We start from the raw sequence: 106,370 nt of genomic DNA on the forward strand, positions 1-106,370 counted from the left end.
CCCTGTACCGCGCTCATCCTCCCCCCTGTACCGCGCTCATCCTCCTCCCTGTACCGCGCTCATCCTCCTCCCTGTACCGCGCTCATCCTCCTCCCTGTACCGCGCTCATCCTCCTCCCTGTACCGCGCTCATCCTCCTCCCTGTACCGCGCTCATCCTCCTCCCTGTACCGCGCTCATCCTCCCCCCTGTACCGCGCTCATCCTCCCCCTGTACCATGCTCATCCTCACCCCCTGTACCGCACTCACCCTACTCCCTGTACCACGCTCATCCTCCTCACTGTACCGCACACATCCTCCTCCCTGTACCGCGCTCATCCTCCTCCCTGTACCGCGCTCATCCTCCCCCCTGTACCGCGCACATCCTCCCCCCTGTACCGCGCACATCCTCCTCCCTGTACCGCGCACATCCTCCTCCCTGTACCGCGCTCATCCTCCCCCTGTACCATGCTCATCCTCACCCCCTGTACCGCACTCATCCTACTCCCTGTACCACGCTCATCCTCCCCCCTGTACCGCGCACATCCTCCTCCCTGTACCGCGCTCATCCTCCCCATGTACCATGCTCATCCTCACCCCCTGTACCGCACTCATCCTCACCCCTGTACCACGCTCATCCTCCTCACTGTACCGCACACATCCTCCTCCCTGTACCGCGCTCATCCTCCTCCCTGTACGGCGCTCATCCTCCTCCCTGTACCGCACACATCCTCCTCCCTGTACCGCGCTCATCCTCCTCCCTGTACCGCGCTCATCCTCCTCCCTGTACCGTGCTCATCCTCCTCCCTGTACCGCGCTCATCCTCCTCCCTGTACCGCGCTCATCCTCCTCCCTGTACCGCACACATCCTCCTCCCTGTACGGCACACATCCTCCTCCCTGTACGGCGCTCATCCTCCTCCCTGTACCGCACACATCCTCCTCCCTGTACCGCACACATCCTCCTCCCTGTACCGCGCTCATCCTCCTCCCTGTACCGCGCTCATCCTCCTCCCTGTACCGCGCTCATCCTCCTCCCTGTACCACGCTCATCCTCCTCCCTGTACCACGCTCATCCTCCTCCCTGTACCGCGCTCATCCTCCTCCCTGTACCGCACACATCCTCCTCCCTGTACCGCACACATCCTCCTTCCTGTACCGCGCTCATCCTCCTCCCTGTACCGCGCTCATCCTCCTCCCTGTACCGCGCTCATCCTCCTCCCTGTACCACGCTCATCCTCCTCCCTGTACCGCGCTCATCCTCCCTGTACCACGCACAAGCACCCCATTGGATATTATAAGGATATTTTCAAATGTTTTTTTAGAAGAATGTTGCTCTAAATATTACATTTTTGTTGCAGGGTTTTTATGCCTTTTCCCTCTTATTTGATGCGTTTTTGGTGCAGATGTGAAGCCGCATTTGATTTTGCACTAGAAAATGCAGCATTTACACCATATGGGCACAATACTAGACGTGATGGGATTAGATACAGCTCAGTTGACAGTATCCCACATGATAGGATTAGATACACAGCTCAGCAGACAGTATCACACACTATAAGCTTAGATACACAGCTCAGCTGATGTCATCACACACTATAAGGTTAGATACATGCCTCAGCAGAAAGTATCACACAGAACAGGATTAGATACACAACTCAGCAAGCAGTATCCCACACTAGAGATTTAGATACACAGCTCAGCAGGCAGTATCACACACTATAAGGTTAGATACACAGCTCAGCAGACAGTATCACACAGAACAGGAATAGATACACAGCTCAGCAGAGTATAGACGATGATGGAGTTAGATACAGGCAGGAGCTCAGCAGACAGGCTCAGATACAGTGACTCTGCAGCATTTTGCCCCTGAATATATAACACCTGACACTTTCTTCTCATTCACATCACCTGGGTCCTAGGTTGGAAACCGGACAGTCGGTCAGCAGTAAGGCATGATGGGAAAAGTAGTCTAATATTAATCCTGAGAGACTAAAATGACACCAACTGAACTACAAAGACCAGCCTAACCTCTCTCGAGCAGGCCACGCCCCCTGCGCAGTGTGCAGCCAATAGACGAGAGTCCCGCCCAGCCAAGGTATAGTAAGCAATAGAAAGCATGGGATGACTGACAGCTATAACAGCCAATAAGAAAACATTACTGTCAGGGGGTAATATAAAGAGCGGGAACGCTGGCAGCTGCTGCTGGGTGTGGAGGGCTCTGGCTTTAGTAGTGTTACGTCAGGCAGCAGAGGTGTAACCATGAGGCACCTCCAATACATTCACCTCAGCCTACATACCCGTATAAATGTCCATGGCTCCTCCTGTCCGGTCCTAAACAAATCATGGGATAAGTGATGGCTTCCAGATAGGTGGGGTCCGATCACGGGGTCCTGCATCGATCTGCAGAACGGGGAATTTTCATTAATGGGATACGATTACCTCAGTTATAAAATGGACGACCCACCGGCCACTCCTTTATGGGGCTGCATAAAAATGTGAGCGCAGCGCTCGGGACCCCCACAGGGAATGAATGGCGCGGAGGTGGAGGGATAAAAGTTGCCTTGTCTGCCTAATCAGTGCTGGTCCCAGCGGACGGACCCCCCCCATCAATTGACAGGTTATCACCTATGAGTGTGGATAGACTTGTTTCCACCTCACATCCCCTTTAATTCAGGGACCAAACCAGACCCCCTAAATAAACAGAAAACACTGACCAAGCCTAAATAACAGACATGAGACCCCAGACCACCTAAATAAATTAAAACCCAAACCGACCCTCTATTAATAGAGACTCTAGAGCAAACTCGTCAATAAAGAGACCTTGGACCAGACCCCCTAAATAAAGATATCGCAGATCAGACCACCTAAATGAGACCCCAGACTAAACCTCTAAGTATATGAGACCTTGGACCATACCCTCTAAATAAAGAGACCCCCGATAAAATCTCTAAATATGAGACCCAAGACCAGACCCCCTAACTAAAGTGACCACAGACCAGATCTCCGACCTAAATCAATCACATACCCGATAAACAAGACTTTAGTACAAACTTCTAAACAAATGAGACCCCAGACCAGACCCCGTAAATAATCAGACAGACCAGGACCCCCTAAATAATCAGACCCTAGACCATGTGCCCTTAAATTAAATTCAACCTTCCGACCACACTTAAAAATCATCTCAGACCCCCCTAAACTAATAAAGATGACCCAAGAGCAGACCTCAAAATGATTTCAGGAAACACGCCAGACCCCCTAAATAATTAGGAACCACAGAACAAACTCCTAAATTATCCGACCTCAGATTAGATCACCTTAACAAATCGAGCCGCAGATCAAATCCACTAAAGACCAAATGCTAAATGTATACATCAAAAATATATAAGTTAGCATTTTCTCTTGGATAAGGATATTATACCATGTATCTAAGTATTAAGCCTATGATATGTGAGACTGTGCTGAGGTGCTGACCCATTACTTGCAATATTGTATTGCCGAGATGTATCTAAGCCTATCATGTGTGATACTGTTCGCGGAGATGTAAATGATATTTATCTACTGAACCAATGTATCTAATCCCGTCACAAGTGATACTGCCCTTTGAGACACAGTATCTAAGCTAAGCCCCTAATGTGTGATACAGTCTCTATGTATTTTCGGGTGTCCATGTTTGAACACCATAGAAGTCGTAGGATCCTGACCCGGTGACGTGACTTGTCTGAGCCCGGACAGGACACCGCACATGGAAGGAATTCCCGGTCAGGGCTCCGGATCCTGTGATTTGTGCTTTTATTTTCAGCTCAGCTGTAAAGTGTCTTGAGCGGCTCCTATTTTTATTTGAGAGGATGGGGTTGGCATTAGTGGTTAAACTCTGCTGACCAGAGCATGTTCCCGCCACCCACAGCGCTCCCACACTGCTGTGTACACGTCATACCCCAACACAGAGGGCGTCCATGACATCCCGGGATAATATGTAAAATAAGTGGTACTGTGCGTCCATGACATCCCGGGATAATATGCAAGAGAAGTGGTACTGTGCGTCCGTGACATCCCGGGATAATATGCAAGAGAAGTGGTACTGTGCGTCCGTGACATCCCGGGATAATATGCAAGAGAAGTGGTACTGTGCGTCCGTGAAATCCCGGGATAATATGCAAGAGAAGTGGTACTGTGCGTCCATGACATCCCGGGATAATATGCAAGAGAAGTGGTACTGTACGTCCGTGACATCCCGGGATAATATGCAAGAGAAGTGGTACTGTACGTCCGTGACATCCCGGGATAATATGTAAAATAAGTGGTACTGTGCGTCCATGACATCCCGGGATAATATGCAAGAGAAGTGGTACTGTGCGTCCATGACATCCCGGGATAATATGCAAGAGAAGTGGTACTGTGCGTCCGTGACATCCCGGGATAATATGCAAGAGAAGTGGTACTGTGCGTCCATGACATCCCGGGATAATATGCAAGAGAAGTGGTACTGTGCGTCCGTGACATCCCGGGATAATATGCAAGAGAAGTGGTACTGTACATCCGTGACATCCCGGGATAATATGCAAGAGAAGTGGTACTGTGCGTCCATAACATCCCGGGATAATATGCAAGAGAAGTGGTACTGTGCGTCCATGACATCCCGGGATAATATGCAAGAGAAGTGGTACTGTGCGTCCGTGACATCCCGTGATAATATGCAAGAGAAGTGGTACTGTGCGTCCATGACATCCCGGGATAATATGCAAGAGAAGTGGTACTGTGCGTCCGTGAAATCCCGGGATAATATGCAAGAGAAGTGGTACTGTACGTCCGTGACATCCCGGGATAATATGCAAGAGAAGTGGTACTGTACGTCCGTGACATCCCGGGATAATATGCAAGAGAAGTGGTACTGTGCGTCCGTGACATCCCGGGATAATATGCAAGAGAAGTGGTACTGTGCGTCCGTGACATCCCGGGATAATATGCAAGAGAAGTGGTACTGTGCGTCCGTGACATCCCGGGATAATATGCAAGAGAAGTGGTACTGTGCGTCCATAACATCCCGGGATAATATGCAAGAGAAGTGGTACTGTACGTCCGTGACATCCCGGGATAATATGCAAGAGAAGTGGTACTGTGCATCCGTGACATCCCGGGATAATATGCAAGAGAAGTGGTACTGTGCGTCCGTAACATCCCGGGATAATATGCAAGAGAAGTGGTACTGTGCGTCCATGACATCCCGGGATAATATGCAAGAGAAGTGGTACTGTGCGTCCATGACATCCCGGGATAATATGCAAGAGAAGTGGTACTGTGCGTCCGTGACATCCCGGGATAATATGCAAGAGAAGTGGTACTGTGCGTCCATGACATCCCGGGATAATATGCAAGAGAAGTGGTACTGTGCGTCCGTGACATCCCGGGATAATATGCAAGAGAAGTGGTACTGTGCGTCCGTGACATCCCGGGATAATATGCAAGAGAAGTGGTACTGTGCGTCCATAACATCCCGGGATAATATGCAAGAGAAGTGGTACTGTGCGTCCATGACATCCCGGGATAATATGCAAGAGAAGTGGTACTGTGCGTCCATGACATCCCGGGATAATATGCAAGAGAAGTGGTACTGTGCGTCCATAACATCCCGGGATAATATGCAAGAGAAGTGGTACTGTGCGTCCGTGACATCCCGGGATAATATGCAAGAGAAGTGGTACTGTGCGTCCATGACATCCCGGGATAATATGCAAGAGAAGTGGTACTGTGCGTCCATAACATCCCGGGATAATATGCAAGAGAAGTGGTACTGTGCGTCCGTGACATCCCGGGATAATATGCAAGAGAAGTGGTACTGTGCGTTCGTGACATCTCGGGATATGCAAGAGAAGTGGTACTGTGCATCCGTCACATCCCGGTATATAGAAGAGAAGTGGTACTGTGCATCCGTCACATCACGGTATATAGAAGAGAAGTGGTACTGTGCATCCGTCACATCACGGTATATAGAAGAGAAGTGGTACTGTGCATCCGTCACATCACAGTATATAGAAGAGAAGTGGTACTGTGCATCCGTCACATCACGGTTTATAGAAGAGAAGTGGTACTGTGCATCCGTCACATCACGGTTTATACAAGAAAAGTGGTACTGTGCATCCATCACATCCCGGTATATACAAGAAAAGTGGTACTGTACAATAGAAGTGGTACTGTGCATCTGTCACATCACAGTATATAGAAGAGAAGTGGTACTGTGCATCAGTCACATCCCGGTATATAGAAGAGAAGTGGTACTGTGCATCCGTCACATCACGGTATATAGAAGAGAAGTGGTACTGTGCATCCGTCACATCACGGTATATAGAAGAGAAGTGGTACTGTGCATCCGTCACATCACAGTATATAGAAGAGAAGTGGTACTGTGCATCCGTCACATCACGGTTTATAGAAGAGAAGTGGTACTGTGCATCCGTCACATCACGGTTTATACAAGAAAAGTGGTACTGTGCATCCATCACATCCCGGTATATACAAGAAAAGTGGTACTGTACAATAGAAGTGGTACTGTGCATCCGTCACATCACAGTATATAGACGAGAAGTGGTACTGTGCATCAGTCACATCACGGTATATAGAAGAGAAGTGGTACTGTGCATCCGTCACATCACGGTATATAGAAGAGAAGTGGTACTGTGCATCCGTCACATCACGGTATATAGAAGAGAAGTGGTACTGTGCATCCGTCACATCACGGTATATAGAAGAGAAGTGGTACTGTGCATCCGTCACATCACGGTATATAGAAGAGAAGTGGTACTGTGCATCCGTCACATCCCGGTATATAGAAGAGAAGTGGTACTGTGCATCCGTCACATCCCGGTATATAGAAGAGAAGTGGTACTGTGCATCCATCACATCCCGGTATATAGAAGAGAAGTGGTACTGTGCATGCATCACATCCCGGTATATACAAGAAAAGTGGTAGTGTACAATAGAAGTGGTACTGTGCATCCGTCACATCCTGTTATATACAATAGAAGTGGTACTGTGCATCCGTCACATCCTGTTATATACAATAGAAGTGGTACTGTGCATATGTTACATATCCTGGTATATACAAGAGAATCCGTCTGGTGGCTTCCTTCTAAGTTACCGGAATCCATTATGATGAGTCCCATGGAGGACGGGATCAGAGCTTAATCTTGACATTCTGAAATGTGGAACTCAAAAAGATGAAAGCCTGGAAATTAATGACTAACGAGGCAGAGCGACCCCCAACCCTGGGTCACTTTGTAACTGCAGACTTGTGAATCCTTACATAGCGCGCTGCACACTGTGAGGATTGTCCAGGAACGGCGGTTATGCGACTACAAGTATGTGATTTTAATACTTCCAGCCACACTCCAACTAGACGTGTCTAGCTGACCACAATTCAATTGTACTGAGCGTTGCTGCGCAAGTCTAGTCGGTACGTGACTGCATGTATGCAAATTACATACTTGCAGTCATATGACCGCGCAGTCGTGGTGCTGGAGAATTTTCGCAATGCGTGCAATGTGAGGATTCACAAGTCTGCAGTCACTATGTCCAGACAAACCCTTTAAGGTTAACACTCGGGTGTTTAAGATGCTTCACAAGGTTCATTTTTCTTATTTTATCCGCCGGTGCAAATTTGTGCTAGAATTACGTCAATTTCTGGTGTAAATTATAGCATATTTTTGGGTTGCTAGAAGCCGCGCCACTTTGGTAAACTGACCTCAGTTTTTCGAAAAGTGCCATGAGCAGTGTAAAAAAAAAAAAAGTAATCACAAATTATTGCGCCAGAATGTGAAACTTTTTTTTTCTCACTAACTGATAATGATCATTTCCCCGCCATTTTCAATAATGCTGTTTGTAGTCAGTGAATGAAAACTTTGGATACACTATGATCTCTAATCTTCTTTCAGATTGTGTTGAATTGTCACATTTGTGTTAAAAATTCTGTTGATAGGAGCAGAAAGTATGAAGTTCAGTAATGGATCCGTCACATTATGGACCCCTATTGACACCTGATAAACCCCCAATTGGTATCTGATGGATCCCCAGTGACCCCTGATGGACCTCCCATTGGCATTTGATGTATTCCCCACTGACACCTAACGGACCCCCATTGGCACTTGGCGGACCCCCGTTGGCACCTGACAGACTCCCCATTGGCACCTGATGGACCCCCCAACTGGCACCAGACAGATTCCCCATTGACACTTGGTGTATTCCCCACTGACACCTAAAAGACCCCCATTGGCACTTGACGGACCCCCATTGGCACCTGACGGACCCCCCAACTGGCACCTGACGGACTTCCCATTGACACCTGACGTACCCCCGTTGGTACCTGATGGACCCCCCAACTGGCACCAGACAGATTCCCCATTGACACTTGGTGTATTCCCCACTGACACCTAAAAGACCCCCATTGGCACTTGACGGACCCCCATTGACACCTGACGTACCCCCGTTGGTACCTGATGGACCCAACTGGCACTTGACGGACTTCCTGTTGACACCTGATGGACCCTCTATTGACACCTGACAGACCCCCATTGGCACCTGATGGACTTCCCATTGACGCCTGATGGACCCTCTATTGACACCTGACATACCCCCGTTGGCACCTGACGGACTTCCCGTTGACACCTGATGGACCCTCTATTGACAACTGACGGACCCTTGTTGGCACCTGACGGACTTCCCATTGACGCCTCATGGACCCTCTATTGACACCTGACGTACCCCCCAACTGGCACCTGACAGACCCCCGTTGGCACCTGACGGACTTCCTATTGACGCCTGATAGACCCTCTATTGACAACTGATGTACCCCCGTTGGCACCTGACGGACTTCCCATTGACGCCTGATGGACCCTCTATTGACAACTGACGTACCCCCGTTGGCACCTGACGGACTTCCCATTGACGCCTGATGGACCCTCTATTGACAACTGACGTACCCCCGTTGGCACCTGACGGACTTCCCATTGACGCCTCATGGACCCTCTATTGACACCTGACGTACCCCCGTTGGCACCTGACGGACTTCCCATTGACGCCTGATGGACCCTCTATTGACACCTGACGTACCCCCGTTGGCACCTGACGGACTTCCCATTGACACCTGATGGACCCTCTATTGACAACTGACGTACCCCCGTTGGCACCTGACGGACTTCCCGTTGACGCCTCATGGACCCTCTATTGACACCTGACGTACCCCCCAACTGGCACCTGACAGACCCCCGTTGGCACCTGACGGACTTCCCATTGACGCCTGATGGACCCTCTATTGACACCTGACGTACCCCCGTTGGCACCTGACGGACTTCCCATTGACACCTGATGGACCCTCTATTGACAACTGACGTACCCCCGTTGGCACCTGACGGACTTTCCCGTTGACGCCTCATGGACCCTCTATTGACACCTGACGTACCCCCCAACTGGCACCTGACGGACTTCCTATTGACGCCTGATAGACCCTCTATTGACAACTGACGTACCCCCGTTGGCACCTGATGGACTTCTCATTGACGCCTCATGGACCCTCTATTGACACCTGACGTACCCCCGTTGGCACCTGACGGACTTCCCATTAACGCCCGATGGACCCTCTATTGACACCTGACGGACCCTGTGGATTTTAGCGAGTTTGGCAGTCTATTGTTATTGACGTCCTTTTTATTGGGAAATTGATTGCATTTATTTTGGGTAAATATGATGGAAGCCGGCGGTGTAGGGTCCGCAGCAGGATGTGTTCCTAGCGGGGGATTAGCCCCCCATCTGGCACCGTCTGCAGGAACGTGTGTGAACGTCTCTCAGGCTGGTGGAGGGATGAGAGGCAGATAGGAACCTTAACAAACTGAGGGAGGTCTTCATCTGAGGCCTGCCAGCTCCTATATAAACACGCGGGGTGACCACCAGCCCGCCGCTGCAGAACTGTTCCACATGGCCGTGCAGGCCCAGGCCGCACATGGGGCCGCTCTGGGGTAGTTTGCACCCAGCCATAGAGGGAGGAGGAGGGGGCATTTATTTACACAGACACAGATCCAAAATGATAGAAAGACAAATATACCAAAGACACCAGGAGACGAGAACAGCTTATTTACAGAAGGCTCCCAACCTGGGGGGAGACGGGCTTAACCCCCTCATGGCCACAGCGGATAAATCCACCAAAGATCGATGCATAAACCGTCCATAAAGATTCACGGTCTGAATGTGCAGAATAAAACGGCGTCAAAACTGGGGAAATGTGCAGAGAAATATCACCGACCATCAAAGGGAGAAAAATGGCTGAAAGCGCGTGAGGGCGTCACATTTATCAGAGTCAGATCCTGCAAAAGTGAATACGGACCAAAGCGTTCACTGAGGGCGACACGCGGGGCCCCCGTCCTCATGGGCCCCTGTGTGACTGCACTGGTTGCATCAATCGTATGTCCGCTCCTGTAACACTGTCACAAATCAGCAGCTGTGCATTATTCTATAGTGTAATGAGAGGCGTAGTGTCATGTACATCACAGCATTAGATACACTGCTCAGCAGACGGTATCACACAGGATAGGATTAGATACATAGCTCAGCAGACAGGATCACTCAGGATAGGATTAGATACATAGCTCAGCAGACAGCATCACTCAGGATAGGATTAGATACACTGCTCAGCAGACAGTATCACACAGGATAGGATTAGATACACAGCTCAACAGATGGTATCACACAGGATAGGATTAGATACACTGGGTTAGTAGACAGTATCACACAGGATAGGATTAGATACACTGGGTTAGTAGACAGTATCACACATGGTAGTGTTAGATACACTGGGTTAGCAAACAGTATCACACAGGATAGGATTAAATACACTAGGTTAGTAAACAGTATCACACATGGTAGGATTAGATACACTGGGTAAGCAGACAGTATCACACAGGATAGGATTAGATACACTGGGTAAGCAGACAGTATCACACAGGATAGGGTTAGATACACTGGGTTAGTAGACAGTATCACATGGTAGGGTTAGATACAATGGGTTAGCAGACAGTATCACACAGGATAGGGTTAGATACACTGGGTTAGTAGACAGTATCACATGGTAGGGTTAGATACAATGGGTTAGTAGACAGTATCACATGGTAGGGTTAGATACAATGGGTTAGCAGACAGTATCACACAGGATAGGATTAGATACATTGGGTTAGTAGACAGTATCACACATGGTAGGGTTAGATACACTGGGTTAGCAAACAGTATCACACAGGATAGGATTAGATACACTAGGTTAGTAAACAGTATCACACATGGTAGGATTAGATACACTGGGTAAGCAGACAGTATCACACAGGATAGGATTAGATACACTGGGTTAGCAGACAGTATCACATGGTAGGGCTAGATAAACTGGGTTAGCAGACAGTATCACACAGGAAAGGATTATATAGATACACTAGGTTAGTAAACAGTATCACACATGGTAGTGTTAGATACACTGGATTAGTAGACAGTATCACACAGGATAGGATTAGATACACTGGGTTAGTAGACAGTATCACACATGGTAGGGTTAGATATACTGGGTTAGCAGACAGTATCACACATGGTAGGGTTAGATATACTGGGTTAGCAGACAGTATCACACATGGTAGTGTTAGATACACTGGATTAGCAGACAGTATCACACAGGATAGGATTAGATACACTGGGTTAGTAGACCGTATCACATGGTAGGGTTAGATACAATGGGTTAGCAGACAGCATCACACAGGATAGGATTAGATAAACTGGGTTAGTAGACAGTATCACACATGGTAGGGTTAGATACACTGGGTAAGCACACAGTATCACACATTATAGGGTTAGATACACAGATTTCTCATCAGACATCATGTATCCGTACTATTCTGACAGGTGCATTTATTGGTCTCGTTCCTTCACCCCACAGCTCAATTTGGGGAATATTTGCACTGGCCAGTGATCGGCCAATGAGTGTTTATAGTATTATTGGTCTGATTAACAGGGTGGTAAACAACCAATGAACAAAATGCTTGTTGATCAGGAGAAACAATTATTTTTGTCTGTTGTTCTCGGCAGCACATTGTCATGTGTAAAGAACAGATGTGCTGCCGAGAACAATGATATCCTATGTGCACAGACTGATTGTATTAATGATTGTTCTGTGCACATAGAATTGTGCTCGTCCGGTCTAAACAGGCCATTAAACAACCGGCCATCGGGTTGCATGTAGTAAACCGGCGGTTGATTAACGCCTATCGGAGCTCCGGTCGCATACCTCACCTGGTTTGAATGCAGCTCTGGATGTGATTGGAGAGTAAGATTTGATATAATTGAAGATCACAAGTTAAAAATCAAATTGATTTCCATTTTGTCTAAATGTGGGTTAATAGATTGGGCACATGACCATATACTCCGAGCTCCGAACATCACCGATGTCGCTGCCTACTACACAAAACCTTGACCCCTTCCTGGAGTGAGGACGGCAGAGCGATACCCCCCAAATAATCTCCCATCAGTGGGTCCAGATCTAATAGGAGTGTGTGGCAGTCAATAGGTCAGAAATGGCCATAATTAAAGGTTACAAGGGTCAACCTTTCCACTGACCACCGGGTCTGACGGCCCGAGGGGGAAATTCTGTGCAAGAAAGTCTGCAAAAGTAAATATGGCCGATATAAAACAAGGCATCTAATGGGGAGCAAGGGAGGAGGTGAAAATACCCCAAAATGAGGCTGCAAAGTGATGGTAAAAAGTTACTGCAATGGGGAAAAACTTTAGCTAAGGGTCCAGTCATTTTTCCCATATTGCAGCACTTCTGTGTTTTCCTGATTCTTGCGGTCAGGATGGAGGGATGACGCTCACACGGCATTTTTGTTTTTTTCATCTTCCTTACGTCTTTGGACTGACAGCCCATACTGTACCCTATAAGGACGCCTTCACAAAGTTTTAGTGGAATTTGCCAACAATTACATTTTACTCAACTTTTTTTTTTAGCTGGCGGTCACTTTGATGAGCGCTACAGCCCGTACGTCTTTTTACGGCTTCGCTTGATGAGGTTCTTCGTTTTTATCATCTTGATAAACGCAGCAGGCTGCAGATACGGTGCATTTACATCTACCTATGTATAGGGAAGAAAAATTAATTGTCTTGATTTGTTTTTTTTGTCTTTTCTTCCTTTAGTTGCTGTGGGCTATAGTTTTGATTGGTTTATGGCGCTGTCAGAATGGCGTATAAATCAGACCGAGATCGGACTGGCCGGCAGCTCTACCGACCAGAACAAGACAGTTGCATAGAAATGCATGAAATTGATATGCTCAGGAGAGCAGCTAGCCAGTCCAATATTGGACCAATGTATATGACTGACTGACACCACCCTTATAATGTCAAGAACACATTATTTTAATAGCTGTAAATATGTGCACACGACGTCTTTAAGATGCTGATGGAGCCGTCAAGGTTTCCCTAGGCAAGGCTGCTTCAGGAGCCGATGGTCTTTTCTGTTGAAGCGGTGATTTGCCGCCAACATCTTTTCCCTATACTTGGCCAAAGAATGACTACTTCTTTTACTCCTACTGTTGCATACACTTCTGACTTTGGTATTAAAAAACAAAAAAACATTAGGGTTGGATCTTGCCTTGCGCAGGCGTGTACTACGGAGGACAGAGAATGAACTTCAATCCAATATTGCGGCCAGCATGCAGCCAGCGGGTAAGGAAAGGGTGAATCAAACACCCGAAAACTCCGCCCATATGATCGAAAACTGGTCCCGCCAAATTCAGGTGACAGGTTCCCTTTAATGGTGGAGTAGGGTGCGATAGAAAACTTTTGCAATTACACATTTTGTTATACACGTTTATTTCCTTTGTGTGTACTGAAGAAAAAAACAGGAAAAAACGGCCAATTGGACATAATTTTACACAAAACCCCAATACTGGGCAGGACAAATGACAAGATTGTTGTCACTTTTCCAAAGTTGTGGGCAATCAATATTGTTTCAAGTATCTGATGCTCATTAAAATTCACCCGTAGCAAGTAACAGGTGTGGACAGTATGAAAATCACACCTGACACCAGATAAAAAGGGGAGACGTTGACTTAATCTTTGCATTCTGTGTGCTACACTAAGCATGGAGAATAGAAAGAGAACTGTTTGAGGACTTGAGAACCAAAACTGTTGAAAAATATCAACAATCTCAAGGTTACAAGTCCATCTCCAGAGATCTTGATGTTAATTTGACAGCAGGGTGCTACATAGTCAAGAAGTTTACAACCTCTCCCCTCTGTACCAGTTTGTCATTGTAAATTTGTTTACTGTAAACGATATCTATAACTGTAAGTAACCTCGTTCTCATGTACAGCACCATGGAATTAATGTTATAAATAAATATTAACCCATTGCACTGTAGGTAATCATTCTGTACGTGGACAGCAGGGAAAGCCTGATGAAAGGTTGCAACACAGGACAGTATGGAACTTGATTGTGGCTGCTTATCCACCATCCAAAGAAATTCACACTGTCCTGCAGGCTCAGGGTGCATCAGGAAAGAGTACTTTGGACAAATGAGACCATGATAGAGCTTTCTGCTAAAGCACATCATTCTACTATTGGCCGAAAACGGAATGAGGCCTATTAAAAAAAAAAAAAAAGAACACAGTACCTACAGTCAAATATGGTGGAGGATCAAAGATGTTTTGAGGGTTGTGTTGCTGCCTCGGCACTGCGTGCCTTGACTGTGTGCAAGGCATCATGAAATATAAAGATTACCAAAGGATTTTGGGTCGCAATATAGTCCCCAGCAACAGACAGCGGAATTTGTGTCCTAGGTAGTGTTGAGCATTCCGATACTGCAAGTATCGGGTATCGGCCGATATTTGCTGTATCGGAATTCCGATACCGAGTTCCGATATTTTTGCAATATCGGAAATCGGAAGTGTTCCTAGTCATCTTCGGCGTGTGCGGTGCGTATGGTTCCCAGGGTCGGGAGGAGAGGAAACTCTACTTCGGGCCCTGGGATCCATATTCATGTAAAAAATAAAAATACAAAATATGGATATACTCACCCCTCGGAAGAACCCTGGCTGTCATCGCTGCGAGCGTCTGCCTCCATTCCTAAGAATGCAGTGAGTGAAGGACCTTCGATGACGTCACGGTCACGTGAGCGGTCAGGTGACCGGTCACCTGACCGCGACGTCATCGAAGGTCCTTCACTCACTGCATTCTTAGGAACGGAGGCAGACGCTCGCAGCGGTGACAGCCAGGGTTCGTCCGAGGGGTGAGTATATCCATATTTTGTATTTTTATTTTTTACATGAATATGGATCCCAGGGCCTGAAGGAGAGTTTCCTCTCCTTCAGACCCTGGGAACCATCCAGGATACCTTCCGATATTTGTGTCCCATTGACTTGCATTGGTATCGGGTATCGGCGATATCCGATATTTTTTGGATATCGGCCAATACCGATACCTTTGAATATCGGAAGGTATCGCTCAACACTAGTCCTAGGTCATGGGTCTTCCAGCAGGACAATGACGCCAAACATACTTTAAGAAGCCCCAAGAAATGGGTGGAAACAAACCGCTGGAGAGTTCTTAAGAGTCTGGATCTAAATCCAATTGAACACGTGTGGAGAGATCCTAAAATTCCTGTTGGGAGATGGCACCTTCATATAAGAGATCTGGAGCAATTTGTAAAAGAAGAGTTGTCCAATATTCCAGCTGAGGTGTTAGCTTGTTGATGATTATAGGAAGTGATTGATTGCAGTTATTTATTCCAAAGGATGTGCCACCAAATATTAAGTTGAGAGTGTCAACAATTTTGTGCAGCCCATTTTGGGAGTTTTGTGTGAAATGATGTCCAATTTGTTTTCTCTTTTTTTTCTGTAGTTCCAATACACACAAAGAAAATAAACCTGAGTATAAAAAACGTCTAATTGCAATAATTTTCTGGGAAAAATACTTTAGTTTCTGGAACAATTTCAAGGGTATGAACACTTTCGGCCATGACTGTAGTTGCAAAATTCTCAGCTGGTTGTAAAATAATAAGTGTTCCCTGAACTGAACCACACTTAGAAAGATGCCTCATAGATACTGCATGTACCTGTACCTCGCACACATGGTTCATGTGTTCTTATGAGATACCACAGATCTGATTGGCCACAAGAGTATGGCAGAGGTGCGTTGGGCATGTGGGAAAGGCGGAGGTGCGTTGGGCACGTGGGAATGGAGGAGGTGCGTTGGGCACGTGGGAATGGCGGTGGTTCGTTGGGCACGTGGGAATGGAGGAGGTGCGTTGGGCACGTGGGAATGGAGGAGGTGCGCTGGGCACGTGGGAATGGCAGAGGTGCGTTGGGCACGTGGGAATGGCAGAGGTGCGTTGGGCACGTGGGAATGGAGGAGGTGCGTTGGGCACGTGGGAATGGCGGAGGTGCGCTGGGCACGTGGGAATGGCGGAGGTGCGTTGGGTACGTGGGAATGGCAGAGGTGCGTTGGGCACGTGGGAATGGCAGAGGTGCGTTGGGCACGTGGGAATGGAGGAGGTGCGTTGGGCACGTGGGAATGGCGGAGGTGCGCTGGGCACGTGGGAATGGCGGAGGTGCGTTGGGTACGTGGGAATGGCGGAGGTGCGTTGGGCACGTGGGAATGGCAGAGGTGCGTTGGGCACGTGGGAATGGAGGAGGTGCGTTGGGCACGTGGGAATGGCGGAGGTGCGCTGGGCACGTGGGAATGGCAGAGGTGCGTTGGGCACGTGGGAATGGCAGAGGTGCGTTGGGCACGTGGGAATTGCGGAGGTGCTCTGGGCACGTGGGAATGGCAGAGGTGCGTTGGGCACGTGGAAATGGCAGAGGTGCGTTGGGCACGTGGGAATGGCGGAGGTGCGTTGGGCACGTGGGAATGGCGGAGGTGCGTTGGGTATATGGGAATGGCGAAGGCAAGTTGGGCATGTGCATTGGGCATGAATGAATGTATGAAAATCAAGTCTCTGATGTGGCAGTGAATAGAAGCACGAGCGTCTGGCGAGTGACAACATGGCAAAGCATCATCCACCACACAGCACCATAGGGGGGCGCACACCTATAGAATGACTGCAGCTCTGTATAATGATCTGTGTGATGTCCCTTTGCACAACCGCAGGATACAGTGTCGCTGGGCACAGACTAGAAGTCCGGGCTCTGGCAGGGAAGGGGTTAATGCAGCAAGTTGTACCACCCAAGACTAATTATAATAACGTATTACGTCCCTCTTTTGTGGCTCTGATGAATGGCTCCTTTAAGATTTTGGGGGTCTTTTGTTGTTGCTTTTTGTTTTGTTTTGTGTCTCTGTGGAGGGGGCCGGGTGGGTGGGGGTCCGGCAGAGAGTAGCAGGTGGCAGTAAAGGGGGCTGTTTGTAGCCCTCACAATCTTTTATTTCACCCGGCAGAGAAACGGCCCGTTGTGTCATTTCTCACAGAAAGTTACAAAATAACCCAGCACGATGTTTGCCAACACGGAGTCCAGTAAATCTGCCTACACGGGGCGCGAGAGACCATGGACTGCCCAGACGCAGACGCAAAAATACCCCCAAACATTATATACGACCAAAGGTTATAAGGTTTTATCAATAAATGCAAAACCCCAGTGTAAGCATATCCCCTACAAAGGAAATAATACCGGAGTCGTTACATTCTAGTTATCGGCTCCTAGGAAAGCTGGGTGGCAACCAATATGCCAGCCGGCCCCTGCAGACCAGCCCCAACTACACCGTCTGTAGTACCGGCATCCAAAGGCATTCTCAGGTAGCGGAGGGTGCAAGCAATGATGCCCACAACAATGTCAACTGGGGCATCGCTTCTGCGCCACCAGCTTAAAATAGAAGTATTTAAAGGGTTATTCCCAAAATCAGACGTTTTCTCCCATCAACAAAATACGGGAAAGTTACTGAGGGTCTGTACACTGGGACCTGCAGCGATTCTCAGAACGGGGCTCTAGATTACTGGGACCGGGCTCCGTAGGGCTCAACCTCCACTCCATTATCTATGGATCTACATAGCTCTGTCCTTTGCCTTCCCTGGCAGAAGAGGTTGAAGATGCACATCTCCGCTCCTTTCAAGGTGGAGCTCTACAGGGCTCCATTTTCAGCCTCACAGGGGGGGCCCAGCATTCAGACCCCCAATGATCAGTAATTTTCCTGCATCCTATGGATGGGGAATACCTTGTGAATCTGAAAAACCACAGGTACAGTTAAATGAATTGTCCCACAATAGTCTTTTACATGTGCCTTAAAAAGTAGATACCTAACATGTAACACCATGTATTATTATATTCTGTCTACAGCCACCAACAGGGGGAGCTTTCTTTATTCAGAGACATGATGAGATCCTTTTTTTGTCTGCATTTAGAGGGAGTTCCCTGCATACAGAGATACATGATAACATTCTGTCTGCAGCCTCCACTAGGGGGAGCTCCCTGTGTACAGAGATACATGATAAGATCCTGTCTGCAGCCACCACTAGGGGGAGCTCCCTGTGTACAGAGATACATGATAAGATTCTGTCTGCAGTCACCACTAGGGGGAGGTCCCTGTATACAGAGACACATGATAAGATCCTGTCTGCAGCCACCACTAGGGGGAGCTCCCTGTATACAGAGACACATGATAAGATCCTGTCTGCAGCCACCACTAGGGGGAGCTCCCTGTATACAGAGAAACATGATAACATTCTGTCTGTAGCCACCATTAGGGGGAGCTCCCTGTATATGGAGATACATGATAAGATCCTGTCTGCAGTCACCACTAGGGGGAGCTCCCTGTATACAGATACATAGTAACATAGTTAGTAAGGCCGGAAAAAGACATTTGTCCATCCAGTTCAGCCTATATTCCATCATAATAAATCCCCAGATCTACGTCCTCCTACAGAACCTAATAATTGTATGATACAATATTGTTCTGCTCCAGGAAGACATAAGATCCTGTCTGCAGCCTCGACTAGAGGGAGCTCCATGTGTACAGAGACACATAAAAAGATCTTGTCTGCAGCCTCCACTAGGGGGAGCTCCCTGTGAACAGAGATACATAATAAGATCCTGTCTGGAGCCACCACTAGGGGGAGCTCCCTGTATACAGAGATACATGGTAAGATCCTGGCTGCAGTCACCACTATGGGGAGCTCCCTGTATACAGAGATACATGATAAGATCCTGGCTGCAGTCACCACTATGGGGAGCTCCCTGTATACAGAGATACATGATAAGATCCTGTCTGCAGCCACCACTAGGGGGAGCTCCCTGTATACAGAGATACATGATAAGATCCTGTCTGGAGCCACCACTAGGGGGAGCTCCCTGTATACAGAGACACATAAGATCTTGTCTGGAGCCACGACTAGGATGAGCTCCCTGTATACAGAGACACATGATAAGATCCTGTCTGGAGCCACCACTAGGGGGAGCTCCCTGTATACAGAGACACATGATAAGATTCTGTCTGTAGCCACCACTAGGGGGTGCTCCCTGTATACAGAGATACATAAGATCCTGTCTGCAGCCACCACTAGGGGGAGCTCCCTGTATACAGAGACACATGATAAGATTCTGTCTGCAGCCACCACTAGGGGGAGCTCCCTGTATACAGAGATACATCATAAGATCCTGTCTGCAGCCACCACTAGGGGGAGCTCCCTGTATACAGAGATACATCATAAGATCCTGTCTGGAGCCACCACTAGGGGGAGCTCCCTGTATACAGAGATACATAAGATTCTGTCTGGAGCCACCACTAGGGGGAGCTCCCTGTATACAGAGATACACCGTGGGCAGCATGGTGGCGCAGTGGTTAGCACAGCAGCCTTGCAGCGCTGGAGTCCTGGGTTCAAACACCAAGGAGCTACAAAGACTTTGTATGTTCTCTCCGTGTTTGCGTGGGTTTCCTCTGGGCACTCCAGTTTCCTCCCACATTCCAAAGACATACTAATAGGGAATTTAGATTGTGAGCCCCATGAGGGACAGCGATGATAATGTGTGCAACCTGTAAAGCGCTGCGGAATATGTTAGCGCTATATAAAAAATAAAGATTATTATTATACATAAGATTCTATCTGGAGCCACCACTAGGGGGAGCTCCCTGTATACAAAGATACATAAGATTCTGTCTGAAGCCACCACCAGTGGCAGTTCCCAACAAAGAGATACATAAGGTTCTATATAGCCGATGCCACCAGTAGGGGGAGCTCCCTTCATGGAGAGGTACACAAGATTCTCTTTACCTGGAGCTACCACCAGAGGGCGATCTCTGTAAAAAAAAAAAAATGGTAAAATTCCATGTGCAACCACCATTAATGGGATCTCAATACTGAGATGCATGCTAAGTCTTCCCCTACACTTGCCCCCTATGTTCAGATAAGACTGCATATTTTAAATAGTGGTGTGATGGAAGATTATTGGACAACTTTCTACCCTCTCCCTACTGAAAACAGCCAGTGCCCAGTGTTCCTGTTCGGCCAGCTATCACCTGGAGGTAAATATCCCTCGTCTATGGCTGGCTTCACTGCTTCTCATTACTCCTACAAACACCTAGGAGCAGCTTATCCTGGTGATAACCAAACCTGGCCATACACATTGGCCTGAAGTGGATGAAAATGGAAAATTTCAGCAATGGTTAGTATTAGTGACCAATGGCAGACGGTCATCATCTGAAAAGTAGTCGACCATGCTTGACATTTCCATCCACTACACATACCAGAATAATGTGGAATAGTAACATTCATCACTAACTCAGTGCCATTTTAAAAAGAATCTTTTTGCTATGTGATCAGAGAGCAGCACGATGTAGGGGCAGAGACCGTGATTCCAGTGATGTATCACTTACTGGGCTGCTTGCTGTAGTTTTGAGCCTGATTTTATCGGCTTCACTTATATCAGTTCTATGCATGCTGAGCTCTGCGTAACCCCGCCCACACCTCTGGCAGTACACTGTGTATAGGCAGGCCAATCAATCAGTGGTGGGGGGTGCGGTTGGACTACCTGGCAGCAGGTTCACTAGTCCTCTGGTGATAATCTCCTGCTGATAAAACTTTGATTTTATAAAAACCTACAGCGAGCAGCCCAGTAAGTGACATATCTCTGGAATCAGGGTGTCTGCTCCTACATTATCCTGCTCTCAGATTAGGCAGCAAAAACCTGGTGACAGATTCCCTTTAAGGCCCTCAAACACACAGAAGTTAGCTGAACCCACTGAGATTTGGTGCCTGGGAGAAGCTTACTCCACTCTCCCCATTGAGAACACATGCCGAGCTGAGTATACATGTGTATAGAGGAAGATTACTGCAATCCAGGCAGCTCCTTTATGTTGTCATTCACAGCAATATCTGCCAGTTTGCCCCCATTTGTCTCCCACTTCTCTTACTGATGCCAATCTCTCTGCGCACCACACTGCCAGGACACCAGGTTACTAAGACACAGCACCTTCCTCTGCCCTGGGGCACCTCAACCCCACAGAGCGCAGCCATCAGGCCCCGACCACCCAGGCTGCAGTCTGTTACCGCACCCTAATCACATGTCATCACTCTACAACCGGGCACCCCTTCACTGCTGGAGCCGCCGCTTACTGTAACCACCACCATGGAGGCCTGCGCCATCCTTGTGGGGGGGACACAATATCCAAACACATCATACAACATGGAATAAACGAACAATTAGCTTGCCCTTTGTCAGGTCTTTTTTTTACTCCTCTGTTCACTGCACCCTCCCAATTTGTAACTGGCTGGGTGGTCTCCCCCCCACCACCATCACCACTACCCCTCCTCCTTACCCAAACACAATTAACCATTTAAACACAAGAGAAAGAACTGATTACATTGTGTCATAGCCTAGAGGAAGTGGGGGAAGCACAGGAGAGAGGTGGCAGAGGGGGTCCATGGGAGAGGTGAATGGGTGGGATTCTGCTCCTGGTGCGCTAAAAACTGGCCAAGGAACTGAGCAAAATAATACATTAGCATTGTGCTGGAAACGACTGATCACCAATCATAGTATTTTATAGAAAAATTGGGAGAATTTGCTGCTAATTAACCGTATTAAAATGTGTCTATGGTGTTAAAAGGAGAGACTATGACAAACAAAACTCCAGATCGTACGGATGCTCCTTTTCTGAAATGAAAGGACATTTCAAGCGGATATTGGCAAGAAAAATAATGTATAATAACCTCTTGTAATATCTGTGTCCTACCCAAACTGCAGGAGGATGAGCAAATTATACATTCTCTTCACATCAGGTGGAGTTTTCTGCTTCCCACATTATCACAACAACACATTTCTGGCTTCCACCACCGTTTATTAATTTGTAAGTCTATTTATAATACTTCCTCCTATGTACAAGAATATAACTGCTATAATATTTCCCCTATGTACAAGAATATAACTACTATAATACTGCCCCTATGTACAAGAATATAACTACTATAATACTGCTCCTATGTACAAGAATATAACTGCTATAATATTTCCCCTATGTACAAGAATATAACTACTATAATACTGCCCCTATGTACAAGAATATAACTACTATAATACTGCCCCCTATGTACAAGAATATAACTACTATAATACTGCTCCTGTGTACAAGAATATAACTACTATAATACTGCTCCATGTACAAGAATATAACTACTATAATACTGCTCCTATGTACAAGAATATAACTGCTATTATACTGACCTTTATGTACAAGAATATAACTGCTATAATACTGCCCCTATGTACAAGAATATAACTACTATAATACTGCCCCCTATGTACAAGAATATAACTACTATAATACTGCCCCCTATGTACAAAAATATAACTGCTATTATACTGACCTTTATGTACAAGAATATAACTGCTATAATACTGCCCCTATGTACAAGAATATAACTACTATAATACTGCCCCCTATGTACAAGAATATAACTGCTATTATACTGACCTTTATGTACAAGAATATAACTGCTATAATACTGCCCCTATGTACAAGAATATAACTACTATAATACTACCCCTATGTACAAGAATATAACTACTATAATACTGCCCCCTATGTACAAGAATATAACTACTATAATGCTGCCCCTATGTACAAGAATATAACTGCTATAATACTACCCCTATGTACAAGAATATAACTACTATAATACTGCCCCCTATGTACAAGAATATAACTACTATAATGCTGCCCCTATGTACAAGAATATAACTACTATAATACTGCCCCCTATGTACAAGAATATAACTACTATAATGCTGCCCCTATGTACAAGAATATAACTGCTATAATACTACCCCTATGTACAAGAATATAACTACTATAATACTGCCCCCTATGTACAAGAATATAACTACTATAATACTACCCCTATGTACAAGAATATAACTACTATAATACTGCCCCCTATGTACAAGAATATAACTACTATAATGCTGCCCCTATGTACAAGAATATAACTGCTATAATACTGCCCCTATGTACAAGAATATAACTACTATAATACTGCCCCTATGTACAAGAATATAACTACTATTATACTGACCTTTATGTACAAGAATATAACTACTATAATACTGCTCCTATGTACAAGAATATAACTATTATAATACTGCTCCTATGTACAAGAATATAACTATTATAATACTGCCCCTATGTTCAATATTGCTATAATACAGCCCATATGAACAAGAATATAACTACTATAATACTGCTCCTATGTACAAGAATATAACTGCTATAATACTGCTCCTATGTACAAGAATATAACTACTATTATACTGACCTTTATGTACAAGAATATAACTGCTATAATACTGCCCCTATGTACAAGAATATAACTGCTATAATACTGCCCCTATGTACAAGAATATAACTGCTATAATACTGCTCCTATGTACAAGAATATAACTACTATTATACTGACCTTTATGTACAAGAATATAACTTCTATTATACTGCCCCCTACGTACAAGAATATAACTACTATAATACTGCCCCTACGTACAAGAATATAACTACTATAATACTGCCCCCTATGTACAAGAATATAACTACTATAATACTGCCCCCTATGTACAAGAATATAACTGCTATAATACTGCCCCTATGTACAAGAATATAACTACTGTAATACTGCCCCTATGTACAAGAATATAACTACTACTACATGGTGGCTCGATTCTAACGCATCGGGTATTCTAGAATATGCATGTCCACGTAGTATACAGCACAGAGCCACGTCGTATATTGCCCAGCCACGTACTATATTGCCTAGCGACGTAGTATACAGCAGAGCCACGTAGTATATTGCCCAGACACGTATTTAACAGGTTAAAAAAAAAAGACTTAAAATAAAAAAATAAACATATACTCATCTTCCGAGGGAGCCCTTATAGTCCTGTCGCCTGTGTGCGGTGCAGGCGGCAGCTTCCTGTCCCAGAGTTGGATGAGCGCAGGACCTGTGATGATGTCGCGGTCACATGACCGTAATGTCATGGAAGGTCCTTGTCGCATACCATACTTGCCACCGGAACCTGCCGCTTGCATGGAGCGGTCACCGGAGCGTCGCGAGGAGCGGGAAAGGCGCCGGAGGATGAGTATATGATGATTTTTTATATTTTTTATTATTTTTAACATTATATCTTTTTACTATTGAGGCTGCATAGGCAGCATCAATAGTAAAAAAGTTGGTTACACAGGGTTAATAGCAGCGTTAATGGAGTGCGTTACACGGTTGTCCATTAACGCTGCCATTAACCCTGTGTGAGCGGTGACTGGAGGGGAGTACGGAGCGAGCACTGACTGCGGGGAGCAAGGAGCGGCCATGTTGCCGCCGGACTGCGTCAGTCGCTGATTGGTCGTGGGCGTTTTGCCACGACCAATCAGCGACTTGGATTCCATGACAGACAGAGGCCGCGACCAATGAATATCCGTGATAGAAAGACAGACGGAAGTGACCCTTAGACAATTATATAGTAGATAATACTGCCCTCTATGAAGAATAATGTACAGGAGAATTTTCGGCTCTGGTTGACGACTTGTTGTGAATGGACTTCTCACTTTCTTTTTATATAGATGTGTGACCGTCCCCTTGACAGTGGGAAGGGAGACAGGAGACACAAGAGGTAAATTACATGTTCTATGCCATGTACCCTACAATTATAGCAGGCGGGCCCCTGACAGGTGCCCATTACTTTTACTGTTACTTATGTGATGGGGCAAACAACATGTAAACATGATCTTACGGTGACTACAAGATTCCGGGACGCCATTGCTGGACAGTTATAGAATTACTGTATGGTATTCCTGATTAGCCGTGGTTCTGCATGTACAGTGGAAGGGGGGGGGATGACGGGAGTGATGGGGTACATGCACCATACAGAGATTAGATTGTGAGCTGGGGTCAGAGATGATGGAAGTAACACATTGCGGAGACACTGGAGCAGATATTGGTTGAGCATTGGATTACCTGCGGGGGTCTCCATTAGAGATGTATAGCTGGACAGCATCTATGGATTTTTACAGAGAATAACTCATATGCCAGGACTTAAAGACCCCGCAAATAACGGGGATCAGGCAGAATCCCCCATAAAACACAGCTCACAGATAAACCTCCAAATCCTTTATTCTCTTATATAAATAAGTTGGTGGTGGGGGGAGGGGAGCGGCAGCTTCTTCGGGACGGGGGCCACACTAGATCTCCATTAGTTGCTCATTCCCCACAATGATCTCATTGACGCGTTTTTCTGCGGAGATAAAAATGAGTAAAGCTGATTACGCGGTGATCAGAAGACCGGATCCTGGACCAGCGGCCACTTCTGTAGTCCGTGGCGCCCGACCAGGAGCCAAACCTCTATATGAGAGCACTATCCAGATTACTGCGCTTCGTGCCGCAACGATGGTGTTGCTTACAAATAAGAAGAGGTGGCAGGATCCTGGCTAGGGAGGAGATTCGCAGGCCTGTCGTTGGAGGCCACGGACTACTGAAGTGACACTGGACGGGTGTATTACACATCGTTTTCAATCATCAGTAATCACAAAGTAACAAGCACAATGCAGCACTTACCTTTTATTAAAGAAGTGACCATTGGAGCATAAGGTACAAGCTATCACGGCACAGTGACGTCACATCCGCATAAGGCTTCATTCACACCGCAGATTTTTCCACGTATGAGAAAAACGGACCAATTATTCTTATCAGACTCTTATCAAAGAGTGTGGTGCAAGTGTCATCCGATTTCATCATGCGTAGAAAAAAATAAAAATAAAGTATCTCCACCTTTTCCATTTTATTAGTCCGTGAAAATCACACGACACTCGGATGTCATCTGATTTTTTTCACAGACCCATTGTATTCTTTTGTATTCGTGCCCCCTGGCGAAAATACCCCGGGCAGTGGAGACCCCCCAATATGTATATCACTGAGATCAGTAAATGATGGAGCACCGCAGACCCCAGTCACGCTTCTTATACACCTGCATGAGCGTGACCCCCGCAGAGAATGTTGAGTCTGGCCTTAGAGGTGGTCTCCAGATCAGCTATGACTTTGGTTGACACAACCCTGCAGATGCTTACAATAGCTGTGTGAGTATTTACACCGCGCTGTACAATGGCAGAGGCTTCGCTTACATTTGTGGGGCACTCGTGCCGGGTCTCTGGGAGCTGGAATCGGAAGCAGTGTATTTTATCTGCTTATATTCTGTACTGACACTTAGTTCCCACTGTGCCGAGACCACCCACAGAAGACAAATCCCAGTCTATACTACCCCCCACCATCATGAGGGCTGGAGGCTTCAATAGCACCACACACGCCCCCACATAGAGCGGCTATTATGGGGACGATGGACGTTATGTGCGCAGAATATCCGATGATCAATGTAAATCCTGTCATACCAGCAGACGAGTGGTTAACCCTCTTAAGACCAGGCTTTTCTAGAGCGGCTTCAATGAAATGTGGCATCATATACAGAGGAAAAATGATCCAGACAAAAAAAAAAATGATCCGATAGCCCGGCCCTGATTTCCATCCCACGCTGAATGCACTTGGGTAAATCATCAAGATCCACTGCTGGCAGCTCCTGAGTCAATGACGTCCCAGATGTGATCAATGGGAGACAAGACCGGAGACGCTGCAGGCCACGGTAGCACGTTTAGACCACACAGGCGCTCACAGTAGCACGAGCAACATGTGGCCTGGTGTTGATGAATGGTTCCTGGGACACCTTGGAGAAATGGCCGCCCATACTCAATATAGCAAGATGTTTTTTTTTTTTCATTGATTATCATTAACACTTCTATCCGCCCTGCGATTTCCATAATCCCACGACGTTTCATTCTTGGTGTTGCATGGAGGAGTGTGAATCTGGCCATATAATGAGATACTCGCCAGGCGAAGGCTCGCGGCTGAACAACAGGGGAGACACTTTGGCTGCAATCTAGTTTTTTTTTTACTTAAATGCGTGTTATTGAGGCAGAAAATCAGTTTTGCAATTGGGGTTAAATTAAAAATGTGGCACCTTTTGGCTATTACAGGTAATGGTGCAAAAATTTTACTGAAATCCAATGGCAAAAATAATTTTTAGCCTCAATTATACACAGTAAGTAAAAAAAAATGAGCCCAAACCTGAGTATTGTACGTAGTGCGGTGGAGCCAGATGGCTGCTCACCTACAAGGTATTATACAACATGGAATCAGGAAGATTTACGTGTTTGATCCAATTCTTCGGACAGGAGCAGCTCTGCGGCTGCAGACGTTCTGTCACTCAGATCTGTGGAAAGCTAAAGGCACGCGGGTCGCAGGAGGAACAGCGCAGAGGTGGCGGCAAATGTCTGGGGGGCACTCAGCGTGAGTATAAGGGCATGGGTGCACAGGATCATATAGATAATGGGGCATAAAGGAGGAAAAACAATGCAGGCCGGGGTTCACAGGAGGACATCTGGCGTCAGGGTTCAGCTCCGGACATTGCTCACCTTTATTATTGATCCGAAGACCTGAGCCAACCAGACAATCTTTAATATCGGCCCCGCTGTGTATCACCGCTTTGTTACAGATGACGCTTCCCTGGAGCGTGCAACTGAGAGAAAAGAAGAGGACAGGAGCGTGAGACACCGACAACCAAATGATTAACACTGACAACCCTTCTCTCTGTGGGAATAGGAGTAGATGCCCATTGGGCACTAGACGTGTGCTCCGGTAATGCAGTCCGGAGGCGATTCTCACTTTACAAGAATGAAGCTTAAAGGGGTCGTCCGGCCTAAAGGTACACAGTGACTGCAGACTTGTGAATCCTCACATCATGTGCACGGGCTAGTTGGAGGGGGGCCGGAGAGGGGCCAGTCGGAGCGGGGCCGGAGAGGGGCCAGTCGCAGCGGGGACGGAGACGGGCCAGTCGGAGCGGGGCCGGAGTGGGGCCAGTCGGAGCGGGGCCGGAGAGGGGCCAGTCGGAGCGGGGCCGGAGAGGGGCCAGTCGGAGCGGGGCCGGAGAGGGGCCAGTCGGAGCGGGGCCGGAGAGGGGCCAGTCGGAGCGGGGCCGGAGAGGGGCCAGTCGGAGCGAGGACGGAGACGGGCCAGTCGGAGCGGGACCGGAGACGGGCCAGTCGGAGCGGGGCCGGAGACGGGCCAGTCGGAGCGGGGCCGGAGACGGGCCAGTCGGAGCGGGGCCGGAGACGGGCCAGTCGGAGCGGGGCCGGAGACGGGCCAGTCGGAGCGGGCCGGAGACGGGCCAGTCGGAGCGGGGCCGGAGACGGGCCAGTCGGAGAGGGGCCGGAGACGGGCTAGTCGGAATGTGGACGCAAGTACGCAAATCACATGACCGCCCGCGGCACCGGAAAATCCTCACAGTGTACACGATGTGAGCATTCACAAGTCTGCAGTCACAGTGCGGCTTTTGAGGATGACACAGTCCGCGCGATGTCTGTTCTGGAGGCTACATGAAACTAAGCAGCATACTCTAGTCTACAGTCTCCTACGCTGGAGCGAGCGTCACAGGATCTTACAGAGCTCGATGCCGCAATGAAGAAAGTAGCCAATAACGATGAGCGGAACGCTCGTTGTGGGGGAGTCCGTGTTTTCCTCAAAAACCCCTAACAGAGCGATTTAAAAAAAGAATTAAACAACAGAGTCCAGAACTGTAATGGATTTCTCGAGAAAGCGGAGGTTCGCCTTAAATCACTGAATATTACCTAGATCTGCAGCTTACCAACATTCCTTGACAGCAAGCAGAGATCTTACACACTAAGAAGAATGTAAACATAATGAATGGAAACCTTGGAATGATTCTGCCTTTACCTGGCAGCACAAATCCATCCTTTTATTTTCAGGGTAGATAAGTAGGGAACAGAGATATCTGGTAGCAGCCTTCTCCCCTCTCAGAGCTCTGGGGGTCCGGAGAGATAGCGGTGGGCATGTGTATGAGCTCATTTAGATGCTACTGCTCAGCTTCAGCGTCAGTCTTCGCATTCTATTCATCAACCATATAACAGCGATATCGTCTACCCAGGACCCCTATTGATCAGTAACATTGCTGCCTTTGTGTCAAGAGTCTATGCCCCCCGATTCATCCAGGAGTTATTGGCAGAATTATGGAAGAAAAACTCTTCAAATGTTTGCAAAACTCGAAAAATGTTATGACTAGGTGTTTTTACGCCAGTCCTGGCAACTTCTAGTACCGGACGAAGCTCGGTCGGTATGTGATGTGGCCAGAGAAACCCCAACACAATTCATCATAGGTGACCCCACAAGGTGTTAAATTCAGTGTTGAGGCGCACGGCGCTGCACCCCTGGCCCGTGTGTCTGCCATATTGTCAGCAGTCACAGATCTCACAGTGGCCATATCTTCGGCCTTTAATGTTTCTGAAACCCTCGCAATTTTCAGGTCTTTCATTTTTTATTTTTTTTTGGAATAATCATATTCCAGGGGTGATGGATCCAGCTGTGTAAATCAGAGCGAGGGGCCCAGTGTGAAGGTGAGGAAACATATACTGAAGAGGGCAGGAGCTCCATGTGGAGATAGGACAATGCTTGTGACTCCCCCCCACAGGCGGCCATGTGCAGGGTGGGGTAAAGAAACGACTGGGGGTGGGGTCCAGTGTATGTGTGTGTCCTCTGAGGGTGGGGGGATTACATAGATCTGTGTGTTAAAACAGTTGGACCACCTAACAAGATAAGAATGAAGCACCTCAGCTATCAGCACGGGCCTGCAGGCGTCCCCCACCCCAGGCACACACGCCTTATAAACAATGTGGATAACACACGGCCCCCCCCCGCCCAGGCAAGATTGCACAAATGGCAAAGAATGGAATAGACATATCTTCACTAATTATCCCCAGAATGGATATGGCTGTGCCATTCATGTTCTCCAGTATTTACCAGAGACCCCCTGTAGCCCCCCCAACAGTGATATATCTCATTAATATGTCTGAATATCCATATAAAGACCATAAAATGGCACCAACATCATGATGATTATGGCTGCAGACACCAAAGCATTTTTTTTTTTTTTACAGACTGCACATGGACTAATGATTATGTTGGTGCAATATAAGCAACATGATTGAAGAGGAGAGCCCAGGGGGATATTCTGTCAGGCTAGCAATTAAATGGTTAATGTTTGACCACCCAGCTGATGGGGGGGACTCACAAGCTGAGCTGCGAGGTGTAGTGCCACCAAGTGGCAGAACAGGGAGCAGCGGCTGGTCCTAACCTTTCCTGTATCGTGACGCCGTTCATGATGATGCAGTTTGTGATCTTCACTCTTTCTTTGATGATGCAATTGGAGCCCACGAGAGAATGCTTCACGGACGTCTTCTCGCCGATCCTCGTCTGCTCCCCGATCTTGCTGTCCGTACCCACCTGAGGAACGATAAAAGACATTACCATACGGTGTGCAGAAACGACCTGGATAATCGTGTCACTAATGAATGGGTGATCGTCCACCATATCCAACCGTTGCATAATAAAAACTCTAAAACTTTCTAATATGTTTCTGCTTGTTGTCAGTGAACAGAAATTGAAAGTCTTCTGCTAAAAGGCCTAAATTCCAGGCTGATAAATTTTACCTGCACTGGCCCATTGTAACAAACTATCAGGACAGGACAGATATATCCTGCTGATGCGTAGGGTGCAGAGACTATTAATGCTGCGGTAATAATCTGCCCCATCTGATCATCACACATCATATTGGCCACGGTTCTGCATCTTGCCACGGTGCAATGAAATTAGGGTCAAGGCCAGAACAGGCTGTAACGTGGCTCCTCACCATGTGCTTATCTGTGATGTCGGCCGTCGGATGCACCCGAAGCTCTTCACTATAGATGGAGCTCTGCGGCACCTGCAGAACATAAGAAAGTCACCTGAAGTGGCCACCGCTGGAGTCCCACGTACAGGATAAGAGATCTGGACCCTCCGTATATATAGGAGAGATCTGCCACATACAGAAAATCTGCTGTATCCCTCACCTGCTTGTTGGCCTCAATATACATGGCCAGGCTGTTCACCCGGCAGCACAGTTCATTATCGGCCACGTGGACGTAGCAGCGCAGGCGGCTGCCGTGATACGACTCCATCATGTCACCATGGTGGTCGTTCCAGCTGGACTTGGTTAATGCCATTTCCAGCAGATTATCACTGGGTATATAACTGGAGATGTCTGTGGGGGCACAAGAGGCGAATATGATCAGTTACTTGTCACACAATGAATCTCTCCGACCATCCGTTCATCTAATGCACATGCCAAACTCTGGCCCATGGGCCAAATCTGGCCGGCAGGGTGATTATATTTGGCCCATGATGCGGAGACCGCCCCCCCATTATACCGTAAGGAGGACTATGTGATGCCCATTATACTATATGGAGGACTACGTGGGGCCCATTATACTATATGAAGGACTCTGTGAGGCTCATACTGTATAAAGGACTATGTGGAGCCCATTATACTATATGGAGGACTATATGGGACCAATTATACTATATGGAGGACGATGTTGAGCCCATTATACTATACTAGATTGTGGCCCGATTCTAACGACCAATCAGCGACAGGCACAGTCTGCCGCGAATTCTGGAATCATCATTGTCCATATACTACAGGGACATGCATATTCTAGAATACCCGATGCGTTAGAATCGGGCCACAATCTAGTTCTAGAATATGCATGTCCCCGTAGTATATGGACAATGATGATTCCAGAATTCGCGGCAGACTGTGCCTGTCGCTGATTGGTCGAGGCAACCTTTATGACATCATCGTCGCCATGGCAACCATTATGACATCATCGTCGCTGTGCCCGTTGCTGATTGGTCGAGGCCTGGCGGCCTCGACCAATCAGACGCGGGATGTCTACGTCCTTTATGACATCGTCGCTGTGCCCGTCACTGATTGGTCGAGGCCTGGCGGCCTCGACCAATCAGAGAGCCGGGATTTCCAGGACAGACAGACAGACGGAAAAACCCTTAGACAATTATATATATAGATGGAGGACTATGTGGGGCTCATACTGTATAAAAACTATGTGGGGCCATTATACTATATGGAGGATAATGTGGGGCCATCATACTATATGGAGGACTATGTGGGGCCATCATACTATATGGAGGACTATGTGGGGCCATCATACTATATGGAGGACTATGTGGGGCCATCATACTATATGGAGGACTATGTGGGGCCATCATACTATATGGAGGACTATGTGGGGCCATCATACTATATGGAGGACTATGTGGGGCCATCATACTATATGGAGGACTATGTGAGGCTCATACTGTATAAAAGGACTATGTGAGGCTCATACTGTATAAAAGGACTATATGAGGCTCATACTGTATAAAAGGACTATGTGGGGCCATTATACTATATGAAGGACTGTATGGGACCCATTACACTATATGGAGGACTATGTGGAGCCCATTATACTACACTAGATTGTGGCCCGATTCTAACGCATCGGGTATTCTAGAATATGCATGTCCCCGTAGTATATGGACAATGATGATTCCAGAGGACTGGAGGACTATGTGGGGCCATTATACTATATGGAGGACTATGTGAGGCTTATACTGTATAAAGGACTATGTGGAGCCATTATACTATATGGAAGACTATATGGGACCGATTACACTATATGAAGGACGATGTGGAGCCCATTATACTATACTAGATTGTGGCCCGATTCTAACGCATCGGGTATTCTAGAATATGCATGTCCCCGTAGTATATGGACAATGATGATTCCAGAATTCGCGGCAGACTGTGTCCGTCGCTGATTGATCGAGGCAACCTTTATGACATCATCGTCGCCATGGCAACCATTATGACATCTACGTCGATACTGTGCCCGTCGCTGAATCAGAAACACGGGATTTCTACGTCCTTTATGACATCATCGTCGCTGTGCCCGTTGCTGATTGGTCGAGGCCGCCAGGCCTCGACCAATCAGACGCGGGATATCTACGTCCTTTATGACATCATTGTCGCTGTGCTCGTTGCTGATTGGTCGAGGCCGCCAGGCCTCGACCAATCAGAGACGCGGGATTTCTACGTCGAGGCCGCCAGGCCTCGACCAATCAGAGAGGCGGGATTTCCAGGACAGACAGACAGACAGACAGAAAGACAGACAGACAGAAAAACCCTTAGGCAATTATATATATAGATGAGGACTAAGTGGTGCTCATACTGTATGAAGGACTATGTGGGGCCATTATACTATATGGAGGACTATGGGGGGCCTATTATACTATATGGAAGACTGTGTGGGGATCAAAGTTGGGGCATCATTGTGTTGAGGTCATCATACTTTGATATAGTAGAGTCGTCATTCTGTTCGCGTAGAGCGTACTGTGGAAAAATCATACTGTGTTTGGGGGGCTCTTTTGTTGCCATCACACTTTATTATCTCTATTATTTATTAATTCAAGTTTTTTTTTATCCTTTATTACATATTTAAATTAGGCCATTTGGGCCATATGCTTTTTACTGCTCTTACATAACATATTATATTACTCCAGTATTCCCCATTTGTGATTGTATTTTATTATTAGATCTATTAACTCACACTTTTGTTTCAATATGAAAAGGGTTTATCATATTTAATGATCAGGAAAAAACTTCCTCAATTGTAGACTTTTTTTTTTCTAAATATATATCACGGTTGGCCCAAGACTTTGTCCAAGTTTTTTTATTTTGGCCCTCTGGGTATTTGAGTTTGGCGTCCCTGCCCCAATGTTTCTAATTCTAAATTATATTTATATTAAAGACTTTTTGTTAACATTGTAGTTATGGTTTACAGAATTCCTACTGCAAGCATTCATTGACTACAAACATCAAAGCATTTGTTTTACCTTTCTTGTCTCTTTCGTGTTCCACATTTTTATGTGAGGAGAACTGTTTACTGACCAAATACGGCACCAGCTCCCGTCGAATGGAAGAGAAGGAGCTGCAGTAAGGGAGACAAGAAAATATACAGCCTCCTGTAATACACAAGAATCTGATAGCATCCACATAATGTCTGATGTACTGGTCCTAAGTTACATCCTGTATTATACTCCAGAGCTGCCCTCACTATTCTGCAGGTGCAGTCACTGTGTACATACATTACATTACTGATCCTGAGTTACATCCTGTATTATACCCCAGAGCTGCACTCACTATTCTGCTGGTGCAGTCACTGTGTACATACATTACATTACTGGTCCTAAGTTACATCCTGTATTATACTCCAGAGCTGCCCTCACTATTCTGCTGGTGCAGTCACTGTGTACATATATTACTGATTCTGTGTTACATCCTGTATTATACTCCAGAGCTGCCCTCACTATTCTGCTGGTGCAGTCACTGTGTACATACATTACTGATCCTGAGTTACATCCTGTATTATACTCCAGAGCTGCACTCACTATTCTGCTGGTGCAGTCACTGTGTACATACATTACATTACTGATCCTAAGTTACATCCTGTATTATACTCCAGAGCTGCCCTCACTATTCTGCTGGTGCAGTCACTGTGTACATACATTACTGATCCTGTGTTACATCCTGTATTATACTCCAGAGCTGCGCTCACTATTCTGCTGGTGCAGTCATTGTACATACATCACATTTCTTATCGTCACATTTACATACTCATTGTCAGCTAAGAAATCCACCACATATTTGCGCAGACAGTACAGATGTGCGTCCAACATTCCCATCTTCATGTGGATACGTGGATACCTAGAAGTGGAAAGGGGAACATAAACAGGTAATATTTTGGGAGTGTAATATAACGTCTATTAAGTCTTAAATGACATATTACAGGGAACCTGTAGTTAGATTCTTGCTGCTCGTACCGCGGACACTGACAGCGTGACGAAGACACCAGACGGCCTTCGAATAATCACACGGAGGCCCCCGGCCAACTCTGGGTGACATGCACGGTCAGGCTCTGTATGTCCTGCCTGTGATCGGGCAGCCTGAACCTCCGGTCAGGTTCCCTGTAAGGCACCTCATACATATAGGGTGGTCATCCAGTCCCACCAAAACCTGCCAGCTCAGCAAACATCTATGTTATTGTGTGCAGCCACCTCAAGAGCTTTTATGAGCTCAGCATTCGGAGAACTGCTAGATCTGCAGCAGATGAATTTATCAAAACTGCAGCAATCAACGCAGTAAGTGACATCGCCAGAATCAGGGTTTCTGCCCCTACATCATGCTGCGCTCATATTAAATGGTTAAGCTTGGTAACAGATTCCCTTTAAAGAGAACCTGTCACCAGGTCAAAAGTTCCATATTTTTGTTGTTATTTTATTCCCAGTGTTCCCCTAAGTAATTGTTTCATATTTTTTTTTCAATCCGCCATACGGTTCACTTTTGACCTGGCGACAGGTCCTCTGTAAAGGGGATCCAGAGCCTCCAGCTTCTACATTGCGGGCGAGTGGTGCCAATGGCTTTAAGACCCCACGTATCTGCCGAGACTTGTGCAGGATCGGCAGGTATCGGGCATGTATACCTTTTTAATGCTGGATAACCCCTTCAATATTCTCAATAGGAAGCAACTCCGCAAAAAAAAACGTCACATTGCACATAGAGAATGCTGCCCACCTTTCCAGACTCCTAATTCTAAATAAATGTCAAGTGCACTGTCCCTTCCAGTCAGTCTACACTGTAGAAATTATCATTACATTCATAAACCAGGATGAATGGAGGTTCAGGTCCTTTCCAGTGCTGCAGCAGATCGTGTTATAGCTCTGTCCATCCTGATCCACCTGATGCATGAACAGACTGCAAGATCCACATTTTACACAGGAGAGAGTTCTGATGATCATCTAATAAAAAGGGTGACAATATGCTGTGCCACAACCACCGAGGGTTCAGCCTGGGCAAATATACGGCTATTTATCCTACAAGAGGCACATTGTGCCCAAGGATATAAATATCGGTCATCCCCCTGCATGCAACATCTGGTAAGAGTGGGTGGCTGCGTAACACCAAAATATCCAAAGGGGCAGAGAAAATGACCTCAGGATGAGCACAGGTCATAGGTTAATTGGTTGAAGGGTCGCACTGATCTCTGCAGGTTCGGCTTCTTCCTTGGCTACTTCATCTCTCAGAACTTCAACTGAAAGTTTGGAAAGTTTTTGAAGTGTCTGATTGGTTGCAGCCTTGTTTTATGGTGCGGAGATGGAGAACGAAAAACTGATCAATTTTTTCCTATCCTGTGTTTATTGGACGAGAGGCTATTTTTGACTCATGTAGGACGAACATGATAACAGAACCATGACGGAAATGTGGCTTGTCACTGCGCAGAGATTTTCAACAGTGAAAAGCCCATATAGATCCACTGCATTACAGCATCATATTATTGACTCCCTCCAGCAGCCATGAGGGATGACGCTCCCCCATAACATGGAGAGGGGTGACATAGTGACCCCATATGTGAGACGTGTCTGAGACCTCCCGTCAGTCACCGCAGACCATCAGCGGAGTGTATACTCGGTGATTCATCAATTCCGGTGCCCCCTGAAGCAACACACCTGGGACTAACAGCTGCCAGACCGACCCGCTGGACGCTAATTACGGCATGAATCCCCGGATCGTCGCCCACGTGCAGAGGAATGTGGCTACGTCACCCCCGGGTATAGTAACATGGCGGGATTGTGCGGACTCACCGCTGGAAGATGCATTTCTTCAGGTCTAGACCATCGTCCAGGTCCTCCTCATTAGCCAGCAGCAGGAGTCGTGATCCACTGTCGTCCACTCCAATGAAATCTCGCTCCTCCACTGACAATAAGAAGAATGGTTAATAATGGCGAACTACAGGAGCAGAATACAGGCTCCATATAATACATCACGCTCTGCAGCTTCAATTAATCTTATTTAATAAACACATTTAAAAAATTTTTTTTAACTTTTTCCGATGGAGAAAGAACATTTTTCTTTTCTGTTGCTGCTGCTGACGGATCGGCTGCTGACGGATCTGCTGCTCTTATTGTGCTTCATTTCTTAGGAGTTTGATTATGGAAAATGTCTAAATATAGGAAACCACAACGCAGCGCTGGATGCGCCGTACAATGGATAGCAATGGCCCCGACTGCCACTCACCGGCCTTCTGCTTCCCTTTCTGCCCGGGGACATGCTCACTAGGCTCTGGAGCTTTCCGCATCAGCATGGCGAGGGTGGCGTTGTGGGCCCGAAACAGGTCAACCACTTCATGCAAAGCAACTTCTGTGATGAGGTCGCAGCTGAGCACCAGGACGTCGCTCTAGAGTAAATCAAAGGAGTCGGACAAGAGACAAAATACATCTCCCAAATATCTGATTCATTATGGTCATTTACTGCAAACAGCTCCATTCACTTCAAGAGCTGCGTTCACAATCCTTACACTCCAGTCACATCCAGAGCCACATGCATTTCCAGAGCAACATTCACTAAGTTAATACTGCAGACACGTCCAGAGAGGAATTAACCTCCAGAGCAACATTTACAATGCTACTACTCCAGTCACATCTAGAGCTGCATTCACCTCCACAGCAGTCATTACTGAGCTTATACTCCAGTCACATCCAGAGCTGAATTCATTTCGAGAGCAACATTCAAAATGCTTCTACTCCAGTGGCATCAAGAGCCGAATTCTCCTCCAGAGCAACATTTACTATGCTTCGAGTCCAGTCACATCCAGAGCTGCATTCACTTCCAGACCAGCATTCACAAGGCTAATACTTCAGAGTTGTGTTTTTAAGTCTTTTGCTATTCTATAAGGAGTAACCTGTGTTATTTCTAGTGCAGCTCCGGATGTGATTGGAGTATAATGTCTAAATAAAATCAGGAACATAGTAAAATAAGTAAAAGTCAGTTTCAGATGTGTGAGGCCTCATACGGACATACTTTTAGTATGCAAGAAAAACAATCCGTGTATAATTAAGTGCGCTGGTTCCGATCTTCATCTATTATCACCTGCGTGTTACTTTCTACCATCAATGTGTCATCTGATCTTCTCATATGTAAACATAATCACAAATGTCCAAGCTTCTCCTACCCAGGGTAACATCTCCGATATTCCTGCAGTGGAGCGTGCGGCGAGCAGACACTGCAGCAGCAGGGCAAGATATGGGGTCAGGTCTGGCAGATATAGGAGGCCGTGGTCCTGGGTGGTTTTACCTTAATCTTCGAGTAGATGTGTCGCAGAGAGTCCGCAGTCCCCCTCTCTGACGCCTTATCATCGGGCAGACACACAACATCCACCTTCATTTTCATTTTCATGTCTGGGATACATTTCTGAACTTCTCGAGTCGTCACTACAATGACCTCTGAGAGCAAAGAGACCACACGTTAACCTTTAGGAGGGTTTGTCTTAAAGGGGTTTTCTGTTTTGTTTTTTTCCTCAGCAAACCTTTGTTATCCTTCTATCATTTGTTTTAAAAACAAACTCTTCCTTACACACCCTCCCCAGGTCCAGCGCTGAGTCTCTGCCATAGATCCCACCGTTTATTATTTTCTGCAGCGCCGACATCACGTTGAAAGCGCTGCAGCCAATCAGTGATCTCAGTGGTAGCGCCCAAGTTAACGGCAGGTGCCGATGAACTCACTGATTGGCTGCAACGCTGTCAACAAGATGTCAGAGTTGTAGACGCCAGTAGGAATGGCAGAGACTTAGCTGGGGTTTTCTGAAACTTCAAAACACCTCTAAATAAAAGAAAAGAAGAAATAATAAAAACTTAAATCAATTCGTCTGTTACTCCGTTTCTGGGAAAGCTGAGTGACAACCATTATAGCTATTATATCTCCCGCAGGCGATCGCCCAGTCAAGTGACGGCAGCAGGCGATCGCCCAGTCAAGTGACGGCAGCAGGCGATCGCCCAGTCAAGTGACGGCAGCAGGCGATCGCCCAGTCAAGTGACCGCAGCAGGCGATCGCCCAGTCAAGTGACCGCAGCAGGCCATCGCCCAGTCAAGTGACCGCAGCAGGCGATCGCCCAGTCAAGTGACCGCAGCAGGCGATCGCCCAGTCAAGTGACCGCAGCAGGCGATTGGAGGACGCATCACAGCATAACTAGATACATTAACCATTCAGAAATCCTGAAAAGTTGGGTGACAACCACTGTGGCAGCTGTACTGAAAGCCTTGTTGGTTGTCACCAGATTTCCCAAAAGCCGCGTGGCCAATTGTTTAGAGCAGGGGTCCCCAACTCCAGTCCTCAAGGCCCACCAACAGGTCATGTTTTCAGGATTTCCTTAGTATTGCACAGGTGATAATTGCATAAAGGTACCTTCACACATAACGATATTGTTAACGATATCGTTGCTTTTTGTGACGTAGCAACGATATCGTTAATGAAATCGTTATGTGTGACAGCGACCAACGATCAGGCCCCTGCTGGGAGATCGTTGGTCGCTGAAGAAAGTCCAGAACTTTATTTCGTCGCTGGATCTCCCGTGGACATCGCTGGATCGGCGTGTGTGACACCGATCCAGCGATGTCTTCACTGGTAACCAGGGTAAACATCGGGTAACTAAGCGCAGGGCCGCGCTTAGTAACCCGATGTTTACCCTGGTTACCATCCTAAAAGTAAAAAAAAACAAACACTACATACTTACCTACAGCCGTCTGTCCTCCAGCGCTGCGCTCTGCACTCCTCCTGTACTGGCTGTGAGCGTCGGTCAGCCGGAAAGAAGAGCGGTGACGTCACCGCTCTGCTTTCCGGCCGCTGTGCTCACACAGACAGTACAGGAGGAGTGCAGAGCACAGCGCTGGAGGACAGACGGCTGTAGGTAAGTATGTAGTGTTTGTTTTTTTTTACTTTTAGGATGGTAACCAGGGTAAACATCGGGTTACTAAGCGCGGCCCTGCGCTTAGTTACCCGATGTTTACCCTGGTTACCGGCATCGTTGGTCGCTGGAGAGCGGTCTGTGTAACAGCTCTCCAGCGACCAAACAGCGACGCTGCAGCGATCCGGATGGTTGTCGGTATCGCTGCAGCGTCGCTTAATGTGAAGGGGCCTTTACCTGTGCAAAACAAAGGAAAACCTGAAAACATGATCTGTTGGTGGGCCTTGAGGACTGGAGTTGGGGAACACTGGTTTAGAGCAGATGTGACTACACCAGGACTCACCCTCAAATCCTGCCCGCTCCAGCATGTTCAGTGGGTACCACAGCAGAGGTTTATTGCCCACAGGGAGCAGCGGCTTTGGAATACTCGTGGTTAGGTCCTGCATCCGGGACCCCCCATAAATCGCCATCACCACCGCCTGTAACTCCACCGCCATCCTGCAGGGGGGGACAGTGAGAAAATGACAACATTATACTAAGAAATCATCTAAAATCCTCAATTATTAAAGGGCCAGCGAACAACGCGTCAGTCTACTGAGAAAACCTCTGCGACCTTCAGGCAGGATTTCTGTCGCTTGTTCACGATTTTCAATATCTCCGATTGCTTTCAGGGAATGATAACGTTCTTGTTGAGTCCGGATGCTGGAAACCTTCTAATGTAACAGATCACGCTGGGTTTGTTTGTTTGCTTTTTTACTAATATTAAGGACAATATTATTAAACCGGCCATTGTTTCCATTCACAGTAAGCTGTTTTCGTTGCACGGCGACTGCTGCGCTCCCGTTCATTACCAGGGGAGACACCGGCGACTTTCTGTGGTAAAATCGCCACAACTTACAAGACGACAATTTTACCACATGACAGCTCCACGTACAAGGGCCTGAAAAAATGGGAGACAATGACGAAACCCACAGTCTGACGCCAGAACTGCTGGGACTTGTAGTCTGCAGCTGGAGAACCCACATTACAAGACAGGAAGGTCCTACTGACAGCTGGGGATTGTAGTTCCACACTTGCTGTTCTCCATCTGGCAGGGAAGGCATGCTGGGACTTGTAGTCGTCGCAGGGTTATAGATAAGAGATCGGTCAGTGGCAGGAAGGGGGTGTGCACTGAGCGAGCGGACGTTTATCACCCCCTGCTGCACTGACAGCGCCATAACACCGGGGCCGGCGCCCCCAGGGTGAGTGAGGGACCCCCCGATACCTGACAGTCTGCAGCGGTCCCGGCTCCTGCAGAATCCACAGTTCCGGCGTCGGAAGACGGGTCCCGCTCAGGGACAAAAAGAATGTGAAAGCGAACACCGACCACGTGCTCTCCACGTGCTGCGTGCAGGCTGCTGTCACGTGACCACAATGACTGCGCCGCTATAATAGTCTTATTATTACCGTTATGTAGATATTGTTTGTGTATGGCATATGGGGGTCACACCCCTGAGACCCTGCTAATAATCCTTCCCCCTTTTTTATGTCCTAAGTTATACTTTTCTTTCTTTAATTGCATTTATGTATTTTTTTTTAATTAATTTTGATATTATTTTTGGACATTTTAGTAATTTTGGAGCAGAAAGAATGGGAAAAAAAACAGCATTTCCACTATTGTTTTTTATGATTATGTCGGCGCTGTACATAACCTAATCCTACTCTTCATGCGATTATGATTTATATAGTTTTTATTTAACTTTTCTGGAATAATATATATATTTATATTATAATATATATTTATATATTATATATATTATTAATACAAAATAGTTATTTTTTTGTTGTTGTTGCTAATTTAAAGAGCCGGGATGTTTGTATTTTTGCGTCAGGGCTTCTTTTTTTGCAGTATGACATGTAAGTATCATTGGTATTATTTTCCATCTAATGTTTTTAAATTACTTTTACTATTGATTTTAGGAGGTGGAATTAAAAGGGTTTTCTCCCGGGCTGCAGGTCGTTTAAAAAAAAAATTGTTGTTTTATACCCTCCCCTGGTCCAGCGCTGAGTCTCCATCGCTCCTCCCAGTGTCTGTTGTTATCACTTCGATAGCGCTGCAGCCAATCATCGAGCTCAGCAGCTCTGCCCAAGTTGACGGTTGCTGAGATCACTGATTGGCTGCAGCGCTCTCAAAGATACATCAGTGCTGCAGACGATAACAGACACTAGGAGCAGCAGCGGAGACTGAACGCAGCTCTATGCAATGTGTAGTGTCTCGGAGCCGCCACTACATATGCATGGAACCAAAAAAGCTGACTGTGCCTTTAAATTTCATAGAACATGCTAGAAACCAATGTTCTAGCTTTAGAAGCATCAGAGAGGCTAATTGTCATCATTTGAGCTCAGCTGATTTCATGTCTGTGATACACAAACTGTAGCAAACTTATAACACACAGAGCATTTTACTGATATATACAACACACAGAGCATTCTACTGATATATACAACACACAGAGCATTCTACTGATATATACAACACACAGAGCATTCTACTGATATATACAACACACAGAGCAGTCTACTGATAGATACAACACACAGAGCATTCTACTGATAGATACAACACACTGAGCATTCTACTGATAGATACAACACACAGAGCATTCTACTGATACATACAACACACAGAGCATTGTAGTGATATACAACACACAGAGCATCGTAGGGATATACAACACACAGAGCATTCTACTGATAGATATACAACACACAGAGCATTCTACTGATAGATACAACACACAGAGCATTCTACTGATAGATACCACACACAGAGCATTCTACTGATAGATACAACACACAGAACATTCTACTGATAGATACCACACACAGAGCATTCTACTGATAGATACAACACACAGAACATTCTACTGATAGATACAACACACAGAGCATTCTACTGATAGATACCACACACAGAGCATTCCACTGATAGATACAACACACAGAACATTCTACTGATAGATACAACACACAGAGCATTCTACTGATAGATACCACACACAGAGCATTCTACTGATAGATACCACACGCAGAGCATTCTACTGATAGATACAACACACAGAACATTCTACTGATATACAACACAGAGCATTCCACTGATAGATACAACACACAGAGCATTCTACTGATAGATACAACACACAGAGCATTCTACTGATAGATACAACACACAGAGCATTCTACTGATATACAACACACAGAGCATTGTACTGATAGATACAACACACAGAGCATTCTACTGATATAGATAGAGCCCGATATGTCATGGACTCCTATACCCCACCCTGGAAACATCCCCTATCCTCTAAAAGGAATTTGATATTCCCTGGACCTCTATATGCCCCCCCTCCCCCACCCCCGTATTTTTACCATATGCTTTGGCAATGCTAACATGTACTTAGTCCTGCCAATAAAGCTCATTTGAATTTGAATTTGAATATACAACACACAGAGCATTGTACTGATAGATACAACACACATAGCATTCTACTGATAGATACAACACACCGAGCATTCTACTGATAGATACAACACACAGAGCATTGTACTGATAGATACAACACACAGAGCATTCTACTGATAGCAATACAACACAGGGAACATTCTACTGATAGATACAACACACAGAGCATTGTACTGATAGATACAACACAGAGCATTCTACTGATAGATACAACACACAGAGCATTCTACTGATAGATACAACACACAGAGCATTCTACTGATAGATACAACACACAGAGCATTCTACTGATAGATACAACACACAGAGCATTCTACTGATAGATACAACACACAGAGCATTCTACTGATAGATACAACACACAGAGCATTCTACTGATAGATACAACACACAGAGCATTCTACTGATAGATACAACACACAGAGCATTCTACTGATAGATACAACACACAGAGCATTCTACTGATAGCTATACAACACAGGGAACATTCTACTGATAGATACAACACACAGATCATTCTACTGATAGATACAACACACATAGCATTCTACTGATAGATACAACACACAGAGCATTCTACTGATAGATACAACACACAGAGCATTGTACTGATAGATACAACACACAGAGCATTCTACTGATAGATACAACACACATAGCATTCTACTGATAGATACAACACACAGAGCATTGTACTGATAGATACAACACACATAGCATTCTACTGATAGATACAACACACCGAGCATTCTACTGATAGATACAACACACAGAGCATTGTACTGATAGATACAACACACAGAGCATTCTACTGATAGCAATACAACACAGGGAACATTCTACTGATAGATACAACACACAGAGCATTATACTGATAGATACAACACAGAGCATTCTACTGATAGATACAACACACAGAGCATTCTACTGATAGATACATCACACAGAGCATTCTACTGATAGATACAACACACAGAGCATTCTACTGATAGATACAACACACAGAGCATTCTACTGATAGATACAACACACAGAGCATTCTACTGATATACAACACACAGAGTATTCTACTGATAGATACAACACACAGAGCATTCTACTGATAGATACAACACACAGAGCATTCTACTGATAGATACAACACACAGAGCATTCTACTGATAGCTATACAACACAGGGAACATTCTACTGATAGATGCAACACACAGATCATTCTACTGATAGATACAACACACATAGCATTCTACTGATAGATACAACACAGAGAGCATTCTACTGATAGATACAACACACAGAGCATTGTACTGATAGATACAACACACAGAGCATTCTACTGATAGATACAACACACATAGCATTCTACTGATAGATACAACACACAGAGCATTGTACTGATAGATACAACACACAGAGCATTCTACTGATAGCTATACAACACAGGGAACATTCTACTGATAGATACAACATGCAGAGCATTCTACTGATATACAACACACAGAGCATTCTACTGATAGATATACAACACACAGAGCATTCTACTGATAGATACAACACACAGAGCATTCTACTGATAGATACAACAAACAGAGCATTCTACTGATAGATACAACACACAGAGCATTCTACTGATAGATACAACACACAGAGCATTCTACTGATAGATACAACACACAGAGTATTCTAGTGCTATAACTATCATTAGAATGATCTGTGTGTTGTATCTATCAGAATGCTCTGTGTGTTGTAGATCTATCAGTAGAATGCTCTGTGTTGTATCTATGAGTAGAATGTTCCATGTGTTGTATATCTATCAGTACAATGCTCTGTGTGTTGCATAGCTATCACTAGAATGCTCTGTGTGTTGTATATCTATCAGTACAATGCTGTGTGTTTTATCTATCAGTAGAATGCTCTCTGTGTTGTAGCTATTAGTAGAATGCTCTATGTGTTGTAGCTATGAGTAGAATGTTCCCTGTGTTGTATAGCTATAAGTAGAATGCTCTGTGTGTTGTATAGCTATCAGTAGAATGCTCTGTGTGTTGTATAGCTATTAGTAGAATGCTCTGTGTGTTGTATAGCTATCAGTAGAATACTCTGTGTTGTATCTATCAGTACAATGCTGTGTTGTATCTATCAGTAGAATGCTGTGTGTTCTAGCTATGAGTAGAATGTTCCCTGTGTTGTATAGCTATCAGTAGAATGCTCTGTGTGTTGTATCAGTACAATGCTGTGTGTTGTATCTAACAAAACAATACTCTGTGTGTTGTATATCTATCAGTACAATTCTCTGTGTGTTTTAATATCTATCAGTAGAATGCTGTGTGTTGTATCTATCAATAGAATGCTCTGTGTGTTGTATATCTATCAGTAGAATGCTGTGTGTTGTATCTATCAGTACAATGCTGTGTGTTGTATCTATGAGTAGAATGTTCCCTGTGTTGTATAGCTATCAGTAGAATGCTCTGTGTGTTGTATAGCTATCAGTAGAATGCTCTGTGTGTTGTATCTATCAGTAGAATGCTCTTTTTGTTGTATAGCTATCAGTAGAATGCTCTGTGTGTTGTATCTATCAGTAGAATGCTCTATGTGTTGTATAGCTATCAGTAGAATGCTCTGTGTGTTGTATCTATCAGTAGAATGCTCTTTGTGTTGTATAGCTATCAGTAGAATGTTCTGTGTGTTGTATAGCTATCAGTAGAATGCTCTGTGTGTTGTATCTATCAGTAGAATGCTCTATGTGTTGTACCTATGAGTAGAATGTCCCCTGTGTTGTATAGCTATCAGCAGAATGCTCTGTGTTGTATAGCTATCAGTAGAATGCTCTGTGTGTTCCATAGCTATCAGTAGAATATTGTGTGTTGTATAGCTATCAGTAGAATGCTCTGTGTGTTGTATCTATCAGTAGAATGCTCTATGTGTTGTACCTATGAGTAGAATGTTCCCTGTGTTGTATAGCTATCAGCAGAATGCTGTGTGTTGTAGCTATAAGTAGAATGCTCTGTGTGTTGCATAGCTATCAGTAGAATATTGTGTGTTGTATAGCTATCAGTAGAATGCTCTGTGTGTTGTATCTATCAGGCGAATGCTCTGTGTGTTGTATCTATGACTAGAATGCTCTGTGTGTTGTACATATCAGTACAATGCTGTGTGTTGTATATATCAGTAGAATGCTCTGTGTGTTGTATCTATCAGGCGAATGCTCTGTGTGTTGTATCTATGACTAGAATGCTCTGTGTGTTGTACATATCAGTACAATGCTGTGTGTTGTATATATCAGTAGAATGCTCTGTGTGTTGTATCTATCAGTAGAATATTGTGTGTTATATAGCTATCAGTACAATGCTCTGTGTGTTGTATCTATCAGTAGAATGCTCTGTATGTTGTATATCTATCAGTACAATGCTCTGTGTGTTGTATCTATCAGTAGAATGCTCTGTGTGGTGGCACGGTGGCTCAGTGGTTAGCATAGCAGCCTTGCAGCGCTGGGGTCCTGGGTTCAAATCCCACCAAGGACAACATCTGTTTTCGTGAGTTTCCTCCGGGTCCTCCGGTTTCCTCCCACATTCCAAAGACATACTGATAGGGAATTTAGACTGTGAGCCCCATTGAGGACAGCGATGATGACGTGTGCAAACTGTAAAGCGCTGTGGAATATGTTAGCGCTATATGAAAAGGAAAAAGATGCAGCAATTTACAGTAAGAGATTTCTGGAGTATCATGCAGATGCTGCTTATTTTGTCCTTGCAGATTTGAACCATCAAAGCATTTTTTTTATTTTGCAGTGCGTCAATTCTCTGCGTTTTTGCAGCATGTTTCACCCATGTAATTGAATGAGACAAAAACACATACAGTATATCACCCGGCGCTTTTCCTGCCAACACTCGATTTTGTAGCAGAAAAATCTGCTGCGGGTTCTCTACGTGTGCACATAGCGTATGTAAGGCGCTGATGGCGGGTCCTGTGGGCCACATTTATAACCACGCTTGCCTTTGATGGAGGGAAAGCCACGGTGGCTTCTGTAATAAAGATCATATTTGTTGTCAACTTTCCTAGAAACAGATCTAAGAGAATCCGAACTTCTTGGAGGAAAACATAAACTCTTTTTTGAGCTCAGTCTGAAATGGTCCCAATCTGCAGCGATCCCCGTACGGTGCACTGGGCTCAGCCATGCAGGGGTTAAGGTGCCATCTGCAGGGATAGGGCCACAGTAGATGGGGACCACCCAAGCTGCGGAGAGCTGGGGGTCCGGCTGTTTGTATCTGTGTATATCAGGGGCTATATGTTTGTAGGATTGTGCGTGCTGCTTATTTGTGCGTCTGTGTTTATGTGTGTGAGAGACAGATGTATTTGTATACCTTTCGCTGTATAATTGTACGCTCCTCTGCACACGGGTAATTGTGTGTGTATTTACACAATCGGGCCCAGATGTGTTTCCAGCGCGCTGGGTGGCGAGATTTGTGTATCTTTCTCTGATAAATGGTATAGATCCTGCCGTGTTTAAGGGAACATCATACAAGTAGACATTGGGCCTTCGCTGATAGCTCAGATCCGGGGAAAAAGAGCGCCCCCCCTAGGACCAACTGACCCCTTAATTTACAGGCCCACGATACCTCCACCCAGAGCAAAACGGGAGCCTAAAATCTAAACTCTTTTCAGTAATGTAAGTGTCCGGCTCATCATTCCACCTAGAAAGTATTAGTAACGTCGCCCCGTTAGTCCGTGTTCACATGTAGCATAAATGCGTGTAATTTCCTCTGCATAAAATCGGATGCATTTAACTGTCGGAGGAAATCTGTTTTTCCTATTTTCTGCTGTCGAAACCTGGGCTGCGTTTTCTAATAAGGTGCATCCTATATATCAGGGGTCCCCAACTCCAGTCCTCAAGGCCCACCAACAGGTCATGTTTTCAGGATTTCCTTAGTCTTGCCCAGGTAATAATTGCATCACCTGTGCAATGCAAAGGAAATCCTGAAAACATGACCTGTTGGTGGGCCTTGAGGACTGGAGTTGGGGACCCCTGCTATATATTATACAATTTGTCTATATTCCTACAAAATCGCTGACTATGTGAGTGTTCCGAGAAGAATCAATGCTGTTTTGTTCAATGACGAAGTGGGAAATGCCATGAAGAGGCAAGAAAACGTCACATCAGTCCTACCCCCGGGATTACGGTGTGTTGGGGCATAACATATGGTAGCTGGACCCCTCTACAGGCTGGGCCATTTATATGGATACACCTGGGTGGGTCATTTATAAAGTTGGATCCAAAATGGCTGATTTCAAAATGGCCGCCATGGTCACCACTCATCTTGAAAAGTTTTCCCCCTCCCATATACTAATGTGCCACAAATAGGGAGGTGATATCACCAACCATTCCCATTTTATTTAGGTGTATCCATATACATGGCCCTGTAGTCTTCATTCCAGGTACACTAACAGCTCGGTGTTACATTGATTTGGTCATGAAACCAGTGTTGCGTCCATTTCTCCAGAGTGTCTCAGGAGCCGTTTATTAACACGACAACGCCAGTGAGCATATTACTGGTGTTAGTCTGAGCATCCTGCGTGGCCTCAACGTGCTCCTATGGCCTGCAAAGTCTCCAGATTTGTCTCATATCAAGCACACCTGGGAAGTCATTGGACGCGTTACCAAGCTTTCTTCAACAATGGGACGGACTGAAACGCGTCCTGTTGACTGAATTAAAGACAAATTCACCAGAACATGAGTGCTGCTACTTTATTGAAATCTACTATTGGCTTTTCCACAAGCACCACCCTGATTCATTGAGTGCTGATCCACCCTTGGATTTGGTAATTGCACAGGGAGCTGCCAGCAGTGGATCTTGATGATCATCCAAGTGCATTCTGCAGCAGAATTTTCCTCAAGCTATGTGCACACGTTGCGGATTGTTGTTCTGACTTTTCTGCACTATTTTTGCAAAATCCACAGGTAAATCGCATTGCGTTTTACCTGTGGATTTGCTGCGGATTTACCGTGGTTTTTGTGCAGATTCCACCTGCGGATTCCTATTGAGGAGCAGGTGTAAACCACTGCAGAATCCGCGCAAAGAATTCACATGATACGGAAAATACAACGCAGTGTTTCCACGCCTTTTTGTCCGCAGCATGTGCACTGCAGATTTTGTTTTCCATAGGTTTACATGGTACTGTTCACCTCATGGAAAACTGCTGCGGATCCGCAGCAAAATCCGCAACGTGTCCACATAGCCTTAGACGACCATTAATTGCCGAGGCTGAAAGTGCAGGAAATTCTGGACATGATTCTCATACTCCATACTGAATAAACTGAGATGTTAGTGGAAATTTAGTTTCAATTTTTCGCCATTGATTCAACGATCTATTCATAATTACACAACTTTTCTCTCTTGGTGTTGCAGTTTCAGTGTTGAGGAGGGTATATACTGTATACAGGTGCTTCTCACTAAATTAGAATATCATCAAAAACTAATTTATTTCAGTTCTTCAATACAAAAAGTGAATGTCATGTTTGATATAGAGTCATTACAAGCAGAGTGATCTATTTCACGTGTGTTTATTTCAGTTAATGTTGATTATGGCTTACAGCCAATGAAAAGCCAAAAGTCATTATCTCAGTAAATTAGAATAATTAACAAACAAAACCTGCAAAGGCTCCTAAGCGTTTATAAAGGTCCCTTAGGGTACCGTCACACTATACCATTTCGATCGCTACGACGGTACGATTCGTGACGTTCCAGCGATATCGTTACGATATCGCTGTGTCTGACACGCAGCAGCGATCAGGGATCCTGCTGAGAATCGTACGTCGTAGCAGATCGTATGGAACTTTCTTTCATCGCTGGATCTCCCGCTGTCATCGCTAGATCGGTGTGTGTGACACCGATCTAGCGATCTAGCGATGCGATCCAGCGATGCGTTCGCTTGTGACCAGGGTAAACATCGGGTAACTAAGCGCAGGGCCGCGCTTAGTAACCCGATGTTTACCCTGGTTACAAGCGTAAAACTAAAAAAAAACAAACAGCACATACTTACATTCTGGTGTCCGTCAGGTCCCGTGCCGTCTGCTTCCCGCACTGTGACTGCCGGCCGTAAAGTGAAAGCAGAGCACAGCGGTGACGTGCTTTCACTTTCACTTTACGGCCGGCAGTCACAGTGCGGGAAGCAGACGACAAGGGACGTGACGGACACCAGATGTAAGTATGTGCTGTTTGTTTTTTTTTTAGTTTTACGCTTGTAACCAGGGTAAACATCGGGTTACTAAGCGCGGTCCTGCGCTTAGTTACCCGATGTTTACCCTGGTTACCCAGGGACCTCGGCATCGTTGGTCGCTGGAGAGCTGTCTGTGTGACAGCTCCCAGCGACCACACTACGATTTACCTACGATCACGGCCAGGTCATATCGCTGGTCGTGATCGTAGGTAAATCGTATAGTGTGACGGTACCCTTAGTCTGTTTCAGTAGCTCCACAATCATGGGGAAGACTGCTGACCTGACAGATGTCCAGAAGGCAGTCACTGACACACTCCACAAGGAGGAGAAACCACAAAAGGTCATTGCTAAAGAAGCCGGCTGTTCACAGAGGGATGTATCCAAGCATATTAATGGAAAGTGGAGAGGAAGCGAAAAGTGTGGTAGAAAAAGGTGCACAAGCAACAGGGATAACTGCAGCCGTGACAGGATTGTTAAGCAAAGGCCATTAAAAAAATTGGGGGAGATTCACAAGGAGTGGACTGCTGCTGGAGTCATTGCTTCAAGAGCCACCAGACACAGACGTGTCCAGGACATGGGCTATAAGTGTCACATTCCTTGTGTCCGGCCACTCATGACCAATAGACACCGCCAGAAGCGTCTTACCTGGGCCAAGGAGGAAAAGAACTGGACTGTTGTCAGTGGTCCAAGGTGTTGTTTTCAGATGAAAGTAAATTTTGCATTTCATTTGGAAATCAAGGTCCCAGAGTCTGGAGGAAGAGTGGAGGCCACAATCCAAGCTGCTGGAGGTCTAGTGTGAAGTTTCCACAATCAGTGATGGTTTGGGGAGCCATGTCATCTGCTGGTGTAGGTCCACTGTGTTTTATCAAGACCAAAGTCAGCGCAGCCGTCTACCAGGAAATGTTAGAGCCCTTCATGCTTCCCTCTGCTGACAAGCTTTGTGGAGATGGAAATGTCATTCTCCAGCAGGACTTGGCACCGGTCAACACTGCCAAAAGCACCAATACCTGGTTTACAAACAACAGTATCACAGTGCTTGATTGGCAGCAAACTCGCCTGACCTTAACCCCATAGAGAATCTATGGAGTATTGTCAGGAGTAAGATGAGAGACACCAGACTCAATGCAGACGAGCTGAAGGCTGCAATCAAAGCAACCTGGGCTTCCATAACCCCTCAGCAGTGCCACAGGCTGATCGCCTCCATGCCACACAGCATTGATGCAGTAATTGATGCAAAAGGAGCCCGACCAAGTTTTGAGTGCATTTACTGAACATACATTTCAGTAGGACAAAATTTTAGATTTTAAAATCTTTTTTGAAGCTGGTGTTATAAAGCATTCTAATTTACTGATATAATGACTTTTGGGTTTTCATTGGCTGTAAGCCATAATCATCAACATTAACAGAAATAAACACTTGAAATAGATCACTCTGTTTGTAATGACTCTATATAATATGAATACATATCAGTCCAAACAAATAACCTAAGCACAATAGGTCACACTCCGTATATAACAGCTGTTCCTTAGAACCAAAAAAAGGGCCCATGAAGTGTATGTAAAACAAAGTTTATTTCAAATACATATCCATAAAATCATGTTAACAATATATAATGGATGCCTCAACAGATCGACTAACAACCAACAGCAGAATGACACACTGATTCACATACAGGTATGTACCATAATAGGTATTATAATCATACGGTAACCATAAAACAAATATTCAAATCTAGTCTAATATAGATCAAGGTGCCATTTATACAAATTAAATGGTACACCCTAGTGACAATCTATAATAGTCACCATCAATAAATATAGTATACTACAGTGTCTATGTGCATAGTGCTACTCTATTTTGAAAATATAAGGTGCATGGAGTCACATACTAATACCTGTGTGAAGTGTCAATACAGCTCCGTCTCACCCCGACGCGCGTTTCGCCTATTCTTCCAGGGGCGTGTATTAGTGAGGAGGCCAGGAGGCCTTTTAAATGCCTGTTGTCCTATCAGAATCAAGAGTGCTACTCACCCAACGCTATTGCACCTGTGCTCGTGGGGTCCGCGTACATGCTGGGACATGATGGCGCATCACTCATGGAGGAACATCCCACTTCCGGCCAATGGAATGCAAGCGTTCCACCCAGTGTGAGCAAGGCGGAAGTCAAGCGCCACCAAGTTTTGCCAGCAGCAGAATGTCTAGAGCGGTTAAAACAGCGCATGCGCAAAGTAACCGCATAGAAATATGTACCTGATCATTGCATGTTGTGTGCGGCGCACATAACAGACGTGATAAATACAAATACAACTTGCTGCAGATGGTGTCACTGTGCATCGGTCAACTATACAACGCACTTTGCACAAGGAGACGCTGTATGGGAGAGTGATGCGAAAGAAGCCGTTTCTGCAAGCACGCCGCAAACAGAGTCGGCTGAGGTATGCAAAAGCACATTTGGAGAAGCCAAATTCTTTTTGGAAGAAGGTCCTGTGGGCTGATGAAACCAAGATTGAGTTGTTTGGTCATACAAAAAGGCGTTATGCATGGCGGCCAAAAAAAACAGCATTCCAAGAAAAACACTTGCTACCCACAGTAAAATTTGGTGGAGGTTCCATCATGCTTTGGGTCTGTGTGGTCAATGCCGGCACCGGGAATCTTGTTAAAGTTGAGGGACGCATGGATTCCTCTCAGGATCAGCAGATTCTTGACAATAATGTTCATGAATCAGTGACAAAGTTGAAGTTACGCAGGGGATGGATCTTTCAGCAAGACAATGATCCAAAACACCGCTCCAAATCTACTCAGGCATTCATGCAGAGGAACAATTACACTGTTCTGGAATGGCCATCCCAGTCCCCAGACCTGAATATCATTGAACATCTGTGGGATCATTTGAAGAGGGCTGTCCATGCTCGGCGACCATCAAACGTAACTGAACTGGAATTGTTTTGTAAAGAGGAATGGTCAAAAATACCTTCATCCAGGATCCAGGAACTCATTAAAAGCTACAGGAAGCGACTAGAGGCTGTTATTTTTGAAAAAGGAGGATCTACTAAATATTAATGTCACTTTTCTGGTGGGGTGCCCATGCTTATGCACCTGTCAAATTTTGTTTGAATGCAGATTGCACATTTTCTGTTACAATAAACCTCATTTCAAGGCAGAAACATTACTGTGTCCAACAGTTATTAGATATATGAAACTGAAATAGCTGCAAAAAAACCCCAATTTTTATAAAACATTAAGCTTAACATTAATAGGCGTGCCCAAACTTTTTCATATAACTAACTGTATACACCCCCTGGAAGAATAGGCGAAACGCGCGTCGGGGGGCGAGACGGAGCTGAACTGACACTTCACACAGGTATTAGCATGTGACTCCATGCACCTTATATTTTCAAAATAGAGTAGCACTATGCACATAGACACTTTAGTATACTATATTTATTGATGGTGACTATTAATGGCACCTTGATCTATATTAGACTGGATTTGAATATGTTTTATGGTTACCGTATGATTATAATCCCTATTATGGTACATACTTGTATGTGAATCAGTGTGTCATTCTGCTGAATGAACTTTAATTGTTTTACATACACTTCATGGGCCCATTTTTTCATTCTATCTAATCTGAGTTTCACTTTTTGTATTGAAGAATTGATATAAATTAACTTTTTGATGATATTCTAATTTAGTGAGAAGGTCCTGTATATGGTTTTCTTTTCTGACACCTAGAGCCATTATGGTGGATACATTGTATCATCGAGCCGATAGCGGATACATTGTACCATAGAGGCGATACAGGAGGTGGGTGGTCTGCGTTGTCGCTTTATGTGGATATCGCCTTGTATTTACTGCAGTCTTTTATCTCTTCTGCCATCCTGAGCATTTGCCAGACTCTTAGCAGAAGACTTTCCTTGTTTAAATATACAGATACAATTCCTCCCAGATTTCTGCGTCAGCGGAAAATAAACATCTGAATCACCGAGAAGCAAAAATCTGCAGTCACCGGCTCGGATGCCGGAACTCATACTCAATGATGGAGTATGTGATCCACAGACAGGAGCGGCCCCTGTGCAGGAGCAATATGGGCCCTTTACAGTCCTAGAACTCCTCATAATGCACAATTCCACCTGCTTTGGAGGTAGCTGTGCCCCCCTTACTTCTCGGACCCCTGTGCAGCTGCACCAATGACATGTCCGCCCCTGATCTAACCTAATCTCATACCTACCATCTATCCACCGCTCTCTCATCTGTACTATATGTACCTCCATCTTAAAGGGATTTCCCATGTTTACAGTTTGTTGTAAAAGACAACCAAACTTATCTTTACTCACCCTCCCCTGGTCCAGCGCCGAGTCTCTGCCACTGACCCAGTGTATATTTTTGTCTGCAGCAGTGATATTATGTCAAAAGCACTGCAGACAATCGCTAAGCTCAGTGGCTATGCCCGAGTTGATGGCATGAGCCGCAGAGTTTCTTCCTTTATAGCTTTAACAGCTCACGCAGTTTGGGAAGATTTTCTACAAGATTTTGGAAAGAGCAAGTTTCACCCATTCATCCAAAAAAGAATTTTTGAAATCAGGATGCAACGTAAAATAAAAAATAATCGATATTTACCTTGCAATAGAGGAATACCCCTTTAAGAGGGATGTCCCAAAACTTTTGTCCATATAGTCTATCTGGCGCAATCACGGGGTGTGGGCCGTGCGTGGCCCCGGGGTGTGGGGCGTGCGTGGCCCCGGGGTGTGGGGCGTGCGTGGCCCCGGGGTGTGGGCCGTGCGTGGCCCCGGGGTGTGGGCCGTGCGTGGCCCCGGGGTGTGGGCCGTGCGTGGCCCCGGGGTGTGGGCCGTGCGTGGCCCCGGGGTGTGGGCCGTGCGTGGCCCCCGGGTGTGGGCCGTGCGTGGCCCCGGGGTGTGGGCCGTGCGTGGCCCCGGGGTGTGGGCCGTGCGTGGCCCCGGGGTGTGGGCCGTGCGTGGCCCCGGGGTGTGGGGCGTGCGTGGCCCCGGGGTGTGGGGCGTGCGTGGCCCCGGGGTGTGGGGCGTGCGTGGCCCCGGGGTGTGGGGCGTGCGTGGCCCCGGGGTGTGGGGCGTGCGTGGCCCCGGGGTGTGATGTGAGCCACTCATGTCCTCGCTTTATACCACAGACCTCATAGAGCAGCAGTTTTCTGGGAACGACTCGCAGGTGTGCGGCGGCGGCTCCTGGTGCTGACAGCTCTATGTGACTCACACAACACCCTGAAACTCACGTCATCACGTCCGCCGCACACGCAGAAGGCGACAGACACCAGGACAGACGCACACTGTGCGGCAGGAGATGGACGGAAGCGACTGCGGTTATGGAGTAACCAGATCTAGCGCCACCTGCCTCCCAATACATGAACTGCCATCTGCCCAGAACATGCAACAAGTGCCGCAGAATATGCTGGCGATAGGTTCATCCATCAAGTCGCCATGGCTAGAGGTCGAGCCGATGGCCACGAAATAAATAATATTAATAAAGACAACTAATATATCCCATTGGACTTCCGCAGATGAAATCCATTTATGATGATATCTTCTATTAATACCAGGTGAGTATGTCCATGACGTCTCACCTCTGCCAGTAAGGCCCAGGTTGGGTACTAGTGATGGTTGCTCCACAGATGGCTCCTCCATTGTCTCTTGTAGTGTGCTGCCCTCTCCTGGTAACATGCTGCAATGACGTCTATTTTACTACATGGTCTTAGGACAGCAGGGGAGCGATGGAGCAAAGATTTAGGAATCATAATTAGTGCTGCAAATCAGGAGAATTTCTGAATGCAGAAAGAAAATCATATATGATTCTAGTAAATTATAGTAATATATGTAGATAATTAGGATAGACTGTAATCTAATAGCCATGCATACGCTTAGATGGGCCGGTCCAACTATGAGCTCCACTGTATGCGATATAATCCAGGTATAGATGCATATAATGTCTAATACATGCTGTGTTATGCTCCAGAGCTGCACTCACTATTCTGCTGGTGCAGTCACTGTGTACATACATTACATTACTGATCCTGAGTTACATCCTGTATTATACCCCAGAGCTGCACTCACTATTCTGCTGGTGCAGTCACTGTGTACATACATTACATTACTGATCCTGAGTTACATCCTGTATTATACTCCAGAGCTGCACTCACTATTCTGCTGGTGCAGTCACTGTGTACATACATTACATTACTGATCCTGAGTTACATCCTGTATTATACTCCAGAGCTGCACTCACTATTCTGCTGGTGCAGTCACTGTGTACATACATTACATTACTGATCCTGAGTTACATCCTGTATTATACTCCAGAGCTGCACTCACTATTCTAGTTGTTATTAGAAACAGTCATTAATCTCCGCAGAGACTGAACAAGAAGGGACTGCTGTGAGGCTTCAGCTGTAAACATTTGCTTGCAGACATTATAGAGGTAAGACACAGAAGACCTACTAGAATCCCTTTATAACAAGAGCCCGAGCCACAGATGCCATGCTGCAGGTGGCGCCCCCTCTAGGTTGGTATAACAGACGCAGGTTTACATTTGGTTCTTGTATTTTCTCAGATACAGTCAGAGCAATATACAAAAATAAAAATGACACACGCACAGCCCGCGCCGGGACGTCTGCACAGGAGCCGGGCGTCAGCGAAGCGTCTCTGGTGAAATTACTGGTATTAAAAGTCCATAGAGGAAAAACATAAATAAAGCGCGGTTCTCCCGGCCCCACGGACGAGCGTCGGATCAGCCCCCATCTTAGTCCTCCCACGGACTCATGTCTGTGTCGATGGCCACACAGTTGTACGCAGCGTAGCGCAGCTTCTCCTCGCAGATCTTGGCGCTGAAAAAAAAAAAAAAAGATGGCAGAAAGTAACAAAAAGCGCTCATGTTTGTGCAGATGGCGGCATTATTCATGACAACAGAGAGGAGCAATGAATGACGGATTCTGGAATCCTCTGCTTTCCACCGTGGCACATGACTGTGGCGATAACATAAGCAGAGCCGGGGCGGTGCGTGCAGATACTGTACCTGGGGTAGTTGGGGAGGTATAAAGTGCTGGAGCAGGTGGAGGATTCGGGGAGGGAGTCAGTAGTGTCAGAGCTGAGGACAAGAAATCACATGGTTATGGGGAAGATGAGCCGAGACCCCCAGACGGCATCTCCTGCATGTACCATCGTACTCACCCGGATTTATCCGGATAAACATATAAGGGCGCGGGAAGACGACTGCGCCCGGTGACGAACCTGAGGAAGCGGCTTCGATCCTCTGAAAAAGTACAAGATGAGAACATTTCGTATGACTACGAAAGTAGCAAACCGCCTATACCCGCCATCTACACCCTGTGGATCACCGCCCGTAGTAAAACTACAACCCCCAGCATGCCCTAAGAGAAGAACAAAGGAGTTGTACATTTGCAGAAGACACAGGTAAAAAAGGTTCTTAAATGGTTAAAATTGCAACAGGCAACATTGCAATTTACCCCTTATTAAAAGTCCTCTCCGTTCTCAAGATTAGAGGAGTTTTTAATGCCATAGTTACCGACTACCTCTGCCGTCTCAAAGTGGCCGCTCCTAAGCGGACCGGATCACTGGATCGGACCTTTAGTGCGTCTGCGCTCCTCTGATACTGCAGAGGTAACAGCTGCCCCTGCAAGCAACATGGTAGAGAGCACAGCTCGGACCAGTGGTGCCACCATGCCGCTAGTCCGAACGGTCTATCTTCAGGAGTGCATAGCCATCCAACAACCATGGAAGCTGGGAGGCAGAGTAGCGGTGCGCTCCTTTGATACTGCAGAGGTAACAGCTGCCCCTTCAAGCAACATGGTAGAGAGCACAGCTCGGACCAGTGGTGCCACCATGCCGCTAGTCCGAACTGTCTATCTTCAGGAGTGCACTGCCATCCAACAACCATGGAAGCCGGGAGGCAGAGTAGCAGTACGCTCCTGCAGAAAGAAGATGAGGAGGGTGCAGTTTACCATAAAAAGCAGTAAAACAGTCAGTCGATTCCCACTATGGCTGTAAGGACATGACTGGGGTTGTTTCACAGGTTAGAGACCACGAGCAGCTCTCATACGACAGTGTGGGGTTATTATGTGCTCGGCCCGATGCGCTTCAGTCCCATAGATGCAAGCTCTAACACTCCGCCACGGGCAGCGGACACTCACCATTTGTGAAGTTATTTAGCGCCTCCCAGAAATATTGAACTCGAATATCGGTTGGTTCCAAATCCTCAAAGCGTGCTGCAGAGGACACGAAACGCGTCAGCACTGATCACACTTCACAGACTATAAACATAAGCCATGGGCAAACTTACTGAGCTTTTTTAGGGCCTCCACTGAGATCTCGGGGTCGCCACAGACTTTCTTTTCCAGCTCTTGCCAGGTGAGAAGATCCAACACTGCCTGAGGAACGACTTTCAGCAGTCCGGCCTGGATGGCCTTGGTCTACAAAACATGGCGGCAAATGATTAAACACAAACTGCAGGAAAGTCAAAGGAACTGCTATAGGGAATCGTCATAAACATTAGTGAGTGCAGCTCTGGAGTATAATACAGGATCAGTAATGTAATGTATGTACTCAGTGACTGCACCAGCAGAATAGTGAGTGCAGCTCTGGAGTATAATACAGGATCAGTAATGTAATGTATGTACACAGTGACTGCACCAGCAGAATAGTGAGTGCAGCTCTGGAGTAAAATACAGGATGTAACTCACGATCAGTAATGAATGTACACAGTGACTGCACCAGCAGAATAGTGAGTGCAGCTCTGGAGTATAATACAGGGTGCAACTCAGGATCAGTAATGTATGTACACAGTGACTGCACCACCAGAATAGTGAGTGCAGCTCTGGAGTATAATACAGGATGTAACTCAGGATCAGTAATGTATGTACACAGTGACTGCACCACCAGAATAGTGAGTGCAGCTCTGGAGTATAATACAGGATGTAACTCAGGATCAGTACAAGATCAGTAATGTAATGTATGTACACAGTGACTGCACCAGCAGAATAGTGAGTGCAGCTCTGGGGTATAATACAGGATGTAACTCAGGATCAGTACTGTAATGTATGTACACAGTGACTGCACCAGCAGAATAGTGAGTGCAGCTCTGGAGTAAAATACAGGATGTAACTCACGATCAGTAATGAATGTACACAGTGACTGCACCAGCAGAATAGTGAGTGCAGCTCTGGAGTATAATACAGGGTGCAACTCAGGATCAGTAATGTATGTACACAGTGACTGCACCACCAGAATAGTGAGTGCAGCTCTGGAGTATAATACAGGATGTAACTCAGGATCAGTAATGTATGTACACAGTGACTGCACCACCAGAATAGTGAGTGCAGCTCTGGAGTATAATACAGGATGTAACTCAGGATCAGTACAAGATCAGTAATGTAATGTATGTACACAGTGACTGCACCAGCAGAATAGTGAGTGCAGCTCTGGGGTATAATACAGGATGTAACTCAGGATCAGTACTGTAATGTATGTACACAGTGACTGCACCAGCAGAATAGTGATTGCAGCTCTGGGGTATAATACAGGATGTAACTCAGGATCAGTAATGTAATGTATGTACACAGTGACTGCACCAGCAGAATAGTGAGTGCAGCTCTGGAGTATAATACAGGATGTAACTAAGGATCAGTAATGTAATGTATGTACACAGTGACTGCACCAGCAGAATAGTGAGTGAGGCTCTGGAGGAGGCAGAGCTGCAAACACTTCGTCCTCCTCCGTCTGGTCTCTTACCTGCTCTTTACTCTCTTCCAGCCGCGCTTTCTGCACCATTTGGATGAATTCCAGGCGGTCCTCGTAGCGCACAGATATGTTGCTGCCGCCAGGTACCAGCTCCACCATTCTCTGGTCGCTGAGGACCGTTGTGTACGTCAGTTCTCCTCCAAACTTAAACTCAAACGTGTCTTTATCCATCAGCTCCATCATCTCCAGAAGCTTCACCTGGCAGAGAAACAGCGCCCCCAGCAGGTCAGGACATGTACTATGATTACGTGTTAGTCACAGAGGGGTCATACATTAGATACAATGATAGGGTGGGCAGGCACCACACACCGGGCGGCCATGTTACATGATATATAGTCTGAGACTATGAACTCACAAGTAGAGAATCGACGGCTGGGAAATCCTTGCTCCAGCTCACGTCCTCTGCCGTCAGCTGCTTCCATATGAGTCCGGGTAACGCCAGGACCTGCGGGCACAGGGTGGTCAGCGGAGAAGGGAAGAGACAGAGAACCACGGCACACAGAGGAACTAAAGTACCAGGAATTCTTTCCCCCTTAGAGCTGCGCCCATCAGCTGCCCGATCCAGTTGTACTTTGTCAGATCCTTGCAGGATGGGTTGGGGACGTACATATCCCGTGCCTCCCCGGTGCCATTCCCCTGGAACAGAACAAGTCATAACATGTAAATGTCCGATACCATTGTGGCAGACAGAGATGATGCGACCCATGAGCTCAACTACTCCATCACAAGTACTGGGCATGACGTGATCGATAACAGCTCGTACCAACCATGGAGACCATTGTGCCAACCATGGGGACCACTATGCCAACCATGGGGACCACTGTGCCAACCATGGGGACCACTGTGCCAGCCATGTGGACCACTGTGCCAACCATGGGGATCACTGTGCCAACCATGGGGACCACTGTGCCAACCATGGGGACCACTGTGCCAACCATGGGGAACACTGTGTGAACCATGGGAATCACTGTGCCAACCATGGGGACAACTGTGCCAACCATGGGGATCACTGTGCCAACCATGACTGACAACTGCCAGCGTCCAGCAGCTAATATCGGGTAAAGATAGTGCGACAAGCTTGCTGACTGTTTCCAGCAGAGCTACAACACGTGGCCTGTAGGTGGCATTAAGCTTTAGGCATTCTCACCTGGTTTGATGTCCGCACGAAAAATGGCAGTGGTACCGGAGAATCAGCAGAACTGGGGCAGAGCTCCTCTGATATATCAGCCAGACTGTCTCGAAAACCTCCACCTGTGGAGTACAACATAAAAACACCCCTAAAATCAGTGTAATAATGTACAGCATGACACCACTACAGAATTATAGCCTGCCGGAGATGCTGGAATACCTGGGGATGATAATATCAGAATGAAAACGTTCTGGAATATATGGCACACTACATCATTTGTCTCAGTAGCTGAGGATGATGTTACCTCTGACAGCGACACCATCAGATGGAGTCAGTTTTCTGCACAGAACAGTCTACCTGATAATAAATGACTATAAGGGATAATTTTTGGATAATTTATTAATAAGAAAAAAAATAATTAATAGTACGTCAGTATACCTTTAGATTAAATAGGCTGCTGGTTACTACCGGGTTATCATGCATTTTCATGGTGAGGTCACTTTGACACTACAAAGGCTAGGCTTGTGTTACAGAACTAGAAAGGGGTTGGAGACAGTCCTAGGAGACAAAGGATATTCCAGCTTCTGGTCGTAGATATTAAAAAATATTTAAAGACTTAAAAATCCATGAGACTAAAGCGAGGAGCAGGAAACAACACGGCGACGCGTTTCAAACGCAATACACGGTTCTTCCTCAAGACCTGATGGGAAAAATTTCCCATCAATCCTAAGACGACCATGAGTGAATCTGATAAAATAAAAGTCACATGACATTTAAAACTAGGCAAAAAAAAAAATGACAAAACACATTTGGATACATTTAATGAAATGAAATAAACAAAACAACAATTAGAATGTCTAATAATGGCACATGACATAATGGCGCAAGTTTAGACCTTGGGGATCTAGTACCCAAATTAAATATCCAGAAGGCCTCCCTGGTGAGGAGCAACCTTCTCGTATTCCCCCCTGCAGCAGGTCCCTCACCCTTTCGATGCCCCACACCGGTTTTGTCCTCATACAGAACAGGTAAATATTTCATAATAATTTGTGTAAGATGTGAATGGACAATACTGGTTTGGGGGAATTTTTCCTATTATTACATTCAATCAGATTGGTTCCAATGTTCGCACACAGTCAGGCTATGTTCACACGTTGCGTTTTTGGAACCTTTTTTTATTGCAAATTTTCAGCTGCGTTTTACAGTATCAGCAAAGGCTATGCCTTTTCAGAAATCTCATGCACACACCTTGTTTTTTTTCCTGTTTTGTCAAAAAGCTGCCTTTTTGCAAAACGCAGCATGTCACATCTTTCAGAGTTTTTTGCAGCGATATTCACCCATTGAATTCAACGGGTGGTGCAAAAAATGCTGCAAAAAACCCCACAGGTATCAGGTTTTGTTTCGTTTTTTGGTGCCAAAACCTGATGAAGTTGCATCAGATTATTGTTTCATTGCACTCAGTATAAAACCCCAACGTAAAATTCATAAGGCCTCACGGTCACCCCCAGGCTCACCCGCACTCCGTACCTTGATCAATGATTCCCTCTGCAATGAATTTACACTCCCACCATTGGTCGTAACGCACCGGCCACCTGGAGGAACAAATGGGGGCGTCATGATAATGAGCTACACGTCATAACAGAAATATGTAAAATTCCATTAATCCGACATCCGATCAGGGTCAAGATTATGAAATTCTGGATTATCAAACGGTCACAAAAAATTCTATAAATCTTCCGGAGAACAGGGTGGAGCATCGCAGAGATGCAACGTACAGATACAAGGTGCGGCTGCACTGACCGGTAATCCAGGGGCTTCTCAGACTTGTCGGTGGGCTTCAGGCCTTCATATACCTGGGGGCAGAGATCGTACAAAAATAACATAAAATTCGGCAAATTATTAATGTATTTGTGGGGGTTTCCCTCCCTGTGCGAGCTCTCCATGCATATTGTTCTGCATTGACCCTCGGGTACCTGGCTGAAGACGGTCTTCTTGTAGGTTGGGTCCAGGGCCGGGTTGTCCCTGTGCTCCACCGCCAGCCTGCGGTTTATATACAGGCGGGGCATGAGGTTGGGCTTGCTGGTCTCGGAGTCCTTCAGGCACTGAGTGATGAGGGGGCAGCGGCGTTTGGACAGAAGCAGGAACTGCTTAATGTGCTGAAATCAGAGGGACGACACGATGAAGGGGCCGGAGCCTAAAAACAAAAACTTTCTAATAGATGTCAATCAAGCTCAGAAAGGATCAACTAGACTTGATACAACTGAAGCAAACCCTCAGCTGTGAGAAGTATCAGTTCAGGAGGGTGATACAAGAATCTCACCTTCAGTTGGTTAAAAGTGCCGACACTGTGGTCCCAGACGGGAACGAGGTGATGGAGGACGCTGTCCAGCAGCCGGACAAATCTGGAGGAGAGAGAGGTTATAAAATATTCTTTATTTAAGGATCAGTCGATAGGGCGCCTGTCGATAACACAAACGGAGGCAGTGCAGGATGGGGCCGTATACGACATTATGAATGCCGCCCATTACAGTGCCATCTGCTGCGTCATTGTGCCAAAATTCGGCTTTTATTGCTTGTAAATTAGGTCTGAAAGTGCACTGGTGGCGCATGACCGTACCTGCGGTTTATGGCTCCTCTGCGCCTCTCTCTGTGCACGCTACTTGATTGACAGATTAAAACAGCAGTGACGTTATACAGCAGAGCCACTGTCTCCGCTGTCAACCTGCAGCAGAGCCTCTGTCTCCGCTGTCAACCTGCAGCAGAGCCTCTGTCTCCGCTGTCAACCTGCAGCAGAGCCTCTGTCTCCGCTGTCAACCTGCAGCAGAGCCTCTGTCTCCGCTGTCAACCTGCAGCAGAGCCTCTGTCTCCGCTGTCAACCTGCAGCAGAGCCTCTGTCTCCGCTGTCAACCTGCAGCAGAGCCTCTGTCTCCGCTGTCAACCTGCAGCAGAGCCTCTGTCTCCGCTGTCAACCTGCAGCAGAGCCTCTGTCTCCGCTGTCAACCTGCAGCAGAGCCTCTGTCTCCGCTGTCAACCTGCAGCAGAGCCTCTGTCTCCGCTGTCAACCTGCAGCAGAGACCCTGTCTCCGCTGTCAACCTGCAGCAGAGACCCTGTCTCCGCTGTCAACCTGCAGCAGAGACCCTGTCTCCGCTGTCAACCTGCAGCAGAGCCTCTGTCTCCGCTGTCAACCTGCAGCAGAGCCTCTGTCTCCGCTGTCAACCTGCAGCAGAGCCTCTGTCTCCGCTGTCAACCTGCAGCAGAGCCTGTCTCCGTTGTTAACTTTCAGAAGAGCCACTGTCTCCGTGCAACCTGCAGCAGAGCCACTGTCTCCGCTGTCAAAGAAGAGCCATAGTCTGCAAGTGTGCAGATACGTCTTCTCGTGCACTTGCAAATCTAATTGACGTAGCAATAAAAGCTAATTTTCGCCCAATCATGCAGCAGATGGTGCCACTAGAAGCACCATAAATAATGCTTCATACTGACCTGCCTTTGGTGTTATTCATAGGTTGCCTTTAATTACCTGATCACACAGCAGCCACATAATCAGTTCCATGTTACGCCCGGATCTCCTTACCTGCACTAAGAGCACCATATGTACCAGGACTGTAGATACGGCCCCTATATGCTCATGTGAACAAGCTCATAATTTCAGGGAGACCAATACCGCTCATATAAAGCAAATCTGCCAAGACATTGCGTCACGTGCGCTGACCTCTGGATGACTGTGGCTCGCCGGTACAGGACATCAGGGTCAATGGCTTCCAGGCGCGGGTATCGTACCAGGTTGGGAGGGTGAAACATGTCAGCCGTCATCCCCAAATCCCTTTCCTTAGAGGACTTAATCTTTATCCCGCGAATTCGGACATCAATCCCTTCATCTACAAAAAAAACCCCAGAGAAAATAGATATGAAGCCTCCAGCACTATTAGTACCGTGACCTACTAATAGGCCTTGGATTTTCAATTCCTCAGCATTTTCAAGATCTTTTTTGCACACTAATCCGGGACATTGTTTCTCATAGTCTAACAACAAACGCTGATCAAGCGCTGCGCTCACAACTGAGGGTTTGCTACAATGCATCACTCTGGTCAGTCCGCAAAGGAAGAAAGCTGGGTGAGCAGGACTGGGTCAGGATTGGTTTTCAAACTGGGGATGTAAAGAAGAAGGCATCCATTCACTGACAGCAAGCAGAGTAGGAACTAAGGCACAGAGTCTCCAAACAATGAATTGCACAGGGGGTGATGCCACTTTATTTGCAGAAGATGAGGCACTAGCCCTTTATATAACAGGCCATGAGAGATGAGATGGGACCGCCATTTCCGGCACTGCCCCGTTCACCCACTCACCAAAGCACTCAGTGATCCGGATCTCAATGAGCGGGATGTGAGAGATCATGTCGTCCAGGACACACACGTCTCCGATGAGGCTACTGCCGAGAGAGGAGAGGGCAGACACACAAAGTTACGGATCTGGTAAACGCAACAGGATCGGTAATGGATTACACATTTGGATCTAAAGCTAAAGATCACGAGGTCGTCAGTCAAAGAGGCTTAAAGGTCCTAAAAACAAATCGCTTCCTACTCCACCCCCCGGATCCGTTCATGAGGTCGACTTACTGGGGTGTTCTAAAGTTTGGAAGTTATCCCCTATCCATGGATAGCTTCCCAAATGCCGGGACCCCCACCGATCCAGAGAAGCGCTGCTCTGCAGCGCAAACTGCGGCTCCATTCATTCTTATGGGGGAACCGAAAACAGAGTTCAGCACTCTCATAAGAATGAATGGAGCGCAGGTGCGCATGATTGACCACGGATCCATTCCCACGGGGCCCCGCTTCTCATGATCAGCGGTCAGACTCCCAGTGATCGAGACGTTATCCCCAACCCCATGGATAAGGAATAGCTTCCAATCTTGAGACTACTTCTTTAGAGGGGTCATTCGGCCTTAAGCTACAAGTCTGCATCGCGATGATTCTCCGGTGCCGGGAGCTCATGTGATTTGCAAACTATTGGCTACATTCCCACTAGACTTGCATTGAGCGAGGCTGCGCACGTCTAGACGGCATGTGACCGCGCGTATGCAAATCACATACTTATGGTCACGCGTCCGCCGCCGGCACTGTAGAATCCTCACAGCCTGCAGAAAGTGACTGCAGACTTGTAGCCTCAGGCTGGACAACTACTTTGAGGAATTTTTGCAGGTTTTACTTTTCAATGCAAAAAATAATGGGAAGTAATCACCGAGGTGCAAACATCCAACATAATTAGGAATCTGGTGTAAAAGGCCAATATTAAATAAGGACCCCCGAGCCCTCCTGTAATACCCCCTGCCTGTGCCCCTCATACGTACTCCTCTATAAGGACATCATTGAGTTTCTTCAGGTTCTCCCTCTCGCCCCCATAGACCACGACTCGCTTGGGCATGTAGTTCTCGTCAGTGGAGTCGACCGTCAGCATCAGTTTCCTGTACGATGAGGGGAAATGAATAATAATAATGACCCACAAGTAACACAGGCTCCGCCGGTGACTATGGGACTTGTAGTTCGCCAGGTTCTGAAGTGCAAAGGTACGGATGAATCTGCAAGATTATCTGCGACCAGAAGATGGCAGAAGCCATCACTGTAGGCCCCCCACGGTATACACTGCCCACTCTTACTTGACGACGGTGCCTTCTTTCATGTGCAGCTGGATCCAGTGTTGCCCATGGGACCCATCGCTTTCCCAGTAGGTGTCGTGTTGTCCGTCAGTCAGGGCGGACAGGTTGTTCTCCTCCTGTAATGGCAGGTTTCACGAGTCAGGACTTTTTTTATTGACCATCAAAACAAAATCCCAGTAAATATCAGCCCTGCAGGCCCTGGGAAAGCTGGGTGACAACCAATATGGCTGCCATGATAGCTCCCCTGTAGGCTGTTGCACAGCTCTGTTTCGCCACATCTGCCTTCCTCAAGGGTGGCACTGAACTTGCAAGGTCTCCGTTTTTGCAAACGCTGCAACATTCAGGAATTGGGCAGGGGGATTTATAGAAGGTAGGGGGCAGATTTATCCAGAAGAGGGCGCCACTTGTGCACTGACAGATATGGAGCGGAGCTATATTGTCGCCTCGCAGTGGCAGACGGTCCGACCATCTGGTTATTGGCACAGGGTGGGGTAATAAAAGACGACGGGGAAGCAAAGGTCTAAAGATATGAGCAGAGGCTACGTGCTTCCAGCGAGGCCACGTCCTGGAGCCGTACCGTGGCCGACGACACATTGATGCTCTCCACAAACTGCTTCATGTTTCCCAAACTCTCGTCCTCCTTTCCCACGCGCTCGTATAAGAAGTGAACCAGATCCTCGTCGCACTCGTACGTCCAGGACGGAGGAATGAACCTGCGGAGAGGGAATGGCGGCACTCACTGCGTATCCCCCACGCTCCACGGTTTAATGCCAGCACCTGTATAATGAGTTCTCACCGTAATTTCGGCACGGCCTCCGCGTCCGGCGGTGTGATCTGGGGCTTCTTGCCGAGACGCATGGAGTATGTGGTGTGTACGACGTCTTCCCACCTGCAGACGAGGAAAAAGAAACCAAGGAAGGGTGAAAACTGACGGATAGGGATGTGCTTTATCTACAGAACTGTGCAAAAGTTTTAGGCGGGTGCAAAAATTAAAAAAAAAGTGCTGCAGAGTAAGAAGCTATCAAATAAAGAAGTTTGTTTTCATCAATTAACAAAAGAGAAATCTGAATCCCATCCTATCTGGTGGCCGCCGTCAGTGTTCTTATCACTTGCAGGAGATTGTTCCAAACATCCGGGAGAACCGACCCCAGATCTTCTGTGCATTTAACACTTCCATTTTTTAAAGCATTTTTGCTTTGCAGCATTTTTTCCACATCTGCCTAAAACTTTTGCACAGCGCTCGCCGGTGATGTGTAATTCTATAATTTACCTGCTGAGGGGCTTGTAGTCCACCCCGAATATCTGCTGCTGTCTGTAGGCTTTATCGGCCGACTCGACCAGGACCAGCCTGTCACCGCCCTCATCCTGCCTGCAGAGAAGGACCCAGCCCTCCGCCAGGTCGCAGCTCTCGCTATACTCCTCCATCTGCTCCTGCAGAAAAGAGACCGGAGTAAGCTCTGTCACTCCACTTATGGGGGCCCTCAGCGCTCATCCAATTGGTGCACTGGGGTAGAAGTATTACACGTGCTTCACTTTACCCGGTACTGATCCGGAATGACATACTCCAGTCACATCCAGAGCTGCATGCACAATTCTGCTGGCTACTTCTGAAGGTACTGTGATTAGACACTGAACCAGCAGGGGGCAGCCTGACTGCAGCTCTGGGTGTGACCGGAGGATAAGGCACAAGATCTGCACCAGGATTAGGGGATTATATGTGTCCTGCCAGGGTCACGTTTTCTGGCATTAGCGGTGAATTCGCACCTTGCTCAGCTTCACCCAGAGGCCGTTAGCGTTGCCGTATTCCTCCCCCGTGGCTCGGATGCAGCTTCCCTTACGGACTTCCACCGTGGCACGTGACAGCTTCTTCAGGTTCTGCTTGGAGAACCCCGGGGCCTCCCACACAGTGAGCAGGGAGCGGGCGGAGGCCGCGGTGCTGGGGTCCTTACAGATCTTGTACAGCACCTCCCCAGGAACATAGCACAGCACCTCGGGGAGGGGGACAGCGCGGCGGAAGCAGTCGATGCACTCCAGTACACAGCGGATGTGGGCCAGGAGCCGGCGCGGGTTGTTGGCGTCCTGCATGGCTGCAGCGTTCACAGGAAATGGGGCGAAGGGGCCCCAAAAACTTCACTGTAAGGGAGACAATGAGAATACATGTAATACATGACAACAAAGGATCAAGGAGACATGAAGTGCAGGTCGAGGAAAGGTGGAGATGCCCTAGATGGTGGAGGTGCCCTAGATGGGGGAGGTGCCTACCTGGTGGAGATGCCCTAGATAGGTCGGTGCCCTAGAATGTGGAGGTGTCCTACATGGTACAGGTACCCTACATGGTGGAAGTGACCTAGATTGTGGATGTGCCATACATGGTGGAGGTGCCCTAGACGGTGGAGGTGCTCTAGACAGTAGAGGTGCCCTAGACAGTAGAGGTGCCATACATGGTGGAGGTGCCCTAGAGGGTGGAGGTGCCCTACATGGTGGAGATGCCCTAGAGGGTGGAGGTGCTCTAGACAGTAGAGGTGTCATACATGGTGGAGGTGCCCTAGAGTGTGGAGGTGCCCTACATGGTGGAGGTGCCCTAGAGGGTGGAGGTGCCCTACATGGTGGAGGTGCTCTAGACAGTAGAGGTGTCATACATGGTGGAGGTGCCCTACATGGTGGAGGTGCCCTAGACGGTGGAGGTGCTCTAGACAGTAGAGGTGTCATACATGGTGGAGGTGCCCTACATGGTGGAGGTGCCCTAGACGGTGGAGGTGCTCTAGACAGTAGAGGTGCCCTAGACGGTAGAGGTGCCATACATGGTGGAGGTGCCCTAGAGGGTGGAGGTGCCCTAGACGGTGGAGGTGCTCTAGACAGTAGAGGTGTCATACATGGTGGAGGTGCCCTAGAGGGTGGAGGTGCCCTAGACGGTAGAGGTGCCATACATGGTGCAGGTGCGCTAGACGGTGGAGGCACACCCCAATTACATCCCAGTATATGGCCAGACCTGAAATGAGCGAGTCACAAGAGCTGACAATCTACATGGTCCATGCGATCACACCCTGCTCCAGGCAGTGGTGGTGATAGAAACGCCCTCATGTGTCATACAAGTGTCCGGCGCTGGCACTACAGGTGACTCACAGAGCTGTTTACTGATCTATATAAGGAACACGCCTGATCCAACAACAGTCCCCGAAATATGGCGAAGATGGGTCAGCGAGCACCTGACCTATTAACAGTATTCAGGATACACCATACTAAAAACTGATGGGTCTGTAATGTGAGCCCCCATAAGTGCTGGCAGAGAATAAACAGTATGGCTCTATATAGGTGCATGGGATTCAAAGGTGACTGAGGGCACATGGATCCTGTATGAGCAGTGCTATATGCTGGAGATCTATAGGGGATGTCACTGAGCACTGCACAGATCTATAGGGGACATAACTGAGCACTGCACAGATCATAGCTCTATAGGTGACGTCACTGAACACTGCACAGATCACAGATCTATAGGGGACGTCATTGAGCACTGCACAGATCATAGCTCTATAGGGGACGTAACTAAGCACTGCACAGATCACAGATCTATAGGGGACGTCATTGAGCACTGCACAGATCATTGATCTATAGAGAACGTCACTGAGCACTGCACAGATCTATAGGGGACGTCACTGAGCACTGCACAGATTTATAGAGGACGTCACTGAGCACTGCACAAATCAATAGGGAACGTCACTAAGCACTGCGCAGATCTATAGGGGACGTCACTGAGCACTGCACAGATCACAGAGCTATAGGGAACGTCACTGAGCACTGCACAGATCGATAGGGGACATCACTGAGCACTACACAGATCACAGAACTATAGAGGACGTCACTGAGCACTGCACAGATCTATAGGGGATGTCACTGAGCACTGCACAGATCTATAGGGGACGTCACTGAGCACTGCACAGATCACAGATCTATAGAGGACGTCACTGAGCACTGCACAGATCTATAGGGGATGTCACCGAGCACTGCACATATCTATAGGGGACGTCACCGAGCACTACACAGATCACAGAACTATAGAGGACGTCACTGAGCACTGCACAGATCTATAGGTGATGTCACCGAGCACTGCACAGATCACAGAACTATAGGGAACGTCACTGAGCACTGCATAAATCTATAGTGGACGTCACTGAGCACTGCACAGATCACAGATCTATAGAGGACGTCACTGAGCACTGCACAGATCTATAGGGGATGTCACCGAGCACTACACAGATCTATAGAGGACGTCACCGAGCACTGCACAGATCACAGAACTATAGGGAATGTCACTGAGCACTGCACAGATCTATAGGGGACGTCACTGAGCACTGCACAGATCTATAGGGGACATCATTGAGCACTACACCGATCTATAGGGGACATCATTTAGCACTGAAAAGATCACAGATCTATAGGGGATGTCACTGAACACTGCACAGATCTATAGGTGACGTCACTGAGCACTGTACAGATCACAGAACTATAGGGAACGTCACTGAGCACTTCACAGATCGATAGAGGACGTCACTGAGCACTGCACAAATCTATAGGGAACGTCACTAAGCATTGCACAGATCTATAGGGGACGTCACTGAGCACTGCACAGATCACAGAGCTATAGGGAACGTCACTGAGCACTGCACAGATTGATAGGGGACGTTACTGAGCAATACACAGATCACAGAACTATAGCGGACGTCACTGACCACTGCACAGATCTATAGGGGACGTCACTGAGCACTACACAGGTCACAGAACTATAGGGAACGTCACTGAGCACTACACAGATCTATAGGGGACGTCACTGAGCACTGCACAGATCACATATCTATAGAGGATGTCACTGAGCACTGCACAGATCTATAGGGGATGTCACTGAGCACTGCACAGATCTATAGGGATGTCACTGAGCACTGCACAGATCTATAAGGGATGTCACTGAGCACTGCACAGATCTATAAGGGATGTCACTGAGCACTGCACAGATCTATAGGGGATGTCACTGAGCACTGCACAGATCTATAGGGGATGTCACTGAGCACTGCACAGATCTATAGGAGATGTCACTGAGCACTGCACAGATCTATAGGGGATATCACTGAGCACTGCACAGATCTATAGGGGATGTCACTGAGCACTGCACAGATCTATAGGGGATGTCACTGAGCACTGCACAGATCTATAGGGGATGTCACTGAGCACTGCACAGATCTATAGGGGATGTCACTGAGCACTGCACAGATCTATAGGGGATGTCACTGAGCACTGCACAGATCTATAGGGGATGTCACTGAGCACTGCACAGATCTATAGGGGACGTCACTGAACACTGCACAGATCATAGCTCTATAGGGGACGTCACTGAACACTGCACAGATCATAGCTCTATAGGGGACGTCACAGAGCACTGCACAGATCACAGAACTATAGGGAACGTTACTGAGCACTACACAGATCTATAGGGGACGTCACAGAGCACTGCACAGATTGCATAGACCCCAGGGGGAGGACATGGTGGATGCAGATCTGTAGTGGCGGCCATGGTGCAGGGCACATCATACAGGTGCTGGGGTTCTGGACCATACAGATCTATGGAGGGGTGAGGAGGACTATATACACGGGGCAGGAGATCAGCGCGTCACATCCACAGGGAGCACAGAGCGGAGCACAGGCCGCGAACGTACAGTCAGCACAGAGCTCACCTCCGGCCCCAGATCACCGAGCATCCCAGGAAGAAAGAACCCGGAACTACCGCTACCGTATATCACCGAGGAAACGCGCAGCGCGTGCACAGAGCGGGGTGGTGCTGTGAAGGTGCAGTCAGGCTCAGGTACACAGAACACAAGCAGCCTGCAGCAGTGTTACACAGGAGAGGATTAGATACACAGCTCAGCAGACAGAATCACAAAGGATAGGATTAGATACACAGCTCACAGTCAGTATCACACAGGATAGGATTAGATACACAGCTCAAAAGACAGTATCACACAGGACAGGATTACATACATGTAGATTGTGAGGGGCCGGGTCCTCCCCCTCTTTCGCTGTGTATATTATATACATACACTGCTCAAAAAAATAAAGGGAACACTTAGGGTATGTTTCCACGTTCAGGAAATGCTGCATAGAGACGCAGCGTCAAACACGCAGCGTCCAGATGTTACAGCATAGTGGAGGGGATTTCATGAAATCCCGTCTCCACTATGCGTGGTAACACGCATCCGGCGGCCCTGCGATTCCAGACATGCTGCACGTCTTTTTAGATCATAGCATGTCCGTTTACCTTGCGGCGACGCTGCGCCGCCGCAAGGTATAACACAGGGCCCTATGTGTGGGGTGCAATGAACACATCCGGCATCATCGCGTCTCCAGAAGGGGGCGGAGCTTTGGGCGGAGCTAGTTCGCCACTCCGTAAAAACCGCCGGCCGTCCTGAACGTGGACACGTACCCTTAAACAACAGAATCTAACTCCAAGTAAATCAAACTTCTGTGAAATCAAACCGTCCACTTAGGAAGCAACACTGATTGACAATCAATTTCACATGCTGTTGTGCAAATGGAATAGACAACAGATGGAAATTATTGGCAATTATCAAGACACCCTCAATAAAGGGGTGGTTCTGCAGGTGGGGACCACAGACCACATCTCAGTACCAATGCTTTCTGGCTGATGTTTTGGTCACTTTTGAATGTTGGTTGTGCTTTCACACTCGTGGTAGCATGAGACGGACTCTACAACCCACACAAGTGGCTCAGGTAGTGCAGCTCATCCAGAATGGCACATCAATGCGAGCTGTGGCAAGAAGGTTTGCTGTGTCTGTCAGCCTAGTGTCCAGAGGTTGGAGGTGCTACCAGGAAACAGGCCAGAACACCAGGAGATGTGGAGGGGGCCGTAGGAGGGCAACAACCCAGCAGCAGGACCGCTACCTCAGCCTTTGTGCAAGGAGGAACAGGAGGAGCACTGCCAGAGCCCTGCAAAATGACCTCCAGCAGGCCACAAATGTGGATGGTTTGAGTGCCCGACATCCACAGATGGGGATTGTGCTCACAGCCCAACACTGTGCAGGACGCTTGGCTTTTGCCCCAGAACACCAGGATTGGCAAATTCGCCACTGGCACCCTGTGCTCTTCACAGATGAAAGCAGGTTCACACTGAGCACATGTGACAGACGTGACAAAGTCTGGAGACACCGTGGAGAGTGATCTGCTGCCTGCAACATCCTTCAGCATGACCGGTTTGGCAGTGGGTCAGTAATGGTGTAGGGTGGCATTTCTTTAGAGGGCCGCACAGCCCTCCATGTGCTCGCCAGAGGTAGCCTGACTGCCATTAGGTACAGAGATGAGATCCTCAGACCCCTTGTGAGACCATATGCTGGTGCGGTTGGCCCTGGGTTCCTCCTAATGCAGGACAATGCCAGACCTCATGTGGCTGGAGTGTGTCAGCAGCTCCTACATGATGAAGGCATTGAAGCTATGGACTGGCCCGCCCGTTCCCCAGACATGAATCCAATTAAACACATCTGGGACATCATGTCTCGCTCCATCCACCAACGTCACGTTGCATCACAGACTGTCCAGGAGTTGGTGGATGCTTTATTCCAGGTCTGGGAGGAGATCCCTCAGGAGACCATCCACCGCCTCCTCAGGAGCATGTCCAGGCGTTGTAGGGAGGTCATACAGGCACGTGGAGGCCACACACAATACTGAGCATCATTTCCTTGTCTTGAGGCATTTCCACTGAAGTTAGATCAGCCTGTAATTTGATTTTCCACTTTGATTTTGAGTATCAAGCCAAATCCAGACCTCCATGGGATATTCATTTTGATTTACATTGATAATTGTTATGTTTTATTGTTATGAACACATTCCACTATGCAATGAATAAAAACTTGCAACTGGAATATTTCACTCAGAGATATCTAGGATGTGGGATTTTAGTGTTCCCTTTATTGTTTGAGCAGTGTATATTATATGGCTGTGACCTTGTCTTATTTTTAACTCCCTGGAATTAATTTTGCTTTAAAATAAATAGTAATAATAATACGGGGACTCCGCAAACTGCATCACAACTAATAGGATTAGATACAGCAGCTCAGCATATAGTATCACACTGCTTGGATACATAGATGCTCACTGTTGTGGAGGAAGTAAGGTGGTCTTCCAGTGGAGGTGTATCCCTCCACGACAGCCACTCCGCTCATCCTCTATGGGACTATGGAGTGTTGTGTTGGGCTTTCTCCGGCAGTCCTGTGTAGAATGATTGGCGCACTATCGCTGGATTGTAATGATGCCCCCTTCTGCCGATCAGTGCAGGATCCCAGCGATCAGACCCTGGACATTATCTCCCATCCGGCCAATATTCCTCTAAATTCACTTTAATTCATTAGATAATGTTACACCCGTCTCCTCGGTCGCTGCTGGATCTGCCTGACATCTGATAACTTTCATCTGAAGCCGAGTCTTTATCTTCTGGGAACAAATGTGACCACGTACTGAACGCAGCAATAGATAAAGTATACATCCAACTACGAGAAGCGATATCATAAATCTCCTGTGCAATAAGTGAGATATATCTGCTGGGGGGATGAATCGGAGAACATTCGGAAAAATTATAAGAACCAAAAGAAATCACCAAACATACGTAGAATGTGATGTAGAAATAAAATACCGTTATTGACAAGAGTGGAATAAGAGAGCAGCACATACGAGGGGCCGCACACAACGATACAAGAAAACATCAAAATAAAAACTGAACCACTGGGCAACTAATAGAACAGCACATGTGAACATATGTCCATAGCCTGAAAGAAGATGACTGCGTCCCACAATGGCAACGTGAGAGACAAAGGCTACAGTGAAAAAGCTGATAAATGATGTCAGATCATAGGTCAGAGGAACGTATAGGCACATATATAAAGAGATGAGGGCGCGTATAATCTAATGATAGGGAATATATCCACAATATAGGAAATCATAAGCTGTAATGAGCCCAGAATGTGAGAGACCAACAGGTAAAACCTATTAGAATGCAGCTCCTATGAGAGAGCGGCAGAGGCCGCGTGTATATAACCGAGTATCTCTGACCGCAGAGGCCGCGTGTATCTGACCGAGTATCTCTGACCGCAGAGGCCGCGTGTATCTGACCGAGTATCTCTGACCGCAGAGGCCGCGTGTATCTGACCGAGTATCTCTGACCGCAGAGGCCGCGTGTATCTGACCCAGTATCTCTGACCGCAGAGGCCGCGTGTATCTGACCCAGTATCTCTGACCGCAGAGGCCGCGTGTATCTGACCGAGTATCTCTGACCGCAGAGGCCGCGTGTATCTGACCGAGTATCTCTGACCGCAGAGGCCGCGTGTATCTGACCGAGTATCTCTGACCGCAGAGGCCGCGTGTATCTGACCGAGTATCTCTGACCGCAGAGGCCGCGTGTATCTGACCGAGTATCTCTGACCGCAGAGGCCGCGTGTATCTGACCGAGTATCTCTGACCGCAGAGGCCGCGTGTATCTGACCCAGTATCTCTGACCGCAGAGGCCGCGTGTATATAACCGAGTATCTCTGACCGCAGAGGCCGCGTGTATATAACCAAGTATCTCTGACCGCAGAGGCCGCGTGTATCTGACCGAGTATCTCTGACCGCAGAGGCCGCGTGTATCTGACCGAGTATCTCTGACCGCAGAGGCCGCGTGTATCTGACCGAGTATCTCTGACCGCAGAGGCCGCGTGTATCTGACCCAGTATCTCTGACCGCAGAGGCCGCGTGTATCTGACCGAGTATCTCTGACCGCAGAGGCCGCGTGTATCTGACCGCGTATCTCTGACCGCAGAGGCCGCGTGTATCTGACCGAGTATCTCTGACCGCAGAGGCCGCGTGTATCTGACCGAGTATCTCTGACCGCAGAGGCCGCGTGTATATAACCGAGTATCTCTGACCGCAGAGGCCGCGTGTATCTGACCGAGTATCTCTGACCGCAGAGGCCGCGTGTATCTGACCGAGTATCTCTGACCGCAGAGGCCACGTGTATCTGACCCAGTATCTCTGACCGCAGAGGCCGCGTGTATCTGACCCAGTATCTCTGACCGCAGAGGCCGCGTGTATCTGACCGAGTATCTCTGACCGCAGAGGCCGCGTGTATCTGACCCAGTATCTCTGACCGCAGAGGCCGCGTGTATCTGACCCAGTATCTCTGACCGCAGAGGCCGCGTGTATCTGACCGAGTATCTCTGACCGCAGAGGCCGCGTGTATCTGACCGAGTATCTCTGACCGCAGAGGCCGCGTGTATCTGACCCATTATGTCTGACCGCAGAGGCCGCGTGTATCTGACCCAGTATCTCTGACCGCAGAGGCCGCGTGTATCTGACCCAGTATCTCTGACCGCAGAGGCCGCGTGTATCTGACCGAGTATCTCTGACCGCAGAGGCCGCGTGTATCTGACCGAGTATCTCTGACCGCAGAGGCCGCGTGTATATAACCGAGTATCTCTGACCGCAGAGGCCGCGTGTATCTGACCCAGTATCTCTGACCGCAGAGGCCGCGTGTATATAACCGAGTATCTCTGACCGCAGAGGCCGCGTGTATCTGACCGAGTATCTCTGACCGCAGAGGCCGCGTGTATCTGACCGAGTATCTCTGACCGCAGAGGCCGCGTGTATATAACCGAGTATCTCTGACCGCAGAGGCCGCGTGTATCTGACCCAGTATCTCTGACCGCAGAGGCCGCGTGTATCTGACCGAGTATCTCTGACCGTAGAGGCCGCGTGTATCTGACCGAGTATCTCTGACCGCAGAGGCCGCGTGTATCTGACCCAGTATCTCTGACCGCAGAGGCCGCGTGTATCTGACCGAGTATCTCTGACCGCAGAGGCCGCGTGTATCTGACCGAGTATCTCTGACCGCAGAGGCCGCGTGTATCTGACCCAGTATCTCTGACCGCAGAGGCCGCGTGTATCTGACCGAGTATCTCTGACCGCAGAGGCCGCGTGTATCTGACCCAGTATCTCTGACCGCAGAGGCCGCGTGTATATAACCGAGTATCTCTGACCGCAGAGGCCGCGTGTATCTGACCGAGTATCTCTGACCGCAGAGGCCGCGTGTATCTGACCGAGTATCTCTGACCGCAGAGGCCGCGTGTATCTGACCGAGTATCTCTGACCGCAGAGGCCACGTGTATCTGACCCAGTATCTCTGACCGCAGAGGCCGCGTGTATCTGACCCAGTATCTCTGACCGCAGAGGCCGCGTGTATCTGACCGAGTATCTCTGACCGCAGAGGCCGCGTGTATATAACCGAGTATCTCTGACCACAGAGGCCGCGTGTATCTGACCGAGTATCTCTGACCACAGAGGCCACGTGTATCTGACCGAGTATCTCTGACCGCAGAGGCCACGTGTATCTGACCCAGTATCTCTGACCACAGAGGCCGCGTGTATCTGACCCAGTATCTCTGACCGCAGAGGCCGCGTGTATCTGACCGAGTATTTCTGACCGCAGAGGCCGCGTGTATCTGACCCAGTATCTCTGACCGCAGAGGCCGCGTGTATATAACCGAGTATCTCTGACCGAGTATCTCTGACCACAGAGGCCACGTGTATCTGACCGAGTATCTCTGGCCGCAGAGGCCACGTGTATCTGACCCAGTATCTCTGACCGCAGAGGCCGCGTGTATCTGACCCAGTATCTCTGACCGCAGAGGCCGCGTGTATCTGACCCAGTATCTCTGACCACAGAGGCCGCGTGTATCTGACCGAGTATTTCTGACCGCAGAGGCCGCGTGTATCTGACCGAGTATTTCTGACCGCAGAGGCCGCGTGTATCTGACCGAGTATCTCTGACCGCAGAGGCCGCGTGTATCTGACCCAGTATCTCTGACCGCAGAGGCCGCGTGTATCTGACCCAGTATCTCTGACCACAGAGGCCGCGTGTATCTGACCGAGTATCTCTGACCGCAGAGGCCGCGTGTATCTGACCGAGTATCTCTGACCGCAGAGGCCACGTGTATCTGACCCAGTATCTCTGACCGCAGAGGCCGCGTGTATCTGACCCAGTATGTCTGACCGCAGAGGCCGCGTGTATCTGACCCAGTATGTCTGACCGCAGAGGCCGCGTGTATCTGACCGAGTATCTCTGACCGCAGAGGCCGCGTGTATCTGACCGAGTATCTCTGACCGCAGAGGCTGCGTGTATCTGACCCAGTATCTCTGACCGCAGAGGCCGCGTGTATATAACCGAGTATCTCTGACCACAGAGGCCGCGTGTATCTGACCGAGTATCTCTGACCACAGAGGCCACGTGTATCTGACCCAGTATCTCTGACCGCAGAGGCCACGTGTATCTGACCCAGTATCTCTGACCACAGAGGCCGCGTGTATCTGACCCAGTATCTCTGACCGCAGAGGCCGCGTGTATCTGACCGAGTATTTCTGACCGCAGAGGCCGCGTGTATCTGACCCAGTATCTCTGACCGCAGAGGCCGCGTGTATATAACCGAGTATCTCTGACCACAGAGGCCGCGTGTATCTGACCGAGTATCTCTGACCGCAGAGGCCACGTGTATCTGACCGAGTATCTCTGACCACAGAGGCCGTGTGTATCTGACCGAGTATCTCTGACCGCAGAGGCCGCGTGTATCTGACCGAGTATCTCTGACCGCAGAGGCCGCGTGTATCTGACCCAGTATCTCTGACCGCAGAGGCCGCGTGTATCTGACCGAGTATCTCTGACCGCAGAGGCCGCGTGTATCTGATCGAGTATCTCTGACCGCAGAGGCCGCGTGTATCTGACCGAGTATCTCTGACCGCAGAGGCCGCGTGTATCTGACCGAGTATCTCTGACCGCATAGGCCGCGTGTATCTGACCCAGTATCTCTGACCGCAGAGGCCGCGTGTATCTGACCCAGTATCTCTGACCGCAGAGGCCGCGTGTATCTGACCGAGTATCTCTGACCGCAGAGGCCGCGTGTATCTGACCGAGTATCTCTGACCGCAGAGGCCGCGTGTATCTGACCCAGTATCTCTGACCGCAGAGGCCGCGTGTATCTGACCGAGTATCTCTGACCGCAGAGGCCGCGTGTATCTGACCCAGTATCTCTGACCGCAGAGGCCGCGTGTATCTGACCCAGTATCTCTGACCGCAGAGGCCGCGTGTATCTGACCGAGTATCTCTGACCGCAGAGGCCGCGTGTATCTGACCGAGTATCTCTGACCGCAGAGGCCACGTGTATCTGACCCAGTATCTCTGACCACAGAGGCCGCGTGTATCTGACCCAGTATCTCTGACCGCAGAGGCCGCGTGTATCTGACCGAGTATTTCTGACCGCAGAGGCCGCGTGTATCTGACCCAGTATCTCTGACCGCAGAGGCCGCGTGTATATAACCGAGTATCTCTGACCACAGAGGCCGCGTGTATCTGACCGAGTATCTCTGACCACAGAGGCCACGTGTATCTGACCGAGTATCTCTGGCCGCAGAGGCCACGTGTATCTGACCCAGTATCTCTGACCACAGAGGCCGCGTGTATCTGACCCAGTATCTCTCACCGCAGAGGCCGCGTGTATCTGACCGAGTATTTCTGACCGCAGAGGCCGCGTGTATCTGACCCAGTATCTCTGACCGCAGAGGCCGCGTGTATCTGACGGAGTATCTCTGACCGCAGAGGCCGCGTGTATCTGACGGAGTATCTCTGACCGCAGAGGCCGCGTGTATCTGACCGAGTATCTCTGACCACAGAGGCCACGTGTATCTGACCGAGTATCTCTGACCACAGAGGCCACGTGTATCTGACCGAGTATCTCTGACCGCAGAGGCCGCGTGTATCTGACCCAGTATCTCTGACCACAGAGGCCGCGTGTATCTGACCCAGTATCTCTGACCGCAGAGGCCGCGTGTATCTGACCCAGTATCTCTGACCGCAGAGGCCACGTGTATCTGACCGAGTATCTCTGACCACAGAGGCCACGTGTATCTGACCGAGTATCTCTGACCGCAGAGGCCGCGTGTATCTGACCGAGTATCTCTGACCGCAGAGGCCGCGTGTATCTGACCGAGTATCTCTGACCACAGAGGCCACGTGTATCTGACCGAGTATCTCTGACCGCAGAGGCCGCGTGTATCTGTCCGAGTATCTCTGACCGCAGAGGCCGCGTGTATCTGACCCAGTATCTCTGACCGCAGAGGCCGCGTGTATCTGACCCAGTATCTCTGACCGCAGAGGCTGCGTGTATCTGACCCAGTATCTCTGACCGCAGAGGCCACGTGTATCTGACCGAGTATCTCTGACCACAGAGGCCACGTGTATCTGACCGAGTATCTCTGACCGCAGAGGCCGCGTGTATCTGACCGAGTATCTCTGACCGCAGAGGCCGCATGTATCTGACCGAGTATCTCTGACCACAGAGGCCACGTGTATCTGACCGAGTATCTCTGACCGCAGAGGCCGCGTGTATCTGACCGAGTATCTCTGACCGCAGAGGCCGCGTGTATCTGACCGAGTATCTCTGACCGCAGAGGCCGCGTGTATCTGACCGAGTATCTCTGACCGCAGAGGCCGCGTGTATCTGACCCAGTATCTCTGACCGCAGAGGCCGCGTGTATCTGACCGAGTATCTCTGACCGCAGAGGCCGCGTGTATCTGACCGAGTATCTCTGACCGCAGAGGCCGCGTGTATCTGACCGAGTATCTCTGACCGCAGAGGCCGCGTGTATCTGACCGAGTATCTCTGACCGCAGAGGCCGCGTGTATCTGACCGAGTATCTCTGACCGCAGAGGCCGCGTGTATCTGACCCAGTATCTCTGACCGCAGAGGCCGCGTGTATCTGACCGAATATCTCTGACCGCAGAGGCCGCGTGTATCTGACCCAGTATCTCTGACCGCAGAGGCCGCGTGTATCTGACCGAGTATCTCTGACCGCAGAGGCCGCGTGTATCTGACCCAGTATCTCTGACCGCAGAGGCCGCGTGTATCTGACCGAGTATCTCTGACCGCAGAGGCCGCGTGTATATAACCGAGTATCTCTGACCGCAGAGGCCGCGTGTATCTGACCGAGTATCTCTGACCACAGAGGCCACGTGTATCTGACCGAGTATCTCTGACCGCAGAGGCCACGTGTATCTGACCGAGTATCTCTGACCACAGAGGCCACGTGTATCTGACCGAGTATCTCTGACCACAGAGGCCGTGTGTATCTGACCGAGTATCTCTGACCGCAGAGGCCGCGTGTATCTGACCGAGTATCTCTGACCGCAGAGGCCGCGTGTATCTGACCCAGTATCTCTGACCGCAGAGGCCGCGTGTATCTGACCGAGTATCTCTGACCGCAGAGGCCGCGTGTATCTGACCGAGTATCTCTGACCGCAGAGGCCGCGTGTATCTGACCGAGTATCTCTGACCGCAGAGGCCGCGTGTATCTGACCGAGTATCTCTGACCGCAGAGGCCGCGTGTATCTGACCCAGTATCTCTGACCGCAGAGGCCGCGTGTATCTGACCCAGTATCTCTGACCGCAGAGGCCGCGTGTATCTGACCGAGTATCTCTGACCGCAGAGGCCGCGTGTATCTGACCGAGTATCTCTGACCGCAGAGGCCGCGTGTATCTGACCGAGTATCTCTGACCGCAGAGGCCGCGTGTATCTGACCCAGTATCTCTGACCGCAGAGGCCGCGTGTATCTGACCCAGTATGTCTGACCGCAGAGGCCGCGTGTATCTGACCCAGTATGTCTGACCGCAGAGGCCGCGTGTATCTGACCGAGTATCTCTGACCGCAGAGGCCGCGTGTATATAACCGAGTATCTCTGACCACAGAGGCCGCGTGTATCTGACCGAGTATCTCTGACCACAGAGGCCACGTGTATCTGACCGAGTATCTCTGACCGCAGAGGCCACGTGTATCTGACCCAGTATCTCTGACCACAGAGGCCGCGTGTATCTGACCCAGTATCTCTGACCGCAGAGGCCGCGTGTATCTGACCGAGTATTTCTGACCGCAGAGGCCGCGTGTATCTGACCCAGTATCTCTGACCGCAGAGGCCGCGTGTATATAACCGAGTATCTCTGACCACAGAGGCCGCGTGTATCTGACCGAGTATCTCTGACCACAGAGGCCACGTGTATCTGACCGAGTATCTCTGGCCGCAGAGGCCACGTGTATCTGACCCAGTATCTCTGACCACAGAGGCCGCGTGTATCTGACCCAGTATCTCTGACCGCAGAGGCCGCGTGTATCTGACCGAGTATTTCTGACCGCAGAGGCCGCGTGTATCTGACCCAGTATCTCTGACCGCAGAGGCCGCGTGTATCTGACCCAGTATCTCTGACCGCAGAGGCTGCGTGTATCTGACCCAGTATCTCTGACCGCAGAGGCCACGTGTATCTGACCGAGTATCTCTGACCACAGAGGCCACGTGTATCTGACCGAGTATCTCTGACCGCAGAGGCCGCGTGTATCTGACCGAGTATCTCTGACCGCAGAGGCCGCATGTATCTGACCGAGTATCTCTGACCACAGAGGCCACGTGTATCTGACCGAGTATCTCTGACCGCAGAGGCCGCGTGTATCTGACCGAGTATCTCTGACCGCAGAGGCCGCGTGTATCTGACCCAGTATCTCTGACCGCAGAGGCCGCGTGTATCTGACCCAGTATCTCTGACCGCAGAGGCCGCGTGTATCTGACCCAGTATCTCTGACCGCAGAGGCCGCGTGTATCTGACCGAGTATCTCTGACCGCAGAGGCCGCGTGTATCTGACTGAGTATCTCTGACCGCAGAGGCCGCGTGTATCTGACCGAGTATCTCTGACCGCAGGGGCCGCGTGTATCTGACCCAGTATCTCTGACCGCAGAGGCCGCGTGTATCTGACCGAGTATCTCTGACCGCAGAGGCCGCGTGTATCTGACCCAGTATCTCTGACCGCAGAGGCTGCGTGTATCTGACCCAGTATCTCTGACCGCAGAGGCTGGGTTTCTCTGTCCCCTCCAGACTCCTCTGTCCCCTCCAGTCCTCTCTGACCCTCCAGACCCCTCTGTCTCCTCTGTTCCTTCCAGTCCACTCTGTCCCCTCCAGTCCATTCTGTCCCCTCCAGTCCACTCTTTGCCCTCCGATCTACTCTGTCCCCTCCGGTCCTCTCTGTCCCCTCCAGTCCACTCTGTCCCCTCCGGTCCTCACTGTCCCCTCCAGTCCACTCTGTCCCCTCCCGTCCACTCTGTCCCCTCCGGTCCTCTCTGTCCCCTCCAGTCTACTCTGTCCCCTCCTGTCCACTCTGTCCCCTCCGGTCCACACTGTCCCCTCCAGTCCACTCTGTCCCATCCAGACACCTCTGTCCCCTCCGGACTCCTCTGTTCCTTCCAGTCCACTCTATCCCATCTGGTCCAATCTGTCCCCTCCGGTCCACTCTGTCCCCTCCGGTCCACTCTGTTCCCTCCGGTCCACTCTGTCCCCTCCAGTCCACTCTGTCCCCTCCAGTCTACTCTGTCCCCTCCGGTCCACTCTGTCCCCTCCGGTCCACTCTGTTCCCTCCAGTCCACTCTGTCCCCTCCAGTCCACTCTGTCCCATCCAGACACCTCTGTCCCCTCCGGACTCCTTTGTTCCTTCCAGTCCACTCTATCCCATCTGGTCCAATCTGTCCCCTCCAGTCCACTCTGTCCCCTCCAGTCCACTCTGTCCCCTCCAGTCTACTCTGTCCCTTCCAGTCCATTCTGTCCCCTCCGGTGCACTCTGTCCCCTCCAGTCCACTCTGTCCCCTCCAGTCTACTCTGTCCCTTCCAGTCCACTCTGTCCCCTCCGGTCCACTCTGTTCCCTCCAGTCCACTCTGTCCCCTCCAGTCCACTCTGTCCCCTCCGGTCCACTCTGTTCCCTCCAGTAAATTCTGTCTCCTCTGGACTCCTCTGTCCCCTCCGGTCCACAGTTACCTCCAGTCCTCTCTGTCCCCTCCAGTCCACTCTGTCCCCTCCAGTCTACTCTGTCCCTTCCAGTCCACTCTGTCCCCTCCGGTCCACTCTGTTCCCTCCAGTCCACTCTGTCCCCTCCAGTCCACTCTGTCCCCTCCGGTCCACTCTGTTCCCTCCAGTCCACTCTGTCCCCTCCGGTCCACTCTGTTCCCTCCAGTAAGCTCTGTCCCCTCCGGTCCACTCTGTTCCCTCCAGTCCACTCTGTCCCCTCCAGTCCACTCTGTCCCCTCCAGTCCACTCTGTCCCTTCCAGTCCACTCTGTCCCCTCCGGTCCACTCTGTTCCCTCCAGTCCACTCTGTCCCCTCCAGTCCACTCTGTCCCCTCCGGTCCACTCTGTCCCCTCCAGTCTACTCTGTCCCTTCCAGTCCACTCTGTCCCCTCCGGTCCACTCTGTTCCCTCCAGTCCACTCTGTCCCCTCCAGTCCACTCTGTCCCCTCCGGTCCACTCTGTTCCCTCCAGTCCACTCTGTCCCCTCCGGTCCACTCTGTTCCCTCCAGTAAGCTCTGTCCCCTCCGGTCCACTCTGTTCCCTCCAGTCCACTCTGTCCCCTCCAGTCCACTCTGTCCCCTCCAGTCTACTCTGTCCCTTCCAGTCCACTCTGTCCCCTCCGGTCCACTCTGTTCCCTCCAGTCCACTCTGTCCCCTCCAGTCCACTCTGTCCCCTCCGGTCCACTCTGTTCCCTCCAGTAAATTCTGTCTCCTCTGGACTCCTCTGTCCCCTCCGGTCCACAGTTACCTCCAGTCCTCTCTGTCCCCTCCAGTCCACTCTGTCCCCTCCGGTCCACTCTGTTCCCTCCAGTCCACTCTGTCCCCTCCGGTCCACTCTGTTCCCTCCAGTAAGCTCTGTCCCCTCCGGTCCACTCTGTTCCCTCCAGTCCACTCTGTCCCCTCCAGTCCACTCTGTCCCCTCCAGTCCACTCTGTCCCCTCCGGTCCACTCTGTCCCCTCCGGTCCACTCTGTTCCCTCCAGTCCACTCGGTCCCCTCTGTCCCCTCCAGTCCACTCTGTCCCCTCCGGTCCACTCTGTCCCCTCCGGTCCACTCTGTCCCCTCCGGTCCACTCTGTTCCCACCAGCTCACTGTGCCCCCTCCGGTCCACTCTGTTCCCTCCAGTAAACTCTGTCCGCTCTGGACTCCTCTGTCCCCTCCGGTCCACTCTGTTACCTCCAGTCCTCTCTGTCCCCTCCAGTCCACTCTGTTCCCTCCGGTCCACTCTGTCCCCTCCGGTCTACTCTGTCCCTTCCAGTCCACTCTGTCCCCTCCAGTCCACTCTGTTCCCTCAAATCCACTCTGTCCCCTCCGATCCACCCTGTTCCCTCCAGTAAACTCTGTCCCCTCCGGACTCCTCTGTCCCCTCCGGTCCACTCTGTTCCCTCCAGTCCTCTCTGTCCACTCTGTCCCCTCTGTTCCCTCAAATCCACTCTGTCCCCTCCGATCCACCCTGTTCCCTCCAGTAAACTCTGTCCCCTCCGGACTCCTCTGTCCCCTCCGGTCCACTCTCTTCCCTACAGTCCACTCTGTCCCCTCCGGTCCGCTCCAGTCCACTCTGTCCCCTCTGGTCCACTCTGTTCCCTCCAGTCCACTCTGTCCCCTCCGGTCCAATCTGTCCCCTCCAGTCCACTCTGTCCCCTCTGGTCCACTCTGTCCCCTCTGTTCCCTCCAGTAAACTCTGTCCCCTCCGGTCCACTGTTACCTCCAGTCCTCTCTGTCCCCTCCAGTCCACTCTGTCCCCTCCGGTCCACTCTGTCCCCTCCGGTCCACTCTTCCCTCTGTCCCTTCCGGTCTACTCTGTCCCCTCCAGTCCACTCTGTCCCCTCCGGTCCACTCTGTCCCCTCCGGTCCACTCTGTCCTCTCCGGTCCACTCTGTCCCCTCCGGTCCATTCTGTTCCCTCCAGTCCACTCTGTCCCCCCCGGTCCACTCTGTCCCCTCTGGTCCTCTCTGTTCCCTCCAGTCCACTCTGTCCCCTCTGTTCCCTCCAGTCCACTCTGTCCCCTCTGGTCCAATCTGTCCCCTCCAGTCCATTCTGTCCCCTCCGGTCCACTCTGTCCCCTCTGTTCCCTCCAGTCCACTCTGTCCCCTCTGGTCCAACCTGTTCCCTCCAGTAAACTCTGTTCCCTCCAGTCCTCTCTGTCCCCTCCAGTCCACTCTGTCCCCTCCAGTCCACTCTGTCCCCTCCGGTCCACTCTGTTCCCTCTGTCCCTTCCGGTCTACTCTGTCCCCTCCAGTCCACTCTGTCCCCTCCGGTCCACTCTGTCCCCTCCGGTCCACTCTGTCCTCTCCGGTCCACTCTGTCCCCTCCGGTCCACTCTGTCCCCCCCGGTCCACTCTGTCCCCTCTGTTCCCTCCAGTCCACTCTGTCCCCTCTGGTCCAATCTGTCCCCTCCAGTCCACTCTGTCCCCTCTGGTCCTCTCTGTTCCCTCCAGTCCACTCTGTCCCCTCTGTTCCCTCCAGTCCTCTTTGTCCCCTCCAGTCCACTCTGTGCCCTCTGGTCCACTCTGTCCCCTCCGGTCTACTCTGTCCCTTCCAGTCCACTCTGTCCCCTCCGATCCACCCTGTTCCCTCCAGTAAACTCTGTCCCCTCCGGACTCCTCTGTCCCCTCCGGTCATAGTAACATAGTAACATACATAGTTAGTAAGGCCGAAAAAAGACATTTGTCCATCCAGTTCAGCCTATATTCCATCATAATAAATACCCAGATCTACGTCCTTCTACAGAACCTAATAATTGTATGATACAATATTGTTCTGCTCCAGGAAGACATCCAGGCCTCTCTTGAACCCCTCGACTGAGTTCGCCATCACCACCTCCTCAGGCAAGCAATTCCAGATTCTCACTGCCCTAACAGTAAAGAATCCTCTTCTATGTTGGTGGAAAAACCTTCTCTCCTCCAGACGCAAAGAATGCCCCCTTGTGCCCGTCACCTTCCTTGGTATAAACAGATCCTCAGCGAGATATTTGTATTGTCCCCTTATATACTTATACATGGTTATTAGATCGCCCCTCAGTCGTCTTTTTTCTAGACTAAATAATCCTAATTTCGCTAATCTATCTGGGTATTGTAGTTCTCCCATTCCCTTTATTAATTTTGTTGCCCTCCTTTGTACTCTCTCTAGTTCCATTATATCCTTCCTGAGCACCGGTGCCCAAAACTGGACACAGTACTCCATGTGCGGTCTAACTAGGGATTTGTACAGAGGCAGTATAATGCTCTCATCATGTGTATCCAGACCTCTTTTAATGCACCCCATGATCCTGTTTGCCTTGGCAGCTGCTGCCTGGCACTGGCTGCTCCAGGTAAGTTTATCATTAACTAGGATCCCCAAGTCCTTCTCCCTGTCAGATTTACCCAGTGGTTTCCCGTTCAGTGTGTAATGGTGATATTGATTCCCTCTTCCCATGTGTATAACCTTACATTTATCATTGTTAAACCTCATCTGCCACCTTTCAGCCCAAGTTTCCAACTTATCCAGATCCATCTGTAGCAGAATACTATCTTCTCTTGTATTAACTGCTTTACATAGTTTTGTATCATCTGCAAATATCGATATTTTACTGTGTAAACCTTCTACCAGATCATTAATGAATATGTTGAAGAGAACAGGTCCCAATACCGACCCCTGCGGTACCCCACTGGTCACAGCGACCCAGTTAGAGACTATACCATTTATAACCACCCTCTGCTTTCTATCACTAAGCCAGTTACTAACCCATTTACACACAATTTCCCCCAGACCAAGCATTCTCATTTTGTGTACCAACCTCTTGTGCGGCACGATATCAAACGCTTTGGAAAAATCGAGATATACCACGTCCAATGACTCACCGTGGTCCAGTCTATAGCTTACCTCTTCATAAAAACTGATTAGATTGGTTTGACAGGAGCGATTTCTCATAAACCCATGCTGATATGGAGTTAAACAGTTATTCTCATTGAGATAATCCAGAATAACATCCCTCAGAAACCCTTCAAATATTTTACCAACAATAGAGGTTAGACTTACTGGCCTATAATTTCCAGGTTCACTTTTAGAGCCCTTTTTGAATATTGGCACCACATTTGCTATGCGCCAGTCCTGCGGAACAGACCCTGTCGCTATAGAGTCACTAAAAATAAGAAATAATGGTTTATCTATTACATTACTTAGTTCTCTTAGTACTCGTGGGTGTATGCCATCCGGACCCGGAGATTTATCTATTTTAATCTTATTTAGCCGGTTTCGCACCTCTTCTTGGGTTAGATTGGTGACCCTTAATATAGGGTTTTCATTGTTTCTTGGGATTTCACCTAGCATTTCATTTTCCACCGTGAATACCGTGGAGAAGAAGGTGTTTAATATGTTAGCTTTTTCCTCGTCATCTACAACCATTCTTTCCTCACTATTTTTTAAGGGGCCTACATTTTCAGTTTTTATTCTTTTACTATTGATATAGTTGAAGAACAGTTTGGGATTAGTTTTACTCTCCTTAGCAATGTGCTTCTCTGTTTCCTTTTTGGCAGCTTTAATTAGTTTTTTAGATAAAGTATTTTTCTCCCTATAGTTTTTTAGAGCTTCAATGGTGCCATCCTGCTTTAGTAGTGCAAATGCTTTCTTTTTACTGTTAATTGCCTGTCTTACTTCTTTGTTTAGCCACATTGGGTTTTTCCTATTTCTAGTCCTTTTATTCCCACAAGGTATAAACCGCTTACACTGCCTATTTAGGATGTTCTTAAACATTTCCCATTTATTATCTGTATTCTCATTTCTGAGGATATTGTCCCAGTCTACCAGATTAAGAGCATCTCTAAGCTGTTCAAACTTTGCCTTCCTAAAGTTCAATGTTTTTGTGACTCCCTGACAAGTCCCCCTAGTGAAAGACAGGTGAAACTGCACAATATTGTGGTCGCTATTTCCTAAATGCCCAACCACCTGCAGATTTGTTATTCTGTCAGGTCTATTAGATAGTATTAGGTCTAAAAGTGCTGCTCCTCTGGTTGGATTCTGCACCAATTGTGAAAGATAATTTTTCTTGGTTATTAGTAGAAACCTGTTGCCTTTATGGGTTTCACAGGTTTATGGGTTTCACTCTGTTCCCTCCAGTCCTCTCTGTCCCCTCTGTTCCCTCCAGTCCACTCTGTCCCCTCCAGTAAACTCTGTCCCCTCCGGACTCCTTCGTCCCCTCCGGTCCTCTCTGTTCCCTCCAGTCTACTCTGTCCCCTCCGGTCCACTCTGTCCCCTCCGGTCCACTCTGTTCCCTCCGGTCCACTCTGTCCCCTCCGGTCCACTCTGTTCCCACCAGCTCACTGTGCCCCCTCCGGTCCACTCTGTTCCCTCCAGTAAACTCTGTCCGCTCTGGACTCCTCTGTCCCCTCCGGTCCACTCTGTTACCTCCAGTCCTCTCTGTCCCCTCCAGTCCACTCTGTCCCCTCCGGTCCACTCTGTTCCCTCCAGTCCACTCTGTCCCCTCCGGTCCACTCTCTTCCCTACAGTCCACTCTGTCCCCTCCGGTCCGCTCCAGTCCACTCTGTCCCCTCTGGTCCACTCTGTTCCCTCCAGTCCACTCTGTCCCCTCCGGTCCAATCTGTCCCCTCCAGTCCACTCTGTCCCCTCTGGTCCACTCTGTCCCCTCTGTTCCCTCCAGTAAACTCTGTCCCCTCCGGTCCACTGTTACCTCCAGTCCTCTCTGTCCCCTCCAGTCCACTCTGTCCCCTCCGGTCCACTCTGTCCCCTCCGGTCCACTCTTCCCTCTGTCCCTTCCGGTCTACTCTGTCCCCTCCAGTCCACTCTGTCCCCTCCGGTCCACTCTGTCCCCTCCGGTCCACTCTGTCCTCTCCGGTCCACTCTGTCCCCTCCGGTCCACTCTGTTCCCTCCAGTCCACTCTGTCCCCCCCCGGTCCACTCTGTCCCCTCTGGTCCTCTCTGTTCCCTCCAGTCCACTCTGTCCCCTCTGTTCCCTCCAGTCCACTCTGTCCCCTCTGGTCCAATCTGTCCCCTCCAGTCCACTCTGTCCCCTCCGGTCCACTCTGTCCCCTCTGTTCCCTCCAGTCCACTCTGTCCCCTCTGGTCCAACCTGTTCCCTCCAGTAAACTCTGTTCCCTCCAGTCCTCTCTGTCCCCTCCAGTCCACTCTGTCCCCTCCAGTCCACTCTGTCCCCTCCGGTCCACTCTGTTCCCTCTGTCCCTTCCGGTCTACTCTGTCCCCTCTGTCCCCTCCGGTCCACTCTGTCCCCTCCGGTCCACTCTGTCCTCTCCGGTCCACTCTGTCCCCTCCGGTCCACTCTGTCCCCCCCGGTCCACTCTGTCCCCTCTGTTCCCTCCAGTCCACTCTGTCCCCCCCGGTCCACTCTGTCCCCTCTGGTCCAATCTGTCCCCTCCAGTCCACTCTGTCCCCTCTGGTCCTCTCTGTTCCCTCCAGTCCACTCTGTCCCCTCTGTTCCCCCCAGTCCACTCTGTCCCCCCCGGTCCACTCTGTCCCCTCCAGTCCACTCTGTCCCCTCCAGTCCACTCTGTCCCCTCTGGTCCAACCTGTTCCCTCCAGTAAACTCTGTTCCCTCCAGTCCTCTCTGTTCCTTCTGTCACCTCCGGTCCTCTCTATCCCCTCCAGTCCACTCTGTCTCCTCCGGTCCCTCTGTCACCTCCGGTCTACTCTGTTCCCTCCAGTCCTCTCTATCCCCTCCAGTCCACTCTGTCCCCTCCGGTCCCTCTGTCACCTCCGGTCTACTCTGTTCCCTCCAGTCCTCTCTGTTCCCTCCAGTCCACTCTGTCCCCTCCAGTCCACTCTGTCCCCCCCGGTCCACTCTGTCCCCCCCGGTCCACTCTGTCCCCTCTAGTCCACTCTGTCCCCTCTGTTCCCTCCAGTCCACTCTGTCCCCTCTGGTCCAATCTGTCCCCTCCAGTCCACTCTGTCCCCTCTGGTCCTCTCTGTTCCCTCCAGTCCACTCTGTCCCCTCTGGTCCTCTCTGTCCCCTCCAGTCCACTCTGTCCCCTCCAGTCCACTCTGTCCCCTCTGGTCCAATCTGTCCCCTCCGGTCCACTCTGTCCCCTCTGGTCCAATCTGTCCCCTCCAGTCCACTCTGTCCCCTCTAGTCCACTCTGTCCCCTCTGTTCCCTCCAGTCCACTCTGTCCCCTCTGGTCCAATCTGTCCCCTCCAGTCCACTCTGTCCCCTCTGGTCCTCTCTGTTCCCTCCAGTCCACTCTGTCCCCCCCGGTCCACTCTGTCCCCCCCGGTCCACTCTGTCCCCTCTAGTCCACTCTGTCCAATCTGTCCCCTCCAGTCCACTCTGTCCCCTCTAGTCCACTCTGTCCCCTCTGTTCCCTCCAGTCCACTCTGTCCCCTCTGGTCCAATCTGTCCCCTCCAGTCCACTCTGTCCCCTCTGGTCCTCTCTGTTCCCTCCAGTCCACTCTGTCCCCCCCGGTCCACTCTGTCCCCCCCGGTCCACTCTGTCCCCTCTAGTCCACTCTGTCCAATCTGTCCCCTCCAGTCCTCTCTGTCCCCTCCAGTCCACTCTGTCCCCTCCAGTCCACTCTGTCCCCTCTGGTCCAATCTGTCCCCTCCAGTCCACTCTGTCCCCTCTGGTCCAATCTGTCCCCTCCAGTCCACTCTGTTCCCTCCAGTCCACTCTGTCCCCTCTGGTCCAACCTGTTCCCTCCAGTAAACTCTGTTCCCTCCAGTCCTCTCTGTTCCTTCTGTCCCCTCCGGTCCCTCTGTCCCCTCCGGTCTACTCTGTTCCCTCCGGTCTACTCTGTTCCCTCCAGTCCTCTCTGTCCCCTCCGGTCCCTCTGTTCCCTCCGGTCTACTCTGTTCCCTCCAGTCCTCTCTGTCCCCTCCGGTCCCTCTGTCCCCTCCGGTCTACTCTGTTCCCTCCGGTCTACTCTGTTCCCTCCAGTCCTCTCTGTCCCCTCCGGTCCCTCTGTTCCCTCCGGTCTACTCTGTCCCCTCCAGTCCTCTCTGTCCCCTCCGGTCCTCTCTGTCCCCACCGGTCCAATCTGTCTCCTCCGGACTCCTCTGTTCCTTCCAGTCCTCTCCGGACTCCTCTGTTCTCCTCTGACCCCTACATTGTGGTGACCTTTGTCGCTGGGGTCGGCCGCAGACCTGGAGTCTGTCTATACGGTGGCCGGGTACAGTAACATTAGAGGGGTCTGTGCAGCCCCCGATGCTGTACAGAATAATCCGTGTGACGCTGGGCGCAGGCCTCCATAAACCGCGGCCTGTAGTTGAACGTGTCCCACAGCGCTGCATGTTTCCAGGGTGATTTCTGACGTGTAAGCCCCTGAACCCAATCCAATGGCCACATTGACTATGTAGAGCTCTACAATAGTATAAATGACATTTCACAGTCAAAAGTAAGAAGGAAGAACAGATGGGACTTGTAGTTCACCAGGACTAATGACAATATCACTGATATGTGACGTCAGAGTCTGCAGAAATCCCCCACAGTCGAACATCACCACAGATTTATTAGTTCATGCTCCTTTAATGTGCGCGCATTATATGATAAGTACGGTAAGGTCACACTGACCGCAGTAACCTCTTCCGGCCCCACCGTCCGGTTGCTTAGTAACGCTCTTTGTGTTCTCAACCCTGATTGGGCAGCGGGGAATCTTCTAACCAATGGCTGCCGTCCTTTTAATACGTTAGGTAACGGCGAGCGGGCGTGGTCATTAGATAAGTGAACTCTATGGCTGCGCCCATGTGGAGGCGTGGACGGAGGAGGCTGAGGGTCGTAGTCACTGCGCTGTCACTGCCTTACACAGCGGTATCATGGAGCAGCCGGAGCACCTGCTGTGAGTATGGACGGCTCTGCTGGGGAGGCGGGGTCACTCCTTTAAGGACTACAGGTCACAGGTCACTGCAGTCCGCGTTCTCTGGCGCCATGTGTGAGGGAAGGAGGACGGATTCTGGGCTGCATTCATTTCTAACTTATAGGGAATTCTCTATTTTCTTTCCTGCAGCAGTGACGTAAGAGAATGTGACACTAAGCTGCTGCCCCCTAGTGGCGGGGTCCTCTGCACCCCTGATTCTGCCGCTACAGGCTGTGGACCTCTGTATCACACAGCCGGCATCTGCACCTCTGTATGACACGGCCAGCGTCTGCACCTCTGTATCGTGCTGCCGGCATCTGCACCTCTGTATCACACAGCCGGCGTCTGCACCTCTGTATGACACGGCCGGCGTCTGCACCTCTGTATCGTGCTGCCGGCATCTGCACCTCTGTATCACACAGCCGGCGTCTGCACCTCTGTATGACACGGCCGGCGTCTGCACCTCTGTATCGCACGGCCAGCGTCTGCCCCTCTGTATCGTGCTGCCGGCATCTGCACCTCTGTATCACACGTCCGGCGTCTGCACCTCTGTATCGCACGGCCGGCGTCTGCACCTCTGTATCACACGTCCGGCGTCTGCACCTCTGTATCGCACGGCCGGCGTCTGCACCTCTGTATCACACAGCCGGCGTCTGCACCTCTGTATCGCACGGCCGGCGTCTGCACCTCTGTATCGCACGGCCGGCGTCTGCACCTCTGTGTCGCACGGCCGGCGTCTGCACCTCTGTATGACACGGCCAGCGTCTGCACCTCTGTATCGTGCTGCCGGCATCTGCACCTCTGTATCGTGCTGCCGGCGTCTGCACCTCTGTATCGCACGGCCGGCGTCTGCACCTCTGTATCACACAGCCGGCGTCTGCACCTCTGTATCGCACGTCCGGCGTCTGCACCTCTGTGTCGCACGTCCGGCGTCTGCACCTCTGTATCGCACGTCCGGCGTCTGCACCTCTGTATCGCACGTCCGGCGTCTGCACCTCTGTATCGCACGTCCGGCGTCTGCACCTCTGTATCGCACGTCCGGCGTCTGCCCCTCTGTATCGCACGTCCGGCGTCTGCCCCTCTGTATCGCACGTCCGGCGTCTGCACCTCTGTATCGCACGTCCGGCGTCTGCACCTCTGTATCGCACGTCCGGCGTCTGCACCTCTGTGTCGCACGTCCGGCGTCTGCACCTCTGTGTCGCACGTCCGGCGTCTGCACCTCTGTGTCGCACGTCCGGCGTCTGCACCCCTGTATCGCACGGCCGGCGTCTGCCCCTCTGTATCGCACGGCCGGCGTCTGCCCCTCTGTATCGCACGGCCGGCGTCTGCCCCTCTGTATCGCACGGCCGGCGTCTGCCCCTCTGTATCGCACGGCCGGCGTCTGCCCCTCTGTATCGCACGGCCGGCGTCTGCCCCTCTGTATCGCACGGCCGGCGTCTGCCCCTCTGTATCGCACGGCCGGCGTCTGCCCCTCTGTATCGCACGGCCGGCGTCTGCCCCTCTGTATCGCACGGCCGGCGTCTGCCCCTCTGTATCGCACGGCCGGCGTCTGCCCCTCTGTATCGCACGGCCGGCGTCTGCCCCTCTGTATCGCACGGCCGGCGTCTGCCCCTCTGTATCGCACGGCCGGCGTCTGCCCCTCTGTATCGCACGGCCGGCGTCTGCCCCTCTGTATCGCACGGCCGGCGTCTGCCCCTCTGTATCGCACGGCTGGCGTCTGCCCCTCTGTATCGCACAGCCGGCATCTGCTTTGCTCAGTTCCAGTCTGTGCCGGCACCAAGGGCCTGGACCAGCACTAATGCCATGTGTCAGCAGGGTGGTGCCCCTCCATCGCCCCTTTGATGGTTTTGTCTGTAGCCTTTAGATAACGGGATCCGGCTCTAAACCCGCAGGCGTGACACGAGAGCGGAGATAAGGGGCGCCACTGCTCGGCCACATGTCCGGGGTGCGGTGGGGGGGTCGTAGATTTTCTGTCGGGCGATTCCATCTTGTTACCAGTCTCTTCTCCATGAGGGGCTGCGGAGATGAGCGGCGACACATTATATCACCCCAAGTATTATAGGAGATGTGACTATAACAATAGTGAAATGGTGGGGGGTGGGGGGGCTGCTGCGGGACTGTGGGGGGGGCCACTGTAGGGGGGCTGCTGCGGGACTGTGGGGGGGGGGGGCTGCTGCGGGACTGTGGGGGGGGGCTGCTGTGGGACTGGGGGGGCTGCGGTGGGACTGTGGGGGGGGGAGCTGCTGTGGGACTATGGGGGGGGGGAGATGCTGCGGGACTATGGGGGGGGGGGGGGGGGCTGCTGCGGTACTGTGGGGGGCCGCTGCGGGACCACGGGAGCTGCACTGTCTGGTATGTGATGGGCGCAGATTAATAATACCTTTATAAGGGGCCGTTCCACCGATCAGTGATTATCATCCTTCTGTCCCAGGCCCGAGGGTTTCCCAGCTCTGAAGAATGATACCTTCCTCCGTGCCGCTCGGGGAGAGGAGTGCCGCCATGTGCCGGTGTGGTGTATGCGACAAGCGGGCCGATATCTGCCAGGTTGGTGATTCTATAGAATAAGCGAATGATCGTCTCCCTGTGATGTTTCCGCCGCTGCTCCGCTGTAAAGCTGCAGATAAGGAGCCGGGTATCACCTCTGCTTTACTTTATATTGCATGGATCCTTTGCATGCAGCTGTGGAAGTAACCGGAGGATGAGAAGACATCGCCTGTCAGATGCATTTTTAAAACTTTTCTGATCTTTTTTTTTTCTTTTTTTTCTTTCTTTCTTTTTTTCTTTCTTTTTTTCTTTCTTTTTTTCTTTCTTTCTTTCTTTCTTTCTTTCTTTCTTTCTTTCTTTCTTTCTTTCTTTCTTTCTTTCTTTCTTTCTTTTTTTTTTATACTAAACGAATTCTAAATTTCTTATTCTTGTCCTGAATTATCTACGTTTTTTTTTTTTTAAAAAAAGATTTTCTAATATCTCTTCCGAAGATATTTTCTCTGTCTCTCCCTATGACAACACTTCCGGGCTGGTGCATTTCACAGTGCCTTGTTCGCAGCCCACTAGATCTGGAACCTAATGTTATGAGCAGTGATAGACGTCGATCTGATGATTGGCTGCTACGAGGCGCAGGACCCCCATGATAATACCCCCGTGCCCAGCTTATGGCCGCTCGCTCAGTGCTGCCTCCTGGTGGATGGGCTGTATGTCATGTTTCCCTCTCTACTGTGCAGAATTCCGGGAGACCCGCGCCGCTCAGGATTTCTTTGCTTCGTGTCGGAGCCCCGAGGTTTGCTGTGAGCTGACGTTACAGGTAATGCTGGGGATGGTGCTGGGAGGGAAAATGGGGGTTGTGCTCCAGTTAAGCAGTAAGATTATTTGCCTTTACCTTTTTATTTTGCAGCCGCTGCGCCGGTTCCCCTTGGACGCTGCGATTATCTTCTCGGATATTTTGGTTATTCCGCAGGTGATCATCTGGTTTTTCTATACGAGCTCAGTCTGTATGCAGATATGTGTGTGGATATAGGTAAAAAGCCGACGCCATGACACTTCTTCCCGCACATCTGGGTCATTCTTAAAGCAAAACCAAGTGGACTACCAATTCTATAAAGTCTACATTATCAATAAATGTCGAGTGTGGTGTAATAATAATTTTTACCACTAGAGGGTGGCACACTCCAAAAGACCTAATAGGAAATAACACCAACCTTAAATCCTCTGCAGTGCTGCACCACTCTTAAAGGGCCATACACTTTCCTAGAACTTGTTTTGACTGTATTATATTCTTCCCATGGTCCAGGCACTGGGGATGGAGATCCGCATGGAGCCAGGGAGGGGGCCGGTATTCCCAGAGCCTCTTAAAGGCCCAGAGGATCTACAGAAACTGAAGCCTACGGTGGACGTGTCTCAGGAGCTGGGTTACGTGTTTCGGGCGATCACACTGACTCGTCATAAAATAGCCGGGCAGGTCCCGCTGATCGGGTTCACCGGCGCTCCGGTAAGTGTCACTGACAGTGATGGAGAAGGCGCAGGACCCGTTCATAGATGCTTAATGTCCTCTCCTCTCCGCATAGTGGACGCTGATGACCTATATGATAGAAGGAGGAGGCTCCAACACCATGTCCAAAGCCAAACGCTGGCTCTACCAGAACCCGAGCGCCAGTCACCAGCTGCTGCAGCAACTCACGGACGTCATCGTGGACTACTTGGTGGGCCAGGTGGCAGCAGGAGCGCAGGTAGAGCAGGATTCGGTGGCCGGTCTCTGCAGGTAGGAGGCCGCGTCCTGTAACGACTCTCGTGTCTCTTTTTAGGCTCTGCAGGTGTTCGAGTCTCACGCCGGCTGCCTCGGACCCCAGCAGTTTGCAGACTTTTCTTTGCCGTATCTCCGGGAAATCTCACGCAGAGTGAAGCAGAAGCTGAAAGCGGAGGGGCTGGAGCAAGTACCTATGGTGAGACCCTGTGCGCACAAGGGAAGGGTCCTGCACCCCTCTACCCCCAGATGTCATATACATCGGCCACAAAAGTAATGGCTGCGTCATTCTAAAAACTTCTGCAACTTTGTAATGCAGCGCGTCCTGTCTTCACTATTGTAAAGATTCAGAATCCAAATTCCATCCACTGAAATCAAACTGGTGACACAGCTGAGGGTTTGCTACAGTGTATCAGTCTAGACAAGATGTTCCTCAAGCTGAACAATTCTCCCGTGTTTTTTTTTTTTCTTTAAATTTTTTTTGTGCTTATACATTGTATTAGTGATGGGATCTCCTCAGTGCTGGATCCATTGTAGAATGATCTTGTCTTACAGATCGTTTTTGCCAAAGACGCACATTACGGATTAGAGGATCTGTCCCAGTCTGGATATGAGGTGGTTGGTCTGGACTGGACGATCCGACCCGAGGAGGCCAGGTGAGACGGGGCAGGTGCCGGGGTTATCTGTCCATTAGTCTTCATTGTTTCTCACTACATTTCCAAAGACTCTTGGTTTTTCCTCTACTCTCTGGTGTCGCTGTAAATCTCTCATCTGACATTTAACTCTTAATATTCTCCCTTCTAAAAACCGTACGTACTGCAGAACGTCAATATCAACTTTTTATTTCAGGGAGAAAACGGGGAAGAGAGTGACGCTACAAGGAAACATGGATCCGTGCGCCCTGTACGCCAGCAAGGTGAGAGCGAGACCCGACCGCAGGGTTTATAGTGTATTACAGGGAGGGAAGGAGGGAACGCTGCATACACCAAAACTTCCCAATCCTTACAGGTGAAGTTTATATATTGGGGATCGAGAGAGTCCATTATACATTTCATGTCATATTCTTGTAAATAGGAGCAGTATTATAGTAGTTATATTCTTGTACATAGGAGCAGTATTATAGTAGTTATATTCTAGTACATAGGGGCAGTATTATAGTAGTTATATTCTCGTGCATAGGCGCAGTATTATAGTAGTTATATTCTCGTGCGTAGGGGCAGTATTATAGTAGTTATATTCTAGTACATAGGGGCAGTATTATAGTAGTTATATTCTCGTGCATAGGCGCAGTATTATAGTAGTTATATTCTCGTGCATAGGCGCAGTATTATAGTAGTTATATTCTCGTGCGTAGGGGCAGTATTATAGTAGTTATGTTCTCGTGCGTAGGGGCAGTATTATAGTAGTTATATTCTCGTGCGTAGGGGCAGTATTATAGTAGTTATATTCTCGTGCGTAGGGGCAGTATTATAATAGGACAAAGAGAACAGCGATCCGCACCACCAATCAAGCGCACTGTGAACAGTCCAGTGGGTTAATCCCTGCTGGTCTACAAGATTTCGGGTGCTATAGCCAGGAAAGCATACGGACATGCATATAGGCAGGAAGGAATACGGCAGCACTCACCAATCTTCTGTGCAGGTCACTTTATTAATACAACATCTTCACGGCACGGGGGTGTATAACCAGGGCAATGTGAGGGCTGTGGTTCAGTAATTATATTCCTGTACATAGGGGCAGTATTATAGCGGTTGTATTCTTGTACATAGCAGTATTATAGTAGTTATATTCTTGTACGTAGGGGGAAGCATTATAGGGGTTGTATTCTTGTACATAGGGGGCACAATATCTTCTCTCCCCCCCCCCCCCCCCCCCCTTTTTATACCGGATATCTGTATGAGGACAGTCTGATGCACTGGTCACATGAATGCTGGACATATTTGCATCTCTTGGTTTCGCTGTCCTGTCATCTATACTTTGCTCTGACGGATCTGATCTTTACTCTCCCGTTTGCTGCAGGAGAACATTGAGGAGATTGTGAAGAAGATGCTGGAGGCTTTTGGATGCCGCGGCTACATTGCTAATTTGGGTCATGGTTTGTATCCAGACATGGACCCGGAGCACGTTGGGGCCTTCATTTCTGCTGTACGTAAATACTCAGAGAAAAAGGAGAAATGAAGGCAGAGCCGTACAGTACATGATCCCAGCATCGGTGTCCCTGAGGTTAATGACAAGACTGTTGTAGCAGAATTAACCTCTGGACAGAAGCAGTAACTGGTGATCCTCCTCCTAGACCTCGAGGATCGCTGCTCTGGTCTGAATAGAGGAAGCTGCTTCATGTTCTGCTGAGTTGGAGGACAATGTTCCAACCTCCCAGTAATTGTCTGATCTAATAGAATAAAATGTGTTCTGCAGCCTCCTGGAGGGGACGTGCGGTGTGAGCGGAAGTCTTGTCTCCATGCAGCTCCGTGCGTCTGGATGGTGCGGGTTTTGCAGCACGTTTCTTGCCTTTAGCTTGCTCTCGTGGGTGTTTTCCTGGGACATTAATGTTGGAGACCTATTGTTTTATTATCAGATGTGGCTCAGCTCCCACTGCCATATGCTTCCTTTCATGACTCGACCCTGAGAGGTTTTATCGTTCCCTGATCTTGAGTTATCCATAGATCACAAATATGTGTCCTTAATATTAAAGTCCTGGATCATACCGCAAAAAAATATTTTTACAATTTGGGACTGAATCAGAGCAGGAACTCCCTTTTCATGGGGTGCAGTCTACCTATAGCCACCACCAAGGGGCGCGCCCTGCATTAGCACGGATCTTACGCAGCGTGCGTCCAGCGCATCCCCTGCCGGACATTAGCGCCGATCTTACGCAGCGTGCGTCCAGCACTCCCCCTGCCGGACACTAGCGCCGATCTTACGCAGCGTGCGTCCAGCGCGCCCCCTGCCGGACATTAGCGCCGATCTTACGCAGCGTGCGTCCAGCACTCCCCCTGCCGGACATTAGCGCCGATCTTACGCAGCGTGCATCCAGCGCGCCCCCTGCCGGACACTAGCGCCGATCTTACGCAGCGTGCGTTCAGCACTCCCCCTGCCGGACACTAGCGCCGATCTTACGCAGCGTGCGTTCAGCACTCCCCCTGCCGGACATTAGCGCCGATCTTACGCAGCGTGCGTCCAGCACTCCCCCTGCCGGACATTAGCGCCGATCTTACGCAGCGTATATGCAGCGCGCCCCCTGCTGGCCGGGTACTACAGCATCTTATATCGCTGAGATCTGGATCGATACTAGGATTCTCTCATTTTAAATGTTCCGTTCACATGAAAACAAAAAAGTTTGTGATTCACAATTTATTCATAGAAAAAGCACTGAAATTTTCAACACAATTCATATAAAATGGTTTCGGCAATACATAAATAGGGTTCATTTTCTTATTAATATTAACAAACATTAAGAGGTTGCACAAAAAAAAAAAAAAGACAAAAATGAAAAAGTAAGAGCATACAAATAAAACTGGTAAAAATAAGATCAATGATACGTCTGTGGCAAGGAATACTGAGGGGCGAGCGCGCTCTGGGACGTGGAGAGGCGATGCAGAAAGAGAGACGGGTGATGGCGGCAACGGAGTCGGTGACAACTAATAATCGCCCATCCCCCATACTCCGAGATCCGGCCGCTTCATCATCTGACAGGCGACAGAAGACATCAGTTTGGGAGAGGAGTGACTCACGGATGCATATAAGGGGGTACAAATAAATATTAGGGAGGGGAACAGAAACTGGTGCGAGGGAGAGTTCACAGGATATAATTTTTTTTGGGGGGTGGAGGGTCGCCCCCTGCTGCACCACAGTTATTGCTAAACCTCACAGTCTTTCCTAGTCGCCTGCGGCGCACAATTTTGGAATCGCCAAGACAAATACACGACCCTAAATTAATGGTCCGGGTTTAAGGATTCTCAATTTTCTTCTCGGGAGGGTGTGTTCATTATTGCAAAAATCCATTCTGTACAACTGTTATGGATGGGGGGGATCGACCAGCTCAGATTCTTGGCACGGTCTTAAGTCTCCCACAAATTACAGCCAAACCTCATTGCACAAAAGATGACACCCCCTCCCCTAAAAAAAAAAAAAAGAAATGCTTCCCTCCTCCCACCTGAGAAAAGCACTTAAAGCACCGCCCCAGCCAAAGCATTCAAGTATACCGTCGCCCTGCGGAGAAGGACAGAACCGTCATAAATAATTAGTATGTTACATCTGATAATCCACATATATTCTCGTATTTACAGCTCGATAAACGCTTTGTCGTCACTTTATTTCGTGTAGTGTTCCCTGAGTTTCAGTTACAGTTCGGCGATGAGGCGGGATACACTTCTCTTTAGGATGAGGGAGGTGCACGGCGGGGGGCGAGCGATGGACCCTCTGGATCTGGAATGATTGGAGCACAGTTTACGTGAACCTGCATGATGATCGGACGCTCTGGGGCTGTCGGCGTAAAGGCCTAAACTGCTACGGTCAAACGATAAGTTTTTGATGCTTTTTTTTTTTACGCAGCTTATTTTTGCAAAATTTTACTTAATAGGTGCAGAAAATTTGCAACATCAAAAAGTCATCATGGACACGTAGCCTAAGGCTACATTCACATCTGTGGGACTCGTCCTCGTGCTGTCCATTTTTTTTTTTTCTTTTGAGTTTTATTGGTCCACGGATCTGATCCACGTGATCGCTCGGGTGAGTCTCGGAACATGTCCTATTCTCATCCGATTTGAAAAAATTAAAAGTCTACGGAAAACTATAAAATAAACTTTGTAATTCTGTTTTCCATCTGAGTTTCATCTGTTTTTTAACTGATATATTAAGAGTCAATGGATAAAAGTTCAGACGGTCTATTGGGGGGGGGGGGGAAAGGACGAGTTAGAAAACGGATGCCACACGGACGACACGAGAGAAAAGTTTTACATTGAGGTGTGAACGTAGCTCCTCATCAGTCGTCTGATGCATGAAAAAAAATAAATGACTGATGTTCCATTTTTGGTCAATGAGTCAGGTTTAACCATCAGTGATTTTTTTTTTTTTTTCGTAAGCCAAAAAACTTTGCATCTCCATTATGTTAAAAACGGATAAATCAGGGATGGGATCTGTGCGCCCCGTAGACAGGTTTCTGTGTGACACAGGTGAACAGCCCCATAGACTAGAATAGGGGTTCTGACTGTCTGAATTGGGGCCTAGATCCATCTATGGGAGAAGCCGGCTCCACCGCTGGGTCTTCTGCCCTTGGCTCACTGCCTTGTAGGCATGTATCAGGCAGGTTTTCTTATCAGAGTATGGACTGTGAACCCAGAAAGTGCAAAACTGACCTATCTTCATATCATATCATTGAGAATATAGCTCAATCTTCAGGCATCGTGATGAAAAAAACTCATAATGCAAAAGTTTATTGTTGCTGTTCTAAAGTAGAGGAAGCTGGTATTCACAGCACTGTGCAAAAGTTTTAGCTAGGTTTAAAAAAAAAAAAAAAAAAAAAAGCGCTGCACATTTAGAAACTTTCAAAAGTAGAAATGTTAATAGAATTATCATCATCAATTAACAAAATGCAAAGTTAATGAGCAAAAGAAAAATCTAAATCTCATCAATATTTGGTGACCACTAGTGATGAGCGAGTATGCTCGTTACTCAAGTTTCCTGAGCATGCTCAGGTGTTCTCCGAGTATTCGGCGCGCTCGTAGATTATGTCTGAGTCCCCGCATGTGCATGATATGCGGCTGCTAGACAGCCTGAATACATGTGGTGATTCCGAAACAAACAGGAAATCCCTGCATGTGTTCAAGTTGTCTTAAAGGGACTCTGTCACCTGAATTTGGCGGGACTAGTTTTGGGTCATATGGGCGGCGTTTTCGGGTGTTTGATTCACCCTTTCCTTACCCGCTGGCTGCATGCTGGCTGCAATATTGGATTGAAGTTCATTCTCTGTCCTCCATAGTACACGCCTGCGCAAAGCAATCTTGCCTTGTGCAGGCGTGTACTATGGAGGACAGAGAATGAACTTCAATCCAATACTGCAGCCAGCATGCAGCCAGCGGGTAAGGAAAGGGTGAATCAAACACCCAAAAACGCCGCCCATATGACCCAAAACCAGTCCCGCCAAATTCAGGTGACAGGTTCCCTTTAACAGCTGCGAATCATGAAGATGCGGGGACACAAACAATCTACGAGCACGCCCAAAATACTCTGAGAACACTCGAGCATGCTCGCTCATCACTAGTGACCACTCACTTCATTGTCTTCATCAATTCTTCTATACACTTGTACACAGTTTTTGAAGGAACTCGGCAGGAGGTTGTTCCAAACATCTTGGGGAAATAACCCCAGATCTTCTCTGGATGTCGCTTGTGTAGATCCTTCTGTCTCTTCATGTAGATCCCAAACAGACAGGATGATGATGATGAGATCAGGGCTCTGCGGGGGCCGGACCATCACGTCTGAGACTCCTTGTTCTTAATGACATTGGCTGGATGTTTGGGGTCGTTTTCCTGCTGCTTAACAAATATTGGAGCCAATCAGACGCCTCCCTGATGGTACTACATGATGGTTCTGCTATCATTTCTCAGCATTTAGTACAACATTAATCCTGACAAAATCCTCCATTTGCTAAAATGAATAACTTGCAGGACCCTCCCCTGTGCTTCACTGTCCCTGCAGACACATTATTGTGCCGCTGTTTCGGCCCCTCGGCAAACAAACTGCCCCGTGTTAACAGCCTAATATGCCATATTTTGACTTGTCAGTCCAGGGTACTTGCTGGCATTCTTCTACACCCGAGTTTCTATGTTTTCATGCATAGGTGAGTCACTTGGCCCTGCTTCCTTGTCGAAAGGTTTTTGCAATGATGACTTCTGGGTATACTTCTACGGTAGTAGATGGCTGGAGCTGGGTCTCACTAGGTCTTCATGGCTAAACACTACGTCTGCGGTCTTCAACGTTGCCCATTTCTTAGTGCTTCTTAAAAAGAGCTTCACAGCATGAAATCCCAGTCTACTTTAAAATTTCTGCTTGGAAGAGACGTTATTGATGCAGTATAACTACCTTCTATCCTGTTGCAGCAGTATAACCACATTGCATTTTTTGATGCACTATAACTACCTTGTATCTTGTTGATGCAGTATAACCACCTTCTATCTTGTTGATGCAACTACCTTCTTGATGCAGTATAACTACCTTCTATCCCGTTGATGCAGTATAACCACATTGCATTTTTTGATGCAGTATAACTACCTTCTATCTTGTTGATGCAGTATAACTGCCTTCTATCTTGTTGATGCAGTATAACTGCCTTCTATCTTGTTGATGCAGTATAACTACCTTCTATCTTGTTGATGCAGTATAACCACCTTCTATCTTGTTGATGCAACTACCTTCTTGATGCAGTATAACTACCTTCTATCCCATTGATGCAGTATAACCACATTGCATTTTTTGATGCAGTATACCTACCTTCTATCTTGTTGATGCAGTATAACTGCCTTCTATCTTGTTGATGCAGTATAACTGCCTTCTATCTTGTTGATGCAACTACCTTCTTGATGCAGTATAACTACCTTCTATCCCATTGATGCAGTATAACCACATTGCATTTTTTGATGCAGTATAACTACCTTCTATCTTGTTGATGCAGTATAACTGCCTTCTATCTTGTTGATGCAACTACCTTCTTGATGCAGTATAACTACCTTCTATCCCATTGATGCAGTATAACCACATTGCATTTTTTGATGCAGTATAACTACCTTCTATCTTGTTGATGCAGTATAACTGCCTTCTATCTTGTTGATGCAGTATAACTGCCTTCTATCTTGTTGATGCAGTATAACTACCTTCTATCTTGTT

General features: G+C 48.7%; 3 protein-coding genes across 4 annotated transcripts; 1 reads left to right on the forward strand and 2 right to left on the reverse strand.

Annotated features, from left to right (window-relative positions):
- Positions 1 to 25,603: 25,603 nt before the first annotated feature.
- EIF2B3 (eukaryotic translation initiation factor 2B subunit gamma) lies at positions 25,604 to 41,602 on the reverse strand. The gene is made up of 12 exons (XM_069737996.1): positions 41,498 to 41,602; positions 40,577 to 40,731; positions 38,628 to 38,776; positions 37,572 to 37,731; positions 37,139 to 37,250; positions 35,115 to 35,204; positions 34,334 to 34,428; positions 31,453 to 31,643; positions 31,254 to 31,325; positions 30,699 to 30,847; positions 27,967 to 28,070; positions 25,604 to 25,742 (listed from the first exon to the last, which is right to left on the reverse strand). The coding sequence occupies exons 2-12, from the start codon at positions 40,728 to 40,730 to the stop codon at positions 25,690 to 25,692; spliced, it is 1,329 nt and encodes a 442-aa protein (XP_069594097.1). The 5' UTR covers position 40,731; positions 41,498 to 41,602; the 3' UTR covers positions 25,604 to 25,689.
- Positions 41,603 to 57,494: 15,892 nt separating this feature from the next.
- Positions 57,495 to 73,298, reverse strand: HECTD3 (HECT domain E3 ubiquitin protein ligase 3). Of its 2 annotated transcripts, none has more exons than XM_069737997.1 (22): positions 73,229 to 73,298; positions 69,270 to 69,638; positions 68,776 to 68,936; positions 68,302 to 68,394; positions 68,083 to 68,218; positions 67,506 to 67,621; positions 67,200 to 67,313; positions 66,199 to 66,281; positions 65,565 to 65,730; positions 64,175 to 64,256; positions 63,828 to 64,010; positions 63,655 to 63,707; positions 63,382 to 63,446; positions 61,873 to 61,976; positions 61,242 to 61,361; positions 61,081 to 61,170; positions 60,717 to 60,923; positions 59,269 to 59,398; positions 59,120 to 59,194; positions 58,140 to 58,221; positions 57,985 to 58,056; positions 57,495 to 57,796 (listed from the first exon to the last, which is right to left on the reverse strand). In XM_069737997.1, exons 2-22 carry the CDS (start codon positions 69,588 to 69,590, stop codon positions 57,712 to 57,714), a joined length of 2,538 nt encoding a protein of 845 aa, XP_069594098.1. In that variant the 5' UTR covers positions 69,591 to 69,638; positions 73,229 to 73,298; the 3' UTR covers positions 57,495 to 57,711. The 2 variants fall into 2 exon arrangements, with proteins under 2 accessions (XP_069594098.1, XP_069594100.1); XM_069737999.1 differs by having other exon boundaries at positions 73,211 to 73,253.
- Positions 73,299 to 94,084: 20,786 nt separating this feature from the next.
- UROD (uroporphyrinogen decarboxylase) lies at positions 94,085 to 100,918 on the forward strand. Its single transcript, XM_069738000.1, has 10 exons — positions 94,085 to 94,237; positions 96,687 to 96,799; positions 97,474 to 97,553; positions 97,644 to 97,706; positions 98,040 to 98,237; positions 98,314 to 98,475; positions 98,551 to 98,688; positions 99,045 to 99,145; positions 99,339 to 99,405; positions 100,509 to 100,918. Exons 1-10 carry the CDS (start codon positions 94,215 to 94,217, stop codon positions 100,665 to 100,667), a joined length of 1,104 nt encoding a protein of 367 aa, XP_069594101.1. The 5' UTR covers positions 94,085 to 94,214; the 3' UTR covers positions 100,668 to 100,918.
- Positions 100,919 to 106,370: the final 5,452 nt, after the last annotated feature.

Source organism: Ranitomeya imitator, chromosome 8 (genome assembly GCF_032444005.1).
Source record: "Ranitomeya imitator isolate aRanImi1 chromosome 8, aRanImi1.pri, whole genome shotgun sequence".
In the NCBI taxonomy this organism is placed as follows: Eukaryota; Metazoa; Chordata; class Amphibia; order Anura; family Dendrobatidae; genus Ranitomeya; species Ranitomeya imitator.

Coding starts and splice junctions, on each gene's coding strand:
- EIF2B3 (XM_069737996.1), bottom strand. CDS start 40,730: ATGGCGGTGGAGTTACAGGCGGTGGTGATGGCGATTTATGGGGGGTCC. Junction 37,732..38,627: donor ACATCTACTCGAAGATTAAG/GTAAAACCACCC, acceptor GATTTACTCTAG/AGCGACGTCCTGGTGCTCAG. Junction 31,644..34,333: donor ACACGAAAGAGACAAGAAAG/GTAAAACAAATG, acceptor GTGCCCCCACAG/ACATCTCCAGTTATATACCC.
- HECTD3 (XM_069737997.1), bottom strand. CDS start 69,590: ATGCAGGACGCCAACAACCCGCGCCGGCTCCTGGCCCACATCCGCTGT. Junction 66,282..67,199: donor AATGATGTCCTTATAGAGGA/GTACGTATGAGG, acceptor CTCTCTCGGCAG/TAGCCTCATCGGAGACGTGT. Junction 57,797..57,984: donor TACCTCCCCAACTACCCCAG/GTACAGTATCTG, acceptor TTTTTTTTTCAG/CGCCAAGATCTGCGAGGAGA.
- UROD (XM_069738000.1), top strand. CDS start 94,215: ATGGAGCAGCCGGAGCACCTGCT. Junction 98,238..98,313: donor TCGGGTTCACCGGCGCTCCG/GTAAGTGTCACT, acceptor CTCTCCGCATAG/TGGACGCTGATGACCTATAT. Junction 98,689..99,044: donor GGCTGGAGCAAGTACCTATG/GTGAGACCCTGT, acceptor CTTGTCTTACAG/ATCGTTTTTGCCAAAGACGC.